Source organism: Stenella coeruleoalba, assembly GCF_951394435.1.
Source record: "Stenella coeruleoalba genome assembly, chromosome: 14".
Classification (NCBI taxonomy): Eukaryota; Metazoa; Chordata; class Mammalia; order Artiodactyla; family Delphinidae; genus Stenella; species Stenella coeruleoalba.
This window is the reverse complement of record NC_137160.1, coordinates 89,349,148-89,450,607: the sequence shown is the minus strand read 5'-3', so window position 1 is coordinate 89,450,607 and position 101,460 is coordinate 89,349,148. Positions and strand designations below refer to the sequence as shown.

Below are 101,460 nucleotides of genomic sequence, written 5' to 3'. Positions count from 1 at the left end.
AAACATGGTCTTGGCTGTCCTGGCTCCTTCCTTTTCTGGGGCCCCATGCTTCCATCTTCCTTTTGCTCCTGTTCTGGCCTTGCCTACTAAACTTCCTAACTAAATTTCCCTCCTCTTGCCTTCAGGCAATGACATTTCAGATGGTCCTCAGCCAAGGATATCAGCTCACCAACACTCAAGAAATGACTTCATTCTACATGGGACCTTTGGATCAACCCCCCAGGACAAGTGGACAGAGACCTGACATGACAGCCAGCAAGAGGAGGGACCCTAAACCCCTCTACATCCCTCTTCAGTAGGAAGCATTTTAGTATACAGTAGGAAAGTAGAATGCATGTTTTCAGTAAAGAAGGTATGAGGAATGGAATTACACTTTATTGGGGGAAAAAAAGGAAGTATGTCTTAGAGCTGGTTGGTTTTGGATGGGAAAATAAGGGATGAACTAATATGGAAACAGAAAGTGATGAAAGATTGTGGAAAGGAACCCTGAAGGGGGAAAAAAAAGGTTTTATGCATGATCAGGATTAATTAAATTTAGAATGAAGTTAAGTAAATGGATTTTGTTGTTGTACAAGACTGGAATTTGAACGAAGTTTCTTAGAGTGCTCCTTTTTGATAACAGATTGTGTGAGTTTCTGTCCCCTTAAGTGACCTGTATTTGTTCTTTAAATCTTTTTGTGATTTTGGTTAAACGAATAAGTATTGCTTCATAGAGACCTATGATCCTGTTGTGTTTTAAAACCTTTTTGATATTTTTAACAAATTTCCCAAATATCAAAATCTAACTTTTAGCCTCCAACTGACTCTGGGATGCTTTGAAGGAACCCTGAAACATCTCAGAGAGAAATGCTAAACTCATTAAATTTATTTGTTATGTTAAAATACTTGAGAAGCATTGTCAAGAGACTGGAGATGAACCTTAGGTTACAGTATATGGATAAATGCCATTAATATAGATATCCCAAATTTTATATGGAATTCCTAACATCTGATATGCCCTGATATAATGTTATCAGTCATAAGTCTAGTTATTATCCTACAATGTTATATGTCACAGAAATATCCAAGTTTCTTGCCAATTGCATTGTACTCCAATCTTTAACCATGCTATTTTAAGTTTTGTCCTTTAAAGACAATCATTATTTTACACTGATGCTTTTACAAAATGAAGATCTTCAAGAAGACTCATAAAACAGATTTTTTTTAAACAAATATAAGTTTCTGATAGCCTCTAGATAATACCACTGAACTAGGTAGCAGTTCAAATAAACTGCTTTAATGACAAAACTCTAATGGAAAACCTGATGACAAAACTCTAGTGGAAAACCTGATGACTTCATCCAGATCAACAGAAATTAATACATGGGACAAAATGAACTGATAAATATGGCTTATAGCTTTATGACTACTTGGAAAATACACTAGCTTTAATCTTTGTTTTCCAAAAAAACCTTTCCTGTCATGCCATGACCTACAAGTTGTATTCTAGTGTCAGTGCAATGTACGATGTTAATTTGAGAGATTGCTTGTCTGAAGAAGGTTTACAATTACGTTGCCTGGATAGAAATAAGCTTAATTAAATATCGTAAAAACACATGAGAAATTCTTCAGTTAAAATGTTAGTATAAAATGTGGGTGATGGCTAAAGATTTGATTCTATTTTGAGAGCTATTTTTTGTTTCACAGTTTTCCTTGTTTTAATTCATCTAGGGAATTCCCCGGTGGTCCAGTGGTTAGGACTCCACACTTTCACTGCCAGGGCCCAGGTTTGACCCCTGGTCAGGGAACTAGGATCCCACAAGCCATGTGGTGTGGCCAAAAACACAAACAAAAAAACATAATTCACCTAAATATTTCACTCAGCGTGTTTGTGTCTGATATATATACATATACGTTATGTTCTTTAAGATATATACGTACACATATATAAACAAACAAATTATATATGTTATACAGAAATAAAATAAAGACCAATAGTGTACTATTACACTTAAAGAATTAAAATATTTCATCATGAATATTACTCATAATTAAAATTATATGGGAATAATAAATTTTTTACATTCTGTTGGATGCCCAAATTATAAAAAAATGATTCATAGATTGTTTCATTGTAATTCACAGCCACATTAGTATTTTCATGTATACAGTAGGAACGTTCAAAGTTGTTTGTCATATGATACTTCTGCATTTGTTAGAAATCATAATGTAGCACTAGACTCCTGAAAGCCATCAGTAAGATAGCTTTAAAAATCAGTCCTCACAATAAGAATGGAAAGAGTCTCACATTTACAGATTTCTAGAGAGTAAAATCATTCACCAGTTTTTGGTAATTGTTTTAATCTGTGTCCTTTGGGAAGAGAGACTAGGAAGGCATCTTTTAATAACCCACAGGTAGTTATCATGTTTATAATTAAGTGCATGAAAATATTTCAGAGCTATTCACTGAATTTCACAACATTTTGTTTGGTCATTATATACATTTTTAAATTGATATATTTATTTTATTTTTGGCTGCGTTGGGTCTTCATTGCTGCGCATGGGCTTTCTCTAGTTGTGGTGAGCAAGGGCTGCTGTTTGTTGCAGTGCGCGGGCTTCTCATTGCAGTGGCTTCTCTTGTTGTGAAGCACAGGCTCTAGGAGCACGGGCTTCAGTAGTTGTGGCACGTGGGCTCAGTAGTTGTGGCTCACGGGCTCTAGAGCGCAGGCTCAGTAGTTGTGGCACCTGGGCTTAGTTGCTCCACGGCATATGGGACCTTCCCGGCCCAGGGCTCGAACCCATGTCCCCTGCATTGGCGGGCAGATTCTTAACCACTGCACCACCAGGGAAGTCCCTTGGTCATTATATTTTATATGCACTAGACTGCATGTGAATAGTTGATATTAGCAGCTAAAGTAAAAATTTATATATAAAAAATGACACACTCAAATTGCATGTAAGTATAGAGAATTTAGAACAAAAATGGGGCATCAAGACATTCACAGCCTTCTGAAATCAGCCGTTCTGCCTGGGTTTGCTCTGCTGGACACAGTGGGCACATCTAGAAATCACAGACAATTTTATGCTATGTTAGGCCATATTAGTCTACAATATTCAATTTTTTCTGATGAAGTAAATGAGTGAACATTTGAAAAAGGTTGGATGCATTCAAGGTATGTTTTAATATCCTTTCATTTCCACAAAATAAAAATACATTTTATGTACCCTATATTTATGAAGAATTTTTCAATATTTAAGTCCTCATTTTCAAATTTCAAGTAATTCACATAATTAATTGCATACCAAAACTATATTTGTCCCTGGTTAAAAAATACTTGATTATTTTAGCTACTAAATACTAAAGTTTGGTTAGTATCTACCAAACGTTTTAAATCTAAAACGTGGCTTGCATCTTAGAAAATGTTGACAAGTGTTCATACTATTGATTTTCAAGTTTTAAATGGTGTGTTACATTTCAGTGTACACTTTTCCTTTCACAGAACTGTGCAGTGTTAATTATTTTGGAAAAATGTCTCTGCACATGTGCTTATCCAGTTAGACCCTTTATGACCGTTCCCTTAATTCTTATCACAAAAATTGGACAAAGAAATTCTGCTATGCAGTTGATAAGCTGGTGATCGTATAACAGTTTTATAAAGTTGGATGATGAATTGGTCAGGAGCAGTACGACTGTGCAGGTGTGTCAAGGTCATTGATTTGACCTCGCTCTTGGTTGGGTTCGGTCTCTTCGGGGCAACAGCAGATGCCCACCTCCCACCCCCATCTCCCACCCCTGTGCAGTGATGTATCACCTGACTTTCTTGGCCACAAATATCCAGTCACAAATTAGCCTCTTTACCTTACTTGCCAAAGAGGAGATATTGTTCTATAGTATGTGAAGAGCTGCAGGACAACAGCCTCTGAATTAGAATTTAAAATATGTTTTCTTCCTCTATATGGCAAGGCATGTGAATACACCCATTTTCCCTTGAAACGGCCATGTAAGTCAACAGAAAGCAAGAAATACATTTATACTTTTGTTCCATTTGCCTGGTTCTCTACAGTTTGAGCTGTAATAGAATTATTCTAAGATCAGCTTTTGATATAATATTGTTTTAAATTTTAGTAATTCATAGTTAACAGCACTAATAATAGAACCGGTTAGAACCATGTACCAGTTTACTGCTAGAGGGATCATCCCCAGGGTTTAGTGATCACTAATCCCTCTTTCACGTTATCCTTCTTGTTAAGTAACATCAAAGAGATAGAGAAGAAATTCTGGGAAACAAAGAATGTGGGACCTCGGGAGGGTGAGAAAAACCCTCAGTTCCAAAAAAGTTCCGGAAGATGAGAGGTGGCTTTCTGAAGATGAAGTGTAAACCCAGAGGGAATTTTTTCCCCAGAGCGCAAGCCCAGGGCGCTCAGGTGAGAACCTGGGGCGCAGGTGGGCACAGGTGGGCGAGGTGTCACACGTGCTTTGCTCACTCACTGTCAGAGTCAGAGCCAAAGTCACTTTGTTCTGAGTTAAACTGCTTTTTCTGTGCTGTGAACATTTCGTATAAAACGCTTTTCATGTTTGAAATTTCCATTTTGTATCCGTCTCCCATCCTCCTGGATGTTCTCCAATGTGACGTGAGCAAGCTCTTGGGCGCCGACGCCAGTCTTTCCTGCCCTAGGCCTCTCCAAGTTGGCATCTGGCCATGAGGGAGGCGCGGCACTTCCCAGCCCCGAGCCCCGTGGGACTGACATTTAAGCAGTGACATCTGTTCCTATGGAGGGGAGGGTCAGGGTCAGAAAGCAGGAGACAACGGGGAGGGGCCTGAAGCCAGGGCTCCCTGGCTGCCTGGACACTGACCCTACCTCAGCTGAAGATCCCACATACCACCAACCCAGGGTCTCCTCATCCCCCAGTCGAGCTCCCTGTGGCTCCAGGATTTTCTTTCTTTCTTTTTTTTTTTTTTAAATTTATTTCTTTTTGGCTGCATTGGGCCTTTGTTGCTGCACGCGGACTTTCTCTAGTTGCGGGGAGCGGGGGCTACTCTTCGTTGTGGTGCACGGGCTTCTCATTGTGGTGGCTTCTCTTGTTGTGGAGCACGGGTTCTAGGGCGCGCAGGCTTCAGTAGTTGTGGCACACGGACTCAGCAGTTGTGGCTTGCAGGCTCAGTAGTTGTGGCTCACGGGCTTAGTTGCTCCGTGGCATGTGGGATCCTCCTGGACCAGGGCTTGAACCCGTGTCCCCCACATTGGCAGGCGGATTCTTAACCACTGTGCCACCAGGGAAGTCCCTCCAGGATTTTCTGACAGGTGTTTCCTCCCCTCCTGCTTCTCCCCAGTACCAGATTTAAGAGCGGACAGCACGACAATGGCAGCGGATGGGCTGCAGGTCCCCACCTCACTTCCTGCCCCTACTTTTCATTGAAGCGTGGGAGAAGGAGAAAAGCTGCCACTGAAATGCAGGAGCTGGTACCCTGAGCCTGACTTTCCTGGGGGCCTCTAGCATGTCTACGTAAAACAGTACGTCTATATGCATCTAATCATATCCACAACAGTTTACCGTCCAAACCTTGCTCTGTGTGCTCACGTTTTAAACGTTCTTAAGAAACGAGTCTGTGTTGAAGCCCCAGTGAGGGCTGACACTGAACGGGCAGGAGGAACCCCGGCTGCAGGGCCGACAGCTACCCAAGCCCGAGGCTGTAGGGCTACACGACAGCCAGCACCAGGGCGGGGGTCGGGGTGGCTGCTGGTCCCTTGAGAGGGTCAGAACCGCCTCCTCATCCACGGGACTGCGGTGGGCTATCAGGGGACCTCTGGCTGGGCAGGGGGCCCTGCTGCTGAGGCCTCCTTGGCCCCCCGGGGCAAGTGTCCTCCTGCCAAGGATGCTCTCGGGCTTGCCACTCAGCCTCCAGCTGTGCTGAGGCAGAGGCTGAAGGCCACGGGCAAGCCATAGGAGGCAGTGACTGTGGCACTGCCCGCCCTGCTTCTCCCTCGGGGAAGCAGCTCAGCACAGGGGTCACGAGATGGCTGCCCCTGCTGGCGCCCGCCACCAGCCCCAGCTGCACTCCGCGGAATGAGGAAGGGAGTGGAGTCCCTGCAGTCTGCTCGCACAGGCTTGGGGGGCTGGGAGGCAAGGGTCTCCAGTCCCTTTGCCTCTGCTGTCGCGGAGCAGGGCCTCCAGTGCGTGGTCTGGGCGTTCACAGCGACTCAGCTCGGGCTCAGGGTGGGCGTGGCCCCCAACCTGCAGTGGGTTAGAAGTCGGAAGACGAGCCCTCACAGTGAGACCTGCAGGCTGTGGTCGCCACACGTGAAGAACTGGAGGCCAGCACTAGCCCACGAAGCTGCCACCGCCAGTCCCTCTAGCACACACGCCGGGGGCCCGCGTGCAACGTCTTGCGGGCCCCACTGGAGCAGTGAGAGGCTGCGGACCCCACCCCGTGCCAGCTCTCCCACCCGGCCGGTCTGCGGGCCGGGCGCCGAGTCTGGAGAAGCTTCCCCTTCTTGCCCAGCCCCAGCGCAGTGCTGAGACCCTCAGGCTGCAGCTCCCGTGAAACGAGAGCAGAAGGGCCATTTAGACGTCTCAGAGCGAGGGTGGGGACTCAGCTTTGTGGCTTCACAGCTTGTTTACACCCCACTTCCACTGTTCAGACTGGTGCTGGAGAAAGACCACAGGGTCACAGGTAGGTATGGGAGCAAAGGGGGCAAAAGAGACCCCAGGCTGCCAGGATACAATCCTTTGTTCTCTTAGGGAGGAAGTAGGGCCCGGAGAGGGAGTGACTGGTTGAGGACCGCAGAGCAAAGACCACAGAAAAACATCTCTGAGGGGTGTGGCCACCGTGTCGGGCAGCTGTGCCGCGCTGACCCTGCCCTCACGTCAGTCTTGTGTGTTCCCTGCTTCAGCCAACCCCTCTCCAAGGGAGGCTGGTTCCTATCAGGGGCGAATGGGATTCATCAGTCTCAATATGGAGGCTGGTGCGCTCGTTGCTACTGAGGTATCACTAGAGCTAGGCTGTCTTAATGGACAGAGCTAGGAAACAGACACACATAACCTCGTATATGTGACCATTATAAATCCCTGCTATAACTAATTCTAATCTAACCTCTTGCAACTGCTCTCCCCTTCCCTCCTCAGTGTCTGTATCTCCTTTCTCCAGTGGGGAAAACTGTGGGTCCCAATAATACTAATCACTGCTCAGTTATTTAATCATGTATTCAGTTACGTAATACAAAAATAATTCTAGAATTCTACACCATACTACTGCAAAAAACAACCTACTAGTAGCTTTCAGAATTCTTTGCAGTTATTTCTGTCTTTGGCCTAAGCACATATAACAGAAGTATCGTATTGATATTTCAATCTACTTGGCCTGGTTCTTTTTATTTCTCCTGTGTGACTGTAGTGTTCATTTGAAACACAGTGAAGTCCACGCCCTTATCTTTGTATTCAATTTTAAATGTTTTAAGCCCAACCTTGTTTATTTTGTTTTATTATTGAATATATAAAAAGTTCCCAAATCACAGCTGTCCAAAATGTATACTCAGATGAGTTACTCTTCCTTTTATCTTTCCACTATTTCAAACCAGACCCATCACTGGCTGATAGAGCTCACCTCTCTGACACCCCTGTCCCCATCTTGTGAGCCCAAGGAATCTCATCACAGCCAGCCAGGTTTCTGTCACTGAGCTTACCGACCACCCACTTAAATTCCAGCCCGTGGGAATGCAGCACTTCTTTCCCAAGAACATAATTAAAAGTAAAATTAAAGCAGAAATAAATAAAAGCACTGATTTCAGTGTTCCTGGGAGGTCGCTGCTCCTGCCTTCTCTGTGCAGTGATCCCTTGGCATCCCGGTCCTCGGGGCTCTTCGGGGATAAACCCGGGTCTGGATGGGGGTGGCCTGGGGCAGAGCGGCTGCCAGATCGACAGCAGTACATGAGCGAGGCTGAACAACACTGAAAGCCTAGTGGGTTTAGGAAGGCAAGCAAAACTTTTAAATCTGGCTCACAGAGAATATTTTCTTTCCCTTTATCAACGCTCAGCTAGTGCCTTCTGGGTTCCATCCTCCGCAGGCGTGCTACGTAGAGACCGGTTTCAGCTTAGTAACTGACCGCTCACGTTTTCCATCGGCCAGGGCGCCCACGGCCCACTGGCGCAAGACGCCATTGGCTAAAATCCTTGTCCGTCTGTCGGCCAATTCCGCGCCTCTGTGTTGCCGGGAGACAGCATCCTGCCCAGCAACGGGAGGCGGACAATTGCCGTTGGCCTAGGTGCTGAGGTTGGCTGGGGCGGTTCCCGCTGCGGAGGCGGCTCCCCTGCCGCGCTTTGCCTCAGTCCCCGTCCCGGGTCCCAAGGGGTGGAGAGCTGGCGGCGCGGAGGGCGGAGGATCTGCAGGGTCCGCCGTGTGGGCGCCCCGGGGGCGGCTTCGGGCTGGCACCTGGGCCCCGCAGCGGGGGTCCGCCGTTGTCCCGGGCTCGGGGCGGCAGCCCTTCCCAGCGCTGACGCCGCACCGCGAGGGTCTGTGCAGCAGGGCTCGGGCTGGGGCGGGTGTCGGCCTGCATGGCCCCTCCCCCCGGCCCCAGCAGGGTCTGTTGCCCACTTCCTTAAAGATAGGAATCCTTCCGCCACCTCCCTGGCCCCTCGGAGTTTCCAGGGTCTTTTGTGCTTCTAGCCACCTATGATGGAAATTCCTGTGTCAGGCCAAGTCCGTGTAGCTTCCTTCCTCTGCCTGATCTAACAGATGGGTCATTTGTCTTCTTGGCTTTGTTTTCCCTGTTATTTTGTGATTTTTGCCCCATTTTCTTCCTCAGCTTGCAATTGACATGTAGGAACATACGCCACCAAATTAAAAATTTTCACTGATGTATATTGAAATTTTATTTATTATTATTCTCACCTACAAATTTTTTTAATATATTGTCTCTCAATTCATGGTATAGCAAATTGGCAGATTTTCATTTCTAGAGGGCATTTGACACAATTTGTACATTTTTTCTTACAGGAATTGATTTACTTACTTCTAAATTTTTCTCACCTATATTTCATCACCTATTGTCACTTAAAGAAAAGCTTTTGTGCTTCTTGTAGGATGGCTGGGCTTTTCTCAGAGACTGGGTAGGGCTGGGGTAGAGGAGGTTCGAGGTGGGAAGTGGCATGTGTACATTCCCAAAACGGCTTTTATAAAAAGAATAGTTAAGAATCACTAGTAGAAGTGGAATATACATCAGTAATTATTGAACTCAGTGAAATACCATTTACCTGTGGCTTCCCTTTAAGATTAAGGAGTCTGTGTTGCCATGGTATCTGGAATTTATCTGAATCCTGTGTTGCCTGATTTTGTAGTGTCTGGATTCTCCCTCAGTGTCTCTGGTCACTCAGAGTTTCTTGTTTTCCTTAACTCTTGGACATTCACAGGAATTTCTCTGGAATGGGGACACTTTCCTCTCTGTTACAGCAGTATTTTCCCAGGAGTTTCCTGATTCTATTTTCACAGGTAGGTCAATCTTTTCCTGATTTGGGTTACTTTTGTGATTTTATCTCATTTTCCACCTCAATTTATAATTAGATTTGGGATACAAATGACAAAGTATACACTTGTAAGTAAATATTATATTCATTAGAATACTAAACCACCCTGACAGTAAACAGGTAACAATCTTTTTAATGGTTCCATTAAAATTAAACAGAATCTCTTCAACTAAAACTTCCTAGCTATCCTCAAATAATGTTAAAAACCATCCCATCCAAATATGAATTGCCTTAAAATGTATGCTTTTTTAAAAAAAAATATTTATTTACTTGGCTGCACTGAGTCTTCGTTGTGGCATGTGAGATCTTCGTTGCGGCATGTGGGATCTTTAGTTGCGGCACGCAGGATCTAGTTCCCTGACCAGGGATCCAACCCAGGCCCCCTGCATTGGGAAGCGTGTAATCTTAACCACTGGACCACCAGGGAAGTCCCAAAATGTATGTATGTATTACTATTTTATTTTATTTTATTTTTTTTGCGGTACACGGGCCTCTCACTGTTGTGGCCTCTCCCGTTGTGGAGCAATGGCTCCGGATGCGCAGGCTCAGCGGCCATGGCTCACGGGCCCAGCCGCTCCGCGTCATGTGGGATCTTCCCAGACCGGGGCACGAACCCGTGTCCCCTGCATCGGCAGGTGGACTTTCAACCACTGCACCACCAGGGAAGCCCTGTATGTATTTTTTTTTTTTTTGGCGGTATGTGGGCCTCTCCCGTCGCGGAGCACAGGCTCTGGACGCGCAGGCTCAGCGGCCATGGCTCACGGGCCCAGCCGCTCCGCGGCATGTGGGATCTTCCCAGACTGGGGCATGAACCCGTGTCCCCTGCATCGGCAGGCGGACTCTCAGCCACTGGGCCACCAGGGACGCCCTGTATGTATTATTAATAGTAAGATTTTGGTAAGTCAGTGGTGTTGGTGAATGTTAAAGCTTGGTGTATTTGGGAAATTGGCTTCTGAAATATGTGTTTTCATTGAACTGATCAGAGATAACATATTGTGTTCACTATAGTATATGATGGGAGTGGCCTTCTAGAGCAGACGACTGCACTAATACAATAAGCATCTCTGCAGAATAAGGAGGCAATTTTTAGATAATCTTTAAAACTGGAACTCTTCCTTGGAGCGAGGGTGCATTACTCATAGAGTGGGAGCTCTCCTGCCTCAGCTCTGAGCACTAGAGTAGGTATTTCCTACCTGTCTGGCATTTCCTACCTTGCTTACGGCCATGTCTGACCTCAAGTGCAGTTGACCATTCTTGAGGCCAACTCTTACCCTCCCCACTCTGGGGTCACACAGCCTCAGGACCATCCAGGAGTCTCTGCTGTCTTGGGTGCCCCCGAGGCCTCTGTTCCCACTGCCTGAGTTGCGGTTGCTGTGTGCACATGGCTTGGCCTCTCCCGTAAAGTCACAGGCTCTGTGGGGAACAACAGCATCTTGTCCACTGTCCTGCCTTCCTGGTAGCACAGCTTCCTGACGACCACTCATGCAGAGTGTCTTCTGTAAAAGCAGAGTATTTGGCTTGTTTTCTCAAATGAATAATTCCTTGGTGGGGAGGATGCACAGAGGTAAACTCGCCCATTGATTTTACCAGGTGGTGGGACCTACATACAACATCTGGTGTTGATGGCCTATGATTCTTTGTGAGATTATAGCCAGGCTGAAACCACCCTATGGGTAAACATGGAGTTGGCTATGAACCCTGGTCTCAGTGACAAAGAGTAGACAAAGATAAATGTCTCCTTCCTCGAGGTGTCTCTGATTTCTTTCCGTCTTCCAGATTCTCTCTCATTAAACTTTTCCTCAGAAGGAGAAGTATTTTTTCTCAGTCAAGCCTCTCACTTTGTAAGTCTTATGCATGAGTGAATTTTAATTTCACCCTGTATAGCCTTCAAAATAACTCTTAGTTTTCATTCTGCAGTTTTTTTTTTAATTTCTTAGACTGTCAGATATTAATCACCTGAGGCATGGTTTCCTCGGCCCAGTCTAATCTAATCTAGGTATCGGCATCCAGTTGCCCGATGTAGAAATGACCAGTTAGTGACAGGATGGCTCTGCCTTTGTGTGTGTTTGGCCCACATCTGCAAGAGCCACTGCTTCCTTTCAGACAGTGTGCGTTTCCCATCCATGCTGAATGCATTTAGATATTTTCCAATGGCCTTAAGCCAAGCAGTCTGCGAATTTACCAATGAAACACCAGATTCATTAGTATGTAAATTATGGGTTCATTTTTACGCCCAATTGTAAGTTGGCTTATAAATTCATAAGCTTAATTCTGTTTTAGAAAGCTATTATTTTTTTGTCAAGAAAGTTAAAAGCTCTTACAGTTTGAGTCAGGTTTTTTTTCTACTGCTGTGTTGACCTTTAAGTGATACACAGATACTGAACTTAGGTTAAACCTACAATTTGTTGAATTTTACATATGTATATACCCATGAAAATATTAAACAAAAAATTTTATTGGGGTATAGTTGCTTTACAATGTTGTGTTAGCTTCTACTGTACAACGAAGTGAATCAACTATATTTACACATATATCCCCTCCCTCTTGGGCCTGCCTCCCACCCCCCCACGCCACCCAGCTAGGTCACCAACTGAGCTCCCTGTGCTATACAGCAGGTTCCCACTAGCTATCTATTTACACATGGTAGTGTATATATGTCATTCCTCATCTCCCAATTTGTCCAACCCTCCCCTTCCCCCGTGTCCACACGTCCATTGTCTGTCTACGTCCCTATTTCTTCCCTGTAAATAAGTTAATCTGTATCATTTTTCTAGATTCTACATATATGTGTTAATATACGATATTTGTTTTTCTCTTTCTGACTTACTTCACTCTGTATGACAGACTCTAGGTCCATCCACCATTGGGTCTCTACAAATGACCCAATTTTGTTCCTTTTCATGGCTGAGTAATACTCCATTGTATATATGTACCACATCTTCTTTATCCATTCATCTGTCGATGGACACTTAGGTTGCTTCCATGTCCTGGCTATTGTAAATAGAGCTGCAGTGAACATTGTGGTACATGACCCTTTTTGAATTATGGTTTTCTCTGGGTATATGCCCAGTAGTGGGATTGCTGGGTCATATGGTAATTCTATTTTTAGTTTTTTAAGGAACCTCCATACTGTTCTCCATAGTGGCTGTATCAATTTACATTCCCACCAACAGTGCAAGAGGGTTCCCTTTTCTCCACACCCTCTCCAGCATTTATTGTTTGCTCTTCATTTTCTAGTTGCCTAAGGTGGTATCTTAATGATTTTGGATCTTTTTTCTTTTCTAATATATTCATTCAATACTATAAATTTCCTTCTAAGCACTGCTTTCACTGCATCTCATAAATTTGTTGTTGTTGTTAATTTTTATGTCAGGTTCAGCAGCTGAGAAATAGCATACTTTTATATATATATATAAAATATATATATTTAATTGGGGTATAGTTGCTTTACAATGTTGTGTTAGTTTCTGCTGTACAGCAAAGCGAATCAGCTATATATATATATATATATATATATATATATCTCCTCTTTTAAGTTGTACTTTCACTTTCATTTAGTTTGAAATATTTAAAAATTTCTCTTGAGAGAGTTCTTCTTTGACCCATTTGTTATTTAGAAATTGTTTTGCTTGTTATTTAGAATTGTGTTGTTTAATCTCCAAGTGTTTGGAGATTTTCCAACTATCTGTTGGAAAATTTCTAGTTTAATTCCATTGTGGTCTGAGAACGTATTTTGTATGATTTACTTTCTTTTAAATGTGTTCGACTGTTTTATTGCCCAGAATGTGGCATATCTTGGTGAATGTTCCAGATAAACTTGAGAAGAATGTGATTTCTGCCCTGATTGGATGATGTAGTCTGTAAATGTCTATTAAGTCCAGTTGATTGATGGTGCTGTTCAGTTCAACTATGCCCTTCCTGGATCTGCCCATTACTGATATGCAGTGTTGAAATCTCCAAATATAATACTGGATTAATCTATTTGTCATTGCAGTTCTATCAGTTCTTCCCTCACAGATGTTGATGCTGTGTTGTTAGTGTATATACGTTAAGGATTGCTATATCTTCTTGGAGGTTTGAATCCTTTAGCACCATGTAATGCCTCTCGTTATCTCTGATAATTTGCCTTGCTCTGAAGTCTGCTTTGTCTGAAATTTATGTAACTACTCTCACTTCCTTTTGATTAGTGTTAGCATAGTATAACTTTCTCCATTCATTTACCATTAATATATCTGTGTCTTTATATTGAAAGGTTTCTTGTAGTTGACACAGAGTTAGGTCTTGGGTTTTTCTGGTTTTTTGTACTGCTTCATGGTTTTTTGTTTGTTTTGTTTTGTTTTTAATTCACAAGGACAGTCTCTGTCTTTTAATTGATGTAGTTAGACCATTAACAAAGTGATTATTGATATAGTTAGGTAAATATCTACCATATTTGTAGAATGTTTGTTACTGTTACTGTTACATATTTGTTACTGTTTTCTATGCATCGCCCTTATTTTTTCCGCCTTTTTTATTTTAATAGAGCATTTTATAAGATTCCATTTTTCTCCTCTCTTAGCATATCAATTATACTTAAAAAAAATTTTTTTTGTAATGGTTGCCCTAGAGTTTGCAACAAACATTTACAACTAATCCAAGTTCATTTTCAAATAACACTGTACTGCTTCATGGTAACACAAGAATCTTATAACAGAATATTCCCAATTCCTTCTTCCTAGCTCTTATTACAGCTATAATTACTGACTACATTGTTGCTCTTACTTTGAACTGTTACCTCTTTGAAGAATAGAAAAATAAAGGTTTTTGTTTTACCTTCACTTATTCCTTCTCTAACTCTTCATGTAGATCAGAGTTTCTAACCTTTACCCTTTCCTTTCTCTCTAAAGAACTTGTTTTAACATTTCTTGCAAGGCAGGATGACTGGCAACAAATTCTCTCAATTTTTGTTTGTCTGAAAAAGTCTTTATTTCTCCTTCACTTTTGAAGAATAACCTTGCAGGGTATGGAATTCTAGTTCAGTGTTTGGTTTTTTTTTTTTTCTTTCAATACTTTCAATATTTCACTCCACTCTCTTCTTCCTTGTGTGGTTTTTGAAGAGAAACCTGATGTAATTCTTATGCTGATTCTCAATAGGTGAGGTGTTTTTGGCTTTTGTTTCTTTTCCTCTTACTCACCTCAGGATTTTCTTTTATTGTTCTGTTTTCTGCATATATGACATGTCTAGTTGTAATTTTTTTGGTACTTATCCTGCTTGGTGTTCTTTGAGATTCCTGTGGTTTGGTGTCATTATTTTGGAAAATTCTCGGCCATTATTATTTCAAATATTTTTTTCTGTTTTTTTCTCTTTTTCCTCCTGTTGATATTCCCTTTACATGTTAGTCCATCAAAGTTCTTTGATATTCTCTTTCATTTAAAACTTTTTTTCTCTTTGCATTTCTGCATTGGAAGTTTCTGTTGGCATATTTTTTCAGGCTCACTGATTCTCTCCTTGGATGTGTACAGTCTGTTGATGAGCCCATCAAAGGCATTCTTGATTTCTGTTAATGTTTATCTCCAGCACTTCATTTTGATTCTTCCTTAGAATTTCCATTTCTCTGTTTATATTACCCATTTGTTATTGCATGTTGTCCACTTTTTCCATGAGGGCCCTTATAATTCCAAAATCTCTGCCGTGTCTGAGTCCGATTCTGACACTTACTCTCTTCAAACTGTGTTTTTGTCTTTTAGTCTTCCTTGTAGACTTCTGGTTGAAAGTGGAACATGATGCATTGGGTAAAAGGAATTGAGGTAAATAGGCTTTTAGTGTGAGGTTTCATGTTTATCTGGCTAGGAGGCAGGTTGCTTATTGTTTCCTATAGGTGTAGGTGATGGTAGAGGCTAAAATTTCCTCTTTGGTGTATTTGTTTTTGTCTCCCCTTTTGTCCTTGGGTTTCCCTAGAGACTACTTCTTTTTTTTCTTTTTTTCTTTTTTTTTTTGCAGTACGCGGGCCTCTCACTGTTGTGGCCTCTCCCGTTGCGGAGCACAGGCTCCAGACGCGCAGGCCCAGCGGCCACGGCTCACGGGCCCAGCTGCTCCATGGCATGTGGGATCTTCCCAGACCAGGGCACAAACCTGCATCCCCTGCATTGGCAGGCGGACTCTCAACCACTGCACCATCAGGGAAGCCCAAGAGACTACTTCTTAAGTAAGGTCTGAGCTCTGCAGTTCTTGCAGCTGTACCCCCTCTTATTATACAACATCCCCATTGGTGTATTGTTAATGTGTGGGGCCGGGGAAGCAGTCTATCCGCTTATGATTAGGTCTCAGTATTTATTTAATCTGTACTCCTGGGCTGTGACCTTTACAGTGCTTCTCAGATTGTTCTATTCCAAGCTCCCCCACCTCAGGTGAGACAGGAAGGCTAGAGAAGACTGGAGTTGGGTATTGCCCTTCCCATGTGTGGCAGGCAGGCTGGAGGAGGCTGAGTTGGGTTCTCTCCTTCCCCTCTGTCAAGTAGGCTCCAATAAAACCCCAGTAGGTTAGGTTCTGGTGGAATAGTTTCCCTTGAGGGCAGACTTTTGTGAAGGAGAACAGAATACTCTGGGTATATTCAAAATTTTTACTTTTCTCCTGCCCCTACCAGGAGCACAAGGGGGTGTTTGGTTGCTGGGAGTAAAATTAACAAAAGTGTGAGGACCCCTCTAAGACTGGCACCCTGGAGTTTTTAACTTTCAAGCTTGTCCACACTGAGCCTCTGGCCATTTTCCAATTAACGTGTAAGTTTTAATATCCTGGTACTGGCTCCAGTAGTGGCTTCTGCTCCGGTAAGTTTTGATTCCCTGTATTTTTCTGTCTCTACAATTTTGGGGTCAATTATCTGTTAGATCTGAGAAGAGCTGTTGATTTCCAGCTTCTTCAGCTTTTTTCTTGTTGTGAGGCTGGGAGAGATAACTTGAAGCTCCTTACACCTTGGACTGGAATCTGGGAGTCAGTTTTTTGTTTTGATAGTATATGGGTGGGCATGACAAGTTTGCCTGCAGGTCAGATTGCCAGCTACAGCTGTTGAATCAGTGCTGGATGAGGGGGCAAAAAGAGCACTGGCTGCCCCATGAACTCCCTGTACCTCCCAGGGTCTAAGGGTCACCCTGCTCCAAATCACCAATGTTGTTGCTCTCTCTCACTGCTACACAATCAGTGTATTCAGAAGTTACAACTTTATCTTTTCAACAATTAACCCAAATTCATGCCCAGACTTTTCACATGAAGGTGTGGATTGGGACAAAGGCATTTTTCCAAAAATTTCAGAGACTCACTGTATCTCCCACTTTGCCCTATGTGGGCCAGTGAAAGGGAAATCAGAAAGCAGTGTACCCAGCCAAGTGATTATTATTCTCATGATTCAAGACTGTGTCACTGCAACAAGAAAATTCAGCTGAATGAACCAGAATTAAATTTTATTTTCATCCCTTATGATTCCTTCTGGATAGCCACCTGCAAGGGATAACACTCAGGCTTGCCCGTTGTTGCTCGAGGGTGAAACAAGGAAGCACCATGCCCAGGAATGGTCAAGGTGGATACCTAAATTTTTAAAATAGTCTGTATAACCTCACATATCTCCCTACCACTTTTTCTTGAACATTATCCAGGAATCAGGCAAATGGAGATGATCCCTATTTAGAAACAGCAGAGTTCAGTAACTGGGGTAGACAGAATAGTGGCCTCCAACTATGTCCACTTCCTATTCTCTGGAACGTACATGGCAAAAGTGACTCTTCATACGTGACTAAATTATGAACCTTTAAATAGGGAGATTACTCTGGATTATCCAGGTGGGTACAATTTAATCACAAGGATCCTTATAAGCGAAAGATGGAGGTACTAGACAGTAACAGAGATACAGCCTGGTAAGAAAGACTCAGCGGGGCACTGCTGGCTTTGAAGATGGACGAAGAGGCCATAAGCCAAGGAATGCTGGAAAAGACTAGGAAACGGATTCTCCCCGAGAGCCTTCAGAAGGAATCCATTCTGCCAATACCTTGATTTTAGCCCAATGAGACCCATTTTGGACTTCTAGCCTCCAGAACTGTTAAATTTGTGTTGTTTTAAGCCACTAATTTGCAGTAATTAGTTACAGCAGTAATGGGAAATTAATACAGTAACCAAACAACCCAACTCAGGTGAGTAGAACAGGAAATGATGGAGTTTGGCAGGTCCCTTGATTACCTTGACTGTAAGTCATTGTTGTATAGACTTTGTTACAAAAGCTGGACCACTGTTAGGTGGCAAATGGGCCAGACAATCAAAAACATGATGAGAGCTTAGTTTCGTTTCATTTCAAGGGCCAAGTCAATGTGTCCAGAATTAGCTGGTAACACGTTCTGAAAACGTGTCAGCAGTGGTGAGACATCACTGGTAGCCCTGAGAAGGGGTCAAAGGACAGATATAGTTTTCCAGGAGTAAGGAGATCAATGCCCCAAATAATGTGTCCTCTTTTAACACAAAACCAAGGGGCCAACTTTTGGCAGGAGGTACAAGGCTCCCTCAGTGGACTAGGCATAAGGTTTGCCACCTCCAAGTTACCTGCTGGCTTCTACATCAGGAGCGTAAAATCCTCCACTTCTGCCAGTCCATGATGGGGGATACACTGGAATTTCCACTGTGATGACTACTGCAGGTCGTAGTCAGTGATCAGGGAGAGGCAGGCTTCATAGCTTAATTCTGTTTGTTTCCATCAAAGATGGGCGTCTATGCAACTGACCTAGACAGTCTGATAGGCAGCCACAATTTGTTTTTACAGTCTGCAGCCCCAAAGAATAACGTCTTTAATCTGTCAGTCAGCACTCTTCAAAGTGACAGACCAGACAGCTAGACCACTGGCGGCAATTCAAGGGCCAAAAGATCAAAGTGAGTGTTGGCCAGAGCTATGAGAACGGCCTCAGTTCTGTCCACTGAGGAGACTACGTCTGCTCTCGTATCTACATACCTGGAGAGCCACTGTGGCCTGCTGGACACCGAAGCCAAACCATTAGTGAGTTAAGCCCAGCCTTTAAGGGAACATCTGTGAAGCAAGGACCCTACTGACCCAGTGAATGTGCCTGAGGTGACGGAGAGGGGCAGAGAGGATAAGGTTTCAACCAGAGAGTAGCTGCCAGTTCTTGTAAAGCTGAGCTGCTGCTGGGGCTACACCAGCTGTGATCCCAAGAACAGGGCTTCCATTTGAACAGAAAGGCCTGATTAGCCAGGCACCTACTGCCCCCAACACCCAAAGAGTCTGCTAGGGTGCTGTGATTCGCTTCTTTTCCCCCTAAACCAAATTTCTTCAGAGGAATTTTAAATTCTGGCCTTTCCTGTGTCCTGAATCTGAGACGGACAGGAGAGATGCGCTTTTTTAAGACTAAGTTGACATGGGCCTCTGGCCTGAGTTAGCTCACTGTCCCCGAGGTCTGGAAGCCTGTCACCCAAGAAGCCTGGGCTGTTCCTTCGGCTCAATGTCATCCTGGTTCCGCAGCAGGTCGGCCTTGTGTAGACTAACACAGGCCCTCCAAACACTCCTGATGCCAGGCTAGGCCCTGGTTCAGAGAACAAGTGCAATAACCTCAGTCCCCCACGAAACAATACTGAAAAACAGCCTCAGAGAAAGAATGGTTACATTTTTTTATCTGAAGAAAAAAAGGTAAAAATTACAAATGACGTTTAAGTTACACAAAGGAGTACAGAGCGAAAGATGTCTCCCTCACTCCCTTGACTTCTGCTCTCTCACGAGGCAGCCACTGCTATTTTCTGTCCTTTCACATTATTTTTATGAGCGCGCGAACACATCTGTCCTTTCTACTTCCATCTCGAGGTCCCCGTCGGTCAGGCATGGCCTTGTTGCTCTGAACCGCGCAGCCCGGGGCCGCACGGCGCCCCGCCGCGACTCGGTATCTGGCCGACCCGCACCTCCACTCCCACGCGCCCGGCACGGACGACCCCAGGGCATCCTCCCCGGGCACACACACCGCAACGCCGCTAGACCCCAGGAAGCGGAATCGCTGAGCCACCGAAACGCGCGTTTAAAACCGAAAGACAGCATCACCTCCTCCAAGAGGTGCAGACCCGCAACCGAGATGCTCACGCTCTCCAGTGCTCTCCCAGGGCACTACCAACTTTCCGATCGCGGGGAAACTGGCACCCGAAAGTTTCGACTTGCGTTTACCTCGTCATCTGTAAGGCGGGTCGTCCCTTTGCATATCTAAACGCCCTCTGCACTTCCAACACCGCTTTGGGAATTTGCTTCGGGGCCCAACGCCCAAATCACTCCGTCCCTTTTGCCCCGACTTAACATGGCGCTGACCGCAGCTACTTCCGAGATCCTGGAACACCAAATCGTCCCGGCCAGCATCAAAGAGGGCGTCCAGGCCCGCAGCCTCCAGTCTGCGCACGCTCTGCTCGCCTCCACGCGTCCACTGTCGAAGGCAGTCCGCCAGGTTCCGCTCTAGCCGCCGCGCTCGGTGGTTGCCACCACCAGCCAATCACAGGGCCCGGACGCCGCTGGCCCCGCCTCACGGATCAGCTGAGGGAGCCGAGATGTCCGTTGACAGCGGCGGCGGCGGCCGCGCGGCCGGTTCCGGGTTCGGCGCGGGGCGGGGGGTAAGAGGGCGGCGGGCGCGGGCGGCCGTCGGGACCCGGGTGGGGGGCTGGCGGCGCGGGCCGCGGCGGCGTGGCGCGGGCGCCGAGGAGGAGCGGCGGGCCGCAGCCTCTGCCTTCGCGGGCCGGGTCTCACCCGACGTTTCCGGGTCTCGTCAGATGTGAAGCCGATGGAGCGGCCGGGGGAAGGCGAGCAGCCGCCGCAGCAGCAGCCGTGGGGGAGACTTCTCCGCCTGGGCGCCGAGGAGGGCGAGCCGCACGTCCTCCTGAGGAAACGGGAGTGGACCATCGGGCGGAGAAGAGGTGCGGGGCGGGGAGCGGGCATGGGGGACGTGGGACGGACTGGGGGCGAGCCGGGGACGGGTCCGGGCACGGGGGTGGGGACCGGGGACCCGGGATGGGGGCGGGCGACGGGGTCCGAGTGCTGGGGGACTGGAGCCGGGACCTGAGGGCGGGGGCTGGGCGAGACCGGGCCCACTGGGCTGTGGGAGGCTCCTGGGCGCGGCGCGTTCTGCTGCCCGGTTTTTCCGGGGGAATGGGCCGTCGTGTAACAGCTGCCGTTTATTCACGTATTGGTCGGCCCAGTTACTTCTGCGTGTTTCATGCAGGTTATTTAATTTTCACTGCAACGTTATGAAGTAGGTGCAATGATTTATCTCCTGGAATGCGGTTTTCTCAAGGGTATTACTACCCAAAGCATCTTCTCTGACCTTAATGGAGTGAAATTAGAAGTAAGTTAGCAGAAGGAACACCGGAAAATCCACAGATATGTGGAAATTAAATAACACTCTTAACCCACCAGTGGGTCTAAGAGGAAATCAAAGGGGAAATTAGAAAATACTTTGAGATAAATAAAAATTTAATGTACCAAAACTTAGAGGATGCAGGTAAGCAGTGCTCAGAGGGAAATTTATAGCCGTAGGCAGCTACATTTAAAAAAAAAGATCTCAAGTCCCAGCTCCTAGAATAGAGCTGCTCAAATATTTGTTGATGTAATGAACGTGGGAAGCTATGGCCTTGAAGAAAGTCCTGTAACTAGTGAGAGGAAGAGCCCCACCCCCCCACGCTTGCTGCCTCTAAACTCCTAGCGGCCATCTGGTGATTTAACCTCCCTTGTAGCTTTCCTACTGGGAGTGAAGTACACTGATCAGGCCAACAAAATATTTCGTTTTTCTGCAAATTAAAAAGTTGTCACACTGACTTTATACTTTAAGCAAGAGATAATGAGAAAGATTAGTGTTTAAAAGCAAATGTTCTTTGGTTTCATTTTACCCATCATCATGCACCTGTACCTGTTTTTGGTTGGGGTGTTTTGGGGAGGCAGTCTTAAATCCCAATATCAAGTTAATTTTTTTTTGTTGTTTTTACAACTTTAAAAATATTTACATATCATTGGAAACTTTTCAAGATGTATTGTCTTTACTTGGTGTGAATGGAAGTTTGGTGAAGAGCAGAAGCCTGGAGACTACAACCCTCATGCCCCCTAGGCCACCAGCATCACCACCACCGCATAACCTGCTTTGGGCCAATTTACCTTCTGGTGCCTTTGTAGCTACTTCATGGGGTCACTGTGAAGATTAAAGGAGATCGTGAGTGAAGTGCTTAGAAGGAGCCTGCCTAAGAGTTAGCACTTAATGTTAGCCATTGTTGTTATAACACAACACTGTAGTATCATTTGACATGCTGATATAAGGAGCAAAAATGTGTTGTTGAGTTGACTCTTAATGGAAGTCCTTTCCTTGAATATATTAACCTTCCCAGCAAAACGTAGTTCGCCTGGGCTGCCATAACAAAATACCACAGATCACGAAGCTTAAACAGCAGAAGTATATTTCTCACAGTTCTGGAGTCTAGGAAGTCCAAGATCACGGTGACAGTCAGTTTGTTTCCTGGTGAGAACCCTCTTCCTGGATTGCAGGCAGCTGCCTTCTCGCTGTGTCCTGGCCTGCTGGACCAAGAGATCTTTGGCGTCTCCCTCTTATAAATGCCTCAGCCCTATCAGATGAAGGCCCCACCCTAATGATGTCATTTAACTTTTATCATTTACAGGCCTTCTTTCTAAATACAGTCACTTTGGGGGATAGGGTCTCAGGTTGTAGAACTAGATTTATGTTAAAACTATTGCACGCCTGCTATATACAAGGCCTTATTTTGAGGAGAAGGGAGAGCTGAGTTGACGTGTGTGGAAGGATGCAGGGGTTCTCGCCTTCCCAAAGAGCTTCCCATTCTCGGGGAGTGGCAGAGATGTGTACCAACCATGGAGAGAGTAACCAACTGAACGACAAGCAGGGCAAATACCAACAGTAGAACTTTAGCAAAGGTATTTCAGTTCTCAGTTGGAATGCAGATGTTCAGGTGTGGAGAAGCCTAGTAAAACCCCACTCCGGTGACAAAGCCTGGTGACCAGCCTGGGTCTGGGGCTGCAAGGAGACCATCTAAGAATGCCGTCTAAGGGGAATCACACTGTATTGCAGCACAGTCTCTGGGTCTGGCTGCCTTCCCTTGGTTGGTGCTTTTGAGGTTCATCCTTGGCAGTTACATATATCAGTAGTTTGTTCCTTTTTGTTGCTGGATGATGTTCTGCAGTGTGTTTATTAATTCACCACCGGTTGATGGGTACCAGTACTGCTTCCCACGTTTGGTTATTAAAAAATAAAGATACTGTAGGGAATTACCTGGCGGTCCAGTGGTTAGGACTTTGCACTTTCACTGCCGAGGGCATGGGTTCAATCCCTGGTCAGGTAACTAAGATCCTGCAAGCTGCGGGGCGCGGCCCAAAATAAAATAAAGGTACTATAAACCTTAGTAGCTATGGTGCAAACCTGTTATAAGGAGATTAGTGACTCAGTATTAAAACACTCCTGAAAGCTTTTATTCTTTTTTTTTTTTTTTTGCCATACGCGGGCCTCTCACTGTTGTGGCCTCTCCCGTTGCGGAGCACAGGCTCCGGATGCGCAGGCTCAGCGGCCATGGCTCACAGGCCCAGCTGCTCCGCGGCATGTGGGACCTTCCCGGACCAGGGCATGAACCCATGTCTCCTGCAACGGCAGGCGGACTCTCAACCACTGCGCCACCAGGGAAGCCCGCTTTTATTCTTTTGATTTAAGGAGAGAACAAAGCATTTGAGGGTTTTCCTCTTGGATTTGATGAGGGTATAACAATTGTATTGAGCTATAGATGCATCCCCCTTCTGTTTTAAATTTTCTTAAATGCTTACATGTGCCTATGATAATTTACTCATTCATATTTTCTGTGACTCTGTCATTGCTTTAATTTTGTGATGATTTATGAAAGCTTAGGTTACACAGAAGAAATTAAGGACCAAGATACTGAAGATATTTAATAAGCCCCATAGTTTTTTTAAAGTTCTGTAATACTTATCAGGCTATCTGCATATGCGTGCATATTGTAAAAATGTCACCAAGAAGCAGCTGATGTGTAGCTGGAGGTGTTGATGGCGCATATCCTCTAGGTAAGGAGGAGTCAGAAAGGTTCAAGACATAGTCCCTGTCCCTTACTTTGGATTAACACTTAAATGCTTTTTTAAAAGTTTCTTTGTACTTGATTAAGTGCTGTCTCCGTAAGTGGGTACAACATGGGTCTTGACTTCCAGCCGCATGCTTTGTTTAAGCAAAGGGCGGTATTATGCCCGGTACCCACGGTCGTATCCAGCACGCCCCCCTCACTGTTTTAGGTTGTGACCTTTCATTCCCCGGCAATAAACTGGTCTCTGGAGATCACTGTAAAATTATAGTGGATGAAAAATCTGGTCAGGTGTCGCTGGAAGATACCAGGTAAGCTCTTTCTGAACTTCTTTCCTCTTGTAGCTTCAGGAAGCCGACTTGAAGCCAGTGAGTGCAGAGAAGAGACAAGGGCCTGCTTTCTATAGCTCAGTAGTCCGATAGGGTCTCCGGGTATTGGAAGATGTATTTTCTGGTTTCCAGGATGGGCTACTTAGTGACACTTTGGTGTCTGTGACCGTTCTTAAATGTATTCAGGTTAAAGCAAAAATAGCTCAGAAATAAGACTTAAAAGGCAGTGATACATTTTGGGTTCTTGCAAACCTATTCAAGTTAGACTTCCCCAAATCAAGAAGTCTTTCTTTTTTTTTATTATTATTATACCACATAAGTAGTACATGAAAGTGAAAAGCTTTCCAAAATTCCACTCACCCACACAATACATACATATTTATTTTGTATTAATGAGATTATACTGTTATACTGTGTATCTATTTTACTTGGAATGTTTGCAGAGTGCTCATCACGTCTGTATGTCTAGGTCCATCTCGTCTTTTTCATTATTATATAATAACTTGTCAGCTCCCTTACTGATGGAAAGTTATTATTTTGACTTTTTCTTATTATAAATGACCCTGCAGTGACTCTCCTCCAAAACTCTTTCCATTCATGTCTGATGATTTTCCTGGGGTAAGTTTATGGGAAGGAATGCTGGGTGGAAGGTGTGAGTGGTGGACGGCCATCCAGCAGTGTGTTGAGAACACGCCTTTCCCACAAGGTGATTTTTTTTATTGTTGTGAAGGTCAAGTGCTATGAGATTCTTTGGTAAGTAGCAGTTTGAGGGATAGAAGACCAGGAATTTGGTTTTATTAGGAAGAACGGATGCTGCTTTTCCTCCTCTGATAGGTAGCAGGTCAAGTCCTATATTTCTCAGCACAATGTACAGTAACAGTGCTGGTTCCAGAGTCTTCTTTCTGCCTCAGGCCCTGGCTCTCCCACCCTGGCCACAGGATAGTATGTGCTTCCCAAGGCTGCTGTAACGATTACCACAGGCTCAGTGGCTAAAACAGCACAAATCTGTGATCTTACAGGCCTGGGTGGTCAAAGTCCATCTCAGGTCTCATTGGCGTCAGCTCCTTACGGGGGCTATAGGGGAGAAGCCATCCTCTGTCCTTTCCAGCTTCTAGAGGCTGCTGCCTTCCTTGGCCGAGGTGGCTGGAGGGGCAGGGGTGTTCCAGGTGGGAGGAGCCGCAGGTGCAGAGGCCCCGAGGTGCAATCAGGAAGACCCCGACGTCCACGCTGGAGAGACTGGACGTTAGCCTGAGAGCAGTGAAGAGACACCGAGGGGTTTAAACGGAAAAGTGAAATCAGACTTCTGGGTTAGAAAGAGCTTGAGGATAGGTCGTGGGGAGAGCCTGGCAGCAGAGGCCGCGGCAGTGCTGCAGCAGCTCTGCTGGTCTCTGTAAGTGGGGCTTTACTGGGAAGGCAGCCCAGCCCTCCAGGGACCTGCCACCTGTTGGTTGCAGGAGTTGGGACGGAGACAGCCTGACCGCGCAGCCTGAACTATTTCCTGCCTGGCCCTTTACAGAAGTCTAAAGTAGTGGCAGTCTGCTCAGAGGGAAAGGTGACGACGCGTCTTCAGCACTGGGGGCCTTAGGAGTGGGGCCGTGGAGCTGGGGCCCATGTGGACTGAGTGCCTGAAATTGGAAAGGGGCGGGGAGGGCTTGCTCAGTTGCTGAGTTTGGCTTTTGTCCGGTGCGCTCTTCCCCTTGCCTGCGGGAGCCGCTCCTCAGGGAGGTGCCTCCTGTCCCGCCTGACCGAGGTCCCGGTGTCTCCTGGCCGTGCCTTCCCATCAGGCACTGTGGTCCCTGATTAACTGGAGTGACTTCCCAGCAGCAGGGACTGCGCTATCTTCTGCTCGGTAGCCCTGCGTCGATTTGCTTTTGCCCAGAGCCCATGTCGTAGGAGGGTCAGTGCTCATGTGAGGAGTGAACTGAGCTGGGCCGCGGCTGCCGGAGCAGGGTTAGGCCTGTCGACAGAGCGTGGTGCAGAAGCAAGAGAGAAGCTGGGAATCAGAGCACGTGCTGCTGGTGGGCGTCCAGGGCTCCACCAGGAGGAGAACGTGGGGCTGGCACAGCGGAGGCGTTAAAACACTTGACACACCATTGGGCTGTGAGTGAGGGGGCAACAGGCAAGGTTCTTCTCAAGAGAATTATAAGGTGGCACGAGTATTTACATCATTCCTATGAGTGTTCTGTCATTTGCAAAGTGGTAGTATTGAACTGCTTTCCTACTGGCTGTAGAAAAGGAAAATTTTAACTCCGAGTTGTTTTAAGTAGGATAAATTGGATTTTTGTTGTCCCTACAGCACCAACGGAACAGTAATTAACAAGCTGAAGGTTGTTAAGAAGCAGACTTGCCCTTTACAGACTGGGGACGTCATCTACTTGGTGTACAGGAAGAATGAGCCAGAACACAGTAAGGGAGGGGCGGTTCCTGGGCTGGACTCACGGGTGGTGCAGCAGGGACCTGCCACAGCGGGGAAGCATTGTGGGAAGAGGCTGTTGAAGCAGGCATTTCCTGAAGGAATGTTAGTGCTAGCTGCGTCCCCTTTTTCGTTCATGTACATTCTTGGTGTGGGTAGCGTCTGTTGAAGAATGGGAGTGTTGACCTCGTGGACTGAGCCCCAGCCATTCTTAAGAAATGCCACTGTGGCCATGAGCCACGGTCTCGATATGGTAGCCAGGGAGACGGGGTGCGGGGGGGCGGTGAGGAGGGCACCTGAGTGAGGAGAATAAGGCCTAGAATGGGGGCTGGAGGCCACGGACAGCTCTGCTTTGGGAGGCTTTACGGGAAACAGCAAAGGATAGATGGGATATTCCGTGAGGGCTTTTCCAGCTCTGAGCATCTGCGCCTGTGTTGGCGGGAGAAGAATGATGCAGGACAGGGAGAGTTAGGGGAGTCCTTCGAAGGTTACCCCGGAAATAGGAAGAAGAGGGCGGGTATCCCCTAGACTGTCCTCAGCAGTCAAAGCCAGCCCCCGGCCACAGGGAAGGATCTTGTGTCCGGTCCTGGTGGTTTGAAATGACAAGACACAGGCTCACTCCTCCTCATCGCTTTGCTTGCCTTAGTCTGCCTCCTGACGCCGGATGGTTTTCTGAGGCTTATTTAAGTTTGGTTCAGATGTTTTGGATCACTTGCTTTAAAAATCCCTTAAACCGGGGGATGTGGTTACTAGCTGAGAAGTCGAACTAGTCAACAAGGGCAAAGTAACCGTGAGGTGATGGGAGGGAGCAGAAGAGAAAGATGGGCTCTCTTGACGTGTGGCAAACGCCACTCCGGTTCGGTTAATTTCCTTCAGATGTGGCATACCTCTACGAATCCTTCCATGAAAAGCAAGGCGTAACGCAAGACTCCTTCGGTAAGTGAGATTTTCGCAAAGGAGCGGGTGCATGCGTTGACTCTTCATCCGCTGGAATGTATTCCTGACGCAGCGGCTCCCCCTGCGCCCCGACTGTGTTATGCTCCTGCTTCTTTGTGCTTACAGAAGCTAATAAAGAAAACGTGTTCCACGTGACCAAAGATACCTCAGGTGCAGGGCGAGGCGACGACCCCCAGGATCCCCAGGTCCTGCCATCGCCACCCGCCACTCAGGTGTGCTTTGAGGAACCACAGCCATCAACGTCCACATCGGACCTCTTCCCCACGGCCTCTACCTCTTCCATGGAGCCCACCTCTGCAGGGCGAGGGCCTCCCTCCAGCTCCGGTGAGATGGGGATCTCAGGGTGGTAGCTGCGTTGCCCTTTGTTCGCTAATCCTGCCTTGCATTGTTATGGAGACAGACAAGCCACGGAGGAGTTCAGAGGTGGTGTCAGGCATCAGGCTGTCAGTAGTAAGATTTCTGTAGGAGTAAATGTCTTGTTCCATCCCCAAGAGACAGGCTGAAGGCCAGGGACTACAATACTGTCGTATTCTTCACAGGTTATAATTCATATACTGTAAAAATCACACAAAGTGAACCCTTCCGTTTGTTTGTTTTTTAACGACATCTTGGATTACCTGCGCCTGGTTTGAGTCAGTGATGCTTTGAACTGCTGTCTCTTCTTCTGAGGCAGGTGAATCAGGATGTCTCTTGTTTGTCCCTCTCACAGGCTCGAGAGGTGCAGACGTCTCCCCAAAAGGGTGTGGTCCATCTGTGGCAAGTGATGAAGTCGTCATCTTCCCTTTGGCTCTCCCAGCAAGAGAGGGGGCGTCCTTTTCTCTGTCGGAACCCAAGGACCAGGAGGACTTGGAGCCCGTTAAGAAGAGAGTAAAAGCAGGTCAGAGTCCAGTGGTTGCGTGTAGCCTTGGCGCCCCGGCAGCACCGTCCCATCTGAGCCTGTTAGGGCCCCACCATCTGCAGAAGTCGGAGGACCCTGTCTTCAGCTGACACCTGTGGTACCTCAGCATCTTCCAGATGGCAATCTGGGCCTTTTCTTTCCTGTCTGCACCGTCGGGATTGAACTGTGTTTACTGTCAGGATATGCTCTTGGTCTGGAGACCACAGTCTGGGGTTGCAGCTCTGTTCTGATACAGCAGCCAGTTTTTAAGAGTATATTATCTTTAAGTGATAGTTTGAACCTTCACGTTAAAGGTGATTTTGAGAAAAATCTATACTTTAAAAGTCAAAGTTAAAAAGATTGTAAAAACTTTTGGGAATGTTGTTGGGAGGACAGTAGCTGTGAGGCAGGCCTGAGAGCTTCCCCTGGATTTGGGCAGTGTGACAGGAGGGAGGGCCTCGGAAAGAAACTGCATTATCTGATGTATTGAGTGGAAAATTGAGTTGATTGGCCTGGGGAGGTGTGGGATGAGTCAGCAACAGGTACAAAAACATAAGTATGAAAATGGAGCCACTTTTAACTCTATGAGAAATGAAAAATTGTATAAGGAAGAAAATTATACTGTGTGAGCAGTGAATATTTAAGCATAATAATACAAATACAATATACTGAACAAATAATTGTGTTAGAATAATATTGGGAAGGAGACCCAGAGGGGCAGAGTCCTTCTCTGCTTTAATGGATGTCAGGAGATGATGTCTAAAATCCATCAGCCTAAACGTAGCATGACAATTCAGAAACACAGAGGTCCGGACCAGAAGAAACAGAAGACATGAAAGTTGTTTCCCCAAAGGAGGGAGGGTGAAGCTGAGGACAGGCTGGAGCAGAGGGCTGCTGCTTTGGTTTTCTTTTAAATATTTGACTTTTTAAATTGTAAGTATTTTTTTAATTAAAAATAAATTTAATCTCTGATTATAAAAAAAGTAAAACACACTGGCAGAAAAAAAAAAATTTAAGCTCCTGGTAACATTTGAGGGTCTGTATTTTCCAGCACTTTCCTGTGTGCATATGGGTCACATTTTTTGTTTGTTTAAACAAAAATGACTTTACACACAAATGCTATTTGACACCTGGCCTTTATCTCTCACCCGTGTATCCTGAGTGTCTTTTTTATGCTGTTAACTATTATAAAGCAAAACTTAAACATACTGGATTATGAGACTTACTTTGAACCTTTGTAAAAATGCCCTTTAAAATACAGTGAGGGAATGGCCATCATCAAAAAATGTACAAACAATAAATGCTGGAGAGGGTGTGGAGAAAAGGAGCCCTCCTACACTGCTGGTGGGAATGTGAATTGATACAGACACTATGGAGAACAGTATGGAGGTTCCTTAAAAAACTACAAATAGAACTACCATACGACCTAGCAATCCCTCTACTGGGCATATACCCTGAGAAAACCGTAATTCAAAAGAGTCATGTACCAAAATGTTCATTGTAGCTCTGTTTACAATAGCCAGGACATGGGAGCATCCTAAGTGTCCATCGACAGATGAATAAAGAAGATGTGGCACATATATACAATGGAATATTTCTCAGCCATGAAAAGAAACGAAATTGAGTTATTTGTAGTGAGGTGGATGGACCTAGAGTCTGTCATACAGAGTGAAGTAAGTCAGAAAGGGAAAAACGAATACCTTATGCTAACACATATATATGGAATCTTAAAAAAAAAAAAGTTCTGAAGAACCTAGGGGCAGGACAGGAATAAAGATGCAGACTTAGAGAATGGACTTGAGGACACGGGGAGGGGGAAGGGTATGCTGGAACGAAGTGAGAGAGTGGCATGGACGTATATACACTACCAAATGTAAAATAGCTAGTGGGAAGCAGCCGCATAGCACAGGGAGATCAGCTCAGTGCTTTGTGACCACCTAGAGGGATGGAATAGGGAGGGTTGGAGGGAGAAGCAGGAGGGAGGAGATACGGGGTTATATGTATACATGTAGCTGATTCACTTTGTTATAAAGCAGAAACTAACACACCGTTGTAAAGCAATTATACTCCAATAAAGATGTTAAAAAAACAAATACAGTGAGGGGACTTCCCTGGTGGTCCAGTGGTTACAACTCCGAGCTTCCATTGCAGGGGGCGTGGGTTCGATCCCTGGTCGGGGAACTAAGATCTCACATGCCCCGCAGCGTGGCTAGTAAATAAATAAGTAAAATTTAAAGATTAAAAAAAAAATACAGGGAGGACTGGGTCTCCTGTCCACAGGTTAAGACATCTGTAAAACCAAGAGATGGAGTGCACTTCCTCCATGGTCATGATGTTGAGAACGTGTCCCTTTCCCTTGCAGACGGGGAGCCCGCCCTGAACCTGCCCCTGGTCACGGACCCGGGCGGAGACCCCCACAGTACCCTCGACGTCAGAGCTGCGACCGTGAAGCCAGACAAGATGGAGGAGACTCTCACGTGCATCATCTGCCAGGACCTGCTGCACGACTGTGTGAGGTGCGTGCGCAGGGCCCGCGGGGCCGCAGACGGGGCTGGCCTCTGCGTCAGGCCCAGGACCTGCTGCACGACTGTGTGAGGTGCGCCCACAGGGCCCACGGGGCCGCAGATGGGGCTGGCCTCTGCGTCAGGCCCGCCGAGGTTACCGTAGCCGTTCTCCTTGTGCGGCTGACGAGCTGAAAGCCGGGCCCGGTGACCGACGCTGCACAGGAGCCCGCGAGACGCGTGCAGTGGCTCTGACCTCAGTGACGCCAGGTCCACCTCAGCTAGAGCAGGGGAGCTGTACCGAGTGGCCAGCATCTCGTGGTTAAGGAAACACGGTAGTTAAGGTTGGAGCGAAGGTGCCAGAACAAAGATCTCTCTTTGCTTCTCTGTGGGAACTTAAGAATTTGTCCACAGTTCAGCATAAACGCGGGTCTTTGCCACCCACACCCAGTGTCTCCGCTCTTCCCGTTCCTGGTGGCCCTGGCCCCCAGTGGTCCCTGGCCCTCCTGGAGCACAGATTGCCGCGTGGCCCAGTCTCTTGTAGCTGGCAAGCGCACAGATGAAGCAGTTGTAGCCGAACGCCGTGTTTTTGCGCAGGGACTGCTTCTCAGGAGGGTCGTGGAAGGCAGGCAGCGTGCCCCTGCGTGAGCCGAGGTGCAGCCCCGCCAGCCACAGGCCCCACCACGGCGTGGGTGGGGCGCCCCAGAGCACAGGCCTGAGGCCCTGCGGAGCCGAAAGATCGGGGGGCGGGAGGCGGGGGGCAGTTGGCCCATTCTTCTGTTTTTACCCGAACCTCAGTCTGAGCAGGGCCACGTCCTCCTTCAGGGAAAGAGGCAGCATGACTCTGGGTCCCTGCTTCTCACACCCAGTGCCCGTCCTGTGCCCTCAGCCTGCAGCCCTGTATGCACACCTTCTGCGCTGCCTGCTACTCGGGCTGGATGGAGCGCTCTGCCCTGTGCCCCACCTGCCGCTGTCCAGTGGAGCGGATCTGTAAAAACCACATCCTCAACAACCTGGTGGAGGCATATCTGCTGCAGCACCCGGACAAGAGGCGCAGCGAGGAGGACGTGCGCAGCATGGCCGCCAGGAACAGGATCACGCAGGACATGCTGCAGCCCAAGGTCAGGAGGGCCTTCTCCGACGAGGAGGGGAGCTCCGAGGACCTGCTGGAGCTGTCGGACGTGGACAGCGAGTCCTCGGATGTCAGGTGAGCCTCGTGGGGGCGGGGCGGGCGGGGCGGGTCTGACCACTCCCCAGGACCTGCTGGTCTGGGCCGCTGCTGAGGTGCGACGCTGTGGCCCAGGTGACTGTGGTGAGGCTTGCTCACGGCCCTGCCTCCTGCGACAGCCCCTTTTTTTTGGTATATGTGGAATATTTATTCTATTATTTTGTTGCTGATCTGTATATTTTTTCTAGTTTATTACGATATAACTAACATACCGCACTATGTAAGTTCAGGGTGGACAGCATAGTGCTTTGGCTTAATTACTGTGAGAGGATCACCACAGTAAGTGACACCCTTTTGTTTGCTGAGTCATCATCAAGTGCCTTGATTCACAGGCTGAGACAGACTCTGCAGAAGCACACTCACTCTCTGTAGCTTGTCTAGTGATCATATGTCCTGCACCGTAAGTTGCAGTATTTATCATCTGTTAGGATGTTATTGTAGAAAAGCCACAGTCACCTGGCAGAGGGTGCAATCCTAGGAGACAATTTTTTTTTTTTTTTTTCGGTATGCAGGCCTCTCACTGTTGTGGCCTCCCGTTGCGGAGCACAGGCTCCGGACGCGCAGGCTCAGCGGCCATGGCTCACGGGCCCACCCGCTCCGCGGCATGTGGGATCTTCCCGGACCGGGGCACGAACCCGTGTCCCCTGCGTCGGCAGGCGGACTCTCAACCACTGCACCACCAGGGAAGCCCTAGGAGACCTTATTTTATCTGCTGTAGAATGTTGGGTTTTTTTTCATAAATTTATTTATTTTATTTATTTTTTGGCTGCGTTGGGTCTTCGTTGCTGCACACAGGCATTCTCTAGTTGTGGCGAGCTGGGGCTACTCTTCATTGCAGTGTGCGGGCATCTCATTGAGGTGGCTTCTCTTGTTGCGGAGCACAGGCTCTAGGCCCACGGGTTCAGTAGTTGTGGCTCACAGGCTCTAGAGCACAGGCTCAGTAGTTGTGGCGCACGGGCTCAGTAGTTGTGGCTTGAGGGCTGTAGAGCGCAGGCTCAGTAGTTGTGGCGCATGGCCTCAGTAGTTGTGGCTCGCGGGCTCTAGAGCGCAGGCTTCAGTAGTTGTGGCACGCAGTCTCAGTATTTGTGGCTTGCGGGCTCTAGAGCGCACGCTCAGTAGTTGTGGCGCACGGGCTTAGTTGCTTCACGGCACGTGGGATCTTCCCGGACCAGGGCTCGAACCCATGTCCCCTGCATTGGCAGGCGGATTCTTAACCACTGCACCACCAGGGAAGCCCTCTGCTGTAGAATGTTGATGTTTCCAGACTTGGAAGTCCAGGGTATGAATTTTTGTGTTGAGGCCATAAAATTTAAAAAGACAAAACAGCTACCCCGCTCCTCAGTTTATTATCTTTGTTTCTTTCCCCCAAATTTAGCACATAATGGTCAAACAAAAAGAAAACCAAAAATCACTTTTGGTTTGTGTGAACATTTTATGACGTATTTATCTGGCCATACACACGTGTAGTCATACATACTTATATTTTTACCGTTTAAAACATTTCTTTGTAATATTTTGAATTCCGAACAAAGCTGCAGTGCATGGCGTGCATTTACAGTTCAGTGCACATGTCCAGTCATTTCTTGGAGATAAGTACATGGAAGTAGGATGCTCAGGTCAGTAGTCTCACTGAGGGGACGCCTTGCTGGATCTGGCATCTGTCATGAAATGCCTGTCAGAGAGTCCTGGTGTTGGTGCCCCACAGGGTATGCAGAGGGACAGCAATGATGCCTGCGACACTCAGAGTAATGGGACAAACAGGTATCTTATTCCCATTTATATGTTTTTCTTACATATGAGGCTGAATGTCTTCAGTGTTTCTGCATTTTCTAGTCAGGTCTCGCCTGTCCTTCCCATTGGTGGCAGGCTTGGGCAGGCGTCCTCTGACTGAGATGAGGGGAGAGTCCGTGCGTCCCTTTCCTGCAGATTCTGTTTTACCATCTGCAGATTTGAAAGCTCAGCTGAAGTGCGTACAGCTGGGTGAAAGCCCCTGCTGACAGCGGCATCCAGCCCTGGCGTGTTCTGCTCAGATTTTAACAAAAGGAAGGGTGTGCACTGGGCGGGCATCAAACCTGTGAGAGCGCGTCCTGCCCAGTGTGGAGACAGGGTGGCTTTGCCCCCAGGGATGGCTCAGTGGGGCGAGGGGCAGGGAGAAGACATCTCAGTACCCCAGGAGTGGCCGAGGGCTCTGGGAACGTGCGGGAAAGGGGGGCTGGGAGGTGGCGGGGAGGAGAGCCTGCCCACTGCTGCTGTGCAGGATGTGCGCCGAGCCATCCTTCCCTTCTGCACACACTGGGTGCAGCACCTGGTGCAGAGCTGAGGCATGCAGGCAGGACAAGGCCGGTGAGCGAGTATCTGGGTCTTGTCCCGTCACCAGGGCTGGGCCGTCGTTGCCACCACCCTTACACACGGCCAGAGCAGGTGTCTCCTCTTTCCTCCAAGCTCCGGGTTTTCTTCCCTTGCAGTCAGCCGTACATCGTGTGCAGACAGTGCCCCGAGTACCGCAGGCAGGCGGGGCGGCCCCTTCCCTGCCCAGGGCCCGGCAGTGAGCCAGGGGCACCTCAGGCCCCTGGGGATGCACCATCGACGTCCGCCAGCATCACGACAGGTGAGACAGCCACACCTTCCATGCTGTCCCGACCATTCGGGAAGCGGGTGGCACTTCTGCGGGCTCCTCTCTGCTCGAATGGCTCGTTGCTTCTCATAACCTGTTTGGAGCTAAGAAACCAAATAATTAACTTCATTTGTGGGCCTCGGCTCTTGGACACACCCAAGGATTCAGTCCTGATTCTAACACTTACTCCCCGCCCAGCCCAGCCCACTACCTCAGGGCAGTCGGCATCCCCCGTGGTGCTCACACCAAAGCCAAAAGGACCATCACACACAGGCCCCTCCAGTGAGGGACTGGCCTCTTTCCAGCAACAGGACATGATGTTACCAGAGCCGCCCTGAGCTATCTGTTCGATGCCCGTTTCAGTGGGCAGGTCCCCAGGTGCCCTCGAGAAAGGGAAGGTGGACACGTGGACTGTGGTTTGTGGTCCTGCGTTGTAGGGCCTGGCCTCTCTGCCACCGTCAGCCTGAGCCTGTCAAGAGGCCACTGACCTAAGGATTGCGACCCAGAGCCGCGTTCTTAACCATCTTCCACGATGCTGTGCCATGGCTCTTGGGGGCTTCCTTGTGGGCCCCTCAGGTAGGGATGGCTGGGGCAGCGTGTGGAAGGCCCCACTGGGACCGTAATGCAGTGTGCACAGGCAGAGCCTCGTGCGGTGCGTGAGTGACGGGGGGCCGGGCCACGTGGACACAGCTCCTGGTCCAGGGTCAGCCAGCAGGGACTAGAGAAATCGCTTTACTGTTCTCTGGGCTGTCCTTCCTTTACGGGAAATGGTAAAAAACCTTCATGTGATCTTTGAAATCTTGCTACAACTACTGAACCAGGAGATAACTTCGGTCATTTTTCAATCTATTTAAACTTCTTAGTTTGAGTGGTAGACCGTCACTTGGCTGTAGGAAAATAGGCCTGAGTTCTGTCCGCATTTTCTTGTAGGTCTGTGTCCTCGTGCATACCTTACAGCTGCCCCTCTAGGTGTGGTCTGAGCCGCTCTTGCTGCCCATGTGCTGGCGGCACCAGCCTGAGCGTCCTATCTGTTCCACAGCCCAGGACTACGTGTGTGCCCTGCAAGGAAGCCACGCCATATGCACCTGCTGCTTCCAGCCCATGCCCGACCGGAGGGCGGAGCGCGAGCGGGACCCCCGCATCGCCCCCCAGCAGTGTGAGTGAGGGTGTGGGTGTGCGCCGTCTCCCCGGCGCCCCTCCCCACCTCGGAGCCGCTCCTGTGTGTCCTTCCAGCTCAGGTTTCAAGAGTGTCGTGGACTTCTCTGTGTGGTGTGAAGTAAGGGCGCAGCTCTGTTTCCACCTGCGTCGTCAGGTGTCTCTGCGGGACCACGTTGAATAATCTATCTTTTCCCACCGGTTGATAACCCCGCCCCCGTCATACACTAAGTTTACACACACGGGGGGCTCTCTTTCTGGATCTTGTATCTGACGTGTGTCCCCACAGTAGTTCTCCAATGTGTCATTTTATTCTATTCTATTCCATTCTATTCTGTTCACTGTGTGGCTTTCTGGACCGCAGATCCCTGACTAGGGATTGAACCCGGGTCCAAGGTGTCACTTTAAAGTCTAACGGATTAACTACATGGTGCTTTAATTTACAGTCTTTGGATCACTATGAAAATCGAGCTTGTCATTTATTTACCAGTCCCTTGAGCCTTCTCCTCGCTGGATGGCGTGACCGGTGCTTGTGCTCTGTGTCCGCAGGTGCCATCTGCCTGCAGCCCTTCTGCCACCTGTACTGGGGCTGCGCCCGGACCGGCTGCCTCGGCTGCCTGGCCCCGTTCTGCGGTAATGCTGGCCCTGCCGTCGATCGCCGCCACCTTCCCCTGTTCTCTCGTGCACTTGAGGCCAGTGCTGGGCTAGCCGTGTGCCCGAGGAGGGAGAGGCCACGTTGGTCACCATGAGTTGGCCCCTTTCCCTGGTGGTCTGCGTAGGTTTGCGAGCGTCAGTGAGGGGGACGCTGAGTCATGCACAAGGACCACCCCCACTAAAAAATCGTGTCCGGACTTCACGACCCCAGACCAGGGGCTGCACAGACTGGCTGTTTCTGGGGGGAGTGGAATGGAAGTCCTTTTACTTTTTCTCTGTTTGAAGTTGTATTTTGTCATGGAACTTTTTATTCTTTGTAGACTCCGTAATGAAGGAAATTTGGTTATCTTAACTGTTGGGTGAACGGTGCTTTTGTAAAGTGTGTATGAAACGGATAACACTGCTTCCCTCCGTCCTGACAGAACTCAACCTGGGCGACCGGTGTCTGGACGGGGTGCTGAGCAACAACAACTACGAGTCGGATGTCCTGAAGGTACAGGCGCGGCGAGGCCAGCGGGAGGCCTTCCAGGGCCCGCCAGTGACCTCATGACCCTGCACTTCTGACTAGTGCCGCCACTGTATCTGCTTATCCCTATACTCCCCCCAAATAGGTATTCCTTCACACCCGCCACACAGGAAGCCACAGGAATTGTGTCCCACAGTTCCAGCTCCTGCTCGGCCTGCGCGGAGTGGGGCAGGGCGCGGCCGGCCCTCGGGTGGAACCAGGACTGCCCCTCGCTCTCTTCCCGCGTTGCAGGGGGCAGCCGGCTTTTAGAACTTCAGTGCTTAACGTGCACATCAGTCCCTTGCCAGGAGCCTTGCCTTCACCTGGATCATGTGCGGCCTCGGCCGCAGGGTGAATGGCGGGCACCTCAGCACGGCGGTACTCAGGCTAGATGTCCACAGGGCCTTTCTTGTAGGTTTGCACAGAAGGAGCCAAGCAGCTCCACGTGTCTTGAGGGCAGAGCACAGATCCAGACCCTGGCTTCCTTGTCATGTGGTCATGGGCCTGTTCTGCACTGTGGCCACTCCGGCCAAGGTTAGGTGTCTCGCTGCTCCTGTGGTAGGAATGTCTTTGCAGAATTTCAGAGAGAGTGTGTTACCTCTTACGCTCGAGGTTGTGAAGCTAGCCTGCCTTTTGAGACTCAGAAGAAGCACCTTGGACAAAAATCTTGTGCAGTAGTGTGTGGATGTGATACCACGTCTGTCCCAGGCCTCCTGGTCCGCGAGGCTACCTGGGCCGTCCAGGCTGTGGTCCTGGAAGCAGGCCCCCTAACTGCACGCAGTGCTCGCCCTCTGCAAGTGCCCACCACGTTTAGGTGCTTGGCTTTACCCACCTTCCAGGGCCTTTTATGAAATGTCAATCCTTTTTGCCATTTTAGTGTTTCTTTCTCCAAGCTTGTGTTTCTTCTCTTGCCCGTTTCCCTGTTACAGAATTATCTGGCCACCAGGGGTTTGACGTGGAAAAACATGTTGACTGAGAGCCTCGGGGCTCTGCAGAGGGGAGCGTTCCTGCTGTCTGGTAAGCCGCGTTGTGCCTGCTCTCCCGCACCGACAGCGGTGATTCCCAGGGCAGCTCTGCCTCTGGTGAACCAGCCACACCCGCCAGGCCGCACACCGGCAGTACTGCTTGTCGGCTTCCCACGCTCACACCTGAGACCTCCGCCCACCCTGGCAGACACACACAAACGTCCTACTACTCTTGGGTTTCTTTCTTTATGTTGGGTTTGAGTCGACATGACATATTCTGGAATCTTTCCTCACACAGGGGAGGGAAGGGGCACAGCTGGAGAGGTGTTGGCCCTACCGCTTGTCAGCGTTGACATCCTGGGGCTTGTTGTTCCCAAACCCTCGCGGTCCTTGGTGCCTGTCCCTCAGTGCGTGGGTGACTCAGTGAAGGCTCGCCCCCTCTCCCAGGGACACCCAGTGTATTGTGAAATGTGAATTTTTGTCACTAAGGGAGGGTGCAGAAAAATCAGCAAGTGATTTTTTTTTTTCTTAAGACATGAATTATTATGAAAGACTTGAGAGGTTTGCTGGGAACCCTTCTAAGCTGTTTTTGGACACATTCTAGTGAATGTCTTGGGTTTTCTCTGCTGCGACGGCTCTGTGTGGTTGGGTCTTAAGTCCTTGTGCTTTTTAATGGCTATTTTTATAAGAATGACGTGGTTCACAAAGAAAATGTAAGTGGTGCAAGGAAGTCTGAAGGATAAAGTGAAAATCGTTAGAAATCCCATCGCCTAAAAATATACCCAGTGATAATACTTTCACGATCACCCTTCCAAGTACATGTACCCATGTGTGTGTATAATTTGTATGAATGAAATCCTATCGGATATGCTTTTAATAAGCTATTCACTCACCAGTATATCTTGGATCCTTCCTATGTCACTAAAGATCTATACCGTGATTGTTAGTTAGCATCCTGATACCGTCGTTCATGTAGCCAGTTCGTTAGCAAAGGATATTTCAGTTGTTTCCAGCTTTTCACTGTGTGAAACAACACTGAAGCTGCCAAGCATGCAGTCCTGTAGGTTTAACAGTTGTACCCTTAGGATAATAAACAGGGCTGCTGGAGGCACGGTTGAGGTGTGCCTGGGGCCTGAGGGCCAGCATCCCCTGAGCCCATCAGCTGCGTGTTTGCCTTCGAGGCCTTGTAAATATGAAAGAGGCAAATGGTGAGGTATCATTGTTTTATCTGCCATATTTGATTATTAATGAAATTGAAGATCTTTTTGTTTTACGGGACATTTGCTTGTCTGTGTCCTTGGTCCATGTTTATGTTAGGCTATTTGAACCTGGGAGGATGGATTTGTGTGATATCTTTGTTAATTAAGGGTACAACACATTGTCATTTGTGCTGAAAATACGTTCTCTGCTATTTCATTAGTATTTCGTTTTTGTTGTACGTGTTTCCATTGTGATGTTTAAACTGTAGGCAGTCACATTTACAAATCCTTTCCTCTGTGCCGTTCGGTTTTCATGTTGTAGTTGGAAATAGCTCAAGAGAAGAACATTCATTCCTCTTAGTACTTTTCTAGATTTTTTTGAATATTTGAATTTTTAATCCAGGTGGAATTATTTTGCCATAAGGAAGTAAGTTGGTATCTAGGTTGGTTTTGTTCTCGTGTTCCAAACGTCCAGCCCTTTGTCTCCGGCCAGTCTGTGGATCATGCACTGGTCCCCCAGCAGTTTGCAAGGCCGCGTCTATTTTGCCGCCGTGCTTGTAAGAGGCTGTGTTCCTTCTAGATTACAGAATCACCGGGAACACCGTGCTGTGCTACTGCTGTGGCCTGCGGAGCTTCCGCGAGCTGACCTACCAGTATCGGCAGAACATCCCTGCTTCTGAGCTGCCGGGTAAGGAGACCCCCGCCCCTACCCCCACCTGGCCCACAGCTCAGTTCTCTTTGCATTGGCTCCTACTCTCCTTTGCAATAGCTAGATAGCCTGTGTGGGCCTTTGCTCTGTGTTCTTAGCGGACGTCTGCGTCGGCCAGGGACACGGGCGGGTCTCAGGGCCGTCCCTGCCTGGTGCCTGCTCAGGCTCTGGGTCTCTGAAGCAGGTTGCTAAAACAAGATGCCCAAAAAACGTCCTATGGGCAACCGGAGTCATCTCATTTCTAACCTGGGTTTTCAGTTGAACCTTTTTTTCCATTCCTGGAGAACAGTGCAAGGAAACGAGCTGTGAAGTGTGACGAAGCGCTGTGCGTTTGAGCTGCAGTGTCTCTTTGGCCTTGGCTTAAATTCACTAGGCTGAGTCTGTGAGTGTGGTATGTGTGTCACACGTGTTCACTTTTTTCTCTCCCTAGTGGCCGTAACGTCCCGTCCTGATTGCTACTGGGGCCGCAACTGCCGCACTCAGGTGAAGGCCCACCACGCAATGTGAGTGCGGCACGGGGGCGGGGGCCGGGCCGGGGCTGAAGGAGTCCCCTGCAGAGAGGCAAACCCACGCTTTCCCTACAGGAAGGTGCTCTTCTTTAAGCGTTTTGGCCAAGTTGATATCGCAGCTTTTAGGGATGTGCGTGAACTAGTCAGCTCTCTACTTATAAACTAATTTAGTTGTCATGCTTTTATAAAGTCACATAGTATATATCAATAAAAAACCATCACTTAGACACTCTGCTTTTCTGTTATCTCATTTCATGAAACGTTGGCATACAAACGTTCACCTCCCGCTCCACCTCTATGTGCCCAGCGCACAGGCGGCCATCCCCAGCCCACACGTTCAAGGTTTAGCACTCTCCGAATCCATGGCTGAGGTCACTGAGAACGCCCATCCCGAGCCACGCCGCCGTGCACCTGGGTCTACCTTTGGTGCCATGATGGCTCGTAGGCTCTTGCTGGGAGTGTCCCATGGGGTCTTTGGAGGCTTTCACGTTGACATGCACGCTGCCACGCGCGGTGGCCCATGAGAGCAGGCTCGCCTACGCTTTCAAACCGTAAGGGAAGCAATCACATAAATGAGTCCTGAGGATGGATGCTGTGTGGGGCAACTGTAACCCCAGACAGCCACTTGAGGCTCAAGTGGAAGTACTTGAGAGAGCGCCCCTGGCTTAGGAGTCATCATGAGGGCTCCGGAAAGGCGGCTGCCTCTGAGGGAGCGATTTGGCGGAATAAAAGGCTTGCTTTGTATGCGAGCATTAACTGTGTGGAAGAGACCATTTTATTCTAAGAAAAGAGATTTCAGCAGTAACAGGCTAACCGTTCTCAGTAAACACTTGGGTCAGGGCAGCAAAGATACAGTCGTCTTCTTGGAGAGGAGGTGGCGTCAGCCCCGCCAGGTCACCCGCAGTGCCTTGGGGATGCTTTGAGTCTCTGGGAATTACCTAAATGTTCCACTTACATTTTAAAATTTAAAAAAGGAGAAAAGAGGCTGCGTTTGGGGCTAGTTTCTTTGATGGTATGAGAGACAAGCCCTTGCAAACCCCCAAGCACAGGGTTGCTTCTCCTGTAGCTCCCCCAGGCGCAATTCAGAATTCCTTTGTTGAACGTGTCTCTGATGCCCTCTTGTGTATTTCACCGTTGTCTCCCTGCAGGAAATTCAATCACATCTGTGAACAGACGAGGTTCAAGAACTAGACATCCAGGGAGGCAGCACAATGGCTTGGGAGTATTGCCAGTCAATGACAGTGTCTCAGAAAATACTGAATACAGACGCTTTAAGAGCATTTCACAGTGCCCCTCAGGGGACGCCGGGGGTCTCTGCTTCGGGCACTCTGGTGCGACCTTTCTCTTGTGGAGTGAGACCCTCTCGGCGAGAACCCCTACCAGTGGCGCCCAGAGCCCTGGGCCAGAGCAGGAGCTGTCAGCCGTCCCCTCCTGTTGAAGACGACCACAAGGTTTGCTCTCTGTACCTTTCGCACAGCCACGGTCAAAGCAGACGTCTCTCTTCAAGAAAAGTGCCCTGGGAGAAGAAGGGGAATTTGTCAGAAATGCTGTGCTGTTTGAGGGAAGGGAACAGAGTTTCCAGCTGGGGCGCACACAGCGGCTGACCTGTGCACTTTCATAGGTTTGGTGCTCATCTCCTAATAAGACTTAAATATCGCAAACTGTAGCACAAATGATATAACTTATAATTTACAAGTTGACTAAAATGGGAGATAGTATGATATTTGAAAGAATAAGCATATGTTTCTGTTTATAAAAGAAAAATCATCAGACGTCCAGGGACCCCAGCTCCAAGGGCATGATTGGGTCACTGCCACGCCGGGCTCCTCAACACAACTGCAGCCCTGCCAACCTGTCCCGCCTTCTTCACTCCTCCCCTGCGGCCGGGGCCGGGGTGGCCAAGGGACCTGGGGTGCAGGTCGTCCCTGGTGGTGCCCCGGCCTGCCAGTAGCAGCTTCTTCCCACCGAGAGCTTCCACAAGTCCTTGCCCTTTCCGCCTGCTATGGGTTTGCCGTGTCATCTGGAATAATACTTGAAATTTTATTGTTTAAAAAAAAAAAGTTTTTTATCAGTTGTTGAAATCACCCATTAACGTTTGTTTGCAAAATTGTACCTTTTTTGCTTCTTCTCAGGAATACGATTTTCAACTTTGTGTTGCTCTTGATACAGACTCTGAGAAGCAGCGCTCCGTGGAAGAAGGCCTCCTTCCTGCGTTCTAATAAACAAGCCGTGTCTGTTTCTCTCCCCGGCACGTTCATTCGTGTGCTGGTTGTGATGTGCTCCCTCCTGTCACGGTGGGACCGGCTGCAGGCGTCACTGGTTACCTGCTGACTAACAAAGAGCCCCCCCCGGGGGGCTCTACTTGGATTAGCCTCGCAGGCCCTGCGGGCGCATGTGACCTGGGGTCAGGGCCCGGGTCTGAGCATTTGGGAAAAGGCACGGGTTCCCTTGGATCCGCCAACCCCGACTTGGTCCCAGGTTGAAGGCACGGCTTTGTGTCTAAGCCCCGGCCTGGCTCGTGCGGGCACGAAGCTGCCCTCCACGCTTAGGACCTTGACTCATCACCCCCTTCACTTCTGACCCTGACCCCTCCCTCAGACTAAGAACAGAGACGCAGGCCCCGTAGCAGATGTAGCAGCGCTCCTGGCCAAGGCTTAAACACGCAGCCTTCCGTGGGCTACGCTGGATCCGTCAGCGAAGGGCAGGGCATGCACCACGTCAGACTGCTGGTCCCCGGTGCCGGCCCGACTGCAGTGGAACTTGGATTCCCCACTTCTGACAAGCACACCGGGGTCAGAACGGAGCTTGTCAGCTCTGACCTGAGGCAGGAGCCCGGGCCGGGGTGGTGGTTCTCCAGGCTTGCTGACAAGCTGTTTTACAGGGCGCACCGTGCGGTGTTTCTGCGACTTTTCTCTACTTCCTGTTCCGTGACACACACACCCCCGCCCCCTGCCGCATCCAGCCCACAGTGGGTTGGAGCCTGCTGTGTGCTCGTGTCCTGGTGGCTCAGCTCGTGCCCGATGACTCCCGTGTGCTTGTGGCCGGCTCCTTGGGCCCAGCCCGCGTCCTCGTACAGCCTTGCTCAGCCCATCCCCAGACCCGTGTCCCTCTTGGGCTCCTGGTGCCCCCGTCAGACGGGCTGGCCCTGCCTGCGCTTCCCATCTGCTGGGCATCCTCCAGGGGCTGCACACTTGCCCTTCCTGGCCTGTGGGTTCAAGCTCCCAGGCAACCACCTGGAGTCCTCTTCGGGCCAGCCTCTGTCAGCGCTCCTGGTGTGACCAAGGACCCAGCAGGTCATCTTAAATACCTCATAGCTAACAGGATTGGAATCACAGGCCCAGATCTGAGAGCCCCAGCATGACATCGGTGGATCTTGCCCCAGGGAAGTGCCCAAACAGAGAGAGTGGATTCTGAGCCAGGCCTCTATCAGTGGGGGCACTGCAGCCAGACCAGTCTTCATGCAGCCAGCAGAGAAGACGCCCAGGAAAGCTCAGGTTCTGAATCAGGATTGCTGCTGCAGAGGGCACCAGCAGCCCAGCACCAAGCAGCTGACCTGTGCTCTGGAGGAAGGAAGAGAAAATGGGGGATGGATTGGGTTTGAAAGTCCAGAGTGAGCCTGACTTCCAGCGCGGCTGGATGCGAGACCCTTCTCTTCCTGTGTGTGGTGGCCGCTTCCCAGACCTCAGCCTTCCTCCAAGCTGACACAGGTGAACTGGTGGCCTCCCCACCAGTTCGAACAGAAGCCTGTCCCTGACCCCCAAGCTGATGAGCAGCGGGACCCAAGCCTCTCACCGCCTTCTAGCCGCCAGCACCCCGTAAGCAGGTGGGGCTGGGGGAAGGCAGGCTCCAGTGTCACCAGCGAAAAAGCAGACTGACTGCTGGGCCAGGCAGCCCGCTAGAGCTCAGCCCGTCCCAGGCCTGACGGTGACGGGAACCGTGCTGCTGGGTCTCGGTTACTCCCCCGGAAGTGCCGGCCTGCAGTGGCATTCGTAGCTCCCTGCAGAATCAAGTCCGAGGCCCTCAGCACACAGGGCTGCCACCCAATTCGGCCTCTGTGGCTCTGTCTCCTCATTCCCACCCCTTCCCGGCCCCTCTGAGATGGAAGCCATGAAGTACACACCGTGAGGGGTGTTGAGGACCCCCCAGTCGAGCCGTCCAGCGCTCCCTTGGGCGTGCCACGTGCCGGTTCATTTCTCTGTTGCAAATGGATGTCCTTTCCATCCTGTTCCTCGGGATGCTGGCAAAGCAAATGCAGCAGAGATGAGCTGTGCGCGTTCCTTCCCACTCTTAGCCTCTGCCCCGGGTCCCAGTGGAGCTGGGAAGCTGGAGGGAGGCCCAGCCCCGCGGATCTGCCAGCTGAAAGTCCTGACCTGCAGAAGGACCTCGTGGCCAGCTCCCAGGGGACAACTGTCACCATCTCAGGAATGACTCCCACTGGTAACTGAAACACAGCCCTTCAGAAAATTGTATAAACTTGGAATTCTCAAGTTATGATTAAACAAAGGTAATAAGCACTCAGGACTCAGCCCTTCTTGATAAACGTGCGCATCTGGCTGTTCCCTCTGCTCCCGAGGGCGTCTACGACTGTACCTGTAGGTTCTCTGCGGTGCTGCCTTTGATCCGGTCTGTGGACCTCACTGTTGGTAGCTTGAAACTGGCCCCACTAGGAGTATTTACACCATGGAAATGGGTAATTGCTGCAAATCAGGGTCATTTTGTTGTTTTCTGGAGAGAAGGTTGTTAAACACCAGCATGCCACTGCACCCAACCAGTATAATCGTGAGAAATAATAGTTGTTTGAAGCCACTGCGGTTTGGGTTGGCTTGTTACATAGGAATGAATGGTGCTACCACGGCCCACAAAGGCCCAGCACTGGGTGGCCCCCTCCCCTCCCTCAGCAAACCTCCCCAGGGTCTTCCGTAGCTAGACCCAAACCTGGGCCCTCGCCCGGGCTGCCTGGCGATGTCTCCTCCCCACTCAGGGCTTGGCCCAGACCCGCTCCCTGGAGGGGCCTCCCAACCAGCCATTCTAGCATCAGCCTGTCTGGCTTTCTTCCTGGTGCCGACCATTGGAAAGGAAACGTTTCCTTACTATTTATCTCCCCTTCACAATTCAGAGCAGGACACTTCCTGGCTGCTCCGCTGGTGTAAACTTGGCTGAAGCGTCTGCTGCCCGCTGGCAGTCGGGTGCTCACAAAGACCTTGCTTTGCACCCCTCTCCTGAGGCTCTTCTCCTCTCTGTTGAGCCTAGTGTGTTCTCTCATTTTGTTTTCTGTGTGTTTCCTTCTGGAGATGGTGATCCTGACCTGTATCCTCATCTCTGGTTCTCCCCCACCCACACGGAGCAGCCTGGCAGGACGAGTGTGGGAAGCCATGTTGAGTGCTGACCCAACCGTACGTGGTGCTGTGGGCGGCGCTGCTGTCAGTAGCAGCTCTGTGTGCCGGTCCCTGGGGACTGCATAACATGCACCACAGATGGGGAGGCCTAAACAACAGACACTTCTGGTCTCGCAGTTCTGGAGATAGGTGTTGCAGGGCTGGTTCCCCCTGAGGCCTCTCTCCTGGGCGTGCAGACGGCTGTCTTCTCCCCGTGTCCCCATGTGGTAGTCCCTGTGTGTGTGTGCCCTGATCTCCTCCTCTTATAAGGACACCAGTCACATTGGGTTGGGGCCCACGCATATGGCCTCATTTTACCTCAGTCACCCACTTAGAGTCCCTATTTCCGCACACAGTCACATTCTGAGGTCCTCAGGGTTAGGGCTTCAACATGTGAATTTAGGGGGGCAGAGGCAGACACAGTTCAGCCCATAACACTTTGTCATCAAACATCAAACACCACAGGGTTTTATAAAGTCAGGTGGGTTTCCTTTAGGCAAACCCCACACCCTATATACTATTAACACCCCGTGGCAGGCTGAATAATGCCCTCTGCCCCTGTCTCCAAAGACATCCGTGTCCTGACCCCTGGCCCCTGTGAGTGTTACCTTATCTAGCAGAAGGGACTTTGCAAATTAAGGACCTTAAGGTGAGACACCTCTGGATTGTTCTGTGGGTCCTCAGTGCAATTGCAAGGGAGGCAAGAAGGGCAGGCAAAAAGAGATGTGACAGAACCAGAGGCTGGAGTGACGGTTTGAAGGCAGAGGGAGAGCCGCAAGCCAAGATAGGCTGTGGGAGCTGGAAGAGGCAAAGGAAACAGCTCCTCCCAGAGTGTGGGGAAGGAGCAACCCCACGATTCTGGACGTCTGACCTCCAGAAGTGCGAGAGGGTGAGTCCGTGTTGTTTGGTGTGGCTTGTTATAGTGGCCACAGGAAGCTAAGACACACCCTCACCGTCTTCTCCTTTGGTTTTCAGTCTTTAGGAAGGGTCCAGTGTTTGCCGAGGCTTTGCAGGAGGGGCTGGAGAATTCTCTCTCACCTGAGCCCCCAGCGACACCTCAGCTAGTTGATCCGTTGCAGGACGGGGCTGAGCCTCTGCCCCGGCCAGCAGGGCCACAGTCTCAAGGTGCCCGCAACCCACGTCCACACTGCCTGAGCCACCTCTTCAAACACCAGGCAGATGTCACCCCTGCTTGAAAGGTGCCAGTGGCTTCCCCACTCTGATGGACCCTGTGTGGCTTGCTGCCCCCCCGCCTCATCTCGGACCCCTCCTGCTCTGGACGTGCGATTCCTTCCCTTGTAAAGCTCCGGCACGCGCCGGCCTCCTCGTCACGCAAAGTCAGCTCAAATACGACTTCCTCAAAGAAAACACTGAAGTTTGGGATTAACATATACACACCAGTATATACAAAATAGGTAAACAACAAGGACCTACTGTACAGCACAGGGAACTGTACTCAATATCTTGTAATAACCTATAAGGGAAAAGAATCTGAAAAAGAGTGTATATATATATATATATATATATATATATATATATATATATATATATATATATAACTGAATCACTTTGCAGTACACCAGAAACTAACACAACATCGCAAATTAACTACACTTCACTTTTTTAAAAAATAAAGTTAAAAAACAGGGCTTCCCTGGTGGCACAGTAGTTGAGAGTCCGCCTGCCGATGCAGGGGACACGGGTTCGTGCCCCGGTCTGGGAAGATCCCACATGCTCTTCCCACATGCCGCGGAGCAGCTGGGCCCGTGACCCATGGCGGCTGAGCCTGCGCGTCCGGAGCCTGTGCTCCGCAAGGGGAGAGGCCACAACAGTGAGAGGCCCGCGTAGCGCAAAAAAAAAAAACAAAAAACAAAAAAAAAAACCCAAACCCGTGGCTCTCCTTGCTGTCCCACAATTACCTGCATGACGCCTTTTCTTACTTTCTTCATGAGTGGAAACTTATGTCCACACAGGCTTTTGTGTGGACATAAGTTTCATTTCTCTGAGATAAATACCCAAGAGTGCAGTTGCTGGGTCATATAATTAAGTATATGTTTCATTTTTAGAGAAATTGCCAAGCTCTATTCCAGAGTGGCTGTACCACTGTACATTCCCATCAGCAACATAGATAAGAGATCTAGTTTCTCCACATCATTGCCAGCATTTGGTATTGCCGCTATTTTATTTTGGCTGCTCTGATAGGTGTGAAGTAATATATCAAGGTGATCTTAATTTGCATTTCTGTAATGGCTAGTGATGTTGAACATCTTTCACAAGCAAGCTTATCTGCCATCCATATATCCTTTTTGGTGAAACATGTCTTCATATATTTGCTTATATTCTAATCATTTTTTTTAATTTTATGTTTTGAGAGTTCTTAAAATATTTTAGGTACCAGTCCTTCATGTAGTTTGTAAATATCTTCTTGCAGTCTGTGGCTTGTCTTTTCATCCTCTTAATAGAGTCTTTCTCAAAACGAAAATGTTTAACTTTGATTAAGGCCAATTTATTGATTTCTTTCTTTTGTGGATTGTGCTTTTGGTGTCATGTGTAAGAACTCTTCACCAAGCCCTCAGTCCTGAAAATTTTCTATTTTTTTTTCTGTAAAAGTTTTATAGTTTCACACATTTTTACACTTAAGTCCATGATCATTTTGAGTTAAAATTTGCATTTGCAGATGACATGATAAGCTATGTAGAAAATTCCAAGGAATTTACAACCAAAAATCTCCTAGAACTAATAAATGAGTTCAGCAAGGTCTCAGGATACAAGATCAACACACAGAAGTCCATCACATTTCCATATACTGACAGTGAACATGTGGAAACCAAAATTTAAAACACAATATCATTTACAGTCACTCCAAAGAAAATGAAATACTTAGGTATAAACTTTAACAGAACATGTACAGGATCTGTATGCTGAAAATTACAAAATGCTGAGAAAGAAATCAAAGATCTTAATAAATGCAGAGACATACCATGTTCACGGATTGAAAGACTCAACATAGTAAAGATGCCAATTTTCCCCAAATTGATTTATAGTTTTAATGCAATTCCTATCAAAATCCAACAAAGGATATTTGCGGACACAGACAAGTTTATTCTAAAATTTATCTGGAAGGCCATGGACCCCAGAATAGTTAGAACAGTCATGAAAAAGAGTAAAGTGGGAGGAATCATCTAACCTGATATTATGGCTTGCTGTAAAGCTACCGCGGTGAAGACTGTGCTGTTGGCAGAGGGATAAGCATGGTGATCAACGGAACGGTGCAGAGATCCCAGAAACAGCCAACAAGCAGCCAACTGATTTGACAAATGTACAAAAGCAAGTTAATGGAGGAAGAATAGACTTTTCAATAAACAGTGCTGGAACAATTTGGTACCAGTAGACGAAAAAGAAAGAAAAATATCTTCATCTAAACCTCATGCCCTATGCCAACAATTTTCTTTCTAAAGATTGAAAAAAAATACATATATATATATATATATATATATATATATATATATATATATATACACACACACATATATAAATAAACATTGCTACGGCTCCAAGGCAGGAGTCACTTTTGCATTTGTACCTGAAAGACAAGGACTAGCGCGGTAGAAGGTTAGGTGCTCAGGGGCCAAGGCCAGGGGCCAGCGCCACCTCCGAGCCACACGGACCCAGCCCCCGCCCCGGGTGCTTACTAGCCACGCCCCAACACGGTAGGGGCGGGTCCAGGACGCCCATACACTGACAGCTGGGGCGGGGCGGGGGCGGGGACCAGAGCTTAGGCACGCCACTTCCGCCGGAAGCTCAATTGCCCGGCTTCCTGTTGGAGTTGGTCCGGCAGGTCCGGGAGCTGCGTTTCTGACAAGGGAAAGAGCCCCAAACTCACTCTTTCAAATCGGCCTCGGGCCAATTGTGAGTGGGCTGGGTCTCGACACTGCAGCTGGAGCAGTCCCGCCCCGAGGGCGGCTGCTGGCTAGCAGAAGAGGACCTTATCTCTTCCGGAACGGAGGCTGCGCGCACTGGCTGTTTCCGGGGGGCCGGACTCCGTCGCCGCGCCGCGCTCCGCCTCGCGCGGGGCCACGTCTCCGCCTGAGCGGCCGGGCGGGGCGTTTGCAGCGGCTTCCTCAGCGCCGGGGTGAGGGTCGCGGGGTGGCTCCTGGGCAGGGCCTCCGGCCGGGGAGGGCGCGGGGAGCTAGGGAACCGCGGCGCGGTCGGAGTGGGGGCCGGGCGAAGGGCGGCGGTACCGGGGCGGACGCGGAGGGCCGGCTGCGGCTCCGCCTAGAGCGACAACGCCCCGCGCTAGTCCGGCTTCTCACCGTTGGTAGCCTCCGGGCCTGGAAGCCGGCCTGTGTAGCTGTTAGGGAACTGGCTTCATAAATATACATACATTCGAGCCCTTCCGGAGCGCTGTCTACCCGTGCCGGGGAGTGATCTGTTCAGAGGTGCCCACAACTGCTGTTGGTCTTGTTCTTTTGCAGAACTTCTGTCAGGATGACATGTGTGACATGGTGTCGGGTGGTTAGTGTGAAGCCTGGTTTAAAGAGCCCATGTGCTCTCAGCCTCTCAGTCCACCTCGATTCCATCTCGATTCTGGGTGCTTAGAGGCGTTTCACTGGTGCAGTGATACCTTCCAGAGGCAGTGGGGTCAGGCGTAGTCACTAGTCTGCAGGTGATGCAGGTGAACAGCTCGGCCTTCATTCAGCAACTGTTTGTTGAGTGTCGGTCGTGTGAGCGGCACTGTTCATTGTAGGTGCTGGGATCCAGAGCCGAAGTCGTGTCAGGGTCCCTGCCCTCACTGAGCTCACGCTGTCGTGGAGGGATGCGGAGGATAAATGAGGTCATTGCTGAGAGAGTATTGGGCGGTGCTTGGGGTGGGTCTGTAGGAGACCCCGTCGGCGGAGGTGACTTTTGAGCCAAGGCCTCTGTGACAAGAAACTAGCCATGCAAAACTGTGGGATAAGAGTCTTTCGGGCAGAATGAAGAGCAAGTGTGATGACCCTGAGGGAGGAGTACGTTTGGTGTTTTGAGGTAGAGAAGTATGGCAAGTATGTAATGAAAAAGGAAGAAAATGATAGGGAACAAGGATGCAATGTAGGGAGGGGTCAGATGGTATGCAGCATCCTAGTTCGTGGTGAGAGGCTTAGATTTGATTGTCAGTGTGATTGAAAACCACTGGGACGTTGTAAGCCATTTACAGGTGACTCGTGGATTTTTCTTTTTTTTACATTTTAAATTGTCCCTTAAATATTGCAAATACAACTTTTTATTGGAGTGATAGCCTTCAGTTCCAGTGGACCTTGAATGGCAAGAAAAGGAAATAAAAGTCATCTGACATTACTCAGATTCAAAAGTAACCTTTTTTTTCTTTTTAGCCAGTTGCCTTAAGCAGCAGTATAATTTTTAAATTTAACTAAACTTACAATATTATGTTAGTTTCAGGAGTATAACATAGTAATTTGATGGGTTGTTTTTTGGTTTTTTGGCCATGCCGTGCAGCATGCGGGATCCTAATTCCCCAACCAGGGATCGAACCCATGCCCCCTGCAGTGGGAGCACAGAGTCTTAATTACTGGACTGCCAGGGAAGGCCCTGATGTTTTTATAAATTAGACTCCATACAAAGTTATTATAAAATATTGGTTATATTCTTTGTGCTGTACATTGCATCCTTGTAACTTATTTATTTTATACCTAGTAGTTTGTACCTCTTAATCCCCTTCACCTACTTTGCCCCTCTCCCTTCCCTTCACCTCTCTGGTAACCACTAGTTTGTTCTCTGTATCTGTGAGTCTGTTTCTGTTTTGTTATATTTGTTCATTTGCTTTCTTTTTAGATTCCACAGTGATAACATACAGTATTTATCTTCCTCTGTCTGACTTATTTCACTAAGCATAATGCCTTCCAGGTCTATCCATGTTGTCGCAAGTGGCAAAATTTTGTTCTTTTTTTATGACTGAGTAATATTCTGGCGTGTGTGTGTGTACCATATCTTCTTTATCAAAGCAGCATACTTTCTTTTTTCTTTTCTTTTTTTTTTTTTTTTTTTTGCAGTAAGCGGGCCTCTCACTGCTGTGGCCTCTCCCGTTGCGGAGCACAGGCTCCGGATGCGCAGGCTCAGTGGCCATGGCTCGCGGGCCCAGCCGCTCCGCGGCATTTGGGATCTTCCCGGACCGGGGCACGAACCCGTGTTCCCTGCATCGGCAGGTGGACTCTCAACCACTGCGCCACCAGGGAAGCCCAGTATACTTTCTTGAATGAGAATATATTCAGTTGGCTTTTACCTATTGATTTTGACAAAAAGCAATTGAAGGGAAAATAACACTAATAATAATAGCTGCTATTTATTGAGCTCATGGGACGTGTGCAGTTAATCCTGGCACAGATTTTTTATTCTTTTTCTCATCATCTTACTGATGAGATCGCCAGCTAAGAGTGGTTAAGAAATCTGCCCATGATCTCACAGGTGAGGGTCGGGGAGTCAGGACCTGCAGCCAAGATGTCTGATACCTGAGTCTGTCCTTTACATTACACTGCTATATGGTGACATTAGGCTTTCCGGGTTTTCACTTTGGCCATGCTCTGTTGTTTTTCTTTTCTTTTTGGCTGCCCCACGTGGCTTGCAGGATCTTAGTTCCCCCACCAGGGGTCGAACCCATGCCATCGGCAGTGCATGTGCTGGTGGTCCAGAGTCCTAACCACTGGACCACCAGGGAATTCCCATGCTCTGTTGTTTCTGATTGCTGATAGGGACATCTTAAAGAAGATGGGGTAGATGGAGCTGTTAATGTGCATATACCAAATCCATGTAATCTTCTGTCTGGGGGAAGCTGGGAGTCACATAGGTGCCTGAGATGGTAATTTCTTGATCTGAAGTCTCTTGATGTCAGACAGTGATGGACCTAGAGTTACACGCACTTCGCAAAGTTCTAAGTGACGGTTTGCCTCATCTCTTCCCTCTGGGAAACAGCAGAATGCACGTGGTCAAAAACAGTACTGTGATTAGGCTGATCTCTGCTTTTTAATCACAAAATGGAGTGTGCATGTTACTACTAACAGCTTCCTTGTGATGTGCTCCCAGCTGTCTGACCCTCCTTGCCCTGTGTTTGTCAGCCGTCTGAGATAATGAGGCCCTGGACAATGAGTCATGCTAAGTAAAATTCACAGGAGGCTGAGGATACACGGAGAATGCCAGGGTATTATGGACAGGGAGAAGTGTCCCTTCACCAGGGGCTGCTTCTGGTGGTCTGTGAATTCCATCTCTTGTCTGGCTTCAGGAAGAGCTGCATGTGAACAGGAGCCACCTTCATAAGTTACCAGAACAAGTCACAGTCACAGGGTCTCGAACTCTCGGCGGCTGCACCATCCATCTCTGGAGGGGGTAGGGCTCCTTGGGAATCAGAAGGCTTCTTGTTTAGTAAGAAATCCAAATAAAGGGAAGCCAGTGAGCGGAGTGTGTGTTGGCACTGGGCTCAGACGGCCTGATTCATTTGTCTTTGGCCTGCCTTCCTCAGTGGACGTGAACATCTAGGCCAGTGTTCCTCTTTCCCGCACAGTGTCAGGGTCAGGTGTGGTCACCGCTTGCCTCGGTGGCGCATTCTCTGTGGCTCCTTGGCCGCCCCTGTGCCCTCCCTCCTTTGGTTGGCATGTTCCGTCTTCCGTAGGTAAGTCCAGTCCCACTGGCTGTCGCGCTCTTCCTGGTCACTGTCACTGCTTATCTGCCTGTGACCATTCACGTACAGCTCTCCCAGTTTATACCTCCCAGGGTGTTCTTTGCCCTCACTAGAACTGCGGCTCCCACCTGCGTTTAGTAGAAACAGACTTACTCTGTATTTGACAAGGCATTGTGGATGACCAAGGATGCAAATACTGTCATCGTTTTGTTTTGGAACCACTAGCTTGGTTGTTAAGGGGTGGAACTTGGTGAGGCAGAGATTTAAGTCAGTAGCCTGTGCTGAGCACTGCTCTGTGCAGGGGATGTTCCAGGGGGTAGGGGCAGACTTGGAGTCGTGATTTCTGCATCCAGGATCTTACAGCGTGATGGAAGAGATAGGCACACACACACTGCGATGTGATATGCTTGCAGGGGGTATCGTGATGGCAGAAGCAAGTGGGCCACGTGCTTTGCCTGAGGCCCAGGAGGGACTTGAGAGCAGTGCCTGATGGTAGACATGGAAGGGTCCATGGGTATTTGCCTGGAGTCAAGGAGAGAAGGGCATTGGCAACAGTTACCCATGTTTTCACACATTTCTATCCGTGGTCCTCTCAAGTACAAACCCTTAGAACTAGCTCTACACTTAATAGTAGACATAGGGAATCCCCTGCTTGTCCAGCGGTTAGGACTGCGCCTTCCCTGCCGAGGGCCCAGGAACTAAGATCCTGCAAGCCGAGAGGCGTGGCCACAAAAAAAAAAAATTGGCCATAGCCTTTTTATATTCGTAACAGCACTGTTATTGATCCATGGTATCGCTGGCCTGTCGGGCGCCGGGTTGCAGAGGGGAACGTGTGGATGATGGGAGCTGTGGGCCAAACACCACTGGGTTCCCGTCGCTGGGCCTCACCACGGGGTAGACCAGGTTGTGCCAGCCCCAGGCTGTGTGTTCGTGGGTGACAGGGTGACAGAGGACTGTGGAGAAGCAGGCGCACCTGCCTGTCCAGTGAGAGTCGGCTCCTGCTTAGGCTCTTCAGAAATGTCTATGTGGGATTTGTAAGCTGGGGAGGAAAGTCATGTAAATTTTTGTCCTGAAACCTGCGATAGTATCCTCATTACACGTCAGATGTGATAACCAGTTGCCAGACTTCGGGCAAAGTTTTGCCACCTTAAACTCAGCCTGGCAGGATGGGCTGAAAGATAGCAGATCCTGCGAGAAATGAAGGATGCGTTGGTTACCTGCTGTGACATGCTGTCTCTGCCCCCATCCCGGGACGGCTACTTCCCTCTGTCCTCACCCCCTGTGCTTTCCTCCAACAGTGTCCAGTTTACCATGTCCCACGCCATCGCGTCTTCCATGTTGCCCTCTGGATCTGAGCTGTGGCCTGGGCACTGACATGCCAGGTCTCCTGGGGCAGGGGCTTGCCCTTTGAGCCCTGGGAGCTCTTGGGCCTGTGTGTCCAGTACAGAAGCCACTGGCCACATGTTGCTATTTACACACAAATTAGTTAAATTTAAATAAATACAGACTCAGCTCGTCAGTCGCCCAAGGCCCACCCCCAGCTCCGTGGCCACCTCTGCCGATTCTAGCGCCGACTGTGGAGCTTCTCACCCTGGCGGGACGGTCTTTAGCCGGCGCCAGTGCAGGCGCCCTGTAGGGATGGGCCCAGGTGGAGCTGGTTCAGCATTTTATCCTCAAAATCTAGGATGTTGTAGGTGCTCAAGGATTATTTGTTGAATGAATAAATCTATATTTGTTTATTATACAGATGCAAATTGGGAACCAAATGTTAGTCTTGGAATTGTTACTTCAAGTCTGGCAAACGAAGTTTCATAATACCTTTTTTCTCTTTTTTCTCCTGTCAGGTATCATGATATTACTTGGTTTGATTTCAGGCCATTTGTGAGACTTTAAATCTTCCGAAAATGGCAGCCCTGGTGCGGCCCATCCCAGGAGCTCTCGGCCATTGCTGATGGCAGAAACCAAGCTGGCTCGCAGTTCACTTGCAGCCCCTGACTGTCAGCCCAGCCCGTGTCACCCTGGCCATGGACGGTGCAGCGGCCGTACAGGAAGCCCTGCTGGAGGACAGACCCGGCAGTGGGATCTCAGCTTGCCCCGAGGCCCCCCCAGAGCCCACTGGCTCCCTGACATCACTGGACCAGTGGGATGAAGCCCAGTGTAAGTCACCAGTTACTCTGTGTGCTGCTGACTTTCTGCCTTCAAACAGGAGAACGTGGGTCAGCGTGCATTTTGGAGGAAGCCTGTGGTGTCTAAGACCGTAATGAACTTTTTAATTCATTCAGAGTGTGTTTTTAGTAATCAGATGAGGGTTTGGTTTTGTTTTTTAGTTGATGCCAACCTTGAATCAAGCACCACGCGTGTTAAATAGAACGGGAACTTTGTGGAACTTTCTGCTCCAGCAGGACAGAGCAGCATGGTTACCGTTAAGGCTTCTGTAGGTCTTCACTGACACATCATTGTGCCCTAACATTCTACCTTTTTGGTTGGTTGCCAGAATTTTACTAACTGGGATCCAGAAATGGTCCACTAGTGATCTGAGGATTATTGGATCACATTTGCATGTTAGCTGATGTGTTATTTGTGCATCGGAAGTACAGGGTGAATTACCCACTCCATTCCATGCCCCTTCCTGGTCGGTGTGTGCTTGAAAATCGTTACCATGTGTATTTACTGATTTACTAGCAGAAACTGCATTCCTGTTCTTGTAAAACAGTGCTCAAGCACCTGAAACGGCTTTGCTGGTCACTGCTCCTTATACGCCGGGTGCGGCCAGTGTGGCTCGGCCCGAGACCAAGAGCTCTACAGTGGGACGGCTCCCAGGTCTGCCACTAACAGCAAGGAGCCCTCAAGCAAGATCCTTGATTTATCTCAGTCTCACTCTCCTCTTGAGAAAACGGAAAGGTGAATGGTACCTGCATCTCGGGATGGTCGTGCGGGCCCATGTGAAATGCAAGCACCTGGGAAGCACCCGGGAAGTGGTGCTGGCCGTGTGTGTGTCGTCATCGTTATTTGTTTATCCATAATTAGCCTTGTGTTTGGAAACAATCAAGTCTTATTATTTATTGGGCCTTCTTTTAGCTTTCTTTTAAAGTGCAATATGATGCTCAAAAAATGACTTTGTTTTGTAAACAGGAAGGTTTAGAGACTCTCCTAGATCCATAAGTAAGCCTGTCAGAAAGCAGAACTGACCCGATTAACTTGGATCTGAGATGCAGGATTCCTCCCCCGACCCCGACCCTGACCCCAGCAGGAGACTGAAGGGCTGTTTGTGTAAAACAACAGATGGTTGTTTCAGGGTGGTGGTGGGTCTCCCCGCTCTGCTTTTTGTCTGGGGTGCCCCGTTTATATTCTGGTTTTCCTTTCAGAGAGGCATGACAGTAGCTGTGTTAGTTGGGAGTCACATTTCAAGTGACAGAAACCCATTTTAAATTTGCTTGGGCACAGAGAGAACTTCCTGGATGCATACTGGGTACGTCATGAGAGCCAAGTGATGCTGACCCTGTGCGAGGCTGGGGCATTGCAGTGCTGGGGCCCTGGCACCTGCCTGGAAGCCCCTCCACACGTCTCCCTGGCTCTTTGGCTGCCAACTGGCCGGTCTGTCACGGGGAGAGTGCTTTCTTTCTAGTTTCCTTTTGGCACAGAAATAGGTTTCAGTTAGAGCATAAACAAGTCTACTCGTAACAGTGTTAGTGGAGGAGAGTGAGCTTGGTAGCCGTGTATAGTCACCACTGGTCAACTTGGCTTTGTATCCGTCAGGTGTTTGTCAGCCATGAGCACGGACTCTGGGTTCTGCGCTCAGCTTTGCCATAATCGTTCTCAGCAGCTATTCTGACTCTGCCTTTGATTTCTCATTTGGAATCAGCCCGTTGAAAACGTTAGGCTGTGACACGGGCTAGCACTGCTGTTAACAACGCCTGTTAGAAACATCGTCAACTGGGTTTTAAGCATGTGTGAGGTTTTTTTTGCTATTTTTTAAAAAACAGACTTTCGTAAGATTTCTTGTTGGTCTTGTTTAAATGCAAAGGCAACATTACTACTTAAATTCCACAGCCGTAGCGCGGAGGGTGAGGAGGGCGTCCTGCAGGTGAGTGTGTCAGGCTCTGCGAGGTCGAGTGACTTGTCCCACCTCACCGCCCACAGGAGGGGACGATCCTGCTGTCCTCTCAGAGTGAACAGATCCATGGCATGTGGAGATTGCTCACGTATCTAGATCCCCTCTTGTCCTGCTTGAGTTGTTAAAACCGTGATGGCCCAGCACACCCTCTTTTCCAGGTGCCGGTGTCGAGGTAGACAGAGCTTCAGATGAAGGAGGAAGCCAAGGGGACACCTGTCTGAATGGGCCGGCGCCACAGTTCCCAGACCCTCCGCTGTCAGTGGGTCCTGAAGCCTCTCCAGGTGTGGCTGATTTCCATGACAACCTAAGGAAGTCTCAGGGGACTAGTGCTGAGGGCAGTGTTAGAAAAGAAGCTTTGCAGTCCCTCAGACTCAGTCTTCCTATGCAAGAAACGCAACTGTGTAAGCATCTTCCCACTGGGCTCTTCCCCCCTCTCCCCCCACCCCCGGGCCCTTGTCACCCACCATCCTTCAGAGGCACAGGCCCTGCACCCCCCTTCCATTTGCTGTTTTATCACTGTGGTGGGTCGTACATTTAACAGTTAGCTCCATTTCAGAGACAAGATACACTTCATCATGGCCTGATGGTGACTTGGGCTTGAGGCCCAAGTTTAAAGGGCCTGTGCATGCGTGTCTTTTGTCACCCTGGGTGGTGAGCAAGCAGCCAGTGGGGTTTTGATCTTGACAGTTACACTTTTTTTTTTTTTTTTTTTTTTGCGGTACGCGGGCCTCTCACTGCTGTGGCCTCTCCCGTTGCGCAGCACAGGCTCCGGACGCGCAGGCTCAGCGGCCATGGCTCACGGGCCCAGCCGCTCCACGGCCACGGCATGTGGGATCTTCCCGGACCGGGGCACGAACCCGCGTCCCCTGCATCGGCAGGCGGACTCTCAACCACTGCGCCACCAGGGAAGCCCGACAGTTACACTTTGAAGGCTTTCTTTTATGAGTTAATCAGTGTACATTTGTGCAATCCCTGGGGATTCATGGGTGAACAAGTTGCAAACTGGCAGCCTCTGAGCCCTAGAAACCTCCAGGCCTTTTGCTAACATGTGGGTTTTCATACACAGGCTTGTGTGATTTTACTTAATGGGATCATTTCACACGTGCTGTTTTTAAGCCTCATCCTCCCTTTAGTACCTCCTCCCCTCCCCTCCCGTCCAGGTCAGCCACATTCTCACATAGTCCTTTACAGGCGTCTGGAAACAGCCAGGTTTGGGGGTCGTTGTGTTTTAAAATGGGGTTAATGTCCCTCACATTACTGTGTGCTTTCCTCACCTAGCTTTATCACATGGATATTGCCCCGCATCAGCTGATCAGCTGATGCAACTCCGTATCTATTCTCTTAAGGCTGGTAGGAGCCCCGCGTGTGGCCGGTAAGAGCCACGTGACCAGTACTGCAGTGAGCATCTCCCCATGCATGTTTGCAGCATTGGTGCTTTCGTTTCTGTGGGCTCCACCCTAGAAGCAGAATTCATGGTCAGAAGCAACAGCTGTGTTTGCCTCCATCATGTGTGGTCACATTGCCAGGGCGCTGATGCCCTGTGAGAGGACACAGAGGCTGTTTCCTCTGAGTCTACCAGTCTGATGGGTGTGCTGTGATGCTGCCTTGATAGTTTCACTTGCAGCTCCCACTTCCCTGGTTACTAGAGGGTTCTTCACAGGCATTATTTTGTTAGGGCCACAGCGTACTTTAAACATCTCTGTAAACTGACTGTTAGCATGTCAGCCAAGATGTTGTGTGAAATCCTGGGTCCTGACCTGAGGGGTGTGTTAGCTCTGGCCCGAGGTACCCACCCGGCTCGCCTGCCCCCAGCCCAGCCCCGAGGCCATGTCTCTGGTGCTGCGCTTGCTGATTTGGGTTCCCTGCCTGAGGCCACAGCTCCTAGGTCTCTGCTGTCTGGACCACTCAGCGTTGTGAAAAGTATGAGAGACCTCTCGAGTGATGAGTGCACAGTTAGTGACAACACTGCTGAATTCCTAGTGAAATGCAGCAGCAGCTACGTACCTCCTAGGATCCACAGTTGAAGATGCTTCCGCCCATAAAGGGGCTCAGTTACGGCGTTTCTCTGCTCCCGTCAGCCTGCTGTCTGACCCCCCTGGGGAGACCTGGGGCTCTCCTCCCTTTCACTCGCTGTTCGGCCCTTTTCTTACCCAAAGTGAAAGGTTTGGATTTTAGATATTTAAAATTTTGTTATTAGCCAGAAAGTTGTCAGAGTAGTTCCCCTCCTGTCCTTGAGCAGAGACCCTGGACTGGAGTCGCCTCGGGCAGGAAACTGAGGTGAGGGGCCCAGACATAACTGCATGAAGAAGGCGAGTTCAGCGGCCGTTGTCCAGTCAGGATTGCTTCTCACGTTCCTCTGTACTGTCAGGGAGCGGACTTGGAGCTTGGTGAGAACCTCAGAACACTCACACTGGCACCAATTTCAAGTTCAGTTCTTTTGTTACTAAAAGGCACAGGTTGCCCGTGTCCTGTTTTATTTATTTATTTTTTAAATTTCAGGCTAAATATATATTAATTAATTTTATTTATTTTTGCTGTGTTGGGTCTTCGTTTCTGTGCGAGGGCTTCCTCTAGCTGTGGCAAGTGGGGGCCACTCTTCATCGTGGTGCACGGGCCTCTCACTATCGCGGCCTCTCTTGTTGCGGAGCACAGGCTCCAGACGCGCAGGCTCAGTAGTTGTGGCTCACGGGCCTAGCTGCTCCGCGGCATGTGGGATCCTCCCAGACCAGGGCTCGAACCCTTGTTGTTCCCTGCATTAGCAGGCAGATTCTCAACCACTGCACCACCAGGAAAGCCCCGCGCGTGTCCTGTTTTACCAGCCGGGTGCCCATAGGGGGCGATGCACTCGTGGCACGAGCACGGCCCCTGTGCTTGGCCAGTGTGTCTGCCACCAGGTGGGTCCTCTCTGTGGTCAGTGTCCAAGGCTCGCAGTTTTCTCTCCATCTGCAAACACTTCTTTCAACCTAGACAGCCGTGTGTCGTTCAAAGCTAAATCGTATCGGTAATAAAACACAAAACAGCCAGGCTGCCGTTCTGATTGGTCCTCTGTACCCTGGTGCATTGTGAGTTTCTAAATGGCCATTTCCCCACCTCAGGCTCAACAGAGGCTCCAGTGCCCCTGGAGAAGGAACAGCAGGTCCGACTGCAGGCTCGGAAGCAGCTGGAAGAGCAGCTCAGACAGTACAGGGCGAAGCGCCAGCAGGAAAGAGTGAGTCTCCCTCTCTCGGACGAGCTAGTGGAAAACCTCACGTGTGAAAAACAGCAATTGGTCAGACATAATTCCAGGATCTGCTGTTTATTTCTCTCTCGGGGGGGGTGGGCTTCTGTGCTTCTCTGCAAGGATCATTTTTGTCACGTAGTTCCCACCCTTTGGTTCCCACCCCGTCTGGTCCTTCTTCCCTCTAAGGCTGCCTTTAGAAAAGCAGGGGCAACAAATACTTGGGCAGAACTGCTGTCTGTGCTTGAGCGGCCAGTCCTGGGTTTGGCTTGTTTACTGTATAAGTGGCACAGTTTCTACTGAACTTTGCTGGGCAGTGTTAGAATATGTGCCACGCCCCACACATATGATAAGTATGTCCATATGCTTTGCTAAAATCAGTTGTGTTCAGGTATGAAACTCTCGTTAGGATACCAATGAAAGCAGTCTTTTTAATCACATCGAGTGACTCTAAGAAAGGGGGGTATGAAGGTTCATTTCACTCTTCATCCAAGTTTTCTGTGGACTTGAAAAATGTCAAATTAAAGGAATTTAAAACTAAACAAACTTAAAAAACGCTTTTGGGGATTGATTTAGTAGTGACGGGTCCTCATCAAGGTTGGCCATTTGTTTTCCCAAGAGAGAACCTTGGCTTTTCGAGCGTCGGGGCTCTGAAGCCAATGTAAACGGACTGGAAGGGACAGCACCAGGCTCTGCACTGACAGAGGCTCCCACCCGGTCAGGGGCTTCTAGGGATCTGTCCAGATGGCCTGCCAGAAAACATTACAATGCTGGTCAATAGTCAGTAGTAATTACGTGTGCTAGGCACTGTGTTAAATTCCCCACGGACTTCATAGTGAGGCTCGGACAGGTAAGGAACTTGCGGTAAAGTAGCAGAGCCAAGATACAGACCAGACAGTGTCTGTGTGCCGAGCTTGTCCACAGCTTGCCTCCCAGGGGTTTGCACCACAAGTCAAGCTCTGCCTGGGTCATCCAACGTTAGGCAATGTGTCAGGAGTTCAGTGTGAAGTTTCACATCATTTCCCATCTTTAAAAATTATATGCATGCATATATGTGTATAAAACCTTAGCCTCAGTAAGATAACTTCTGTCCAGCTGCTGGGCTCATCACACACTGGTCTGAGCAACCTGACAGGCCCACGTGCTTGGTCACTCCGCCTTCCCCGCCCCACGCCGCACTAAGGAAGGCAGGCAGCAAGATGCCGGCTACTTTGGCCCCCACCTGTCCCCAGCTCTGGAGACCCTCGGGGCAGGGCCGGCTGAGGAGAGTGCAGCCTGGCAGGTGCCGTCCTCATGCAAATCGGCATCTGGGTGGGTTCTCCCCATGACCCAGGGGAGCTCAGAGCTGAAGTGACCGCCAGTGCCCCCGGCTGAGCTGGGACTTGAACCTGCCTATCTGAGCACAGAGCTGTGCTCTCCACTGCTGTGCTTGTGACCCATCAGCATGGCCTGTCGGTTCATGGAGTAGCATAAACCGAGTGAGGTTTTCTTTAAGAGTACAGGTTAGTTCAAAATGGGAGAATCTGTTGATAGAACTCATCATAATGGTCGTTCCATGTGGCAAGACTTAATGACCATCTCAGTAGGTGCTGAAAAGGTATTTGATAAAACTCAGAATTCTCGATTCAAAAAATGCAAAACAGGCAAGCAAAAACAAACTAGGAGTAGAAAGATACTTATTTAGGAATGTAGTTCAAACCTCATGTTTAAATGGTAGACATGATGGATGAAAGTCCTCCCCTGTTTGAGAGCATCTCCACGCATGTGCCTTCACGTAGAGGTGGTGATAATTTTTATGCGGGGGAGCCCCCTCTCTGCACTGCTCTTCACACGACCTTTCTCACTCCCCTGTCCTTAGCTCCTTCTCCATCAACACAGTGGAGGCCCTCCTCATCCTTCGTGACCACGTGTATGTACCAGCATTGCATTAACCAACCCATAGTGATTGACTTTAGGTGGTTTCTAATTTTTTGAAATTGCAAACAATGTTGCAGGGAATGTTTTGTGTCTTGGTATACTTTTGTGGGTAAATCCTTAACTGTCAAATTATTGGGTAAAAGGCTTTATGTTAGTTGATATATATTGCCCTCCACGTAGGACGGACTGGTTTACATTCCGGTTAGCAGTCTGTGAGATCCTTGGTAGCATTAGAAATAATGAAAATTGAATGTTCGTCCTCTGATAGGTGAAAAAACCCAGTACTTCCTAACAGTCAGCGCCTCTTTGCGTGTTGGCTGTTTGGGTGTCTTTGTCGGTCTTTGTCTGTTTTTCTGTTGGTTGTCTTTTTGTTATGTTGGTACTGTATATGAGGAAGTTATCCCCTTCTAGTATTTTTGCAAACAATTTTTTCTTAGTTCGCCGTGACTTCTTTTCTGGCATACTTTTTGCTGCACATCAGTTTTTTTGTTTGTTTGTTTGTTTTTGGCTGTGTCGCGCAGCTTGCAGGACCTTAGTTCCCTGACCAGGGATCGAACCCGTGCCCACTGCAGTGGAAGCACAGTCTTTTTTTTTTTTAATTCAATTTAAAAAATATTTATTTATTTGGCTGTGCCAGGTCTTAGTTGCGGCACATGGGGTCTTCATTGCTGAGTGCAGGCTCTTCGTTGTGGCATGCGGGATCTTTAGTTGCCGAACGCGGGCTCTTTAGTTGTGGCATGTGGGCTCTGAGTTGCAGCATGCAGGACCTAGTTCCCTGACCAGGGATTGAACCCGGGCCCCCTCCATTGGGAGTGCGGAGTCTTAACCACTGGACCCCCAGGGAAGTCCCGGAAGTGCAGTTTTAACCACTGGACCGCCAGGGAATTCCCTGCACATCAGATTTGAATGTTTACAGTCAGAACTTTCAGTATTTGCTGTTACTTCTTTTGGGGTTCATGTCATATTTGAGAGGATCTCCCCGTTTGAAGGATATAAGTAAATTCACCTCTGTTTTCTTCTTATGCTATAAGTAAGAGATAGTATAAAAAGTATTAAAAAGTTGTGGTTTTTTTCTGTGTAAATCTAATCCACTTGCAATGTTTTGGATGGAGGTGAGAGGTGGGAGTGAGCCTCTTTGTGGACAGCTGGCCAGTTATCTCAAATTGCTTATTTTGTAGTCTCTCTTTTCCCCACTGGTTGGAATGCTACCTTATTGTGGTGCTTCTTAAATATCTATAGACCCCACCTATGCTTGGACCAGTTCCTGGGCTGTGTTCTGTGTCATCAGCCCACCTACTCTTTTCTCATTCTCAGTGGATCTAATCATGGCAGCTTTATAGTGTGTGTTACCATCTGGGAGGCCTGGCATGTCCAACGCACCACGCCCCTAACTCTTCCTTGCTGCTCTGGCTCATTTATCCTTCCTCTTGTATCCCAGCATCGTTTTGAGATGCTCCTCGCCCACCTTGTTCCTTGCCACTTTGGGATTGCACTAACTTTGTAGAGTAACATAGAATATTAATCGTAAGAGAAAGTCATGTTGATTCAGCGCCAAGGAATGGTGTCTCCCCTCATCTCCAGCCTCATTCAAGGCCACTTGGGAAGTTCTAGCTAACATGAAGATATGAGAAAAAGAAGTAAGAGATATAAATATTGAAAAAATAGGAGAAATGTTATTTGCAGGTGTTGGTAACACCTTGGAAAAATGCTGGAGAATCAACTGAAAATTGCTATCATTATAAATTTATAAAAATATAAAATTATTAAAGTAATTGGGGTTTAGAAATTGTCAGTTTCAAATACAAATATGAAAAGTCAAGTTGTCCTACTATCACCAGTTATGAAATTAGTGGGAAAAGATAATATTTATAATATCAACAAAATAACAAAATATCTAAGTATTAAATTTAAATGACAACAAAAATGGTTTAGACTCTAAAACACTACATAACTTCCTCTGTTGAGGGTCAGGCAACAGATATAAATAAATGGGGGGAAGTGGCTCATTATCCCCTCAGTAATTATAAATTTAAGGTAGTTCTAATTCAACAGGACTTTTTTCTTAACTTGAAGAAAAATTTCAAGGTTTATGTAAAAGAATTATCATGGGAGGATAGCCAGGAATATTGTGTGAAGCAGATGTGAGGAGGAAGGACGTGCTCTGGTGGGTGTTTGGAAACGCCGTCGGGTCAGAGTCAGGCGTGCGCTTGGCTCTCACCCGGGGCCCCGTGGAGGCAGCGAGTCACAGAGCACGGGACGCCCGTGCCGCGGCCGCGTGCAGGGAGCCCTCGTTGCGTAATCGGCGTGGCCTCTCTGGATGGCGATTTCTGAATGCTGCTTGTCAATTTTAAACATAATTTTTGTACTTTCTTTTCCTTCTCAGTCAAGTCAACCTGTAACTAAAACGAGACTTTTTAGCACACTTGATCCTGAACTCATGTTGAACCCAGAAACCTTACCGAGGGCCAGTGCCGTGGCTATGACCAAAGAATATTCCTTCCTGCGCACCAGCGTCCCTCGGGGGCCGAAGGTGGGCAGCTTAGGGCTCCTGGCACATCCTAAGGAGAAAAAAAGTTTCAAATCAAGCAAAATTCGGTCTCTGGCTGATTACAGAACTGAAGATTCAGACGCTCGGAATTCTGGTGGAAATGTTCCGGCTCCGGACTCTGCCAGGGCCTCCCTGGAGCAGAACCGAGGCAGTGGGACGTCAGTGGTGTCTGAGCTCAGCCTGTGTCCCGAGGCCGATGACCGCCTGGAGGATGCGTCCCTGACGGGGGACAATGTGTCCGAGGCTGACGGGACCGAGAGTGACAGCTCCTCCTATAGCAGCGTCTCTGCCCGAGGGACGGCCGGCCTTCCAGTGAACACGGGGGGCGTGCGCCAGGCCCCCTGTGGGGTCAGCAGCCAGGAGATCGCCGCCAGCGCGCTGGGCCAGCTGCCCTCCATCTCGGATGTCCTCCAGGCCGCAGCCGCCGAGCGCCAGGAGCAGAGGCAGAAGGTCAATGGGGAGACGCGGCGCCGGGCTGACAGCATCTGCAGCAGGTGGGTGACGCCGGGCCTGCGAGGCACTGCCTTCCTCTCCGAGTCCCTCCTTGGTCTTTAATGCTTCATTTATATGCACTCTGTCTCTTTGTAAGAAGTGGAATTGGGTCGAATGAGTAATCACCTGCAGTGTTAAGATATTCTGCCTTCCAGGATCTGTGTAGACCTGTCTCTAAAACTGCACAGATGTGATGGGGGCTCATGTCTCCATGAGGACATTCTGGCCATGTGGTGGCTGAAAAGGCCATGCTGTGGGCGGGGGTGTATCGGTAGCATTCCTAAGAGCTTTGGCTCGCTACCTAAATCTTTTTTTTTTTTTTTTTGGCGGTACGCGGGCCTCTCACTGCTGTGGCCTCTCCCGTTGCGGAGCACAGGCTCCGGACGCACAGGCTCAGCGGCCATGGCCCACGGGCCCAGCCGCTCCGCGGCATGTGGGATCTTCCCGGACCGGGGCACGAACCCGTGTCCCCTGCATCGACAGGCGGACTCTCAACCACTGTGCCACCAGGGAAGCCGCTAAATCTTTTTTACTTACTTATTTTTTTTTAATTGGGGGAGAGGAGCAGAGGGGTGTGGAATTTGGAGAGTATGGATGGTGTAAAGGAAAGACAATGATCGGTCATCTTCCCACTGCCTGATCCTTTGTGCCTTTATCCTCCAGCGTGTCCATGGAAAGCTCTGTTGCTGAAACTCATGATGAAATGTTGCAGGTTCTTAAAGAAAAAATGAGACTCGAAGGACAGCTGGAAGCTTTATCATTAGAGGCTAGTCAGGTAATGGAGATTTGATGGATGTATCAATGTGCCATGTCTTTGAGAAGAATGTGCAGCTCCTGTTCGTGCGTACAGCTTTACACGTGTCTTTAGGAATAAGCTTCAGCAGCAGCAGCAGCAGCAGCGCAGCAGCTTCGTCTTCTGTAGCTGTACATTTTTGTCCACTTGATTTGTCAGCCACAGAAAGAGGTGTGCTGGTTTTCCGCTCTGTGTGGTTTCTCCTTGTATCTCCGTCAGGATCTGCCTGGGAGGCTTCCTAGCTCTGCTGTCAGAGACCTAACAGTCCATGGCAATGAAATCTTCGGGGTGGATTTCACCTTTTTATGGCCTGGTGAAATTGTCATCTTTGCCCCTTTAGTACTTCTTTACTTTTTCTGATACGAATTTTGCTTTGTCTGGTTAGCATATGCCTAAAGAATCGTTTTCCATCCCTTAATTTTCAGCTTTCCGATCAACAATTAGAGTAACTCAGTTCAGCTGCCTTTGATCCTCTGCACTTGGCACGGAGACGGGGGAGAGCACAAAGCACTGGGGGGTGTGAGATCGAGGCAGGGGGCTCTCCCTTCCCCTCAGGAGCCTGCGCTGTGCGGGCGGGGGAGCCGTGCACACGAGAGTGCTTGCTCTGCTGAATGTGCTTCTCACGTCTGATGACTTTTTTGTTCACACGGTCCTGGGACACAGACTCTGTACATAAAACTCTAAACTGAAGAGGTGATTACCGAGGTGTCGGGGTTAATTTTAGTTGCACACGATTTTCACTTTGTCCTCCTGTAGAACGTGACCTCAGCAAGTGCATGTCCACCTCCCCTGAGTTTGACGCCCTGAACAATCGAAGCACCTTAGCTGGCTTTTACTTTACCTCCTTATCCTCCTGGGATTTGATTTGCTCTTCAGTTGTGTCCAAGCCAAGATCTTTGTGGATTGTTACGGGTGCAAAACTTTTTGGTATTTCTGTGAATATGCTGATTATACTTATTACAAAATCTTACCGCGTTTGCTCAGTTAAGTCACTTTTTTGGGTATTCTTCCGTTTGTTGAATTTATTGTCTTCACGACATCGGTCTTCTGCTATTGCGTGTTGACGTGCAGCTGTCTGCTCTTCTTTGCATTTTGAAATCGCTGTACACACCCTGATAGGCTGACTTCAGGGTGGGTGGGAGGTGCTGATGAGTGGGTAGGGGTCGTGCCCTTTGCTCAGTGTCTGTTCTCAGCTGCCCCTGGGGCCTAGGGCTTCTCGAGGCCCCACCTCTCCTCTCCCTGCTGGGTGCCGCGGACAGTGGTCCCCGCGGCCCTGCCACGTAGCACAGACTGTGCCTCAGGCTGCTCCGTGGCCGGCAGGCCTGGCCGCAGCCCCTCCGAGCCTCTCCTGGGTAATGGCACCCTTCCCCCACAGACGTGTTCTGTGGATTTTGTTTTCCCCAGCTCTGAATCTGGCTGCTCTGCATCTTTTAGAGACCCCTCAGCACTCCGGGTATTCTTACACTGTGTGTTTGTGCATGCTTGTGCGCTTTTTTGTTTTTTGGACAAATATGTTTTCCAGCGTCCTTGTGGGTGAGTGGGTGCTTGCAGAGCTTTTCCCACGTGCTGTCCTGCCCAGGTGCCACCGTGCGGAAAGCAGGCAGACTCTGTATTCACCCCTCCTACCTCTTGCGCCTGTTTGGAGAAACCCCTTCTTTTTGGATAACTGTAATGCTAGAGGTGACTGAATGTTTTGGAAAACATGGTGCTTTCCTGTAAAGTTCACCTGTTGGACACGTTCCTCTGTCTCATTGGCTGTGTTTTGGCAGCCCTCTTAATACGCAGGGTGGAAGCGACTTATTTTCCTGAATGTCAGCGTGGCTGTGTGTGGGTCTTTCCAGGCACTTAAAGAAAAGGCCGAGCTGCAAGCGCAGCTGGCCGCCCTGCACACGAAGCTGCGGGCACAGCTGGAGCACAGCCACAGCAGCCAGCAGAGGCAGGACTCGCTCAGTTCGGAGGTGGACACCTTAAAGCAGTCTTGCTGGGACCTCGAGCAGGCAATGAGCGCTCTGCAGAACATGCTGGAAGCCAAGAATGCTAGCCTGGCCTCCTCCAACAGCGACCTGCGGTTGGCAGAGGGGCAGTACCAGAGACTCATGGCCAAAGTGGAGGAGATGCAGAGGAGCATCCTCAGCAAGGACAACACAGGTGAGCATCCCGCGTCTGCATGTCTGTCCCTCAGTCGCGCGCAGGCTCCCAGGGGCTGTGCCCCTGGTAGGGGTTGTCTCGTCTGCTCTGAGGACTGACCTTTGTCACATCAGTGTGCTGGGGGTTACCCTCCCTTCTGATTTATACAGGAAGTGTCCACTTGCCTAAAGTAGTGTTGTTTCTGGTTCAGCTTGAGGAATTCTGCACGTTTTTGCATGCGCATCAGGGGGGCGGCTTAGGTCTTAGAAATGGACTGTGGACCCCTGACTGTCAGAAGTAATCGTTTCCACTCTTCTGCCGTCTCAGTCCATTGGTGTTTGGGGGCTAGATCTGCCTGCTTATTCCAGAATTGCAGGCGCCGTTTAAAATATTTGAAAGCATCACTTGAGTAGTAGATCTTTATTTTCCCTTCCATAAGTTCAGGTTTTGGGTCTAGCTGGATCCCCGTGGGAACCCCCTCTGGAACCATAGACAGATGGAACAGTGGAGTCAGGGAACATTGCTGGTGGGCCAGGCACAGCGGACCTGTGTGTCCTTCCCTCGTGCTTTCTGCTCATCCTGGGGGCGCGTACTCCATTCCCAGAGCCCACGCTCCACACACGGCCGGCGCCAAGAAGTGTGGTCTGTGGGCTCACGACATCTCACTGTGCTGACGGGAGGAGGGGGAGAGGGGGTGGGAGAATGGCGCTCAGAGCCCAGGACGTGTCAGCCCAGACCCGGTCCTCCAGTGCAGGCTGCAGAGATGACGTTCTTGTCCCCAAGGTCTGGGCGTCTGAGCGACGTGAGTGGGGTGCGGCGGGGCTTCTGTGAAGGACCACGGTGTCTGCCGACGTGGAGTCTTGGCCGTAAGACTTGTGAGACGAGGTTTCAGGTCTGATGAAATAAAGGAAAAGTGACAAACCTCTGTGGCAAAAACTTTATCCAGATCCTGGGCGGGGAAAGCACCAGCTGAGAAATAAAACAGCCAACTGACTTTAGTCTCTGAGCATTTTATGGTACCCAATCCCTTAAGAAAATTATAAAATCCAAGAAGTTCTGTATTGCTCTGGGTTGCAAGGCATGGCCAGACCAGAGCTCGGCAGGCATCAGACTGACCTGCACCCAGCGCAGTGCCAGCCTCCCCACGCCTTGCTGTCGGTGTGTCTGCTGGCTGGGGGATTTGGGGATGCGGGGGAGATGCTCCTGTTGCCATCCTAAAGCCCCACTGCTCTGAGGCACATCTATCCCCAAGGATTTCACATCAGGGGTCATGGATCCTATCGTGTTTTTTTGTTCTATTTTAAAATTTTGGAAACTATCATTAGAATCATAAGTGTCTTCTTAAATACCTGGTGTAATTTATTTTTTAAATAATTGACTGGTTTTGTTTGTACTATGATTTGGGTTTCTGCTATGATTTCCTGTCTGCTCCCCTTCCTGCCCTGCCCTCAACAGTGTTGACCGTATCAGCAGACCAGCAGGGTTTAGTGTGTATACCATTCCTGAGCTTGTTGATGACTCACAGACGTCATCATGCCGAAGTCTTGAGCCAGAAAGCTCCCATGGCAACGTTGTGGACACACAGTCGATCTCATTGTTTGTAGATTTGCTAATTGTGAATTCTCCGATTCACGAAATGTATTTGTACCCCCACCAGTACTCACAGCTTTTTCTGGTCATTTGCAGATAGGTGCAGAGCAGAGAAGGGTTGCGGTCACCTGATGTGCAAAAAGGCTCAGCCTTCCTGGTTCAGCTCTTGTACCACAAGTGTCCTTTAATGGTCGATTTAGTGCCACGTTTTTTACATTTTTGTGCTTTTTGGGGTGGCTTTGCTCTTTACGATTAACCCCAAACACTGTGTGGTGTTCCTAAGTGCAGGAAAGCCGTGATGTGCTTTGTGGAGAAAGCATGGGTGATAGACAAGCTTTGCACAGGCACGAGGCACAGCGCTGTCGACTGTCAGTTCAGCGTTAATGAATCAAAAGCAAGTGGAGCAAGGTGTCTTTCAGCAGAAGCACACGCAAAACAAGGCTGTGTGTTGATCAGTTGATGAGCAGTGACCAGACCCTAACCGGGATGCCCGGGACCTGTGGCTCGGCGCTTGAGGTTGCATGTAAGGCGTCGTGCCGAGGAGGAGGGGACCCAGCGTGCGCCGCTGTCTGCGGAGCCGGCTTGACGGGACCTTTGGCGCGGCCGGGCTCCCCTGAGCGTCTCTGCTTGCTTGTTTCAGTGCATGACCTGCGGCAGCAGATGACAGCCTTGCAGAGCCAACTGCAGCAGGTGCAGCTGGAGCGCACTACGCTGACCAGCAAGCTGAAGGCGTCCCAGGCCGAGATTGCGTCCCTGCAGAGTGTCCGGCAGTGGTACCAGCAGCAGCTTGCTCTGGCCCAGGAGGCCCGGGTCCGGCTGCAGGGCGAGATGGCCCACATCCAGGTACAGCCCCTGCCGTGGCCAGCGGCTCATGCTGCACATCTGGTGTGAACACTTGCTTTTTCCCTAAATTGAAGCGACTTTTCTGAGTTTAGACTTCACCCATAGGTTGTTTGAAAATCTGCTGAGCACCCGTCTAGCCCACACCCCACCACGTGGGCAGGGAGGCCCTGCGGGGAGGGGTCACCGCCTTCTATGACCTTCTGACACAGGGAGTTTCACAGCTTCTGCTTGAGCATTTTAAGTACTAAAATCCCCCTCTCTGGGACGTCCTGTGTTCCTCGCTCCGAGTCGTACATCCCGTCCCCTCTCTGGGGTCGCCTTTTGTCGTTGGAACCCAGCTGTCAAATCCACACCTGCGGGGGTCTCGGGCCGCTTGCTCCCCGGCTCTCCTGCGCCATCACCGCCTCCTGTGGTGCATTTCTTACGTGCACAGAGCGCGGCACACGCCACCTCCTGGCAGAGCTCTCCAGCTGCCTGGTCACCAGATCCTCCCAGAGAACACTCATTTCCCATATCCTCGCTTTCTTCCTGCGTTGTTAGGGTACCAGAGTGTCAGCCTCTAATTCTGCGTGAGTGGGAACAGGTGTGAGTCCAGGTCTGCAGGGTGACCGGGGCCGAGGCATGCTCTCGGGAGCAGTAGGCAAGATGCTGAAATGCACTTTGCTCCAAATCTCAGTGTTTGGACTAATTGGACCGATTGTGAGGGTGCTGATGGTGCCTTGGTCAGCCTGTCTTCTTTTTGAATTTTGCTGTGGGTTTTATTTTATCTCCCCACTTTTTTTTTATCCAAGTAAAATATCGTACCTTTTTTGTTACAATATTCAAAACATTGAAACTTTACTTCTCAAGTAGAGGATGGATGTAAAGTACTAACTCCACCAAATCCTCCTTTTTAAAAAAATCTAAAGTCTACAAATATACAAAATAGAATTTTAGGGCTTCCCTGGTGGCGCAGTGGTTGAGAGTCCACCTGCCGATGCAGGGGACACGGGTTCGTGCCCCGGTCCGGGAAGATCCCACATGCCGCGGAGCGGCTAGGCCCATAAGCCATGGCCGCTGAGCCAGCACGTCCGGAGCCTGTGCTCCGCAACGAGAGAGGCCACGACAGTGAGAGGCCCGCATAACGCAAAAAAAAAAAAAAAAAAAAAAGAATTTAAAAAAATTTGTTGTATCTATTTTTAAAATAAATTTATTTATTTTTGGCTACGTTGGGTCTTCGTTGCTGCATGCAGGCTTTCTCTAGTTGCGGTGATCTGGGGCTACTCTTCGTTGCGGTGCATGGGCTTCTCATTGCGGTGGCTTCTCTTGTTGCGGAGCACGAGCTCTAGGCACGCAGGCTTCAGTAGTTGTGGCTCACGGGCTCCCGAGCGCAGGCTCAGTAGTTGTGGCGCACGGACTTAGTTGCCCCACGGCGTGTGGGATCTTCCCGGACCAGGGCTCTAACCCATGTCCCCTGCATTGGCAGGCGGATTCTTAAGCACTGCGCCACCAGGGAAGTCCTTATGTTGTGTATTTTTTAAGCTAGAGGACCTGGCTTAAATACGTCCTTAGCATAAATAAGCGTTTGTTCTACTTACCATGTGCTCGGAAATAATTGCAAGTCAATGCAATTTTGAAGCTGTCGTGCATTTATTTGAGGCATGAAATATTTAAAGAATCCAGATTTATATCCTGCGCTAAGTCAGAAATGGCATTTGGAAGACAGAAGTGGAGAAAGAGGCCAAGGGAATGGCAGTTTGAGAACCATAACTGCTTTTTTCAAATTCCTTTGACACCCAGGTCAGCGTTCCTTAATTACCGTGTGTGGTACATTTTCACCCTCTTTCTCCAGTAACATGGAAGCGTCCCAGGAATGTTCAGGTTGGAGAAGAACGCAGGGTAGTCTTTATTCTTTTGTTGCCTTGAGATGAAGTCCCGGCGAATGACGCCTTTCCTTGCTCTGGGCAGCTTCCATCTTAGACCCTGAAGCTCACAGCTTCTGGTCGCATTGGGCACCTGTAGGTCTAGGAGCGTTCGCGTCGGCTCTGGAAGGGACGTGCTCGCAGGTCTGCATGGCCTGGGTCAGACCGGGGCGGATGCCAGTGCCACTTCCTGGGAGTGGCCAGGGTCAGCCTGGTGCGTGACCAGGACAGTCGGGGACTGAGAGGGCAGGGCCTAAGGTGTGTCTGGCCGTGGGTCAGTTTATCTGATGGGCAGATTCCTGGCTGTCCCTGCCGCCCAGTTGAGGCCCCTAACCTCCGGACTCAGGGATGCCCCTTCAGTGGGAACTGTCACGTAGGTCTTACAACAGACCGCACCATCGTGGGGGTGATGAGCGCTGACTTCTGGGCTGCTGGCTGGCTCCTCTTAAGTACACAGAACACAGATGGCCTGTGTCACTCTGTGTCACAGAGTGTCATGGTGGCTGCCAGGAGGGTGGGCAGGGAGGCCCTGCGGGGGCGGTGGTCCTGGGGAGCGGCCCTCCCAGGGGCCAGCGCTGTACAGAGACCCTCACCCTGGTGGCCTCAGGGACTGGCTGGGCTGTGCTTGTGCTTGGAGTCTAGCAACCTTCGACTTGTGGTGTTTTTCTTTGAAGATTGGACAGATGAGCCAGGCGGGCCTCCTGGAGCACCTGAAGCTTGAGAATGTGTCCCTGTCCCACCAGCTGACGGAGACCCAGCAGAGGTCGATCAAGGAGAAGGAGCGCATTGCCGCCCAGCTCCAGGGCATCGAGGTGGGGCCGTGCTTCTGGGGCTGTGGGGTGTCAGTGTTGTCTTGGGGTTTGGGGGTTTGGGGTTTTTTTTATACGTAAACATTAGTACTACATACGTGCGTACGTATGCATATCTTTAAAAATACTCCTTTGAGCCATGTGCAGTGACTTAAGGTTTCGGGATTCTGTTCCTCGTGTTCCCTGTATGCTCATCCCCCCTCCCTCATCTCTGCACGCTCAGAGGTAACCTGGGCCTTCCTCTGAACTGCCTAGTTCCGGCCTCAGCCTGCGTTACCATTTCACGCTCCAACAGCCACGTGGACTGGTTAGGACCGTGTCCAGCCTCCTCTGTGGATTATCCCAGGGTAGGGAGATGCAGTGGCTTTGACCTGTGGTCTTTGTCAGCTGTGAGACCCTGGACTTAATATCTTAACTCTCTGGGCTTTGTTCCCTTTTCATTAAATATGGATAATAATACCTACTTAATAGGCTTGTTGGGAAAAGTAAAGAAGAAAAGGGGTACACGGCATCCTGGCATTGTGTACCGAGAACCTCACGGTCACACAGAAGGTTGGTGTTCTGTGACTGTGGTCTCCCATATCCCCGCTTATCTGCACGTGCTCCTTTGTCCTCACGGATGACGTGGATGATGAAAGACAGTTGTGTTGTGTCAAACACATGCTTCGAGGGCTCAGTGTCAAAGAACTAAAAAATTCTAAGTTATAAGCTAATGTTTTTCCCCTAAGAAAACTCCTAGATGTTGCGTCTTATCTACATAGTCAGGACGTAAGGAATGCCATATTTACCCCACGGCCCCTGGTCTCTAGTCTTACCAAGTGGCATCCGGAAGTAATCTTGTGGGACTTCCCTGGTGGTCCAGTGGTAAAGAATCCGCCTTCCAGTGCAGAGGACCCGGGTTCTATCCCTGGTGACGGAACTAAGATTCCACGTGCCGTGGGGCAACTAAGCCTGCGCACCACAGCTACTGAGCTCGCACGCCTCAACTAGAGAGCCTGCGTGTCGCAACGAAAGATCCTGCATGCCACGACTAAGACCCGATGCAGCCAAAAGTAAATAAATAATCTTTAAAAAAAAAAAAAAGGAAGTAATCTTGTGAAAGAGAATGTGCCGTGCATCACCCCGAACAGCCTGTCTTCACGCAGGTGGCGGCGGTGGCGGCTGTGGAGTTTCATTCACCACTTTATCCCAGTTCTTAAAACTGGGCTGTCTGCTTGCTTCTCTCTTCAGCCAGGCCCGAGGGTCAGCAGGGGAGCCACGGGTGGAGGAATCGGCTGGTGGCCTGTCTTGGCAGTGGGAGGGCACCAGCTTTCTGCCCCCGTCCCCTCGGGCCCTCTCTCTGTGGGTCATGGACAGGATGGTGACGGGGACGATGGCCTCTCTCCAGGGTGGTGGGCTTGCCCGCCGAGGCTGTAGCTACAGGTTATCCTGCTTTTTAAAAAATGCTCTGTCTTCTGGGCCCAGGCTGACATGTTGGACCAGGAAGCTGCCTTTGTGCAGATTCAGGAGGCGAAGACGATGGTGGAGGAGGACCTGCAGAGGAGGCTGGAGGAGTTCGAAGAGGAGAAACAGCAGCTGCAGACGACGGCGGCCTCGGCGGCGGCCCTGGAGCAGCAGCTGGAGCAGGCAAGCCCCTCGGGCGCTCTTGTCGCCGCCCTGGGGCCGCGGCCAGCCTCACGGGGCTCGTCGGCGCTGGTCTGTCCGTCACGTCGTCAGACCCGGCGGGGGTTCACTTCAGCTCGTGGTCTTCTGTGCCGCAGCTTTACGCAGAAGGCTGCCTCCAGAGCATCGTCCAGACCGTTTAAAACCCAAGCACGGAAGAAGTACAAACTCTTGGGACACGCGGTGTTTTCGTTCAAGCGCGGTTACGTTGACTACAGTTCCTTTTTTCCTAGGTGAAGCTGACTTTGCATCAGCGAGACCAGCAGCTTGAGGCTTTGCAGCAGGAGCACCTGGACCTGTTGAAGCAGTTCACCTCGACGCAGGAGACTTTGCAGAGCAGGGAGCAGGCCCTCGGGGCCCTGCAGCTACACCACGACGAGCTGCAGGCCAGGCTGGATGAGCTGCGGGGGGAGGCCGCCGCAAGGGACGACGCCATCCGTTTCCTGCAGAACGAGAAGATCGTCCTGGAGGTGGCTGTGCAGGCAGCCCAGAGCAGCAGGGAGGAGTTTGATAGAGAGGCAAGATGTCTGGAAGAGGGTGCCCAGGACACGTCAGCAACTTTAGAGCAGTTGACACAGGAATTAGCCGTCAAGTCCAGCCAGGTAATGCAGTTTGCTGTCACTTTTTTACGCGTGAAAATCACATATACAAGAAGTAACGCTGATTGTTTGGTCCTTTGTTTTGTTCTTTTTTTGAAACATGGAAGAACGCTTCCGGGGGGGGGCCCACAGCAGCTGATGGGGTACTTCCGGTCCTAGGTTAGTGGCTGGGTGTGTAGATACCTGGCTGGGAACTGGGAACCGAGTTGTTTGGGGCTTTGAAAGTAATCTGCCAAGAAACACCAGCTTCAGTGCACCTGTGAGGAGGAGCTCAGACCTGGGAGAAGCAGCGTGGGGCTTTGGTTCTTTCCTTCCTGACTGCCTGACCCAGTGCAACGCCCTGGACGTGTCGGCATGCCGGTGGGTGAGGGTGGGAGACGGCCGAGGGTCCGGGTGTGTGCGCACGTGACCTAGCACGCCACACCCGGGAGCTGCCATGCTATGATGTGGGTGAACAGTAAACAAATACAGACGGAACGAGAAAGCTGCAGGGTGTGGAGGAAGTAGAGTTAGTGTCGGGAGTGGTTTTGTCTTCGAATCCAGCTCCATGAGCGTCGAGGACAAGAGGAAGTCGGCACGTTTTCCCTCCAGGAAGTAGGTGCGATTTCTCTTCAGGTGCTGACCCGTCTGTACCCTTCTAGGACAGGAGGCACAGAGGCAGGTCTGTGCACCCGTGTCCCCCTGAGGCACAGGGCCCTCCCGGAGCCATCCGTGTAATGTCTGCACACGTGTCCCTCACAGGTGGAGCACCTGCAACAAGAAGCTGCCTCCCTGAAAAAGCAGGCACAGAAGACAAAGGAGCAGTTTCTTCAACAGAAGGTGAGAAGGTGGGGTTAGCTTGCTTTCTGTGAAACAAGTGCATGAAGAAAATCCTGTACGTTTAATCTCTTCACTGGAAGGAAACAATTCAAGAGGAAGGTAACAGCTAGACTCCAGCTTTTTTAAGAGACCTCACTGATTCTGAGACACACTCCTCACCCCTCCCGTTTTTATGCTTCTGAAGTCAGGTGCATTTTCAGGGTGGGGTTGGCATCCGGCTCATGCGGACATGCGCTGCTGGGGCATCAGAGTGAGTGCGTGCTGCTTCCACAGCGGCCGGGACTCCCGCGTAACGTTGCTTTGAAAAATGTCGCCCCACGACCCAGCACTGAAATAAGGCTCTTCACATTAGTGAAGCTGGTTCTGCTGTCTGAGGAATGAGTGCAGAGCGCCACCAAGGGTCTGAGGAAGGGGCAGCCGAGGGCGTTGTAAGCGGTGGTGGGTTTTATCACTTGAGATGCGAGCGGAGTGCCTGTCAGAAGCCAGGCAGGGCAAGTGGAGTGGGAAGGAGTGGCCGCATTCCCCCGAGGAAGTGAAGCAGTCAGGCCCCCAGCGGCTGGCATGGCTCCCCTGTCCATTACCCAGTCCTGTTTAGGTGTGTGTCTCAGTGAGTGGTATCACGGATTTGGTGAAATACGTATCTTCAGCCCCAGAAAGTTATATAGATAAGTGGTGAGCATTTTTGTTTAAACGGCTTGACCCCTTGGAAGACCCGCCCCGCGGGCTGCAGCTTCCGGCCTGTTGGGCAGGTGATGGTGGAGGCCTACCGCCGGGACGCCACCTCCAAAGACCAGCTCATCGGCGAGCTGAAGGCCGCAAAGAGGAGGCTGGACTCGGAGGTGAAGGAGCAGCGGCAGGAGGCCGTCAGACTTCAGGGGGAGAAGAGGGCCGCGGAGGTGCAGCGCTTGCACCTGCAGAGGGAGGCGTCGCAGGCCCGTCAGCAGGTGGTGGATCTTGAAGGGCATCTCCAGTCCACGCAGAGGGAGCGCGACGAGATGGAGACGCACTTACAGGTCTGGGGACGCCTTTGACTTGTGAAGGTTCAGCCGAACGGGCCTGGGGCTGTACGGTGGGTGGGGCGGGGCCTGTGGAGCTCAGATCCAGGCGGAGGAGAGCTGTGGGGGGGGTTCCTGAGATGGTCCGAGCGGGCGTTTGAGTGGGCGCTGGAGAGAGGCAGCAGGGGGCACGGGGACGTGGGCTGGGCCGCCTGCAGCAGCTGCTTTGGGCTCCGGGCTTTAAGGGCGGTGGGGCCAGATTTGCTGTGCACGCACCAGGGCCCCCATGGCCGGCGGAGTCTGTGAGAGACAGTGGTGGCTGTGCCGCTGAGGGTGTCTGGCACGGGGCCAGGGAGAGGGAGCCCTCAGGCCGGATGCCTGCAGCTGAGGAGTGTTTCTGAGGCAGGCGGCAGACCTGGGGAGAGCTATGGCAGGGTGTCAGACTGAGGGCTGCATCTTAACGTGTGACGTGTCAGAAGTCCCACGGAGGGCCAGGCAGGGTCCAGGGAGGCAGGTAGGCTGGAGGCCGCAGCTGAGAGCCATGAGAGTGCAGGCAGGACAAGAGGGCCCGGAGGCTGTGGGGAGCCAGGGGCTGGTGGGACCCCTGCAGCTGTGGGACGCAGGGCTCGCGGCTGCGAGGGCCGAGCCGGTCCTGGGGGGACGGTGCTCATTGCACAGGGAGAGACGGGGCAGCGGGCAAGTCCAGGAGGGGGGCGTGAGGCTACCCCGAGGTGCTGGGAGAAGCTGGGGAGGGGACCGGGCGGGAGCCGTCGCCTGAGGCGTTCTCGTTGGCAGCTCTTCCCGCCTGTCCCACCAGCGGCCTTGACACGGGTGGTGCAGGACCCTCGGCCTCCGTGCAATGACCGCTTATCGCGGGGTCCTTGGCCAGGGTCTTCCTCAAAGCCCGTGCCCTGCAAGGCGGCCTTGAGAGGAAGCCAGTCCCACATTTGGGCTTCAGGTGGAAGGCTTGGCACTCCTCATTTTGTCTCGTCCTCCCTTTATTTGAAGTCTTTGCAGTTCGATAAAGAGCAGATGGCTGCTCTTACGGAGGCCAACGAGGTGCTCAAGAAACAAATAGAAGAGCTGCAGCAAGAAGCCGCAAGGTACACGGGCGCGGGGTGCGTGCTGGCGGGACACCGGGCGGTGGCTGTGAGCCGTGCGGGCCCCCCAGCACTGTCTGTCCGGCCCTTGCCGGTCTACAACAGGTGGCCTAGGAAGTCAGAGTCCACGTTTAAAGCTGGAAAAGTGATTCCGTCGTGATCTGACGGTTACACGTGGCTGTGCTAACACATCCTTTCACAAACACTCCCCATTTGTTTTTGTTTTCATTTGACTTTTCGTGTCAAGCGCCTGTGGCAGCGCCCTTCGCACCCCCAGTGCACTGCCCAGGGTGGACACCTGTGCCCGTCCTCACCCGGCCCGCGCCAGGCCTTTCACTCCCATTGCGTGTCCCACACCACTCTGCTCTGTCAGCCGCTGATGTACTGTGAGCCTGAGTGTTGGGTTCCTCGCTGCTGGTCAGGAAGAGCGCTGGAAGCTTCCATTTGGTAGGAGAGGAGTCTTCTCTGTCTCCACAAGGTGGTTTAAGCAGCTCCGAGAGGGGAGCAGGACAGACGAAAGCACGGTGATGGGCTCTGTAGGGGATACCCACCGACCGCATCCTGGGGAGCTGGGTTCTGGGCAGCGCAGTGCTGGAGAGGGTGGCGCTGGGGGCAGATGAGGGTGGAGCTTGGATGGAAACGCACTTGGCCTTTGCTTGGTGTGGCAAGTGGGTCGGAGGTGAGCTGAGACTTCCTTCTGTCTCTGCCACGCCCCAGGGCCATCACCGAACAGAAGCAGAAGATGAAGCAGCTGGGCTCAGACCTGAGCAGCGCACAGAAGGAGATGAAGACCAAGCACAAGGCCTACGAGAACGCCGTGGGCATCCTCAGCCGCCGCCTGCAGGAGGCCCTCGCGGCCAAGGAGGCGGCCGAGGCCGAGCTGAGCCAGCTGAGAGCCCGGGTGGCCGGTGGCGGCAGTGACCACACCCTGCACGTGGGTAACCTGCTTACTCCGCTGGTTGCGGAGAATCGGTGCAGGGGGCTGCAGGGGCATGACGTGTACGGGCACCTCCCCCCCGAAACCCTTCTAGGAGGGTCTAGAAAGGAGGTGTGTGGGCAGCGTTTCTTCAGAATACCTCGCGGTAGCAATGTGACCGGGGGCTCTGACGCTGCGTTTGACCCCTGCGAACGCGTGCGGGGCGCTCGCCCTGCTGGCCCCGGCCCTCCTCATGTCTGAGGAGGAGGTTCTGTGAGCGCCACGCGTGGGGTGTGAGAGGGCTTGGGGTGAGGGTCGAGGGGTCCAGGACAGCCTTCTGGACAGGTGGCGTCTGAAATGGTCTTGCGCGACGGCGGGCATCTCAGCAGAGCGCTGCTCCTGTGTGCTGGGTCTGGGGGCACGGGGCCAAGTAGGGGTCTGGCTGGAGGGGCTGGGAGCCAGGGTCGGGGGGTTTGGAGTGGAGCTTCCATGTGACAGAGAGCGAGCCGAGACCTGGCCACCATCCTGTCGGGACGACCTAAGGCCAGGAGAGGCTGCGACGGTAGCTGAGGTGATGGGAGCCAAGTGCAGGAGGCGGTGGGAGGCGTCTCGGAGGCCAGCACCAAGGCGGGGCGGGTTGCTGATGGCTCTGCGACAGACGGCCCTTGAGGTGGACAGCACGTGCGACGTAGTGGAGGGAAGTGCCTGTGAAACGCTCGGGTCCAGGAGGAAGAGGGACCTGCACGCGGTGAGGGCTGAGAGCCGCGGGAACTGCTCTTCCCCCCATGGCGTCCTGAGGCGAGAGAGAGCCTTTTGCTTTGGGTTATTGTTTAGGGTGGGGGACCGGCAGCAGGGTGGGCACGCGCGTGTGTGTGTGTGTGTGTGTGTGTGTGTGTGTGTGTGTGTGTGGGTGGGTGGAGGGGGTGTATGCACGTGGTGGAGGCTCTCAGGTCTCCTCTGGGCGTCACACTGTCACTCTGTCAGTCACGAGTGTCCTGGTCCCCAGATCCCTGCAGTCTGGATCTGACCACCTCCTTTTACTTTGGCTAGTGGGTATAAAATTCTGTGTTTTGTTTATCACCCACCGATTTGAGTCATTTCCCTTATGCTTAGTAATCGTATTTTTTTCTCATCTTTGTTCCTCTCTCCTCTCAGTTTAAGAATTCGTAAGTTGGAGGACACTGTAGCATAGCGTGGTCTCTTGTAAAATACATAAATTCAGTATTCCCTGTCACATGCTTACTTTTTACATTGGGAGCGGGAGAACTTACTCAATTGCAATTTCCTTTTTACTTTAAAATCTCTCACTGTTTAATTCTTTGACTTACATGGTACCAGCAGCGGGTGTCACTGCCGTGCAGTCTGTCACCCCCTTGCTGCACAGCCGGTGCCAGCTGGGCAGAAGCACAGCCTGGGAGCCAAAATCCTGGTTCAGCCTGTGCTTCGGCCCTGGTGCGGTGGGGTCTCAGGCAGCTCACTCACCTTGCTGATCCTCAGTAAAACGGAGGCCGAGGAGAACCAACAAGGACCTCCTGTGCAGCACAGGGAACTCTGCTCAATATTCTGTAACAACCTAAATGTGAAAAGAATTTGAAAAAGGATAGATACAGGTATATGTAACTGAATCACTTTGCTGTACACCCGAAACTAACACAACATTGTTGATCAACTCTACTCCAGTATAAACTAAAAAGCAAAAAAAAAAAAAAAAAAGTGAGACCGATGGGGCTTCCTTGGTGGCGCAGTGGTTGAGAATCCACCTGCCAGTGCAGGGGACACGGGTTCGAGCCCTGGTCCGGGAAGATCCCACATGCCGCAGAGCAACTAACCCCGTGCGCCACAACTACTGAGCCTGCGCTCTAGAGTCCATGAGCCACAACTGCTGAGCCCACGTGCCACAACTACTGAAGCCCGCGTGCCTAGAGCCCGTGCTCCTCAACAAGGAAAGCCAACGCAATGAGAAGCCCGCTCGCCGCAACTAGAGAAAGCCCGTGCGCAGCAACGAAGACCCAACTCGGCCAAAAATAAATAAATTTATTAAAAAAAAAAAATGAGGCTGAAATGAGGTAAATGGTAGAGCCTCCCTCATTAGGACGGCTCTGTGGAGAGACACCTGTGAGGTGCTTAGATCAGCGCCTGCCCCACAGCAGCAGCAGGAAGAGTGTGCGTGCGTGTGCATTTGTGTGTGTGTGTGTGTGTGTGAGCGCGTGTGTGTGCACACGCGTGTGGCATTGGTTACATCGTGCCTGGTGCAGCTTAGTTGCCACAGACGGTAATTGGTAGTTCTTATCTTTCTGTGTTTTCAAAGCATTAAGTGAAAAAGTGAGTTTGTGAGTCATTACTCTGTGGCTACCCGGTAGCTGACTGCGTCCTGTGAGGGAGAGGGAAGACTGCAGAGAGCCGATCACCTTGGTTGCAGCCTTGCGCGGTCAGTCCGAGCCGGGCTACGTGCTGGGACCCGTGACCAAACCCACCTTCCGTCCCGGCCCTCAGGAGCGGGTCCAGGCCCTGGAGGCGGAGCTGCAGGCTGTGGGCCACAGCAAGAGGATGCTGGAGGGGGAGCTGCAGGAGGTCATCGCGCTGACCAGCCAGCAGCTGGAGGAGCAGCGGGAGAGGGTGCTGGAGCTGGAGGACGAGGTAGGCGGGCGCCGCGCGGCCCCATGTGCAGGGCGGTACTGCTGGCCGGGGCGCTCGGCCTCCGCCCTGCGTTTCCGGGGCCGTCGGCCGCTTGCCCGGGTCTCTGAGCACCCGCCCTGCTGGAGCCGCGCATGCACGCGCTGCAGCGGGGCCCGCTGTGCCCGCTGCCTCTCTGGTGTGGCAGACGAGACACCCGGCTCAAAGGGGCTCGACCCTTTAGAGGAACTCCACGTAACTCTCAGTCCCAGACGGTCATGGCTTTGGGTGGTGCCACACGAGCAGCGTGGTGGTGTCACCTAGGGCTCTGCACAGGGTCCCAAGGTGGCTGTCGGGAGCTGCGGGGCTGCGTGCACCGTTGACAGTTGTCTCTCACTCTCAGTCCGGGCCCGCCTGGGCTCCGACCCTGGGTGTGCTTCTCTGCAAACCCACGGTCCCCGGGGGAGGGCTGGGCTGTCGGCTGTGGGTCCACGAGAGAAGGGGCGTGGCCGCGGCAACCTTCCCAGCTGTGAGACGAGGGCCCTCGTGTCCGGGGCAGTGCTCGCCTGTGCGTTCTTGCTGGTGGTGTTAGCTGTTCAGTTCCTGTGAACAGGAACTGTGAACACATCCTGCAGATGTGCGAGCGCTCCATGAGCCAGAATGGGCAACTCCCTGATGTCACGGTGACTTTGGTTTGTTTCAGCTGCAAGAGTCCAGAGGCTTCAGGAGGAAGATAAAGTGCCTTGAGGAGTCGAATAAGAAGTTGGCTCTGGACTTAGAGCATGAGAGAGGGAAGCTTATGGGCCTTGGACAGTCCAGCGCGGCCCTGAGGGAACACAACGGCATCTTAGAGACAGCTTTAGCCAAGAGGGAAGCAGACCTGGTCCAGCTGAACCTGCAGGTATGGAAACTCCTTTGCAGCAGGAAACTTGCTGCAGGCGGGGCAGCCCTCCGAGGGCTTCGGCTGTGTGGTCTGCACTTGGTCATCACAGCCACCTGCAGGGTAAAGGCCAGAGAATCTGCTGGAGTCGCAGCCCCTCTGCCAGCCCTGAGGCGGGGGTGGATCCGGGGAGCCTGTGTCTCCCCGCAGCTGAGCTGCGGAGGGACTAGGCTCAGCCCATGAGGTTCCTTGTGGGTGGGTGACTCCCGGAGGGTAGAGGGGACCTTTCCCAGCTCAAGGCAGTCATGCTGTGCGTAAGGGACTCTGACCCGAGGGCCTCCTGTGATTCAGCACCGGGGTTCAAATCCCAGCGGGGCTCTCCCTGCAGACCCCGTTGTTAGCTCCTCCTCTCTGCAGCCCCTCTGGGCGTTTCAGGGAAGTCTTCAAATGGTGTTCAACAGCCCATCCCAGCCCATGCCTTGAATTCACCAGATTTTAGAGCGCTTCCTTAGTTCCCACCACTCCTGCCCCTGGCAGCCTTGCTACGGAGGCGATTGCGTTGATAACCCTGGGTTTATATGCATCTTTTGGGTTCCTAACGAGATGCTTGAATATGATCATATGATTGATGATACTCCTGTGATCTGAGATTTCGGTTTTGCACACGGCGTTCTCCAGAGATGGGACTCTCACTCCTTTCCTGGCTTGTACCCTTGTTGGCAACATGTCATGATGTCTTGAGCCCCCGTGACACTAGACTCCCCGGGCGCCACCACCCCCTCCATCTCCATTGGCACTGATCAGAGTGGCCCCTGCTTGTTCCCAGGGCTCTTCAGGCTTTGGAAATCTGACGTCCTTCCTTCCTTACCACTCTTGGAACGTGCTGTAGGTGCAGGCAGTTTTGCAGCGCAAAGAGGAGGAGGACCGCCAGATGAAGCAGCTCGTCCAGGCCTTGCAGGCCGCGCTGCAGAAGGAAAGGGTGACGGTGCACAGCCTCAAGGAGCAGGTGTGTGTCTTCCAACCGGCTCCAGATTGCAGCCTCATAGAGCCTCTGGAATGTAATTTTTAAATGTCTGAAAACTGAGTATTAGTACCCTTGACATGAGTTCCCTTCCAGGAACTTAGCGTGTGAATACCTTTACTGACGTGTCCAAGGACAGGGTATCGTCATGGGGTTGACGACAGCGAGGCTGGAGAGGGCCCCCTCCCTGTGCTCATCAGTGAAAGAGTGTGTGCCGTCGTGCAGCTCTAAGATATGTGCACAGAGCTCCGTAGCTACGTATTTTGCTGGGGAAAGATGCCCTGCACGTAGTGTGGAGTTAAAAAGCAAACTGCAGAGTAGGATATGTTTATTTGTGTTAAAAATGCAACCCAGATAGGTGGTTCTGGAGACCCGTGGCCATGTTCTGCATTTGGAGCAGTCTTCCTGGCTCATGTGTTCACCAGTGCATCAGGTGGCTCATCCCGCAGAGGGCCCTGCCCTGGCCACCCTGCGAGCTAGAGTGGGCCTCAGGCCGTGCACTTGAAAATTTTTACTGTCATGATGCCTCGTCTGTGGTTTCTGTAAAGCTCTTTCCTTGTTAGACTGTCAGCTTCCTGGGACGAGGTCTGCGGCTTGCTTACCCTCATGTCCCCAGTGCCTGCACAGAGCAGATGCTCAGAACATGTTTGTCATTGGCGCATTCAGGCGTGTGTAGGTGCATGTGACCTGGGCTTTGCCACATTCTTTAAAAATTTCTCCACGAAAGTACACTAGAGATAGAAGGAGATAGTTCTTTATTTCCTGGGTGAGACAGTAAGACATTCTTTTAAAGTAGGACTAGTTTTAAGATACGTTAAGAATATTCTAACGTGAACAATTACTGGCTTGTTCTTGACCCACGGTTGCCTCGCCTGCAGCTGACATTTTATCCTTGCGTGGAGTTGCTGCACGTCTTGTGGTTCCGAACTGAGTCAGCAACACTCCCTACTTTTCTATCCCCACCTTCCTATCTTTTGCTCTGTACTCAGGTATCACTTAATAGTTTTATTCTCACCTTAAAGACGTAACTAGGAGATTTTTAACTAAAGGTGCTGGAGGGATAATGTATATTTCACTTTGATTTCTTTTTTTAAGGGCAGTAATTGTAAATGATGCTTATTTATTCCTCTGAGTGCGTTTGGTCTGATTGTCTTGATTGTAAAAATAGTACACGTAGTAAAAATTTTTAGTGTGCACGGAGATTAAAGTACAGATCATCTTGAATCTCTACCTAGTGACAACCACGGCTAATGTCTTCTATTGGAGTTTTTTTTTCCATTCACGTATGAGTTCTTTCTATATTCATCTGTAATATACTATAAATATTTTTACTAAACTTCTTTGAAATGAAGTGCTTGCTAGTGCAATTAGACAAGAAAACTAAACTGTTGGAAAGGAAAATGGAAAATTTCGTTACATTCTGAGAATTTGTTTGTTCTCTCAGAAACCTTGAGATAAACTGTCGTTAACTATGCAGAAAGCTAGTTGCGTCCTAATGGCTGACGAGCAATAGCTTTCTTACAGTTACTAGATGGTATGTGATGGAGAGGCGGGCTCCTCCCAGATACGTGAACTGTGAATGCATGTAATGAGAAACATGCAGATACACTTGAGGAAGACTGACCACTGCTCAGACCAAGGAAGCTGGGCACCTCTGTTCGCTCAGCAGGCGCTGCTACCGCGTTGCATGCTTGAGGGCCCAGCGTGTGTCCAGTACTTTCATCCTTGATGGGGACCTTGGAAGGCTTTGGAAGGAAGGCCTGCAAGAGCAGCTAGGATGCAAGGGGTTGGGCGGCGGCCTCCACGAACCTGGGCACGTCCTGTGAGGCTGCGCCTCTGTCCTCGATGACGCCGTGTTCTTCTTCCCAGGTTGCTGCCGCCCAGGGGGAAGCGGGGCACAACCGCCGCCATTTTAAGGCCGCCACCTTAGAGCTGAGCGAGGTGAAGAAGGAGCTGCAGGCCAAGGAGCGGGAGGTGCAGAGGCTGCAGGCGGAGGCAGATGGGCTCCAGTGAGTGCGAGAGGGCGGGGCCGGGCGCCACCACCCCCTCCATCTCCAGTTAGTGCCTTCAGCGCACCAGGGCCCCGGTGTCCTGGCAGATCGCTGAGTACTCTGCAGGCAGATCTGAGAGGAGAGAGAGATCCGATTGCTGTCTCAGGATGCCGCAGCTTCCGTCTGAAGCTTTGGCCTTGATGCCGTGTGCTCCCACTCTGTGCCCTGCTGGTTCTTCTCTGAGAAGAGATCTTGAGCCCTCTTCTCAGAGAAGACCCAGCGCAGACAAAAATAAATTTAAAAAAATAAACAATGAATAAATTTATTAAAAAAAGGCACACAGCTCTCCCACTCAGAGGCTAACGCCCCCGCCCCTTCCCTGAGGGTCCCCACCGTCACACGTGGTCTTCGAGGCGCCTCCCCAGCTCCCCTCGGGCTTCCCTTCGTTGTGGTGCGCGGCTCCCGTTGGAGTGGCCTTGGCTCGCACCCGTGCAGGCACATGTGTTGGGCACTGCACGTGCATCGGTCCCTGCCACCATAATCCGTGAACTGGGCTCACAAAGCGCCCCTCCCCGGGGGCTGTGAGGATTCGCTGAGCTAGTGCATTGCAGAGCCCCTAGAACAGTCCCTGCCCAGGGGGAGCAGCATGGGAGTTCTTGTCATGATGCGTGTCCACCCAGGACATGTAACGTTCAACTAACAACATTTTTGAGTGGGAAGGTAATTGGAAGAACGCTGTAATTTCACTCTTCCTTGTTTTTTATGCTAGGATTCAGGAGGGGAAACATTCCCAGGAAATAGCACAGTTCCAGGCAGAGCTGGCAGAGGCCCGGACCCAGCTCCAGCTCCTGCAGAAGCAGCTGGAGGAGCAGCTGAGCAAAGAGCCTGTAGGAAACCAAGAGGTGACCCGCCGGGGCGGCTTTACATCTCCAGTTAACAGGACTTACAGAGCTAGACTCTGCTGGTTGACACTTTCACTTCATTCTCTGCCTTCTTGGAAAGGGATATTTATTTTTTCTAAGTATGATATTAAATGATACGCAGAGATATAGTTAGAGCAATGTTATAATGCAGGAAAGCCATTTTAAAATTCTTTTGGTTGTGTGACTTTTTCCCTTCTCTAGATGGAAAATCTCAAATGGGAGGTGGATCAGAAAGAGAGAGAGATCCAGTCCTTGAAGCAGCAGCTGGACGTGACTGAGCGGCAGAGTAAACAGGAGTTGGATGGGATACAGCAGTCAATGCAGGTACGCGGTGTGTACAGGGCGTGCACGGGGTGTGTGGAGCGTGTGCGAGCCCCTGGCGGCACTGCAGCAGCTCCTCCCTGGGCTGTGCCAGGCAGCGTGCTAGGTGCGCGGCAGCAGCTCTCAATGGCGTGAACGCTCCCACCAAGCCGTTCTGCAGACGCTATCCCATTTCAGAGAGAAGCCCAGGCCAGGCAGCTGAGGGACGCTGAGCAGAGGCCAGAGCCCCAGGGCCCCACCCTGGGCTGAGCTGTGCGGTGTGTCCCGGAAACGGGATCTCATTAAGTCCAAAGAATGAGACGGTTCCATTCGCCAATCTGTGATAAGCTTCTCTGTGAAGAAATCTAGGCACAGTCTTGACTGCTCGAGGAAAGGGTCGGGAACGTGACTCTGACTGGGATTCCTGCTTGTAGGTGGACAGCTTGAGATAACCAGAACTGACTTGTATTCTGTCTTAGGAACAGTTAGGCTTATTCTAGTAGCTGATCTTGGAGTTTAAACAAGGGTTGGGTTCACTGTCAGATGTGGACATGGGAATGTTACCGGCCCCTCGGTAGAGGCTCTGAAGTGTGGATGGGAACGTTGAGGACAGGACTGTAACCAGATTCTCCGCAGTGTAGACCCTTGGAGAGGAGTGGCAGGGGGAGGGGAGCGACTCATGAAGGCTGAGAGTTCCAGCCCCTTGGAATTGTGATGTACGAACTAAGATTTGTGCAGTGTGTTTAAGACCTTTCAGGTTTTTTTTTAAACTAATGTGAGTTATACATTTACCACTTTTTTAAAAAAAATTATTGAGTTTATTTATTTTTGGCTGCATTGGGTCTTTGTTGCTGTGCGCGGGCTTTCTCTAGTTGTGGCGAGGTGGGGCTACTCTTTTTTTTTTTTTTTTTTCTTTTTTGCGGTACACGGGCCTCTCACTGTTGTGGCCTCTCCCGTTGCGGAGTACAGGCTCCGGACGCACAGGCTCAGCGGCCATGGCTCACGGGCGCAGCCGCTCCGCGGCATGTGGGATCTTCCCGGACCAGGGCACGAACCCGTGTCCCCTGCATCGGCAGGCGGACTCTCAACCACTGCGCCACCAGGGAAGCCCGGGGCTACTCTTCATTGCGGTGCGCGGGCTTCTCACTGTGGTGGGTTGCAGAACACAGGCTCTAGACTCGCGGGCTTCAGTAGTTGTGGCTCGCAGGCTCAGTAGTTGTGGTGCACGGGCTTAGTTGCTCTGCAGCATGTGGGATCTTCCCGGACCAGGGCTCGAACCACGTGTCCCCTGCATTGGCAGGCAGATTCTTAACCACTGCGCCACCAGGGAAGCCCAAGACCTTTCAGTTTTAAAAATCTATGACTTTTTTACTTTCTTTAGAATATTAAATCTGAGCTGGAGATGGTACGGGAAGATCTGTCCCTGACCCAGAAAGATAAATTCATGCTTCAAGCTAAAGTGTCGGAACTGAAGAGCAACATGAAGACACTGCTCCAGCAAAACCAGCAGCTCAAGCTGGACCTGCGGCGGGGAGCAGCCAAGACGGTACTGGGCCACCGGGCGGCTGGTGGGGCTCCAGGGATGTGCTGGCGGGAGGCTGGCAGGCTTTCCAGTCGGTCAGCCAGTCACAGAGTTACATTAACCAACACTGAGTGACGGTTGTGTGAAGATAGATGACGATGGGATGTTCTCCTTGGACCACAGGCCAAATCTTTTTAATTTAGAGCTTTTTCCAACAGAGTGTTTGCCTCTTTCTATGAATTTAGATGCCATTTTATTGTACTATGCTTTATAAAGCAAATGAGGGCGTGGTTTGCTTGTGTTAACAAGAGCCCCTGGGCCTCTAGGCGAGACCAGCTGGGACACAACAGCTGCCAGAACAGGCTCAGGGGCCCGGGGAGCCCGAAGCAGCCGTCGTGAGCTCTGTTCAGGTTATCTGTTTACCCACCGTCTGTTTTTCTACCAGTCTGTGTAAATATTTTGCAGGTGCAAAGAAGTCGCTTAGATTCAGAGGTTTATTTAGCACGGTTTGTTTATCTGTGGAAAAAGTTTGAAGTCCTAGGAAGGGGAGTCTTATGACTTGGAAAATTGACTTAATTTCTTAGGGAAACTCAGAGGCAAGGCCATGGTCTCTCTGGAAAGCTCCCACCATGAGCTCTCATTTAGGGGGCTCTCGGCAGCTCCGGCCTCCTGAGGAGCCAGGATTGTAGTGTTGCTTCATGCCTTAGGAAGAAGGTTTTCTATTCAGCCAACATTTCTTGAACCCCCGTGGCTGCCAGCTCTGCCGATTTAGAACGAGTGGAAAGTGCTTCCCCAGAGGCCCAAGGGGAGCTGGGGAGGCACCTCGAAGACCACGTGTGATGGCGGAGACCCTCGGGGAAGGGGCAGGGGCGTCAGCCTCCGAGTGGGAGAGCTAACTGTGTGTCTTTTTTCTTTTTTAATAAATTTATTCATTTTTTATTTTATTTATTTATTTTGGCCACGTTGGGTCTTCGTTGCTGCGCGGGCTTCCTCTAGTTTCCGGTGAGCGGGGGCTACTCTTCGTTGCAGCGCGCGGGCTTCTTATTGCGGTGGTTTCTCTTGTTGCGGAGCACGGGCTCTAGGTGTGCTGGCTTCAGTAGTTGTGGCACGCGGGCTCAGTAGTTGTGGCTCGCAGACTCCAGAGTGCAGGCTCAATAGTTGTGGCGTGCAGGCTCAGTAGATGTGGCTCATGGGCTTCAGTAGTTGTGGTACATGGGCTCGGTAGTTGTGGCTTGTGGGCTCTAGAGCGCAGGCTCAGTAGTTGCGGTGCACAGGCTTAGTTGCTCCGTGGCATGTGGGATCTTCCCGGACCGGGGCTCGAACCCGTGTCCCCTGCATTGGCAGGCGGATTCTTAATCACTGTGCCACTGGGGAAGCACCTAACCGTGTGCTTTTAAAAACAGAGAAAGGAGCCGAAGGGAGAAGCCAGCTCTTCCAGCCCCGTGACGCCGGTGAAGATCCCTGACTGCCCCGTGCCAGCCTCGCTTTTGGAGGAGCTGCTGCGGCCCCCGCCTGCCGTGAGCAAGGAGCCCCTCAAGAACCTCAACAGCTGCCTGCAGCAACTCAAGTATGACTCTGCTCTGGGTTCCGTCTCGTAGTCTTTACAAATAAGCTGCAGGTCTCAGTTGGAAGAATCTTCCCTGTTGCCAGCACCGCACCGTGGTGCGCTCGCTTGGCGAGCGGCTCCGTGGTGTCTCTTGGCGGTGGGCTGGTCCCGTGCCTCTCCCTCCATCTCCAGGGTGGGAGCTGACCGGGGCTAAATGACCCTGCACACCAGGCAGTGGGAGGCCCGTGTCTGAGGCAAGGGCAGGTGTGGCTCTGGCCCTGTGAGCGGACGCCCTGCAGGACAGACCCTCGGCTCTGTGTTTCCCACGTTCTCCCCAGTCGGCCTGTCGGCCTCTGTGTGGTGCACAGGAAAATGGCCAGAGTCTCTTCCGTGCTGTTCCAGGAGAGAGGCTCGACGGGCCCCCGAGGGTGTGCGTGAGCGACCTGCCGTCAGGGCCGGGTCCGAGGTGGCCAGCTGTCTCTGGGGGGGACAGCGCCCCCGGCTGTCGTCTGACCGCGCACCTCCCCTGTCTCCCCAGGCAGGAGATGGACAGCCTGCAGCGCCAGATGGAGGCTCATGCGGTCACTGTGCACCAGTCGTTGTCCTCGTGGACGCAGGGGGACCCCGCCAGCCCCTCCCGCCTGGGCGATCACGCCAACCCCAGAGGAGACACGGAGCAACACGGGCAGAGCGGGGCCACGAGAGAGCACTTTGGAGCGGTGACCGCCGAGCATCCCCACCCCGAGTGTTTGTAGCCGACTGCAGGAATGCTCTCTCCTCCGTGTTATTTATTTGACTGTGTGCTCTATTGTCTTTCTAAGAGATGGAAGTTAAGTTTTGCATTGGCCGTTACAAGGAGTAAAATAACAAAGCGAGAGTCGAGAATTGATGACAGTCATTTGCAGGTCGCAGCCAGCTTTTCCCACGAAGTGACCAAATCTTAAAAACCTAATCTAGGGCTCAGCGAGACATTTTGCATGTGTCTGAAGGGTTATCTGCGGAAGGAGGCATCTTAGGCCTGACCGTAGACGCTGCTCTTGGACGGCCGCTGGCGGAGGCGTTGCGTGGCTGCGTCCGGCTTCTCACTTTCCTGTCTGATTCAGAAAGAGCTTTCCTCCCTGCAGGAGTGAGACCTCGTTTGCACCTTTGGTTTTTATTTTATTTTGTTTTGTTTTCAATAGCCATCTCTCCGTAGAACGTATATATAAATACCGGAAATCATCATCTAATCTTTAAAAAGTATATGCTCGTATTATTTAAGAATGACCCGAATTGTCTTTTTATTGATTGCCTTTTGAAAATCTGCAGTTAGGAAGTAACGTATGTGTAGGATTTAGGAACGTCAGAAAATTATGTTTTAAGAAATGTAATTATTTTATTTACCTTCTAAAGCCAAATATTCTTAGGCAGAAGTTCTTTGTTATTTTAGTTTCACTTAATTTTGAGGGTCTTTCCTTGCCATGAGTGCACAATGCCCACCTGTTTGACCCCTGGCCCTGCATGGCCTCGCTCACCTTGGCCAACCCCCGGGCAGGCCTGACGGCCACCAGGACGCCCACATAGACACCACGGTCAGCACACGCTGACCTGATGCATGAGGCATGGGGAGAGGCCTCAAGAGGTGGGGGGGGGGAGCAAGGAGGAGGGGCAGGGCCAGGGCTTCCGTGGGCTCCAGACCAGGGAGCACTTTGCCCTGTGTGGCAACGTCCACCAGCGCCTGTGTGGTCGTCAAGAGATATGCTGGCCTCTGTGTGGTGACACCCTTCAGAAGGGGGAGAAGGCCCTTGACCCTCTCATCTGGAAAGCAGCGAAAGGGGCAGGTCAGCATGAGAGGGTCTCCCGAGGTTTACCTGAAATCAGACACCCCAAGTGTGCGAGGTCCCGCCTAGAGTGACTGTGAGACTCGAGGTCTGTAAGCTTGCCCCTAGTTTGCTAAGATGATCTAAAATAACGTTTATTGTTCCAAGTTAGAGAAGAGAGCGAGAACGGGTCTGTGTGGCCCCCTGTGCAGGTCGGCTGGTCTGAAGATGAAGTGTGCGGTGTTACTGATCAGGCCAGACATGCTCGTATCACCGCATCACCTGGGTCTCTCTTGTGGAGAAGACAGCGTGGTGTTTTTAACCTGCTTGTGTTCTCTCACAATATGCTGTTAGAAGGTTCATTGATAATATTAAAGTAACATTAATCACAAAGATGTTTAGTGTTTAAAAAAATTCCCCAGCAAGTATTGGAACGTCTAAAATATGTATATCATTTGTACAGGGTTAATCTTGGAAATTATACTTGAAAACTTTATTCTGCTCTTCATTTTAAGTTGGAAATCGTTTTTGACAAAATTGTTTTTGTACCATTGGAAAAGAAAAATGGTAATTTATGTTCTTATTTATTTTGGCTGTGATATCTTTTGTTTTAATTTTAGAGCCGCTTTCTCTCTCCTTGCTGAGGTCTTCCAGAAAATCACAGTGTATCTTCCTTAGGAAAGGATAAAGGAATCCTGAGTATATCCATCAAGAGAAAGCAATCTCTGTTCCCCACCCCTTTTTCCTTTGTCGAGTCACCTCTGCGTGTGTACGTGCGTCTGCGCGTGTGTGCGTGTGCATGTGTACGTGCGCGTGTACGTGCGCGCGCGCGCGCGCCTTTAGCAGCAGTGCCTCGTCTGGGCTCCTGCTGTCATCCTGTGCCAGCTTCATCCTCTAGTTCTGTGCGTGCCCGGCCTGCCTCTGGCCTGAGCGCTCAGGCTGCCCCCCTCCCATGTCCTGTGTGTGCCCCTCGTGCTGTCACGTCTGGCCTGTAGTTCCCGACCAGGGGCCCTTGTGTCCGGGCTTCCTTAACAAATCACCCCGAAGGGGGACGTTGGACTGAATCGCCGGCTCTTCGTTTGCTGCGGGTTTTTTCTCTGAGGGGCTTTACTGGCGCTCCTGTCTCCCAGAGCTTGATTCTTTAGGGAGCAGCATTGGAAATATTCTTCCACTGTGGGCAGAAGTGGGAATTAGGAACTTCCTCATGGAAAACAGCAGTCCACTCTGGAGCACGTGTAGAAACACGTTTGCTGTTGCGCTGTATTTGTGTATGTTGTTCATCCTCGTGTCCTCACTGGAGAGCATGTCAGCTTGGACACTTCGTGATGTTATGACTTGATTTTCTTATGCTCCTAAAATAACTTACTGTGAGTGGTTGTTGTTGATTTTTCCACGGTACACGTCAGATAGATGCCACGGATCTTTTAGACTTACATGCCTTTGTTCTACTATTTGGAAGCTGTAACAGGCAGTGTCTTTGATGAGTTGTGAAACTGGCTCACACTCTGGCCTGGGGTCCAGGTGCCAGGGTGGGCCTCGAGGAAGACAGCCTGTGGAATGCTGCATTAGGAAAATTCTCATTCAACTGCTCCTCGGTTTAAAGACTTTTCTTGGTATAGGGATACTGCAAAAGCCATGGGCCTGCAAGGGCACCGTGACATATATTCCTACTTTTCTGAGTATTTTTTTAACGAAAATTAAATGTCGCGTGTAAAGATTGCCAGTAGTGAAAGGGACCAGCGGATCTGAAAGAGAACTGTCCTGGAGCATCCCCAAGGGCCGTGATGTGCACAGGGCGGGGCTTGTGAGAGTCTTCTCAGAGCCTCACTCAAGTTCACTCACTCCCCGCAGGGCGCCTCTCAGTGTATGGTGGTCTCAGGTTACAATAGGATCCTTGACAGGAATGCTTCAGAGGATCTAGAAAACTCGGTGGTTTTAAGTTATTCATGTTTAATAAAAATTTCCTCGTTAAAAGGGAGTCCTCAGGTTGGGGCTATTCAGGGGAAAAGTGTCACCATGCACAATGAATTGTAACTTAAAAAGCATGTTGATTTTTTATAAATTTAAGTGTGCTTGGGAATTCCTTGAATTTTGTGCAATAAACTATTTTTTGTTAAAGATTTTTATATTTCCTTGGGGTGCTTTCATTTTCATATATATATTTTTTCATAACTGGGAGTAACTTTTATCTCATGTTGTTACCAACTCTGTTCAGATAAGTGAAGAAAATTTTATTGTTCTGCCAGAGTTTCAGATGGTCGTGAAGTCTAACTCCTTGTGGCTGCTGTTGACCACAGCAGGAGCGTAGCGTCTCGCCGTGTTGCTTCCTTCTTCACCCGCACTTCATTGTTACCACACGCCAGTAAGTACGGAGGTGGGAAGCGTTCACAGGAGTAACGCTCCTTCACGGGGGACCGCTCCTGAGGGTGCGGACGCACTGCACGCGTGCTTCCGGTGTCGTCCAGCCCCCAGCCTCCACTGACTGTCCCTCGCCTGCAGCAGTGGGACCGTGACTCCGAGTTGCAATCTTGTGGCTCCCCAGTCTCACCCGCCTTCTTCATCCGTACTTCATTTTTGATCAGCGAGAGTAGACCGGATGTAGATTCTTCAGTTAAATGTTATCACTTAACCAGCATGGTAAAAAACGTACAGAAAAGGAGCAGTAAACCAGTGGTCACAGAATTCGATTTTGTGGTGGGTTGGACACATGTTTTCTTGTTTCCCCACCTCGTGAGCTTCTGTAACCAAGGGTCAGGTATTACGTGTACCACCCAGACCTAAATGAAGATGCTCTGACCGCCGCCTTTCGTGGCCTTAACTTCCTGAAGTACTGAGGATGCAAATTTCCTTTCCTACAGTAATCATGAAGAGGGTGATTATATGTATCGGAACTTTTTCCTTTTCCTGTAAAGCTGCTCAACACTTGCAGGCGCTAAACTAACGAGTTGATGGGTTTATTTTTAAGTTGTCTCTCCGTCGGATAGCTGTTCCGTGCTGCACCCTCTTAACGGTAGTGCAGTGGGTGCTACCGGAGTGGTCCAGGTGCAGACTCCCGGGCAGCTGCTCCCCGGCTCAGAGGGGGTGCGAGTATGGGCAGCAGTGCGCACTGAGTGTGGCCCGAGGACTTCCGGTCACGCGGTCTCATCCGTCCTGCAGCCGGCTAGGTGGGGACAGAAGTAGGATTCTTTATGCCACCGACGTCCAGTGTGGTAGACAAGCGTGCTAGCTGTTGGGAGAGTCTCCGAGCCTTTCCCTAAATGAGGAGGAGTTCTTAGCAATCAGTAACTGCCCGCCCCAGAAGCAGCATTTATTGGAATCCTTCTGCTTGCCTTCATGCTGGCTTTCACGTCACGAAGAGTGTTGCGGGTTCTCGTAAGAAGCATTCTTTGGCAATGACTTTTTCCTGGAAACACGGGAGATGTGACACTGGGCTGCTGACCCCTTTGTCTGCCTGTTCGGTGGGGTGCGGAGGGCGGCGCTCCTGCGCGCCAGCCCATCTCCAGGCGGAGTGGGCACCCCCTCCCGAACAGCGTGCTTCTGGCTCGGGCCGGAAGCACCTCGAGGTTTGCGCGCTCGGCCCTCCTTCGCCTGGTCTGGCACTTGCTGGAGAGGCAGCACTCGGGGGTAATTCTCGGCTCCTGGGGCCTCAGGGCCTTTGTTTCGTCTGTGAGCTTTCCGTGTGCATTTCTAAAGACCTGATGGACATTGCGGAGCGATTTTCCCGGTGCTTAAGCCTTGGTGTGTTGAAAGCTGGAACGCCTCATTTCCATCCAGAAAAGAGTCCCTTCCTTCGACCGACTCTGATCGTGATACAGTCCCCTGGTCTCTAAACCTCAGGGTTTCCCACCCTCGGCACCGTTCTCGCCGGCCCAGCCTGGCCCACGGCTTCTTCCCTGTCTCTGTTCCGTGCCCCGCCTTTCTCCGCATGAGCCGGAGCCTGGCTTAGCTGTGGAGGCAGCCCCTTAACGCTGTCCAGCCTTCAGGGTCGTCGTCCTCCCGCTGCTGCCCAAGCCTTCCAGTGGCCCGAGTGCCGCGCACATGGCCCAGCCTCCCAGCCCGCTACCGTCTGGCCAGGAGCAGCCTCTCTGGCTTCCCTTCTTAGCTGGTCCGCGTGCACTGGGTGGGCTCTGCAGGCCCCGCCAGCACTCGCCCGGGACGCAGATGTGCGCCATGGGGCAGCAGGCACAGCTCCTCCAGCCGGTGAGATGGTGCACGGCATTGACCGGCTGCTGCGAAGCCCTCCCGCATGGCGACAGCCTTGTCCTCGGCCGGCGCTCTGGTCAGCGTGAGCACCTACCTGAGGAACAGTGCCAGCAGCTGACCCACAAGGGCCGGCAGATGGGGGCAAGCGATGAACCTGTCCGCTCAAGCCTCTGGAGACTGGGGTGACCTGTTCCTGCGATGTGACTCGGCCTCTCCTGGCCAGTCCGCGTGCCCACGACAGGCCAGGAGTGCCCTGGCCTTGCCCGGACGTCTTGCCCGCTTCGCTTGCCCTGAGCTGCCCCTGCCTTGTCTCTGCTCACTGAGCACGTGTCTGAGTCGGGCTGGCGCTCACTGTTCCTAGAGCTATCTAAGAGCAGCTCCGCAGGAGGAAGAAGCCTGATTCGCAGCGTTTGGTGATTCCCAGGTGTAAATACCCCACTGGGGCACATGGGACGCTCCCACTGTGCAGTCATTGCAGCTGGGAAGGGGTGTGGGCTGTCGCAGGTAGGGCACTCTGGCCCAGCAGACTGTCCCCTAGGGATGCGACAAGTGAGCAGAAAACAGACCTGGGTCAGCTTCGTAAAACCTTCCCTGATCCCAACCCCGAATGATCCTTGAACCTGTGTGCACTTACAGATAGGTGTAAGTTTATACAGATAGGTATAAGTTTATACCACTTTACATCATGTTTCTTTTCAGCAATGTTATTTCTGGAGAGTCCCTGTTTCTCCTATTAGATTACAGGGCATCAGGGGCATGGGGAACACTCAGCAGGTGGATTTCATTGACAATGAGCCTCAGTTAGCCTAGTTCAGTAACTGAAAGACATGTAAACAAACACCAACTGGGTTTCCTTCCGTGCTAATTTGGTGTAGAAATGGTGGCTACATATAGTACCACAACAAAACACTGCTCACAGAGCACTCATGAATTAGGAATAAATACCCTTCAAGATCTCTTAAAATTCTGCAAGATCCTGACAGCTTTGTGTAAAATAATCCCTTTGCTAATCTGCAAAGGAAATGTCCAGGCTCCCGTGCCACTGCAGCTTCCTCAGTGGCTGCATCTTTGCCATCTCAGGGCTCCGAGGATCTCGGTGGCTTCCTGCTGTGGCCGTCCCTCGCCGCTCGTAGGGCTGCACTTCCCCTCTCGAATCACCTGGGATGGGTTGCTTTCCTGACCAGACCCCCACCATGTGCAACAGCATGCACATTTTTCCTCCTCTCATTGAAGGCTATTCACAATACATGTGAAAGTAGACCTCCCCCCTCGGTCTCCGGGGCTGGCTCGGACCCTGGCCCTCTCGTGATCTGGGATCAGGAGTGAAGTTAGGAGACCGACTGCAATCAGCAATTAGGTTAAACCTGCTCCTTTCCCAAAAGACCATCAGTTCCCCTAAACTTAATTCCTCTTCATTCGTGGAAATCCACTTCTACCTGCAGGGGTTTACATCTCAAATTCTCTCATTTCTACCTCACAGGTGAATAGTGGCCAGTATAGGGTTGGCTGCTTTTTTTATTATTATTTTTATTGGAGTAGAGTTGCTTTACAATGTTGTGTTAGTTTCTGCTGTACAGCAAAGTGAATCAGCTATATATGCACATATATCCCCTCTTCTTTGGATTTCCTTCCCATTTAGGTCACCACAGAGCACTGAGTCAGGTTCCCTGTGCTATACAGTAGGTTCTCATTAGTTATCTATTTTATACATAGTATCAATAGTGTATATGTGTCAATCCCAATCTCCCAGTTCATCACATACCCCTGCTTGCCCCTTGTTCTCTACGTCTGTGTCTCTATTTCTGCTTTGCAAATACATCTATACCATTTTTCTAGATTCCACATATATACTTTAATATACAATATTTTTCTCTTTCTGACTTACTTCACTCTGTATGACAGTCTCTAGGTCCATCCACGTCTCTGCAAATGACCCAATTTCGTTCCTTTTTATGGCTGAGTAATACTCCATTGCATATATGTGCCACATCTTCTTTATGCATTTCTCTGTTGATGGGCATTTATGTTGCTTCCATGACCTGGCTATTGTAAATAGAGCTGCAATGAACATTGGGGTGCAAGTGTCTTTTTCAATTGTGGTTTTCTCTGGGTATATGCCCAGTAGTGGGATTGGTGGTTCATAGGGTAATTCTGTTTTTACTTTTTTAAGGAACCTCCATACTGTTCTCCATAGTGGCTGTGCCAATTTATATTCCCACCAACAGTGCAAGAGGGTTCCCTTTTCTCCACACCCTCTCCGGCATTTGTGTTTGTAGGTTTTCTGATGATGCCCATTCTAACTGGTGTGAGGTGACACCTCATTGTAGTTTTGATTTGCATTTCTCTGATGATTAGTGATGTTGAGCATCCTTTCATGTGCTTCTTGGCCACCTGTAGGGTTGGCTTCTTAATAGTGGAATTGTGTTTCCCCCCACCCCTGCTTTTATCCCAGTCTCGTTTAATGGAGTGTAGACTGCATTAGATGGTGGTGAGGAGAATCCAGCCGTAATAGCATACCTATTGTTAGCTGGATTCCACAGAAAATCGTGGTACTAAGATACTGGTTAGGCTGGTAAAGGCTATGAGACCCCGAAATTCAATGGCTTAAATGAGAGAGGTTTCTCTTTCGTGTAACAGCCGAAGCAGAAAAACAGGCCTGATGAGGGCAGCTTCTGGTGCCGAGGACACAAGCGCCTTCCAACCTCCAGTCCCATCTGTGGCCTCGGACAGCTGCTCCAGGTTCCACTTGTTACTGTCTGCATTCTCCCAGGTGGAAGGCACGTCGCACACCCTCGTTCAGGGGTGTCACTCGCTAGCTGTGTACACCGTCTGTTGCCTCCACTAAGTCACCAGGCCACAGGATGTGTGTGTGTAGCAGTGTGTCCAGCTCCAGCTGGGACTTTCTGTTCTCAAGAGGATGGATGCTACTGGCAACGGCCTCTATCGCAATACACAAGCTCTCCAATCAGTCCCCTGTGCTCTGAATTCCTGGGATTTATGATTACTATAACAAAATCCCTCATGATCGGGGCTGACCCTGCTGCTACCCTTGAAAGGCATGTATATATATACAACTTTTATGTTTTTTGAAGTATGAAAGAAGTGGTAATAACAGCTAACGTTTATGAAGTCCTCACCTTGCTCTGTAGCAAGAGCCTGGCACATATTAATCCTCATCTCTGAGACAGGGGCAGTTATCCCATGTTACCCCTGAGAAAACTGCAGCACAGGGAGGTGAAAGAATCCACCTACAGTTACCCAGCAGGCAGGGAAGGTCTGCCCAGGGCCTGGCACTCATCACTGCACAGTGGCACAGATTCACAGAAAGGTCAAGACTGGGGAGCAGCTGGGGACTGAGGTCTGTTCTCAGGTACTTAGAAGTTAAAAACAACAAATGGTAAGATTTCATTCTAACATGGTGCTTGCTCTTCCTTTTTATTTATTTAGGTTGCGCTGGATCTCACTTGTGGCACACGGGATCTTTTTTTAGTTGCCGCATGCGGGCTCTTAGTTGCGGCATGCATGCGGGATCTAGTTCCCTGACCAGGGATTGAACCCGGGCCCCCTGCACTGGGAGCGCGGAGTCCCACCCACTGGACCACCAGGGAAGCCCCTCTTCCTTTTTTTTTTTTTTTTTTTGCGGTACGCGGGCCTCTCACTGTTGTGGCCTCTCGCGTTGCGGAGCACAGGCTCCGGAAGCGCAGGCTCAGCAGCCATGGCTCACGGGGCCAGCCGCTCCGCGGCATGTGGGATCCCCCCGGACCGGGGCATGAACCCGTGTCCCCTGCATCGGCAGGCGGACTCTCAACCACTGCGCCACCAGAGAAGCCCCCCTCTTCCTTTTTAAATGTAGACAGAATTTACACTAAAATAGGCACCGATTTTAAGTGTCTATTTTGGTGAGTTTTGACAAATGTCAACCAATGTGTACCTGTATTACTACCAACACAATAAGATGCAGAGCGTCTCTTTCACAGTGAATGTCCCCTCATGTCCCTCCCAGCTCACCACCCCACTCAGGCAACCCCTGTTCTGATTTCTATCACCATAAGCTCTGCCTTACCACTTTCGTGTGGGGTTCTTTTGCTTAGCGTGGTTTTCAGATTCGGCCACCTTGTTGCTAATAATAAACCTCCATAGGATTATCATATGATGATTCCAAATCTGTTTATCCATTCTTATGGGGTTTATCCAAACATCTGGGTGTTTCTCGTTTGGCTATTATGAATAAAGCTGCTATGAACATTCTGTGAACTTTCTTTTTCACACCTAGGGCTGCACTGCTGAACCATAGGGAGGCCTACGTTTAACTTTACAAGAAACTGCCTCATAGTTTTCAAAGTGGTTGGCTCATTATACACTCCTACCAGCAGTGTATGAGAATTATAAAACTGCTCCACATTCTCACCAAAATTTGATACTGTCTTCTAATTTTAACCATCCTGGTGGGTGTAAAGTAGTATCGTTCTGGGTTTAATTTGCATTTCACCCATCCTCAAATTCACTGATTCTTCTGTTGTGCTCGATTGACTGTTAGTACCATCCAATTTTTTTTAACCAAGGATGTCAATTTTATTTCTTTAGGTTTTTTTCTATTTAAAAAGTTAATGTATAAATTACACAGTAAAATTAACCCTTTTTATTGTACATGCCTGAGAGTTTTGACAAGCATATGTAGTTGTGTGACACTACCACAATTAAGACAAAAGCTTCCAGCAGTCTTTAAAATTCCCTAAGCCACTTTATAGTCAGCCCCTCCCCCGCCCGCGGCGACCACTCCCCTGCCTGTCCCTTTGCGTGAACGTCCAGTGAATGGGGTCACACAGCGTGGAGCCTGACACCTTAGGTACAGCTGTGCATCCGTTTCTGGGAAGCCGTGGGTGCCCACAGGGCTAGGGTGGTGAGAAAGTAACCTACTCCGGCTAAGAGAGTAATCCGAGCCCGATAAGCCAGACGCAGAGACGAGTCTGCTGCAA

The 101,460-nt window shown here is 50.5% G+C and overlaps 2 protein-coding genes across 4 annotated transcripts; both read left to right on the top strand.

The window, feature by feature from the left end:
* The first annotated feature begins 19,991 nt into the window (after window positions 1-19,991).
* On the top strand, window positions 19,992-44,940 carry CHFR (checkpoint with forkhead and ring finger domains). Of its 2 annotated transcripts, XM_079943408.1 has the most exons (17): window positions 19,992-20,108; window positions 20,265-20,408; window positions 23,800-23,899; window positions 26,214-26,323; window positions 27,207-27,266; window positions 27,393-27,611; window positions 27,997-28,164; window positions 30,527-30,680; window positions 31,555-31,872; window positions 34,359-34,501; window positions 35,547-35,663; window positions 36,212-36,295; window positions 36,739-36,809; window positions 37,751-37,838; window positions 39,566-39,673; window positions 40,125-40,197; window positions 41,352-44,940. In XM_079943408.1, exons 2-17 carry the CDS (start codon window positions 20,276-20,278, stop codon window positions 41,392-41,394), a joined length of 1,989 nt encoding a protein of 662 aa, XP_079799534.1. In that variant the 5' UTR covers window positions 19,992-20,108; window positions 20,265-20,275; the 3' UTR covers window positions 41,395-44,940. The 2 variants fall into 2 exon arrangements, with proteins under 2 accessions (XP_079799534.1, XP_079799533.1); XM_079943407.1 differs by lacking the exon at window positions 19,992-20,108 and having other exon boundaries at window positions 20,256-20,408.
* A 4,444-nt stretch (window positions 44,941-49,384) lies between these two features.
* GOLGA3 (golgin A3) lies at window positions 49,385-94,372 on the top strand. Of its 2 annotated transcripts, none has more exons than XM_079942407.1 (24): window positions 49,385-49,710; window positions 55,089-55,401; window positions 57,517-57,639; window positions 60,454-60,566; window positions 64,876-65,534; window positions 66,196-66,307; window positions 68,167-68,473; window positions 70,683-70,885; window positions 73,461-73,598; window positions 75,060-75,221; window positions 75,491-75,859; window positions 76,598-76,675; window positions 77,425-77,688; window positions 78,679-78,773; window positions 79,488-79,704; window positions 82,180-82,323; window positions 83,003-83,200; window positions 84,069-84,185; window positions 86,070-86,209; window positions 86,961-87,093; window positions 87,316-87,438; window positions 88,796-88,960; window positions 90,340-90,503; window positions 91,021-94,372. In XM_079942407.1, exons 2-24 carry the CDS (start codon window positions 55,269-55,271, stop codon window positions 91,235-91,237), a joined length of 4,374 nt encoding a protein of 1,457 aa, XP_079798533.1. In that variant the 5' UTR covers window positions 49,385-49,710; window positions 55,089-55,268; the 3' UTR covers window positions 91,238-94,372. The 2 variants fall into 2 exon arrangements, with proteins under 2 accessions (XP_079798533.1, XP_079798532.1); XM_079942406.1 differs by having other exon boundaries at window positions 57,517-57,759.
* Window positions 94,373-101,460: the final 7,088 nt, after the last annotated feature.

Bases quoted from the DNA above. Each gene is read 5' to 3' on its own strand.
- CHFR (XM_079943408.1), top strand. From the start codon at position 20,276: ATGGAGCGGCCGGGGGAAGGCGAGCAGCCGCCGCAGCAGCAGCCGTGG. The intron at 31,873-34,358 runs GTGAGCCTCGTG...CTTCCCTTGCAG, and splicing joins AGCGAGTCCTCGGATGTCAG to TCAGCCGTACATCGTGTGCA. The intron at 36,810-37,750 runs GTACAGGCGCGG...TCCCTGTTACAG, and splicing joins ACGAGTCGGATGTCCTGAAG to AATTATCTGGCCACCAGGGG.
- GOLGA3 (XM_079942406.1), top strand. From the start codon at position 55,269: ATGGACGGTGCAGCGGCCGTACAGGAAGCCCTGCTGGAGGACAGACCC. The intron at 76,676-77,424 runs GTGAGAAGGTGG...CCTGTTGGGCAG, and splicing joins AGCAGTTTCTTCAACAGAAG to GTGATGGTGGAGGCCTACCG. The intron at 90,504-91,020 runs GTATGACTCTGC...CTGTCTCCCCAG, and splicing joins AGCTGCCTGCAGCAACTCAA to GCAGGAGATGGACAGCCTGC.